At 54.2% G+C, this 133,000-nt stretch overlaps 13 protein-coding genes and 3 long non-coding RNA genes across 29 annotated transcripts; 9 read left to right on the forward strand and 7 right to left on the reverse strand.

Annotated features, from left to right (window-relative positions):
• The first annotated feature begins 1,462 nt into the window (after positions 1 to 1,462).
• Positions 1,463 to 5,899, forward strand: LOC128783215 (serine/threonine-protein kinase pim-1-like). Its single transcript, XM_053933855.1, has 5 exons — positions 1,463 to 2,261; positions 2,340 to 2,390; positions 2,620 to 2,989; positions 3,220 to 3,396; positions 3,684 to 5,899. Exons 1-5 carry the CDS (start codon positions 1,722 to 1,724, stop codon positions 3,821 to 3,823), a joined length of 1,278 nt encoding a protein of 425 aa, XP_053789830.1. The 5' UTR covers positions 1,463 to 1,721; the 3' UTR covers positions 3,824 to 5,899.
• On the forward strand, positions 4,633 to 12,731 carry LOC128783210 (zinc finger protein 239-like). Its single transcript, XM_053933845.1, has 3 exons — positions 4,633 to 4,680; positions 4,749 to 4,917; positions 11,491 to 12,731. The coding sequence occupies exons 1-3, from the start codon at positions 4,633 to 4,635 to the stop codon at positions 12,255 to 12,257; spliced, it is 984 nt and encodes a 327-aa protein (XP_053789820.1). The 3' UTR covers positions 12,258 to 12,731.
• A 5,570-nt stretch (positions 12,732 to 18,301) lies between these two features.
• LOC128783214 (serine/threonine-protein kinase pim-1-like) lies at positions 18,302 to 22,082 on the forward strand. 4 transcript variants are annotated; one of them, XR_008429035.1, is made up of 6 exons: positions 18,303 to 19,027; positions 19,106 to 19,156; positions 19,386 to 19,755; positions 19,986 to 20,162; positions 20,450 to 21,683; positions 21,968 to 22,082. XR_008429035.1 is itself a non-coding variant. In XM_053933854.1 (5 exons), exons 1-5 carry the CDS (start codon positions 18,488 to 18,490, stop codon positions 20,363 to 20,365), a joined length of 1,260 nt encoding a protein of 419 aa, XP_053789829.1. In that variant the 5' UTR covers positions 18,302 to 18,487; the 3' UTR covers positions 20,366 to 20,440. The 4 variants fall into 4 exon arrangements, 2 of the variants coding, with proteins under 2 accessions (XP_053789829.1, XP_053789828.1); XR_008429036.1 differs by having other exon boundaries at positions 20,450 to 21,673; XM_053933854.1 differs by lacking the exons at positions 20,450 to 21,683; positions 21,968 to 22,082 and adding an exon at positions 20,244 to 20,440 and having other exon boundaries at positions 18,302 to 19,027.
• Positions 22,083 to 26,625: 4,543 nt separating this feature from the next.
• On the forward strand, positions 26,626 to 32,813 carry LOC128783217 (uncharacterized). 3 transcript variants are annotated; one of them, XM_053933862.1, is made up of 11 exons: positions 26,628 to 26,840; positions 27,875 to 28,515; positions 28,774 to 28,863; positions 29,433 to 29,531; positions 29,966 to 30,073; positions 30,333 to 30,404; positions 30,493 to 30,564; positions 30,653 to 30,751; positions 31,194 to 31,301; positions 31,764 to 31,938; positions 32,643 to 32,813. In XM_053933862.1, exons 2-11 carry the CDS (start codon positions 28,380 to 28,382, stop codon positions 32,665 to 32,667), a joined length of 984 nt encoding a protein of 327 aa, XP_053789837.1. In that variant the 5' UTR covers positions 26,628 to 26,840; positions 27,875 to 28,379; the 3' UTR covers positions 32,668 to 32,813. The 3 variants fall into 3 exon arrangements, with proteins under 3 accessions (XP_053789836.1, XP_053789838.1, XP_053789837.1); XM_053933861.1 differs by lacking the exon at positions 32,643 to 32,813 and having other exon boundaries at positions 26,626 to 26,840; positions 31,764 to 32,582; XM_053933863.1 differs by lacking the exon at positions 31,764 to 31,938 and having other exon boundaries at positions 26,627 to 26,840.
• Positions 32,814 to 34,573: 1,760 nt separating this feature from the next.
• LOC128783220 (serine/threonine-protein kinase pim-1-like) lies at positions 34,574 to 35,890 on the reverse strand. Its single transcript, XM_053933866.1, has 2 exons — positions 35,536 to 35,890; positions 34,574 to 35,248 (listed from the first exon to the last, which is right to left on the reverse strand). Exons 1-2 carry the CDS (start codon positions 35,783 to 35,785, stop codon positions 35,109 to 35,111), a joined length of 390 nt encoding a protein of 129 aa, XP_053789841.1. The 5' UTR covers positions 35,786 to 35,890; the 3' UTR covers positions 34,574 to 35,108.
• A 4,469-nt stretch (positions 35,891 to 40,359) lies between these two features.
• On the reverse strand, positions 40,360 to 41,699 carry LOC128783224 (uncharacterized). Its single transcript, XR_008429039.1, has 2 exons — positions 41,099 to 41,699; positions 40,360 to 40,808 (listed from the first exon to the last, which is right to left on the reverse strand). It is a non-coding gene; the product is annotated as an uncharacterized LOC128783224 (long non-coding RNA).
• Positions 41,700 to 46,516: 4,817 nt separating this feature from the next.
• On the forward strand, positions 46,517 to 47,568 carry LOC128783222 (serine/threonine-protein kinase pim-1-like). The gene is made up of 2 exons (XM_053933867.1): positions 46,517 to 46,708; positions 46,996 to 47,568. Exons 1-2 carry the CDS (start codon positions 46,534 to 46,536, stop codon positions 47,133 to 47,135), a joined length of 315 nt encoding a protein of 104 aa, XP_053789842.1. The 5' UTR covers positions 46,517 to 46,533; the 3' UTR covers positions 47,136 to 47,568.
• A 4,006-nt stretch (positions 47,569 to 51,574) lies between these two features.
• LOC128783226 (uncharacterized) lies at positions 51,575 to 52,004 on the forward strand. Its single transcript, XR_008429042.1, has 2 exons — positions 51,575 to 51,605; positions 51,890 to 52,004. It is a non-coding gene; the product is annotated as an uncharacterized LOC128783226 (long non-coding RNA).
• Positions 52,005 to 52,825: 821 nt separating this feature from the next.
• On the reverse strand, positions 52,826 to 57,677 carry LOC128783216 (uncharacterized). Of its 4 annotated transcripts, XM_053933857.1 has the most exons (10): positions 57,131 to 57,621; positions 56,791 to 56,880; positions 56,106 to 56,204; positions 55,564 to 55,671; positions 55,233 to 55,304; positions 55,073 to 55,144; positions 54,886 to 54,984; positions 54,336 to 54,443; positions 53,700 to 53,874; positions 52,826 to 52,996 (listed from the first exon to the last, which is right to left on the reverse strand). In XM_053933857.1, exons 1-10 carry the CDS (start codon positions 57,264 to 57,266, stop codon positions 52,972 to 52,974), a joined length of 984 nt encoding a protein of 327 aa, XP_053789832.1. In that variant the 5' UTR covers positions 57,267 to 57,621; the 3' UTR covers positions 52,826 to 52,971. The 4 variants fall into 4 exon arrangements, with proteins under 4 accessions (XP_053789832.1, XP_053789835.1, XP_053789833.1 ...); XM_053933860.1 differs by lacking the exon at positions 53,700 to 53,874 and having other exon boundaries at positions 57,131 to 57,671; XM_053933856.1 differs by lacking the exon at positions 52,826 to 52,996 and having other exon boundaries at positions 53,004 to 53,874; positions 57,131 to 57,667.
• Positions 57,678 to 63,456: 5,779 nt separating this feature from the next.
• On the reverse strand, positions 63,457 to 67,176 carry LOC128783218 (serine/threonine-protein kinase pim-1-like). Of its 3 annotated transcripts, none has more exons than XR_008429038.1 (6): positions 66,511 to 67,176; positions 66,382 to 66,432; positions 65,783 to 66,152; positions 65,379 to 65,555; positions 63,866 to 65,091; positions 63,457 to 63,571 (listed from the first exon to the last, which is right to left on the reverse strand). XR_008429038.1 is itself a non-coding variant. In XM_053933864.1 (5 exons), the coding sequence occupies exons 1-5, from the start codon at positions 67,048 to 67,050 to the stop codon at positions 64,952 to 64,954; spliced, it is 1,278 nt and encodes a 425-aa protein (XP_053789839.1). In that variant the 5' UTR covers positions 67,051 to 67,176; the 3' UTR covers positions 63,457 to 64,951. The 3 variants fall into 3 exon arrangements, 1 of the variants encoding a protein (XP_053789839.1); XR_008429037.1 differs by having other exon boundaries at positions 63,856 to 65,091; XM_053933864.1 differs by having other exon boundaries at positions 63,457 to 65,091.
• Positions 67,177 to 72,144: 4,968 nt separating this feature from the next.
• LOC128783219 (uncharacterized) lies at positions 72,145 to 73,995 on the reverse strand. Its single transcript, XM_053933865.1, has 2 exons — positions 72,884 to 73,995; positions 72,145 to 72,593 (listed from the first exon to the last, which is right to left on the reverse strand). Exon 1 carries the CDS (start codon positions 73,962 to 73,964, stop codon positions 72,978 to 72,980), a length of 987 nt encoding a protein of 328 aa, XP_053789840.1. The 5' UTR covers positions 73,965 to 73,995; the 3' UTR covers positions 72,145 to 72,593; positions 72,884 to 72,977.
• Positions 73,996 to 74,558: 563 nt separating this feature from the next.
• On the forward strand, positions 74,559 to 78,921 carry LOC128783211 (serine/threonine-protein kinase pim-1-like). Its single transcript, XM_053933846.1, has 3 exons — positions 74,559 to 74,568; positions 78,230 to 78,406; positions 78,694 to 78,921. Exons 1-3 carry the CDS (start codon positions 74,559 to 74,561, stop codon positions 78,831 to 78,833), a joined length of 327 nt encoding a protein of 108 aa, XP_053789821.1. The 3' UTR covers positions 78,834 to 78,921.
• Positions 78,922 to 83,107: 4,186 nt separating this feature from the next.
• LOC128783225 (uncharacterized) lies at positions 83,108 to 83,711 on the forward strand. Its single transcript, XR_008429041.1, has 2 exons — positions 83,108 to 83,312; positions 83,597 to 83,711. It is a non-coding gene; the product is annotated as an uncharacterized LOC128783225 (long non-coding RNA).
• An 823-nt stretch (positions 83,712 to 84,534) lies between these two features.
• LOC128783213 (uncharacterized) lies at positions 84,535 to 95,349 on the reverse strand. 4 transcript variants are annotated; one of them, XM_053933849.1, is made up of 18 exons: positions 94,029 to 94,543; positions 93,580 to 93,669; positions 92,895 to 92,993; positions 92,353 to 92,460; positions 92,005 to 92,094; positions 91,321 to 91,419; positions 90,779 to 90,886; positions 90,431 to 90,520; positions 89,746 to 89,844; positions 89,204 to 89,311; positions 88,856 to 88,945; positions 88,171 to 88,269; positions 87,629 to 87,736; positions 87,281 to 87,370; positions 86,597 to 86,695; positions 86,047 to 86,154; positions 85,410 to 85,584; positions 84,535 to 84,705 (listed from the first exon to the last, which is right to left on the reverse strand). In XM_053933849.1, exons 1-18 carry the CDS (start codon positions 94,123 to 94,125, stop codon positions 84,681 to 84,683), a joined length of 1,782 nt encoding a protein of 593 aa, XP_053789824.1. In that variant the 5' UTR covers positions 94,126 to 94,543; the 3' UTR covers positions 84,535 to 84,680. The 4 variants fall into 4 exon arrangements, with proteins under 4 accessions (XP_053789824.1, XP_053789826.1, XP_053789823.1 ...); XM_053933851.1 differs by lacking the exon at positions 85,410 to 85,584 and having other exon boundaries at positions 94,029 to 94,544; XM_053933848.1 differs by lacking the exon at positions 84,535 to 84,705 and having other exon boundaries at positions 84,712 to 85,584; positions 94,029 to 94,547.
• A 324-nt stretch (positions 95,350 to 95,673) lies between these two features.
• On the reverse strand, positions 95,674 to 97,717 carry LOC128783223 (serine/threonine-protein kinase pim-1-like). Its single transcript, XM_053933868.1, has 2 exons — positions 96,970 to 97,717; positions 95,674 to 96,682 (listed from the first exon to the last, which is right to left on the reverse strand). The coding sequence occupies exons 1-2, from the start codon at positions 97,142 to 97,144 to the stop codon at positions 96,543 to 96,545; spliced, it is 315 nt and encodes a 104-aa protein (XP_053789843.1). The 5' UTR covers positions 97,145 to 97,717; the 3' UTR covers positions 95,674 to 96,542.
• Positions 97,718 to 126,650: 28,933 nt separating this feature from the next.
• LOC128783212 (serine/threonine-protein kinase pim-1-like) lies at positions 126,651 to 128,318 on the forward strand (the record flags this gene model as incomplete). Its single annotated transcript, XM_053933847.1, has 4 exons — positions 126,651 to 127,190; positions 127,269 to 127,319; positions 127,549 to 127,918; positions 128,149 to 128,318. Coding segments are annotated over exons 1-4 (1,131 nt in total), but the record flags the coding sequence as incomplete, so codon positions are not given.
• Between the last annotated feature and the right edge of the window lie 4,682 nt (positions 128,319 to 133,000).

Below are 133,000 nucleotides of genomic sequence, written 5' to 3' on the forward strand. Positions count from 1 at the left end.
GAAGATTGAATCAACTTCTATGAGCAAGAGATGTTGCAAATTGGATAAGTTTGTTTATGTGTTGATTCACCCAATCATTGTAAAAAAAAAATTACTAGTCTTCCTAGAATTGTGTATAAGCATGTGTAGTCCATGTGGAAAACATGTTCACTCTCCTGTGAAAATGTAAAAAGTTTAATAAAGGACAATGGGAGACAAGGACCACAGAGCAAAGGTTATTTATGGCCAGGTGCATCTTGGCACTCAGCCAAGAGCACCCTGTTACCTTCGGGGATCTCCCTTAAATACCTTTTCCCTCACATCAGCCTGTTGCCTATTCACAGCCCCTTATGCATATCCATAACCTAGTTTACATTTTCCAGGAACTATTTTACATGGCCCCTCCTTGGGTCCCCCTTTTCAGAGCATGCGTGTTTCCTGGCTGGAGTTTGGCTCCTTCTCTTTATCACTTCCAGTTCGGGCCTTGGTCCACACTGCCTTCAGATGGTGAGTGCTGATCGTTGGCAGATCTGTAGCAGGTGTCCTCATCCTGTGTTCATTGGATGTTATCCCATCCAAGCAGGCATTTTAACACAAGCAGACTTCTGTCAGCTATTGCACTACTATGTCTAAGCTTAATTAACAACAAAATTAGAAACTTTATCTTTGGAACAAAGTTACTTGAACATCACACATATAAAATCCACTTTGATGTTTGCAAAAGCCAATATTATAATACGTAGCTATAACACTGCTCTCCTGCAAGGAAAGGCTGACACAGCTCGGCTTCTTCAGCCTGGGCAAGAGACTTAGACTTGATCCAACTGTGGCCTTCCAGGACCTGAGGGCAACCTACAAGAAAGCTGGACAGGGGCTTTGTAGGAGGGCAGGCAAGGACAGGACAAGGGAGAATGGATCCAAATGGAAAGAGAGTCGGTTTAGGTGAGGGATTCAGAAAAAAGACTCTCCTGGAACAGGTTGCCCAGAGAAGGTGTGGCTGTCCCGTCCCTGACAGTGCTCAAGGCCAGGCTGCACGGAGCTCTAGACAAGCCGGGCTAGTGCAAGGGGTGCCCAGCCACAGCAGGGGGGTTGCAGCCGTGTGATTTTTCAGATCCCTTCCAAGCCAAACCATGCCACGACTCCATGATTCTGGGATACTTCCCCTCCTCATCCTCTGGCAGAAAAAGAAACTTGGCCCCAAGTTCCACATTGCAGACCATGTCCTTTGGCAGCCTGCAACTGTCTCAACAGAGGATGAAAAGAGATGAATTTAATGACACGATTTCCCTTTTCTACATGAAAATTAAATGCTGCACTCCTGTCCAAAAACTGTCGGAAACTGTCAGAAAAGGCAATTCTTCCCCATGAAATGCTACACCTCAGCCAAAGAAGAAAGAAGCCACAAGCCAGCACTCTTCTTTATTGCTAGATTGTTTGATTTGGTTACTTCTCTAATAGGAATTCCTTGGGGGTTTCATTTGTTTGTTTCTCTCTTTCGTTCCGCGGGGCGCGCGGCGGCTCCTCCGTTGGGTTCGCGGAGGCAACGGAGGAACGTTCGCGAGCTGCGGCGGTTCCTCAGCAGCAGCAGCAGCAGCAGCAGCAGCAGCAGCAGCAGCAGCGCTTCTCTCGATCGGTTTTCCGCTCGACTTTCCACTCGCTCCCCATCCCCTTCTCCCTCTCACACTCACTCCGCTCCCGTCCCGTCCCGTCCCGTCTGTGTCCCGCCTCTCCCAGCCCGGCTGATGCCGCGTCCCGCAAGGCGCCCCTCGGCGGGGTCGCCCCGTGCCCGCCCCTGCCCGTCCCGCCGCGGAGCCGCCTCCGCCGGGCTCTCTCCGTACTGGCTGTGGCGCCGCTGGAAGTGCCGCTCGCTCTGGTGCTGGCGGAGCAGCGCGGTCTTTTGGCTCCGCCTGGCGCGGGCTCTGGCCCGGCCCCGGCCGAGGCCCCGGCCCCGAACGAAGCTCCTGCCGCGGTTCCGCCCGCAGCCGCCCCGCTGCCGCCCCGCGCCCGCCCCGTCGCCGACAGCGTCGCCGGCGGCTTCCCCGCTCCGAGCTCCGCCGCTCGTCAGCTCGGCCGCCGGCCCCGAGCCGCCGCAGCCCGGGGCGGCTCGGCAAGCAGCAGCGCGCCGGGCGCTCGGCTTGGCGGGGCAGAAGAGCGGGAGCGCGGTGCCGCCCGCACGGGCGGAGAAGCCTCCCCTGGAGCAGCTCTACCGGGAGGGCCCGCTGCTGGGGAGCGGCGGCTGCGGCAGCGTTTACTCCGGGACCCGGCTCGCCGACGGCGCCCCGGTAAGAGACGGGGCCGGAGCGGAGGGGGCGGCGGGCGGCGGGCAGCGAGCTCAGCCCGGCGCTCGCCTTGGCTTGCAGGTGGCCATCAAGCGAGTGTGCCGCGATCGCATCCCGGAGTGGGCGCGGCTGGTGAGTGAGCGGGGCCAGCGGGAGAAGGCGGCGGGGCGTGCCGGGCGGGGCTAAGGCGAGGCCCGGCAGGGTGGCAGCCGGAAGGCTGCGAGGGGAGCGAGCGGCGAGTGAGCGGGGCCCGCGCAGCGTCCCGGGCCGGGCAATGGCGAGCGGCGGCGGGGCCGGGCAGGGGGTGGCCAAGGCGCGGCGCAGCATCGGCCCCGCTGAGGGCATCGCGGTCCCCCCGCAGCACAACGGCGCCCTGGTGCCCCTGGAGCTGGCGCTGCTGTGGATGGTGTCGTGCCCTGGCTTCCGCGGCGTCGTGCGGCTCCTGGACTGGTTCGAGCTGCCCGACGGCTTCGCGCTGGTCATGGAGCGTCCGCAGCGCTGTCAGGACCTCTGGGACTTCCTGCACGAGCGGGGGTTCCTGACGGAGCCCGTGGCGCGGGGGCTGTTCCGCCAGGTGCTGGAGGCCGTGCGGCACTGCACCAGCCGCGGCGTCCTGCACCGCGACATCAAGGCCGAGAACGTCCTCGTCGACCTGGCCACGGGCGAGGCGAAGCTCATCGACTTCGGCTGCGGCACGATCCTCCAGGACACGTTCTACACCCGGATGTCAGGTGAGCCCAAAGCCGGGGCCCAGCCGGGCAGAGGAGGTTCCCCCCTTGGCTGGCAGAGGGGGAAGAGGGAGACAGGGAGGGGAGGGTGCAGAATCCTCCTTCAGCCGGCTGCAGCCAAGTTGCTTTTCGGCGGGGCAGGGGCTGGCTGTTGTGGAACGGGGGCGGGCTGGGAGGGAGGGAGGAAGGGAGGGAGCAGCATCGGCCTGATGAGCTGTGCCTGTGACCCATAGGAACGCCGGAGTACAGCCCACCGGAGTGGATCCTCTTTGGCTGCTACCATGGCCAGCCAGCCACCATCTGGTCCCTGGGCATCCTGCTCTATCACCTGATCTGCGGGCACCTTCCTTTCCACACAAACGAGGACATCGTCCGGGGCCAGCTCTTCTTCCCGCCCCGGGTGTCTCAAGGTGGGGCTGCGCCTTCAAGGCTCAGGAGGAGGAATGGGGCTGGGAGGGGGCAGCTGGCACATCAGCATCCTGCTCTTGCAGCTAGTGAGGCGGTTGATCTCCTGGGCTTAGCTGGAGGAGGTGGCACGTGTGCCTCTGTGCTGCTCTCCTCCGGAAGGGAGGATCCATGGGAAGCTTTTGGCTGCAGCTCTGAGCACTCCTAGTGTGGCCTGGGCACTGTGGAATGTGGGAGAGCATGGACAGGAGCCTTGTCCCGCTGAGCGTCGGTTTCTGGTTTCTCTCTGCAGAGTGCCAGCACCTCATCAGGTGGTGTTTATCCATGGACCCCGCAGACAGGCCATCACTGGAAGACCTTTTTGAGCATTCTTGGCTGCAGGAGCCCTGCCTGGCCCAGGAGACAGCAGAGACCCATCCCTCTGCTCAGTAGGATCCAGGGGCCCAGCAAGTACCAGCTGCATGCGTCTGGTGGCACTCCAAGAAAACCCCAGAGCGTTTCCCTGCGGCCGCAGCACGGAGGAGAGAGCGCAGCCGAGGAGATGCTTCCGCTGGTCCCCGGCGAGTTGTGGAGGGAGCGGCTCAGTGCTCCCCGTGCCACTGGAGAAGTGGTGGCAGTGCGGTGAAGGTGCCACGGACTGGAACAGGGGAAACATCCCCCTGCAGCTCAATGACATCGGGATGTCCCCGCAAGCCGAGGCACAGCTGGCGTGTTCTTCTGGAGCACCACGTGGAGCTGGGAACACCATCCTGGAGCTGGCCGCTGGCGGGGCAAAGCCGAGCGGCTTTGGCTGCGGCCCCTTCCTGGAGGACACGCTCTGCGCCCCGATGAAATCAAGATGAGTCCCCAGCCGGCGCAGGGGCGGGGGGATGCTCGTGCTTCCAGGCATGGCAGGGCTCGGCCTGGCCACGCGCCGCAGGTTCCCCGCTCGGCGGCGCTGGGGAATATTAATTTTTCCCCTGGCTGCCGAGCTGCTTTTTGGTGGGACAGGGGACAGATGTTGTGGAAGGGGAGCAGGCTCCTGGCCTTGCTGACAGCTTCTGCCAGCCAGCCTGGCACGGGCTGGGGCGGGGGCAGCCAGCCTGACAAAACATCCATCCATGTGGATGGTGGCAGCAGAGGGGGACGGGTTCCGAAGCCGTGCCCCAGCTGGTCTGCTTTGCAGGCCCTCGAGGAAGGGGTGCGTTTACGGGTGGGAAAGGTGGGGTTTTTCCCCACCCGTGGACAGGTTTCATTCTCGCATGGAGTGGTCAGACCCTCCTCAGGCCCGTGAAACGGTGACAGGCTGTGTAGGTTTTTCTTGTTTCCAGATCTTGCTTTGAATTGACTTCCATGCAATTGTTCTTTGTTTTCCCAGGAAGATTACACCTGGTGCCCGGACCGGACGGGGAAGCGCCTGCACCGTCCGTGGAGCACATCCAGGGCCAGCGCTACCCCAGGGGCCACGGCCTGCAGGGACATCCCCTTCAAGAAGGACGAGGACCTCGTGTGGGATCGGCTCCTCTCCTGGCAGCAGGTCTGCAGAGGTGGGTACCCGGCTCCACAGCTGGGCTGGCAGAAGGGCTTCGGGCAGAGGGCAGCGGGCACACGGGCATCCCGCCCTTGCAGCTGCTGAGGAGGCTGCTGTGCTGTGCTGAAGCGGAGGAGGTGGAACGTGGCCTGCCACGCTGCCCTTCTCTCGAAACAGAGAATGGCTCGGGAGGTTTGGGCTCTGAGCACAGCCAGCAGCCTGGCCCGGGCACAGGCCATGGCAGGACAGGGCACAGGAGCCTTCTGTGACTGACCGTGGCTCTCTGGTTTCTCTCCGCAGGCTGCCAGCACCTCATGCCATGGAAATGGCTCCGCTCGGCCTGCCAGGCTGGGAGGGCTGGAGGGCGGCGGGTGTTCATTTGCTGTCAGAAAGGAATCGTTCTATTTTTTTGTCATCATCATGATCAGAGCATTTCTTTCATCCTTTTCCAAGCTTTTGGCCTCCCTTCCTCCAGGGTAATCTTTTTGTGTCCTTCCTCAGCCACTTGATGGCATTTGGCAGGGGGGGTTAAGCAATGTGAAAAGTTCAACAACAGCTCCTGTTGCCAACTGCAGCAGCCCCTTCAAGAGCCCTGAGCTTCCAGCGAGGTCCACGTGTGCCTTGCCAAAGGGAGTGGTTTGCAGCGATGGCGTTGTCGCCCTGCTGCAAAAGCTGGGAGGAAGTCAGAAGTGGCAAAATGCCAATTTGGCTCAACCCCTGCCCAGGTTCTGCATCTTTCCCCTCTGCTCGGTGACAGGCAGGCAGGGCTGGACTCCAGCAAGGTTCAAGTTCTTGGTGCTCCCTGGCATCGAGGGGATCAAGTAAACTCTTGTATGCAGTGGCTGCAATAGGGCTACTGAAGGGAAAAAGGAGATGTCGTGAGGTGGGGAATCCTTCTTGTCTCCTTTGTCTCCCCAGGAGCCCCTTGGAAAGGGAAATGCCCACACGGGTTTATCTGACTCCTTCCCAGCCAGCCTTTCCCTCAGTCCCGGCTCTCATTTGCTCTGCAGGCTTCACCAGCTCGCTCAGCTCAGAGGAGCTCTCAGAGGAGAAAACGCTGCCTGGCGTGGGGCTGGCTGATCCCTGTCTCATCTTGATTCCATTTCCGTGCTCCCTCCCCCATCCAAGAGAGCGAAGGATCCCGCACAACCTGTCACAATCCAATCTTGTGGGGTGTTTGTGATGGTTTGTTAACCGATCCCAAAAGTGCAAAACTGCAAATGGCAAGGGACCATCACTTGAATCACAACAAATGCATCTTTATTTAGGTACCAACAGCAAATGCAATAGAAGGGACAGAAAAGGGAAATAGAGAGAAAAGAGAGGAAGGGGAATAGAGCTACCACCGTCGAGATGAGATCCTCGATGGTCCAGCCATCATTCACTATCTCAAATAACTGAAAAAAGCACTGGAAAAGAATTTGTTTTTTTAAAATTAAGTTTAAAAAAAAGGGAAGGAATTCCATAAAGAAAACCAAAGAGTATAAATACAGTAATTTAAACTTCTCAAAGCCCTTTGCTAATGGAGCCCTGAAGCCCAGTCACGTGCAGTGTGGCCTCGGCAGTGCCTTTGAGCCCAGAACTGCCAAGGGACAGGGCCGGGATGAGCCTTCACCCAAAACAGGCTCCAAGACTGAGTGGGAATCAATCCAGAACAGGGCTCACACAAAGAGCAAAGCCTCAAGGCCAAAGCCAAACCTTCATCAGGTTGGATTTGTTTGAACACTGAACTTCAGCAAATTTGCTTGTCTGGTAACATCAGTGTCACCATGAAACTTTACATGAGCTACTAAATAAGCACTGTCCTGTCCTGAGCTGTGTGGCCCAAATACTGTTGAGAACTTGCTCTGCCTCTGCCCTGTGCCCCCGGGGCTGCTCTTGGCCTGGCAGCCTCAGTGGGAGCCAGCACTGGCTGCAGCCCCAGCGGGCCCCCCAGGACAAGGCCCAGCAATGAAGAGGCCAATGAAAGCACTGGGCAGCAGCAGAGCCCTCAGCAGAGTTCTTTGGACAACCACAGACTGGCCACAGCTCCACTGCAGCCTCATTGGGAATCTTCCCTTACTGTCAGCAGCATTTAAAGATGTTGGAGGGTAGAGATCAGCCACAACTTACTGTTTCTTTTCCTTCCACTACTGGAACCCCACATAGCACAGGACCATAGAAATGGCACAGTGAACAGTGTCACTACCGTGCTTATCATGCAGGACCTGCGCACATCCTGGGGGCAGACAATTCTTGGGGTGCTCAAAGGATTCCTGGCATTTATGTGTGACTTGCCAAGCTCTTCTGTGGGAGCAAAAGGGAGCGTGAGCCCGTGCTGTGCTGCACTGCCGAGCTGGCAGCACGGTGGACACGGCCAGGACGTTCTCTGTTTCCCCCAGAGCTGGGGCCTGCAGGCCCCTTGCCGCCCCTTGGCACAGGCTGTGCCACCCAACAAAGCCCAGCAGGCCGGGAGGAGAGCCCGGGGCCAGCGCAGCTGCTTGGGCAGTCGCTGCTTCGAGGGACACGGGCCAAACCCATCCCTGAGCAGCCCAGAACAGGAGCACAGGATGGAGAGCAGGGAGGACAAATCCCCGCGGCAGAACCTCGTGGAAGAGGCCGTTTTGAGCGGCTCCACGGTGCAGGAACCCAACGGGGGGGAAAAGCCCTGGAGATGCCACACGAGGAGGGGCTGCAAAAACAGATCACGGGGATCTGAGGAGGAAAGAACCACCCTGGGCTAGGGAGGCGGCCGGAAATCGAGCCAGAGCTCGGAGCTGGTGGTCCATGAGCAGCTCCAGGATGGGGAGAAGCCCCACAAGTGCTCAGAGTGTGGGAAGAGCTTCAGGTACAGCTCCCAGCTGATCGTGCACCAGAGGATCCACAATGAGGAGAGGCCCTGCAAGTGTGGGGAGTGTGGGACGAGCTTCAGCCAGAGCTCCAACCTGGTCAGCCACCAGTAGATCCACACTGGGGAACGGCCCTACAAGTGTTCCAAGTGTGGGAAGAGGTTTCAGACCAGCTCCGATCTCCTCAAGCACTATCGGGTTCACACAGAGGAGAGGCCCTTCTGCTGCCCTGACTGCGGGAAGGGATTCAGGAGGAACTCCCACCTCATCACCCGCTCTCCTCTCCGGGGAGAGGCCCTACGAGTGTCCCCAGTGTGGGAAGAGCTTCTCACAGAGCTCTACCTGGGCCCAACACCAACGGAGGCACCGGTAAGGGAAGCCCTGTGAGTGCCCCGAGTGTGAGAAGAGCAAAACTCCATCCCCCACTACAGGACCCACACTGGGCACAGCCCTGGTCACCCACATTCCCTGTCATCCATGTTGGGAACACAGCTGGCTGCTTTTCCTTTTGTGTTCACCTTAATTTTTTTCTCTTCTCCATCCCTCTGCACTCCAAAAGCCAAGAGGGATCCATCTTTCACCTCAAAACCACTCACATGCTACTGAAAACAACTGTATTTTAAGCCATAAAACACAATCCCACCTCAAATTGTTTGTTCCCACCTCAAAAACCTCTATCCCTTGCCAAACTCTCTCGATTCCAGAGCCTCCAGAGTGAGATGGGGTTGGGAGGAGCTGGGAGAAGTGGGATCTCAGTTTGGAGGGGTGGGATGGGGATTCTGTGGGGCTGCGTGGCTGGGATCTATTTGATAGCAAATAAAACCTTCAGACTTACTGATTTCTTTGCCGTTCATTTTCAGTCCGTGGCAGTTCTGTCTGCAGAGCGCCGCCTCACAGAGCGTCCCCTCACAGTTCCCGGCCTTGGCCTGGCCCCGCCCCTTTCCCCTCACGGTTCCCGCCCTTTCCTCGCCCCCTTTCCCCTCACGGTTCCCGCCCTTTCCTCGCCCCCTTTCCCCTCACGGTTCGGCCTTCGGGAACGGGGCAGGTGGAGGAGGGAGGGAGGAAGAGGCGCAGCGGCAGCGAGGAGCAGACGGAGAAGAGCAGAGAAGGAATCGCGGGGCCCTGGCGCTGCCTGAAGTCGCCGCAGCCCCGGGAGCATCGCCCCCCATCCCGCAGGTGCCCGGGGAGGGGGAGCTCAGCCCAAATATGCCGGGGGGTTCCTGGGTTTGGGGTTTTTTGGGGGGATGTTTGGAGCTGGCAGGGCTCCAAAGCCGAGCCGCAGATGGCCCTCGGGGGAACATCGGGGGTCCCGGGGCCCGGAGTGGCTGCTCCCAGTATGAGCCCAGTCACTGCCAGTATGAGCTCAGTCCCTCCCAGTCATTTCCTATGGTGATGCAATTTCCTTCCAGCAAGATCCCGTTTGCTCCCAGTTCCTCCCACTTTCATCCAGTGTGTTCTCAGTTCTCCCAGTTGCCCCTGGCATCATCCTAGTCACTCCCAGTATGGTCCCAGTATAATCCCAGTTACTTTCAGTCACTCCCAGTATGGTCCCAGCTACCTCCAGCATGGTTCCAGTTGCTTCCTAGATCTATCCAGTCAGTCCCAGTATGCTCCCAGTTGCTCCCAGTCACCCCCAGTATGGGGGATGATGTGCAGGGTGTGTTCCCAGTTGCTCTCAGATACTGCCAGTATGAGTCCAGTCACTCCCAGTATAATCCAAATATGGGCCCAGTGTGCTCCCAGTCACTGCCAGGATGAACCAGTTGTGCTCCACATGGTTCCAGTTGCTCTCTTTCACCCTCACTTTCATTCCAGTCACTACCAGTATTTCCCAGTGTACCCCAGTTCCCTCCAGCATGTTCCCAGTTCACAATCAGTTCCTTCCTGTATGATCCCATTTGCTGACAACCACTCCCAGTCAGCCTCAGTGTAGTTGCACTCACTGCCAGTGTGATCCCAGTCACTTCCAGCATGATCCCAGTTCATCCCACTATAAACCCAGGTGTTTCCAATCACCCCCAGCATGCAGCCAGTCACTCCCAGTTCCACCCAGTTGCTCCCAGTTACTCCTACCATGATCCCAGTTGCTCACAGCTGCTCCCAGTAACCCTCAGCATAATCCCAGTCACTCCCAGTGTATCCCATTTGCCCGTAGCATGGTCTCAGTTGCCCCCTGCAGGCTGCTACTCACTCCCAGTATGTTCCACGTATGTTCCCAGTATGAGCCCAGTCTCAGCCCAGTCTCCATCAGTGCGATCCCAGTCTGCCCTGGCACGGCAGTGTGATCCCAGTCTGGTGTCAGTACAAAGCCAGCACAGTCCCAGTCCCTCCCAGTGCTGCCACTCCTGGCATCCCCCAGCCCTCTGTGCGTTCCCCCCTCCCGGCTGTCCCGAGAGGAGCCCCAAGGGCTGGCAGTGCCCAGGCAGGGTCCCCAGCAAGGCCCAGTTGGGATGTGCAGCCCCCAGTTTTCCCAGTTTGCCTCTCCTTTTGCCCGGGCCGGGTTCCCCCCTGGAACAGCGGGTGGGAGCAGCCGAGAGCCCCGCGCTGCCCATCCCGACCTGGCCCGGCTCCATCCCCGCTCCTGCCGCGGGCTGCGAGGGCTGCGGGAACGGGACACCGAGGGTGTCGCTGCTCCTGGGGGAGGAGGAGGAGGGAGGGAAGGGCAGGGATGGAGGAGGAGAAGGAGGTGGGCTTAGGGAGGAGGAGGGAGGGTGGAAATAGGAGAAGGAGGTGGGGTAATGGACAAGGAGGAGGGGGGATCGAAGAGGAGGGATGGAAGGGGATGGATGGAAGATGAGAAGGAGGTGGGGTTAGGGAGGAGGAGGGCGGGGACGGAAGAGGAGGAGCGGCAGGAAGAGGAGGGACAAAGGCGGATCAAGGACAGCAGGCGGGTTCACGCGGTCGAGCCGTCCCTGGATTCGCAGCCCCCACGTGTGGGATCATCGCCCCCCATCCCGCAGGTGAGCGGGGAGGGGGAGCTCGGGCCAGATATCCTGGGGGGTCCCTGGGTTGGGTTTTTTGGGGGGATGTTTGAAGAATGAAGAACTGCCATGCTGAGCAGAAAAGGCCCCTTGGGGGGACATTGGGGGTCCCGGTGGCGGCTGCCGGCAGAGGCAGCCTGGAGGAGCAGAGCCCTGTGTCCCCCAGGAGCCCAAAGTGGGGAGCCCAGAGAGGGGGGAGCGCCGCCATGGGCGGCACCCTCAAGAGCCTGGAGAGGGGCAGGGGGGACTCCTTGGAGCCGCTGCAGCCCAAAGCAGAGAAGAAGGGGAGAAGGGAGCCCGGGAGCCCAAAAAGCCCCGGCAGCCCTAAATGGGGAGAGCCAAGAGGGGGGAGCTTTTGGCATTGCTGGGACTCCCAGCAGCCTGGGGAGGGCGGGCACCGAGGAGAAGGGGGACCCCCAATCCAAGCGTGACCCCCAGCAGCTGGGACAGGGGGGAAGCCCGAACAGCAAAGGGGAGGGAGCAGGGACGGGGAGCTCCTGGGAGGCTTTTTCAGGGCTGAATCTTGGTGTTTGGGAGGTTTTTATAGAGCCCAGGTGGCCGGGGACTTCTGGAGATGGACTTGGGCAGAGGGACCTTCAAAGTCAACATGCTCATCCCTTGTTTTCCCCAAACCAGGATTTCCCATTCCCAGCCCCTGGGAGGCTGCGAGCAAGAGGAAGACCCTCTCCTTGTCCTTCCTCTCCCAGAGCAGGAGCTGAGGATGGAGAGCAGGGAGGACAAATCCCCATGGCAGAACCTCGTGGAAGAGGCCGTTTTGAGCGGCTCCATGGCACAGGAACCCAACGGGGAGGAAAAGCCCCGGAGATGCTGCACGAGGAGGGGCTGCAAACGCAGATCACGGGGATCTGAGGAGGAAAGACCCACCCTGGGCTGGGGGAGGCGGCCGGAGATCAAACCAGAGCTCAGAGCTGGTGGTCCATGAGCAGCTCCAGGATGGGGAGAAGCCCCACAAGTGCTTGGAGTGTGGGAAGAGCTTCAGGTACAGCTCCCAGCTGATCGTGCACCAGAGGACCCACACTGGGGAGAGGCCCTACGAGTGTTCTGAGTGTGGGAAGGGGTTTAAGACCAGCTCCGATCTCCTCCTGCACTACCGGAGTCACACAGAGGAGAGGCCCTTCTGCTGCCCCGACTGTGGGAAGGGATTCAAGCAGAAGTCAAACCTCGTCAGTCACCAGAGGACCCACACTGGGGAGAGGCCCTACGAGTGTGAGAAGTGTGGAAAGAGATTCACCCTGAGCTCCAGCCTGATCCAGCACCAGGTGCGCCACACTGGGGAGAGGCCCTACGAGTGTTCCAAGTGTGGGAAGAGGTTTAAGACCAGCTCCGATCTCCTCAAGCACTATCGGGTTCACACGGAGGAGAGGCCCTTCTGCTGCCCTGACTGTGGGAAGGGATTCAGGCAGAAGTCCCACCTCATCACCCACCAGCGCATCCACACTGGGGAGAGGCCCTACGAGTGTCCCCAGTGTGGGAAGAGCTTCTCACAGAGCTCTACCTTGACCCAACACCAACGGAGGCACCGGTGAGGGAAGCCCTGTGAGTGCCCCGAGTGCGGGAAGAGCTTCATGTGCTGCTCCAGCTCCATCCCCCACTGCAGGACCCAGGTTGGGCAGAGCCCTGGTGACCCACATTCCCTGTGATCTATGCTGGGGACAATATTCTGGAGGATAGATGTGGGTTCTGGAGGTATTTTGGGCAGTGTACTCCATCTCTTTGCCCTCCAAAAGCCAAGAGGGTCACCTCAAAACAACTCAATCCCACTGAAAACAACTCAATTTTAATTCATATGGGCTCAATCCCACCTCAAAATGGCTTGTTCCCAACTCAGAAAAACTCAATCCCATGCCAAACTCACTTGATTCCACAGCCGCCAGGTTGAGATGGGGTTGGAAGGAGATTGGGAGAAGTGGGATCCCAATTTGGAGCGGTGGGATGGGGATTGTGTGGAGCTGGGTGGCTGGGATGTATTTGATAGTGAATAAAACTTTCAGAGTTACTGATTTCTGTCCCGTTCATTTTCAGTCTGTTGCAGTTCTGTTTGCAGAGTGCCACCTTCTCAGCTGATTGTGTTTGTGTCATCCTTTCTCTCCTGCCTCTCTTTGCCTGCTCTCTTTCTCTCTCTGTGTCTCCCTTGAGCCAGGGCAGCTGCCACCAAAGACCCTGCCCTGATTTAATTCCCAGTGCAGGAGCTACAACAACCATGGGTGAAGTTAGGAAGGCTGGCAGTGAAATGTCACTGTAGGATCTTGCTGCACTTGGCTTTTGGCCCCTTCTTAAGACCTTTGCCTTCAAGGGCAGGAACATATTTCCCTACTGGGAACTGGAATTCCAGACCCTTGGAGTGTGTGCCCTACAGGACCATAGAGACTGGGATCACATGGACTGTGATCCTATGGACTGGGATCCTACAGACTGGGGGTGCAGAGACTGGGACCATGTGGATCAGGACCATCCAGACTGGGATCATACAAACTGGGATCATTTGGACCGGGATGACTGCACTGAACGTTGTGAACGGAGGGGGTCCCACGCTGCCCAGGGCTCCCTCCCAGTCACTCCCAGTCCCTCCCAGTCCCAGCGCTGCTCTGGGGTGCAGCCAAAGCTCCCCAGAGTGAACTCGGAGGTCCCAGAGCAATCCAGGTACAGGTCCCAGCACCGGTCTTGGAGCAATCCTGGTCCCGATGCCGACCTCGGTCTCAGTCTCGGTCCCAGAGCACCCCCAGTACGGGTCTCAGTGCACCCACTCGACGCCATGTTCTCTAGCCCAGGTGTTGGCAATGCCGCTCTTGAAATGAGTCCCCTTGTCTGACTCAGTCCTCTCAGGGGTGCCATGCCTCCCCAGGACTTGCTTTTCCAGGCCCAGGATGGTGTTGGGGCAGTGCTGTGAGGCACAGGGGAGGTCTCCAAGCATCCCGTGGTGGCTTCTATCATGGTGAGCACGTAGCACTTGCCTTGGCGTGTCTGGGGCAGTGTGATGTGGTCAATCTGCCAGGCCTCCCCATACTTGTACTTGGACCCCCGCCCACCATAGCACAGGGGCTTCACCCGCTTGGCCTCCTTGCTCACAGCACACGTCTCACAGTCATGGATAACCTGAGAAATCCTGTCCATGCTTAGATCCACCCCTCGGTCTCGTGCCCACTTATAGGTGGCATCTCTGCCCTGATGACCTGAGGCATCATGAGCCCATCGAGCTCAGAACAACTGCCCCTTGTGATGCCAATTCAAGTCTATCTTTGACACCTCTGTCTTTGCAGCCTGATCTACCTGCTCGTTGTTTCGGTGCTCCTCATTAGCCCGACTCTTGTGGACATTGGCATCTACATGGCAGACTTCCACAGGTACCTTCTCCATCCGAGAGGCAATGTCTTTCTGTTGTAGATGTCAGCGAACCCAATGGGAAGAATGATGATGTCTAACTCCATTTCAGAAGGCTGAATGATTTCTTTATTATAATTATGTTATAATACATTAATATGCTATATAAAAGAGGATACTAAATACTACATGCTACTTTCTCTAACTATCATATCTCACTCCTCACAACTCGTGCCCCTGTTCTCCAGAGTCCAGACACAGGTGGATCCAATTGGCCATCAGGCCCAAACAATCCACCATGGTCCAACCAAGTGCTCACTCTGGGTAAACAATTCTCCAAACACATTCCACAAGAGAAAAACAAGGAGCAGAAATAGAAATTGTTTTCTCTTTCATTTCTCTCTGTGCACCTCAATAAAAAATCCTGAGAGAGAGAAATGTGCTTGCCACATCTTTCCACTCATCAGCATTCCAGACTGGTTTTCCTCTAAGCTGCCAGTTGGCCTTTTTCCACCTTTCCAGGCAGCCCCACAGAGCATTGGCTGCCATCCATGAATTGGTATAAAGGCAGAGCTTTGGTCACTTCTCTCTTTCAGCATTGCACAGAGCCAGCTGAACGGCCTTGAGTTCAGCAAGTTGACTTGATCCACCTTCTCCTCAGTAGCTTGTGCAGCCTGTCGTGTGGGGCTCCATACGGCTGCTTTCCACTTCTGGTTCATCCCTACGATGCGACAGGAACCGTCCGTGAAAAGAGCGTAGCGTGTTTCCTCTGCTGGCAGATGGTTGTATGGTGGAGTTTCTTCAGCCTGTGTTACTTCTTCTTGCTCCTCTTTGTCACTGAGAGCAAAGTTTTCACCTACTGGCCAGTTTTTATTTCCAAAATCCTGATTCTGGTTTCCAATACGGGTGCACTGTGTGATGAGGGCAATCCACTTGCTCTGTGTGGTGTCGGTGGCGTGGCAGGATGTGGGAACCTTTCCTTGAAACATCCACCCAGCACCGGCAGTCGGGGTGCCAGGAGGAGTTGTGCTTCTGTGCCAATCACCCCCAAGGCAGCTTGAACTCCTTCACAGGCGGCCAAGATTCCCTTCTCTGTGCGAGTGTACTTGGCTTCAGACCCTCTGTAGCTTTGGATCCAGAATCCCAGTGGTCGGCCTCCAGTCTCCGCAGGCACCTTCTGCCAAAGGCTCCAGGACAAGCCATTGTTCCTGGCTGCAGAGTAGAGCACATTCCTCACCTCTGGTCCCGTCCTGACTGGGCCAAGGGCGACTGCATGAGCGATCTCCTGCTTGATCTGGGCAAAGGCTTGTTGCTGCTCAGGGCCCCAGTGGAAATCGTTCTTTTTGTGGGTGACCAGGTAGAGAGGGCTCAAAATCTGGTTTTACTCAGGAATGTGCAATCTCCAAAAACTGGCTTCCAGCAGAATCTGGACGATCCTCTCTCCTTTCTCAAATACTTCCATTGCTGAGTTCCCCCACACAATGATGCCATCGATGTACTGCAGGTGTTCTGGAGCTTCACCCTTTGCCAGTGCAGCCTGGATCAGTCCATGGCAGCTGGTGGGGCTGTGCTTCCACCCCTGGGGCAGTCGGTTCCAGGTGTACTGCACGCCCCTCCAGGTGAAAGCAAACTGAGGCCTGCATTCTGCTGCCAGAGGAATGGAGAAAAGCGCGTTAGCAATGTCAGCAGTGGCGTACCACTTTGCTGCCTTGGACTCCAGCTTGTACTGGAGCTCCAGCATGTCGGGCACAGCAGCGCTCAGCGGTGGAGTCACTTCATTCAAGGCATGATAGTCCACAATCTCCCTTCTCTGTCTGACTTGTGCACAGGCCAAGAGGGGCTGTTGAAGGATGAGTGGGTTTTGCTGATCACCCCTTGGCTCTCCAGCTCACGGATCATTCTGTGGATGGGATCACGGCATCCCGATTTGTTCAATACTGCCAGCGGTGCACTGTCGAGGTGGCAATTGGCACTCGTTGCTCTTCCACCCTCAGGAGTCCTACTGCAGATGGATGCTCTGATAGTCCAGGCAAGGTGTTCAACTGCTTCATGTCCTCTGCCTCTCCAGCAGCTATGCCAAAAGCCCACCTGAGTCCCTTTGGGTCTTTGTAGTAGCCATTCTGGAGGAAGTCTATGCCCAGAATACACGGGGCCTCTGGGCCGGTCACAATGGGATGTTTCTGCCACTCCTTCCCAGTCAGGCTCACCTCGGCTCCCAACAGGGTCAATTGCTGTGATCGATCCCCCCGTCAGCCCGGCAATGGAAACAGGTTCTGCCCCCACATGTCCCCATGGTATCAGGGCACACTGCGCACCAGTATCAGCTAAGGTTTCATATTTCTGTGGCTCTGATGTGCCAGGCCATCGGATCCACGCTGACCAGAGATCCGGTTTTCCCGTGCCTCTCCCTGGCTCGAGGCAGGGCCCCTCTAGCCCTGGTTCCCATTTCTTCCCTGGGCATACATACTAGAGGCTCCTTCAAGGGGATCTGACAGATCATACCCGGCAGCTCGGTCACGGGAGGCTGAGGCTGCCTTCACCTTAGTGGAATTCTCTCAGTTAGTGTTTCCCTGCTTGCGTAGACACAGCCATGCTGCCAGGACAGAAGTGAGCTGATGAACTTTGGACCTGATTAGCATAAAAGATTTGATAGTCAGAATGCCTTGGCAAGAAGAAACAGAGCTTTGAAGACTGCAAGAAGACTGAATCAAGAAAGAAGATTGAATCAACTTCTATGAGCAAGAGATGTTGCAAATTGGATAAGTTTGTTTATGTGTTGATTCACCCAATCATTGTCAAAAAAAATTACTAGTCTTCCTAGAATTGTGTATAAGCATGTGTAGTCCATGTGGAAAACATGTTCACTCTCCTGTGAAAATGTAAAAAGTTTAATAAAGGACAATGGGAGACAAGGACCACAGAGCAAAGGTTATTTATGGCCAGGTGCATCTTGGCACTCAGCCAAGAGCACCCTGTTACCTTCGGGGATCTCCCTTAAATACCTTTTCCCTCACATCAGCCTGTTGCCTATTCACAGCCCCTTATGCATATCCATAACCTAGTTTACATTTTCCAGGAACTATTTTACATGGCCCCTCCTTGGGTCCCCCTTTTCAGAGCATGCGTGTTTCCTGGCTGGAGTTTGGCTCCTTCTCTTTATCACTTCCAGTTCGGGCCTTGGTCCACACTGCCTTCAGATGGTGAGTGCTGATCGTTGGCAGATCTGTAGCAGGTGTCCTCATCCTGTGTTCATTGGATGTTATCCCATCCAAGCAGGCATTTTAACACAAGCAGACTTCTGTCAGCTATTGCACTACTATGTCTAAGCTTAATTAACAACAAAATTAGAAACTTTATCTTTGGAACAAAGTTACTTGAACATCACACATATAAAATCCACTTTGATGTTTGCAAAAGCCAATATTATAATACGTAGCTATAACACTGCTCTCCTGCAAGGAAAGGCTGACACAGCTCGGCTTCTTCAGCCTGGGCAAGAGACTTAGACTTGATCCAACTGTGGCCTTCCAGGACCTGAGGGCAACCTACAAGAAAGCTGGACAGGGGCTTTGTAGGAGGGCAGGCAAGGACAGGACAAGGGAGAATGGATCCAAATGGAAAGAGAGTCGGTTTAGGTGAGGGATTCAGAAAAAAGACTCTCCTGGAACAGGTTGCCCAGAGAAGGTGTGGCTGTCCCGTCCCTGACAGTGCTCAAGGCCAGGCTGCACGGAGCTCTAGACAAGCCGGGCTAGTGCAAGGGGTGCCCAGCCACAGCAGGGGGGTTGCAGCCGTGTGATTTTTCAGATCCCTTCCAAGCCAAACCATGCCACGACTCCATGATTCTGGGATACTTCCCCTCCTCATCCTCTGGCAGAAAAAGAAACTTGGCCCCAAGTTCCACATTGCAGACCATGTCCTTTGGCAGCCTGCAACTGTCTCAACAGAGGATGAAAAGAGATGAATTTAATGACACGATTTCCCTTTTCTACATGAAAATTAAATGCTGCACTCCTGTCCAAAAACTGTCGGAAACTGTCAGAAAAGGCAATTCTTCCCCATGAAATGCTACACCTCAGCCAAAGAAGAAAGAAGCCACAAGCCAGCACTCTTCTTTATTGCTAGATTGTTTGATTTGGTTACTTCTCTAATAGGAATTCCTTGGGGGTTTCATTTGTTTGTTTCTCTCTTTCGTTCCGCGGGGCGCGCGGCGGCTCCTCCGTTGGGTTCGCGGAGGCAACGGAGGAACGTTCGCGAGCTGCGGCGGTTCCTCAGCAGCAGCAGCAGCAGCAGCAGCAGCAGCAGCAGCAGCAGCAGCGCTTCTCTCGATCGGTTTTCCGCTCGACTTTCCACTCGCTCCCCATCCCCTTCTCCCTCTCACACTCACTCCGCTCCCGTCCCGTCCCGTCCCGTCTGTGTCCCGCCTCTCCCAGCCCGGCTGATGCCGCGTCCCGCAAGGCGCCCCTCGGCGGGGTCGCCCCGTGCCCGCCCCTGCCCGTCCCGCCGCGGAGCCGCCTCCGCCGGGCTCTCTCCGTACTGGCTGTGGCGCCGCTGGAAGTGCCGCTCGCTCTGGTGCTGGCGGAGCAGCGCGGTCTTTTGGCTCCGCCTGGCGCGGGCTCTGGCCCGGCCCCGGCCGAGGCCCCGGCCCCGAACGAAGCTCCTGCCGCGGTTCCGCCCGCAGCCGCCCCGCTGCCGCCCCGCGCCCGCCCCGTCGCCGACAGCGTCGCCGGCGGCTTCCCCGCTCCGAGCTCCGCCGCTCGTCAGCTCGGCCGCCGGCCCCGAGCCGCCGCAGCCCGGGGCGGCTCGGCAAGCAGCAGCGCGCCGGGCGCTCGGCTTGGCGGGGCAGAAGAGCGGGAGCGCGGTGCCGCCCGCACGGGCGGAGAAGCCTCCCCTGGAGCAGCTCTACCGGGAGGGCCCGCTGCTGGGGAGCGGCGGCTGCGGCAGCGTTTACTCCGGGACCCGGCTCGCCGACGGCGCCCCGGTAAGAGACGGGGCCGGAGCGGAGGGGGCGGCGGGCGGCGGGCAGCGAGCTCAGCCCGGCGCTCGCCTTGGCTTGCAGGTGGCCATCAAGCGAGTGTGCCGCGATCGCATCCCGGAGTGGGCGCGGCTGGTGAGTGAGCGGGGCCAGCGGGAGAAGGCGGCGGGGCGTGCCGGGCGGGGCTAAGGCGAGGCCCGGCAGGGTGGCAGCCGGAAGGCTGCGAGGGGAGCGAGCGGCGAGTGAGCGGGGCCCGCGCAGCGTCCCGGGCCGGGCAATGGCGAGCGGCGGCGGGGCCGGGCAGGGGGTGGCCAAGGCGCGGCGCAGCATCGGCCCCGCTGAGGGCATCGCGGTCCCCCCGCAGCACAACGGCGCCCTGGTGCCCCTGGAGCTGGCGCTGCTGTGGATGGTGTCGTGCCCTGGCTTCCGCGGCGTCGTGCGGCTCCTGGACTGGTTCGAGCTGCCCGACGGCTTCGCGCTGGTCATGGAGCGTCCGCAGCGCTGTCAGGACCTCTGGGACTTCCTGCACGAGCGGGGGTTCCTGACGGAGCCCGTGGCGCGGGGGCTGTTCCGCCAGGTGCTGGAGGCCGTGCGGCACTGCACCAGCCGCGGCGTCCTGCACCGCGACATCAAGGCCGAGAACGTCCTCGTCGACCTGGCCACGGGCGAGGCGAAGCTCATCGACTTCGGCTGCGGCACGATCCTCCAGGACACGTTCTACACCCGGATGTCAGGTGAGCCCAAAGCCGGGGCCCAGCCGGGCAGAGGAGGTTCCCCCCTTGGCTGGCAGAGGGGGAAGAGGGAGACAGGGAGGGGAGGGTGCAGAATCCTCCTTCAGCCGGCTGCAGCCAAGTTGCTTTTCGGCGGGGCAGGGGCTGGCTGTTGTGGAACGGGGGCGGGCTGGGAGGGAGGGAGGAAGGGAGGGAGCAGCATCGGCCTGATGAGCTGTGCCTGTGACCCATAGGAACGCCGGAGTACAGCCCACCGGAGTGGATCCTCTTTGGCTGCTACCATGGCCAGCCAGCCACCATCTGGTCCCTGGGCATCCTGCTCTATCACCTGGTCTGCGGGCACCTTCCTTTCCACACAAACGAGGACATCGTCCGGGGCCAGCTCTTCTTCCCGCCCCGGGTGTCTCAAGGTGGGGCTGCGCCTTCAGGGCTCGGGAGGAGGAACGGTGCTGGGAGGGGGCAGCTGGCACATCAGTGTTCTGCTCTTGCAGCTAGTGAGGCGGTTGATCTCCTGGGCTTAGCTGGAGGAGGTGGCACGTGTGCCTCTGTGCTGCTCTCCTCCAGAAGGGAGGATCCATGGGAAGCTTTTGGCTGCAGCTCCGAGCACTCCTAGTGTGGCCTGGGCACCGTGGAATGTGGGAGAGCATGGACAGGAGCCTTGTCCCGCTGAGCGGCGGTTTCTGGTTTCTCTCTGCAGAGAGCCAGCACCTCATCAGGTGGTGTTTATCCATGGACCCCGCAGACAGGCCATCACTGGAAGACCTTTTTGAGCATTCTTGGCTGCAGGAGCCCTGCCTGGCCCAGGAGACAGCAGAGATCCATCCCTGTGCTCAGTAGGATCCAGGAGCCCAGCAAGTACCAGCTGCACACGTCTGGTGGCACTCCAAGAAAACCCCGGAGCGTTTCCCTGCGGCCGCAGCACGGAGGAGAGAGCGCAGCCGAGGAGATGCTTCCGCTGGTCCCCGGCGAGTTGTGGAGGGAGCGGCTCAGTGCTCCCCGTGCCACTGGAGAAGTGGTGGCAGTGCGGAGAAGGTGCCACGGACTGGAACAGGGGAAACATCCCCCTGCAGCTCAATGGCATCGGGATGTCCCCGCAAGCCGAGGCACAGCTGGCGTGTTCTTCTGGAGCACCACGTGGAGCTGGGAACACCATCCTGGAGCTGGCCGCTGGCGGGGCAAAGCCGAGCGGCTTTGGCTGCGGCCCCTTCCTGGAGGACACGCTCTGCGCCCCGATGAAATCAAGATGAGTCCCCAGCCGGCGCAGGGGCGGGGGGATGCTCGTGCTTCCAGGCATGGCAGGGCTCGGCCTGGCCACGCGCCGCAGGTTCCCCGCTCGGCGGCGCTGGGGAATATTAATTTTTCCCCTGGCTGCCGAGCTGCTTTTTGGTGGGACAGGGGACAGATGTTGTGGAAGGGGAGCAGGCTCCTGGCCTTGCTGACAGCTTCTGCCAGCCAGCCTGGCACGGGCTGGGGCGGGGGCAGCCAGCCTGACAAAACATCCATCCATGTGGATGGGGGCAGCAGAGGGGGACGGGTTCCGAAGCCGTGCCCCAGCTGGTCTGCTTTGCAGGCCCTCGAGGAAGGGGTGCGTTTACGGGTGGGAAAGGTGGGGTTTTTCCCCACCCGTGGACAGGTTTCATTCTCGCATGGAGTGGTCAGACCCTCCTCAGGCCCGTGAAACGGTGACAGACTGTGTAGGTTTTTCTTGTTTCCAGGTCTTGTTTTGAATTGACTTTCATGCAATTGTTCTTTATTTTCCCAGGAAGATTACACCTGGTGCCCGGACCGCATGGGGAAGCGCCTGCACCGTCCGTGGAGCACATCCAGTGCCAGCGCTACCCCAGGGGCCACGGTCTGCAGGGACATCCCCTTCAAGAAGGACGAGGACCTCGTGTGGGATCAGCTCCTCTCCTGGCAGCAGGTCTGCAGAGGTGGGTACCCGGCTCCACAGCTGGGCTGGCAGAAGGGCTTCGGGCAGAGGGCAGCGGGCACACGGGCATCCCGCCCTTGCAGCTGCTGAGGAGGCTGCTGTGCTGTGCTGAAGCGGAGGAGGTGGAACGTGGCCTGCCACGCTGCCCTTCTCTCGAAACAGAGAATGGCTCGGGAGGTTTGGGCTCTGAGCACAGCCAGCAGCCTGGCCCAGGCACAGGCCATGGCAGGACAGGGCACAGGAGCCTTCTGTGACTGACCGTGGCTCTCTGGTTTCTCTCTGCAGGCTGCCAGCACCTCATGCCATGGAAACGGCTCCGCTCGGCCTGCCAGGCTGGGAGGGCTGGAGGGCGGCGGGTGTTCATTTGCTGTCAAAAAGAAATCGTTCTATTTTTTTGTCATCGTCATGATCAGAGCATTTCTTTCATCCTTTTCCAAGCTTTTGGCCTCCCTTCCTCCAGGGTAATCTTTTTGTGTCCTTCCTCAGCCACTTGATGGCATTTGGCAGGGGGGGTTAAGCAATGTGAAAAGTTCAACAACAGCTCCTGTTGCCAACTGCAGCAGCCCCTTCAAGAGCCCTGAGCTTCCAGCGAGGTCCACGTGTGCCTTGCAAAAGGGAGTGGTTTGCAGCGATGGGGTTGTCACCCTGCTGCAAAAGCTGGGAGGAAATCACAAGTGGCAAAATGCCAATTTGGCTCAACCCCTGCCCAGGTTCTGCATCTTTCCCCTCTGCTCGGTGACAGGCAGGCAGGGCTGGACTCCAGCAAGGTTCAAGTTCTTGGTGCTCCCTGGCATCGAGGGGATCAAGTAAAGTCTTGTATGCAGTGACTGCAACAGGGCTACTGAAGGGAAAAAGGAGATGTCATGAGGTGGGGAATCCTTCTTGTCTCCTTTGTCTCCCAAGGAGCCCCTTGGAAAGGGAAATGCCCACACGGGTTTATCTGACTCCTTCCCAGCCAGCCTTTCCCTCAGTCCCGGCTCTCATTTGCTCCACAGGCTTCAGCAGCTCGCTCAGCTCAGAGGAGCTCTCAGAGGAGAAAACGCTGCCTGGCGTGGGGCTGGCTGATCCCTGTCTCATCTTGATTCCATTTCCCCGCTCCCTCCCCCATCCAAGAGACCGAAGGATCCCCCGCAATCCCCCGGTCCTGCAGCAGATCCCGGGCACGTTCCCTCCTCCGCTCCTTGGTGGCCCTGGGGAGGCTCCAGAGCCCTCCCTGTGTGCGGGACAGCTGCTGCAGCACCGCTGTGCCAGCGTGCGAGCGGCGCCCCAGGAGCAGCTGCGCGAGTTCCGAGTCTGAAGTGGAATCCTCAGCGCACACAAATGACAACTGGCATTTCAGGGGCTGGCAGGAGAAGCTAAATCCGTCTGCTTGCTGCCCTTTCGAGCCATGGCCTCGCTGGTGCAATTGGAAGAATTGCCCCTGCCCAGGAAGCTCTCAGGTGGAAGAGAGGAGCAAAAGCCACGTGTTTCTGAAACACAAACTATCAGAATAAGGCTCCTTAACACTAATTTGCTATTTAAGAGGGGATCATTTATTCAGGCCTGAGGTCCAATGAGGGATAACTCCTAACCTTATGTGGACATGGAATTCGACCAGTGTGTTGCTTATACACAGTTGCTAAATGTGTATTACAATTTCCCCATTTCCATAAAACCCACCCCAAGTTCCCAGATCCAGCCCTTGTTTTCTCCATCACTGCATTCTTGAGCCAGATGTCTTCTTCTTCTCTGCCAGCCATCCTTGCTGGGACAGCAGGACCTGCATGCCTTTTTCCTATGCTAAAAGTTCACAGGCAGGGTAAAAATGGAATGAACCCTTTTGGTATCAAGGCCAAGGCTTTGTGTGGCCAGGCAGAGGCAGGCAGGAGGCAGAGCTGTCAGCAAAGGAAGGGGCCAGCGAGGTGGGGCAGCCGGGGGATGAGGACAGCCGGCAGGGACAGAGGCGCAGGGCAGGGACACCGTAGGACAGCCTGGGCTGCAGAGGGCACAGGCATGTGCAGCAGCTGCAAGGCCCTGACAGAGCCAACCTGTGCAGCACTTTGGCCGTGGCTGCTGGCCCTGGGCCTGAGGCCACCAGGGGACAAGTGACCCTTGCAGCCCTGGGGCCTCACTGCCTCTTTGTCCCTGCTCAGCAGCCTGGCAGGGGCTGCCCCAGGGTCCTGCCCTTGGCATTGCACAGCCCCACATCCCAGGGCCCATCCCGGGAAGAGCCCTGAGCAACCAGGGAGGGACAGGATCTGCCTTGCCAGGGGCTGGGGCTCAGCCCTTGGCCCTTTTGCATTCCTGAAACACATCCCCACGATTTCCCTCATCCAGCCCCTGGCACTCAGAACAGCTGAGGAATGGAGTCACATCCAGGGGTGTCCCCAGGGCTCAGGACTGGGGCCAGGTCAGTGAAATCTCTTTATTGCTGATCTGGACGAGGCCATCGAGGGCACCCTCAGGCAGTTCCCAGGTGAGCCCAAGCTGGGTGGCAGTGTGGCTGTGCTGGAGGGCAGGAAGCTCTGCAGAGGGATCTGGACAGGCTGGAGCCGTGGGCCCAGGACAATGGGATGAGGTTCACCAAGGCCATGGGCCGGGTCCTGCCCGGGGCTCACAACCACTCCAAATCCGTGGCCATGCCCTGCCCCTGATCCCCACAGCCCGTCCTGTTTCCTTCATCCCTGCATTACCAGGGACATTTTGGGACAAGGGAGCTCTGCTCTGGCTATGGAGGGAGGTTCAAGCGCCAGCACTGGAGTGGGAACCACAACTCATCAGGTTTGTGTCCTTTCGGGGTCAGGAACTGGTGAGAGTCAGAGGCACAGAAAGTTTCTCTTCATGGCCATCAGACCACAGTAGAACAGGACACAATTTAATAACAATCACACTCTTCCCTGAGCTATGTGCAACGTCCCAGCAGCGTCTGATGAGTCCACCATCCACAGGTGATTTCCATACTAAAATTGATTTTAGATAAATGTGGTTCTGTGATAGATATAAACACAATTAAGTTCTTTTATCAGGATGCTCGTCCTGAAGCGGGGGCAAAACAGCTCAGAACAATCTCTGAGCAGGGGCCCGCTGGGGCTGCAGCCAGTGCTGGCTCCCACTGAGGCTGCCAGGCCAAGAGCAGCCCCAGGGGCACAGGGCACAGGTAAAGCAAGGTGGGGAGGAGAAAGAGCGGGGACGAGATTGCCCTTGAAAGGCAGACGCACTCTGGGGCCCGCTCCTGGCCAGGGATCCTGCCCAGAGCCGTCCCCTGCTCGCCGGGGCCTTGAGGGGCAGCTGTCCAGCTGGACCAAGCTGTGCCAGCAGCTCCAGCCGTGCTGGGGAGCCTTGCCAGCTCTGGGCCCTGCTGTGCAGGAGGGTCCCAGTGTGCCACTGGCAGCTGGGGGCCTCAGCCACTCCTCTCTCCAAAGGTGCTCCTGCCCATCTTCAGAAGACGAGCCTAACAACGCAGGCAGAGAGAACTTGACCCGTCTTCCCAGCTCTTCACTTCTGTCCCCATCTGCCCTGCCGCAGCTGCAGCACCGTCTTGAGCCCATCCCCAAACTCACCCCTCCACAACGAGACCCTCAGCCCCTGAGCCCCCTGGTCCTGTTCCCCAACCACGACTGAAGGTGGGCAGGCGCTGACTGCCAGGGCAGGGCTTGGCCCTCATTTTCTGTTCAAATAAAGAAATAGAGTTGTCAGAGATATGTCCAGGTGGTAGCAGCAGCAAAGCCCGGCCGGCACCAGCGCTGGCTGAGCTCCGTGCCCAGGAGCAGCCGTGGATGCCCACGGTGAGGGCAGGCAGGAGCCAGGCAGGGGCCGCTGTGAGCAGCAGCGGGGCCCCGAGGGGCTGGGGGAGCCCATGCTGAGCGTCCCTGGGCTGAGGGCACATTTCCTCCAGTGGCATCATCTGGGCCTGCACTTCATGAGGCACACAGGGATGTTTTGGGCTCTCTGCTGAGCTGTGCAGGGATCCCTCATGAGGCACACAGGGATGTTTTGGGCTCTCTGCTGAGCTGTGCAGGGATCCCTCATGAGGCACACAGGGATGTTTTGGGCTCTCTGCTGAGCTGTGCAGGGATCCCTCATGAGGCACACAGGGATGTTTTGGGCTCTCTGCTGAGCTGTGCAGGGATCCCTCATGAGGCACACAGGAGTATTTCTGGCCTCTCCTAAGGTGTGCAGGATCCCTCATGAGCTGTGCACCAGGGTAAATGTCAGGGGGTTTTTTACTCTTCACAGCACAGCAAAGGGACACTTGGCCAAGGTTTTGCAAGGCTGGGAGAAAGCCTCTTGCAAAGCCTGGGGCCCAAAAGGCTGTGGGCACAGCGGCCGGGCGGAGTCCATCCCCTGGGGCCAGGCCGGGCTGCTCAGGCCGGGCCGGGCCGGGCCGGGCCAGGCCAGGGCCCCGGCAGGGAAGGGCCGCGGCCCTGGGCTCTGATGAGGCTGCTGAGCTCCGCCCTGGCCCTGTGCTGCAGCCCAAGACATTTCCAGCCAGGGCCGTGCCCTGGGCCACAGGAGGCACCGGGGCTACAAGTGAGGCCGCGCCTTCTGGCTCTCAGGGGGGCTGGCTCTGTTCCCTGGGAGGATGCAGAGCCTTGTGCCTCGGCCTGATGGGGCAAAAATCCCCCCAACATCCCTCTCTTTGCAAAAATAAAGGCTTTGCGCTCATTATGTGGAAAAGCTGTAGGAGTGGCCTGCAGCTAATGTTCTTTTGTTGGCTGGACCCCAGTAAATGTCAGCAGGCAAAAGAAAGGTGTTGCTGAGGAATGACCTTGGATCAAGCAAAACATTTACAGTTCAGGGCAGTCCATTTGTGCAGATGGGGGGACGCTCTGGGGGTACAGCTCAGGCCATGAGGTCACAGCAGGCTCTGGGGTCACAGCAGGCTGAGGTCACAGCAGGCTGTGAGGTCACAGAGGTGCCAGAGCCCCGTGGTTGCACAGCACCACAAGGAGCCAGCAGTCAGTCCTTGAGCACAACTGTTGCGGCAGCAGCGGCGGTGGCAGCAGTGGTGCTGACATTGGGACAGCGGTGTCAGGACAGTGGTGGCAGCAAGAGCTGGGGACTGGCAGAGGGCAAGGCACCATGGCCCTTGCTCTGCGCCTCTTCCTCCCGCTCCTCCTGGCCGTGGCCCTGCCTGCCAGGGCTGCCCAGGCTGCTCCGCTGCAAGCGCGGGGAGCAGGTGAGCCGGCAGCCTGGCTCCCCTTTCCCGGGACAGCGCTCCCTGCTCCCTGGGAAGTGCTGGGGGATGGTTTTTCCCCTGGGACTTAGGTAGGGTTTCCTCGGTGGGAGGGAGAGAGCCCCCATGGGCCCTGGGCTGCTCCAGCCGCCCTCCCAGGGATGTTGCACAAGGCAAGGAAATCGTGTGAAGAGTGGGCAGGAGCCAGCCCAGAGCTCCCCAGGCCCCTGGGCAGCTTTGGCCATGGCCATTCTCATCTGGCCCCCACAGCTCTACCCAACCCCCTTGCAGTGCCCAGTTCCCAAAGGCACAGGGGGATCAGGCAGACCAGGAAATGGTCCTGATCTCTGCTCCCTTCTAGCTTGGGATGTCGACATGGCTTATCCGGATGCCCTACTGGATGACAGCTTGGAGAATTCTCTTGGAGAGATTCTCTTGGAGAATGCTGGAGGCAAGTTTTCTGTGTTCCTTTCCTGAGAGATTAATCAGTGCCTCATGAGCCATTTCCCTTAGCAGCATCACAGGGTTGAAAGATTCTGGAAAACTTGCCCGGCTCCATTCTGGATCCCTGAGGGATCCCACAGAATGGCTGTCAGTGGCAGGAAGGAGCATTTAGCTGTCCATCTTCCTTCCGTGTGCAATTCCAGTGTGCGCTTCCGTGTGCTCTGTGCAGCCACGGAGAAGAGCAGAGAGGGAAGGGGCCGGGCCCAGGGCTGTGCCCCGGGGCTGTGCCTTTTGCAGCTCCTTTGCCGGCCCCGGGGTGCCTGAGCTGCTCCTGCTGCTGCTGCCAAGCCCTGGCCCTGCCTGGGGCTGGGTTTAGAGCTGCTGGCAGCTCCAGGGAATCCTTTCTCCCCCGTGGATGGCCCTGCAAGGGGCTCCTTCCATGCCAGTGTGGGGCCACCGCAGGCACGTGGTCCCCCTGGCCCTGCTCCTGAGTAGAAGGCAGAGCTGAGGGAGTGCTTTGGAGGGCACCAATCACCCAGGGGCACTCACTGCCACTCTGGCCTGAAGGGGACATGGAACATCTTTATGTTAAGGTCCTTCTCCATGGAAGAACTCAGACACTGGAGAAAAGAAATCCTTGGAGGCAGCCAGACACCTGGACCAGATGCTGAGTGATCTGGAGAAACGCCGTGGTGGGTGCATTTCCCTCAGCCTTCCCCTGGGACTCAGCAGCCGGGGGCTTTCCCTGCACATCTGGACACGCCGTGCCCGGCACAGAGGGAAGGGATCCATGGCAGCCTGGCTGCCCCGCTGCTGCTTTCCTGCCCTGCAGGGCTGTTTCCCAGCCTGGCCTGGCTGCAGCTTCTCCCCAGCCTCTGCAGGAAGGCATTTGGCATCAGCTGGCAGGGAGCCCAACCTGCACCATGGGCCCGAGATGCCTGCAATTTCCCGGTCTCCGGGTAGATCAGGAATGGCACCTGTTTGTAGAAGGGAGTGGCCTGGCCAATCCCAAAAGTTTTGATGATTTCCTGAACCATGAGTTTGTCCAGTATTGCCTCTTGAAGATGCCATCCCCCAGAAGGGGAACGGCTCCATCTAATGCAGCTGTGCCTCTTCCTGTCTCCAGAGATGAAGCGAAAGGCTGTGCTGAAGGCAGCATTTCCTGGAGGAAGCAGTGGCCCATTGGCAGCCCCTGCTGCAGGAAGTGAGGCGATGCCAGGCACAGTCACAGGAGGTAATTGCTGAGGCTTGAGCTGCCATCTCTGCTGTGTGGCAGTACCTGCCCTCCAGGGATGTTGCACAGGGCCTGCAAAGAGTGTGGAGAGTGGCCAGGAGCCAGCCCAGAGCTCCCCAGGCTCTGGGCAGCTTTGGCCATGGCCATGGAAATTTGGCCCCCACAGCCTTACCCGACCCCCTTGCAGTGCCCAGTTCCCAAAGGCACAGGGGGATCCCAGCAGACCAGGAAATGGTTCTGATCTCTGATCCCTTCTAGCTTGGGATGGCGACATGGCTCATCCAGATGCCCTATTGGATGACAGCTTGGAGAATTCTCTTGGAGAGATTCTCTTGGAGAATGCTGGAGGCAAGTTTTCTGTGTGCCTTTCCTGAGAGAATAATCAGTGCCTCATGAGCCATTTCCCTTAGCAGCATCGCAGGGTTGAAAGATTCTGGAAAACTTGCCCGGCTCCATTCCCACAGAATGGCTGTCAGTGGCAGGAAGGAGCATTTAGCTGTCCATCTTCCTTCCGTGTGCAATTCCAGTGTGCGCTTCCATGTGCTCTGTGCAGCCAGGAAGAAGAGCAGAGAGGGAAGGGGCCGGGCCCAGGGCTGTGCCCCGGGGCTGTGCCTTTTGCAGCTCCTTTGCCGGCCCCGGGGTGCCTGAGCTGCTCCTGCTGCTGCTGCCAAGCCCTGGCCCTGCCTGGGGCTGGGTTTAGAGCTGCTGGCAGCTCCAGGGAATCCTTTCTCCCCCGTGGACGGCCCTGCAAGGGGCTCCTTCCATGCCAGTGTGGGGCCACCGCAGGCACGTGGTCCCCCTGGCCCTGCTCCTGAGTGGAAGGCAGAGCTGAGGGAGTGCTTTGGAGGGCACCAATCACCCAGGGGCACTCACTGCCACTCTGGCCTGAGGGGGACATGGAACATCTTTATGTTAAGGTCCTTCTCCATGGAAGAACTCAGACACAGGAGACAAGAAATCCCTGGAGGCAGCCAGACACCTGGACCAGATGCTGAGTGATCTGGAGAGACGCCGTGGTGGGTACATTTCCCTCAGCCTTCCCCTGGGACTCAGCAGCCGGGGGCTTTCCCTGCACATCTGGACACGCCGTGCCCAGCACAGAGGGAAGGGATCCATGGCAGCCTGGCTGCCCCGCTGCTGCTTTCCTGCCCTGCAGGGCTGTTTCCCAGCCTGGCCTGGCTGCAGCTTCTCCCCAGCCTCTGCAGGAAGGCATTTGGCATCAGCTGGCAGGGAGCCCAACCTGCACCATGGGCCCGAGATGCCTGCAATTTCCCGGTCTCCGGGTAGATCAGGAATGGCACCTGTTTGTAGAAGGGAGTGGCCTGGCCAATCCCAAAAGTTTTGATGATTTCCTGAACCATGAGTTTGTCCAGTATTGCCTCTTGAAGATGCCATCTCCCAGAAGGGGAACGGCTCCATCTAATGCAGCTGTGCCTCTTCCTGTCTCCAGAGATGAAGCGAAAGGCTGTGCTGAAGGCAGCATTTCCTGGAGGAAGCAGTGGCCCATTGGCAGCCCCTGCTGCAGGAAGTGAGGCGATGCCAGGCACAGTCACAGGAGGTAATTGCTGAGGCTTGAGCTGCCATCTCTGCTGTGTGGCAGTACCTGCCCTCCAGGGATGTTGCACAGGGCCTGCAAAGAGTGTGGAGAGTGGCCAGGAGCCAGCCCAGAGCTCCCCAGGCCCCTGGGCAGCTTTGGCCATGGCCATGGAAATTTGGCCCCCACAGCCTTACCCGACCCCCTTGCAGTGCCCAGTTCCCAAAGGCACAGGGGGATCCCAGCAGACCAGGAAATGGTTCTGATCTCTGATCCCTTCTAGATGAGCATGCTAGCAAGGCTTCTCCAGCAGCTGGGATGGAAGATGGTTTGGAACCCTTGGGAGATTCTGCAGGTAACTTCTCAACTTGCCCTCAGTGAATAATCACTGACAACCTGGCAGGAAGCAGGTGACAGAAGCTCCTGTGCCTGTTGAGTTACAGGTGTGTCTGCAGGGAGGACTTTTCAGGCTCCTTTCCTGGTTGCTGCGCACAAGCCCGGCTCCCATCGCAGGGGTGAGTTGTGTGTCCCTGCTGACCCCACAGGCTGAGCCCTGCTTTTGTGGGATCCATTCCAGGGGAAATGGACATGCATTCTCTTAAGGTCCGCCGAGAGGGAGGAACAGATCTACTAAACACATGAAGTCCCTGGAGGCATCGAAACACATGGACCAGATGCTGAGTGATCTGGAGAGACGCCGTGGTGGGTGCATTTCCCTCAGCCTTCCCCTGGGACTCAGCAGCCGGGGGCTTTCCCTGCACATCTGGACACGCCGTGCCCGGCACAGAGGGAAGGGATCCATGGCAGCCTGGCTGCCCCGCTGCTGCTTTCCTGCCCTGCAGGGCTGTTTTCCAGCCTGGCCTGGCTGCAGCTTCTCCCCAGCCTCTGCAGGAAGGCATTTGGCATCAGCTGGCAGGGAGCCCAAACTGCACCACGGGCCTGCAATCCCCTGCAATTTCCCGGTCTCCGGGTAGATCAGGAGTGGCACCTGTTTGGAGAAGGGAGGGCCCTGTGGCAGCCCCAAGAGCCGTGGCCTTTTCCTGATCCTTATCCATGTCTTTGAAAAGTAGAACTTGCTGAAGATGCCATCTCTCCAATGGGGAATGGTTCCACCTGATCCAGCTGTCCCTTTTCCTTTCTCCAGAGATGGACCAAAGGGCTTTGCTGAAGGCAGCACTTCCTGAAGGAAGCCGTGGCTCCGTGCCAGCCCCCGATACACGAAGGGAGGAGATGCCAGACAGTGCCACAGAAGGTGATTGCTGTGCCAGGCTCAGCCAGGCTGAGCAATCCTGCTGGGGTCCCTCCGTGGGAGACATGTCCCAAAACCTGGGAGTGGCTGCACGGGGTGCCCATGGTGGGGAAAGAGCAGAGAGGGAGAGCAAGGCTCCCGTGTGTCCTGACAGGGCCTGACTCTGTCCCCTGGGGCTGGGGGAGCTGTCCCAGGGCAGGGAGGGCCAGGGCTGGCAGGGGCTGCTCAGGGATGGGTTTGGCCCGTGTCCCTCGAAGCAGCGACTGCCCAAGCAGCTGCGCTGGCCCCGGGCTCTCCTCCCGGCCTGCTGGGCTTTGTTGGGTGGCACAGCCTGTGCCAAGGGGCGGCAAGGGGCCTGCAGGCCCCAGCTCTGGGGGAAACTGAGAACGTCCTGGCCGTATCCACCGTGCTGCCAGCTCGGCAGTGCAGCACAGCACGGGCTCACGCTCCCCATTGCTCCCACAGAGGTTATCACTGAAACAGGAATATTTGCCCCGGATCCAGTGCGCCTCCCAAGAATTGTCTGCCCCCAGGATGTGCGCAGGTCCTGCATGATAGGCACGGTGGTGACACTGTTCACCGTGCCCCTCGTGCTGATCGGCTGCTATCTTGGCATTCGGAAGCTGTACCAGAGCAGACGGTCAGTTGTTGATTTTTCTCCACAGCTTTCTTGTAACTCTGCTCATAGCATTGGTAGCCTGACTCGTAGTCATGCTGCACTGGAGCTGTGGCCAGTCCGTGGTTGTCCAAAGAACTCTGCTGAGGGCTCTGCTGCTGCCCAGTGCTTTCATTGGCCTCTTCATTGCTGGGCCTTGTCCTGGGGGGCCCGCTGGGGCTGCAGCCAGTGCTGGCTCCCACTGAGGCTGCCAGGCCAAGAGCAGCCCCGGGGGCACAGGGCAGAGGCAGAGCAAGTTCTCAACAGTATTTGGGCCACACAGCTCAGGACAGGACAGTGCTTATTTAGTAGCTCATGTAAAGTTTCATGGTGACAGTGATGTTACCAGACAAGCAAATCTGCTCCAGTTCAGTGTTCAAACAAATCCAACCTGATGAAGGTTTAGCTTTGGCCTTGAGGCTTTGCTCTTTGTGTGAGCCCTGTTCTGGATTGATTCCCACTCAGTCTTGGAGCCTGTTTTGGGTCAAGGCTCATCCCGGCCCTGACCCTTGGCAGTTCTGGGCTCAAAGGCACCGCCGAGGCCGCACTGCACGTGACTGGGCTTCAGGGCTCCATTAGCAAAGGGCTTTGAGAAGTTTAAATTACTGTATTTGTACTCTTTGGTTTTCTTTATGGAATTCCTTCCCTTTTTTTTAAACTTAATTTTAAAAAAACAAATTCTTTTCCAGTGCTTTTTCCAGTTATTTGATATAGTGAATCATGGCTGGACCATCGAGGATCTCGTCTCGACGGTGGTAGCTCTATTCCCCTTCCTCTCTTTTCTCTCTATTTCCCTTTTCTGTCCCTTCTATCGCATTTGCTGTTGGTACCTAAATAAAGATGCATTTGTTGTGATTCAAGTGATGGTCCCTTGCCATTTGCAGTTTTGCACTTTTGGGATCGGTTAACAAACCATCACAAACACCCCGCAAGAGTGGATCGTGACCGGTTGTGGGGGATCCTTCGCTCTCTTGGATGGGGGAGGGAGCGGGGAAATGGAATCAAGATGAGACAGGGATCAGCCAGCCCCACGCCAGGCAGCGTTTTCTCCTCTGAGAGCTCCTCTGAGCTGAGCGAGCTGCTGAAGCCTGCGGAGCAAATGAGAGCCGGGACTGAGGGAAAGGCTGGCTGGGAAGGAGTCAGATAAACCCGTGTGGGCATTTTCCTTTCCAAGGGGCTCCTGGGGAGACAAAGGAGACAAGAAGGATTCCCCACCTCACGACATCTCCTTTTTCCCTTCAGTAGCCCTATTGCAGCCACTGCATACAAGAGTTTACTTGATCCCCTTGATGCCAGGGAGCACCAAGAACTTGAACCTTGCTGGAGTCCAGCCCTGCCTGCCTGTCACCGAGCAGAGGGGAAAGATGCAGAACCTGGGCAGGGGTTGAGTCAAATTGGCATTTTGCCACTTCTGACTTCCTCCCAGCTTTTGCAGCAGGGCGACAAGCCCATGGCTGCAAACCACTCCCTTTTGCAAGGCACACGTGGACCTCGCTGGAAGCTCAGGGCTCTTGAAGGGGCTGCTGCAGTCGGCAACAGGAGCTGTTGTTGAACTTTTCACATTGCTTAATCCCCCCTGCCAAATGCCATCAAGTGGCTGAGGAAGGACACAAAAAGATTACCCTGGAGGAAGGGAGGCCAAAAGCTTGGAAAAGGATGAAAGAAATGCTCTGATCATGACGATGACAAAAAAATAGAACGATTTCTTTTTGACAGCAAATGAACACCCGCCGCCCTCGAGCCCTCCCAGCCTGGCAGGCCGAGCAGAGCCGTTTCCATGGCATGAGGTGCTGGCAGCCTGCAGAGAGAAACCAGAGAGCCACGGTCAGCCACAGAAGGCTCCTGTGCCCTGTCCTGCCATGGCCTGTGCCCGGGCCAGGCTGCTGGCTGTGCTCAGAGCCCAAACCTCCCGAGCCATTCTCTGTTTCGAGAGAAGGGCAGCGTGGCAGGCCACGTTCCACCTCCTCCGCTTCAGCACAGCACAGCAGCCTCCTCAGCAGCTGCAAGGGCGGGATGCCCGTGTGCCCGCTGCCCTCTGCCCGAAGCCCTTCTGCCAGCCCAGCTGTGGAGCCGGGTACCCACCTCTGCAGACCTGCTGCCAGGAGAGGAGCCGATCCCACACGAGGTCCTCGTCCTTCTTGAAGGGGATGTCCCCGCAGGCCGTGGCCCCTGGGGTAGCGCTGGCACTGGATGTGCTCCACGGACGGTGCAGGCGCTTCCCCATGCGGTCCGGGCACCAGGTGTAATCTTCCTGGGAAAAACAAAGAACAATTGCATGAAAGTCAATTCAAAACAAGACCTGGAAACAAGAAAAACCTACACAGCCTGTCACCGTTTCACGGGCCTGAGGAGGGTCTGACCACTCCATGCGAGAATGAAACCTGGGGAAAAACCCCACCTTTCCCGCCCGTAAACGCACCCCTTCCTCGAGGGCCTGCAAAGCAGACCAGCTGGGGCACGGCTTCGGAACCCGTCCCCCTCTGCTGCCACCATCCACATGGATGGATGTTTTGTCAGGCTGGCTGCCCCCGCCCCAGCCCGTGCCAGGCTGGCTGGCAGAAGCTGTCAGCAAGGCTCCCCTTCCACAACATCTGTCCCCTGTCCCACCAAAAAGCAGCTCGGCAGCCGGTGAAAAATTAATATTCCCCAGCGCCGCCGAGCGGGGAACCTGCGGCGCGTGGCCAGGCCAAGCCCTGCCATGCCTGGAAGCACGAGCATCCCCCCGCCCCTGCGCCGGCTGGGGACTCATCTTGATTTCATCGGGGCGCAGAGCGTGTCCTCCAGGAAGGGGCCGCAGCCAAAGCCGGTCAGCTTTGCCCCGCCAGCGGCCAGCTCCAGGATGGTGTTCCCAGCTCCACGTGGTGCTCCAGAAGAACACGCCAGCTGTGCCTCGGCTTGCGGGGACATCCCGATGCCATTGAGCTGCAGGGGGATGTTTCCCCTGTTCCAGTCCGTGGCACCTTCACCGCACTGCCACCACTTCTCCAATGGCACGGGGAGCACTGAGCCGCTCCCTCCACAACTCGCCGGGGACCAGCTGAAGCATCTCCTCGGCTGCGCTCTCTCCTCCGTGCCACGGCCGCAGGGAAACGCTCTGGGGTTTTCTTGGAGTGCCACCAGACAGGTGCAGCTGGTACTTGCTGGGCTCCTGGATCCTACTGAGCACAGGGATGGATCTCTGCTGTCTCCTGGGCCAGGCAGGGCTCCTGCAGCCAAGAATGCTCAAAAAGGTCTTCCAGTGATGGCCTGTCTGTGGGGTCCATGGATAAACACCACCTGATGAGGTGCTGGCACTCTGCCGAGAGAAACCAGAAACCGACGCTCAGCGGGACAAGGCTCCTGTCCATGCTCTCCCACATTCCACGGTGCCCAGGCCACACTAGGAGTGCTCAGAGCTGCAGCCAAAAGCTTCCCATGGATCCTCCCTTCCGGAGGAGAGCAGCACAGAGGCACACGTGCCACCTCCACAACCTAAGCCCAGGAGATCAACCACCTCACTAGCTGCAAGAGCAGGATGCTGATGTGCCAGCTGCCCCCTCCCAGCCCCGTTCCTCCTCCCGAGCCTTGAAGGCGCAGCCCCACCTTGAGACACCCGGGGCGGGAAGAAGAGCTGGCCCCGGACGATGTCCTCGTTTGTGTGGAAAGGAAGGTGCCCACAGACCAGGTGATAGAGCAGGATGCCCAGGGACCAGATGGTGGCTGGCTGGCCATGGTAGCAGCCAAAGAGGATCCACTCTGGTGGGCTGTACTCCAGCATCAGCCGGCCTGGGAGAGGCGGGACACAGACGGGATGGGACGGGAGTGGAGTGAGTGTGAGAGGGAGAAGGGGCATGGGGAGTGAGTGGAAAGTCGAGCGGAAAACCGATCGAGAGAAGCGCTGCTGCTGCTGCTGCTGCTGCTGCTGCTGCTGCTGCTGCTGCTGCGGAACCGCCGCAGCTCGCGAACGTTCCTCCGTTGCCTCCGCTAACCCAACGGAGGAGCCGCCGCGCGCCCCGCGGAACGAAAGAGAGAAACAAACAAATAAAACCCCCAAGGAATTCCTATTAGAGAAGTAACCAAATCAAACAATGTAGCAATAAAGAAGAGTCTTGGCTTGTGGCTTCTTTCTTCTTTGGCTGAGGTGTAGCATTTCATGGGGAAGAATTGCCTCTTCTGACAATTTCTGACAGAAGTTTTTGGACAGGAGTGCAGCATTTAATTTTCAAGTAGAATAGGGAACTTGTCTCAGTAATGTCACCTCTTTTCATCCTCTGTTGAGACAGTTGCAGGCTGCCAAAGGACATGGTCTGCAATGTGGAACTTGGGGCCAAGTTTGTTTTTCTGCCAGAGGATGAGGAGGGGAAGTATCCCAGAATCATGGAGTCGTGGCATGGTTTGGCTTGGAAGGGATCTGAAAAATCACACGGCTGCAACCCCCCTGCTGTGGCTGGGCACCCCTTGCACTAGCCTGGCTTGTCTAGAGCTCCATGCAGCCTGGCCTTGAGCACTGTCAGGGACGGGACAGCCACACCTTCTCTGGGCAACCTGTTCCAGGAGAGTCTTTTTTCTGAATCCCTCTCCTAAACCGACTCTCTTTCCATTTGGATCCATTCTCCCTTGTCCTGTCCTTGCCTGCCCTCCTACAAAGCCCCTGTCCAGCTTTCTTGTAGGTTGCCCTCAGGTCCTGGAAGGCCACAGTTGGATCAAGTCTCAGTCTCTTGCCCAGGTTGAGGAAGCCTTGCAGGAGAGGAGTGTTATCAATAAATATTATAATATTGGCTTTTGACAAATATTAAAATGAATTTTATATGTGTAATGTTAAAGTAACTTTGTTCCAAAGATATAGTTTCTAATTTTGTTGTTAATTAAGCTTAGACATAGTAGTGCAATAGTTGAAAAAATCTGCTTGTGTTAAAATGCCTTCTTGGATGGGATAACATCCAATGAACACAGGATGAGGACACCTGCTACAGATCTGCCAAAGATCAGCACTCACTGTCTGAAGGCAGTGTGGACCAAGGCCCGAACTGGAAGTGATAAAGAGAAGGAGCCAAACTCCAGCCAGGAAACACGCATGCTCTGAAAAGGGGGACCCAAGGAGGGGCCATGTAAAATAGTTCCTGGAAAATGTAAACTAGTTTATGGGTATGCATAAGGGGCTATGAATATGCAACAGGCTGATGTGAGGGAAAAGGTATTTAAGGGGGATCCCCGAAGGTAACAGGGTGCTCTTGACTGAGTGCCATGATGCGCCCACCCATAAATAACCTTTGCTCTGTGGTCCTTGTCTCCCATTGTCCTTTATTAAACTTTTTACATTTTCCCAGGAGAGTGAACGTGTTTTTCACATGGGCTACACATGCTTATACACAATTCTTGGAAGACTAGTAATTTTTTTTGACAATGATTGGGTTAATCTTCACATAATCAAACTTATCCATTTTGCAATATGTCTTGCTCATAGAAGTTGATTCAATCTTCTTGATTCAGTCTTCTTGCAGTCTTCAAAGCTCTGTTTGTTCTTGCCAAGGCATTCTGACTAGCAAATCTTTTATGCTAATCAGGTCCAAAGTTCATCAACTCACTTCTGTCCTGGCAGCATGGCTGTGTCTACGCAAGCAGGGAAACACTAATCGAGAGAATTCCACTAAGGTGAAGGTGGCCTCAGCCTCCCGTGACCGAGCTGCCGGGTATGATCTGTCAGATCCCCTTGAAGGAGCCTCTAGTATGTATGCCCAGGGAAGAAATGGGAACCAGGGCTAGAGGGGCCCTGCCTCGAGCCAGGGAGAGGCACGGGAAAACCGGATCTTTTGGACAGTGTGGATCCGATGGCCTGGCACATCAGAGCCACAGAAATAGGAAACCTTAGCTGATACTGGTGCGCAGTGTGCCCTGATACCATGGGGACATGTGGGGGCAGAACCTGTTTCCATTGCCGGGCTGACGGGGGGATCGATCACAGCAATTGACCCTGTTGGGAGCCGAGGTGAGCCTGACTGGGAAGGAGTGGCAGAAACATCCCATTGTGACCGGCCCAGAGGCCCCGTGTATTCTGGGCATAGACTTCCTCCAGAATGGCTACTACAAAGACCCAAAGGGACTCAGGTGGGCTTTTGGCATAGCTGCTGGAGAGGCAGAGGACATGAAGCAGTTGAACACCTTGCCTGGACTATCAGACTGTCTGGAACCGACTGCCCCAGGGATGGAAGCACAGCCCCACCAGCTGCCATGGACTGATCCAGGCTGCACTGGCAAAGGGTGAAGCTCCAGAACACCTGCAGTACATCGATGGCATCATTGTGTGGGGGAACACAGCAATGGAAGTATTTGAGAAAGGAGAGAGGATCGTCCAGATTCTGCTGGAAGCCAGTTTTTGGAGATTGCACATTCCTGAGTAAAACCAGATTTTGAGCCCTCTCTACCTGGTCACCCACAAAAAAATCGATTTCCACTGGCGCACTGAACAGTAACAAGCCTTTGACCAGATCAAGCAGGAGATCGCTCATGCAGTCGCCCTTGGCCCAGTCAGGACGGGACCAGAGGTGAGGAATGTGCTCTACTCTGCAGCCGGGAACAATGGCTTGTCCTGGAGCCTTTGGCAGAAGGTGCCTGCCGAGACTCGAGGCCGACCACTGGGATTCTGGATCCAAAGCTACAGAGGGTCTGAAGCCAAGTACACTCCCACAGAGAAGGGAATCTTGGCCGCCTATGAAGGAGTTCAAGTTGCCTTGGGGGTGATTGGCACAGAAGCACAACTCCTCCTGGCACCCCGACTGCCGGTGCTGGGGTGGATGTTTCAAGGAAAGGTTCCCACATCCTGCCACGCCACCGACGCCACACAGAGCAAGTGGATTGCCCTCATCACACAGCACACCCGTATTTGGAACCAGAACTAGGATTTTGGAAATACAAACTGGCCAGAAGGTGAAAAGTTTGGTCTTGCTGATGAAGAGGAGCAGGAACAATTGGCATGGACTGAAGAAGCTCCACCATACAACCATCTCCCAGCAGAGGAAACACGCTACGCTCTTTTCACGGACGGTTCCTGTCGCATCGTAGGGATGAACCAGAAGTGGAAAGCAGCCGTATGGAGCCCCACACGACAGGCTGCACAAGCTACTGAGGAGAAGGTGGATCAAGTCAACTTGCTGAACTCAAGGCCGTTCAGCTGGCTCTGTGCATTGCTGGAAGAGAGAAGTGGCCAAAGCTCTGCCTTTATACCGATTCATGGATGGCAGCCAATGCTCTGTGGGGCTGCCTGGAAAGGTGGAAAAAGGCCAACTGGCAGCTTAGAGGAAAACCAGTCTGGAATGCTGATGAGCGGAAAGACATTGCCTCTCGGGTGGAGAGGTGCCTGTGGAAGTCTGCCATGTAGATGCCAATGTCCTCAAGAGTCGGGCTAATGAGGAGCACTTAAACAACGAGCAGGTAGATCAGGCTGCAAAGACAGAGGTGTCAAAGATAGACTTGGATTGGCATCACAAGGGGCAGTTGTTCTGAGCTCGATGGGCTCACGATGCCTCAGGTCATCAGGGCAGAGACGCCACCTATAAGTGGGCACGAGACCGAGGGGTGGATCTAAGCATGGACAGGATTTCTCAGGTTATCCATGACTGTGAGACGTGTGCTGTGATCAAGGAGGCCAAGCGGGTGAAGCCCCTGTGCTATGGTGGGCGGGGGTCCAAGTACAAGTATGGGGAGGCCTGGCAGATTGACCACGTCACACTGCCCCAGACACGCCAAGGCAAGCGCTACGTGCTCACCATGGTAGAAGCCACCACGGGATGCTTGGAGACCTCCCCTGTGCCTCACAGCACTGCCCCAACACCATCCTGGGCCTGGAAAAGCAAGTCCTGGGGAGGCATGGCACCCCTGAGAGGACTGAGTCAGACAAGGGGACTCATTTCAAGAGCGGCATTGCCAACACCTGGGCTAGAGAACATGGCATCGAGTGGGTGCACTGAGACCCGTACTGGGGGTGCTCTGGGACCGAGACTGAGACCGAGGTCGGCATCGGGACCAGGATTGCTCCAAGACCGGTGCTGGGATCTGTACCTGGATTGCTCTGGGACCTCCGAGTTCACTCTGGGGAGCTTTGGCTGCACCCCAGAGCAGCACTGGGACTGGGAGGGACTGGGACTGACTGGGAGGGAGCCCTGGGCAGCGTGGGACCGCCTCCGTTCACATTGTTCAGTGCAGTCATCCCGGTCCAAATGATCCCAGTTTGTATGATCCCAGTCTGGATGGTCCTGATCCACATAGTCCCAGTCTGTGCACCCCCAGTCTGTAGGATCCCAGTCCGCATGATCCCAGTCTCTATGGTCCTGCACGGCACACACTCCAAGGGTCTGGAATTCCAGTTCCCAGTAGGGGAAAGGTGTTCCTGCCCTTGAAGGCAAAGCTCTTAAGAAGGGGCCAAAAGCCAAGTGCAGCAAGATCCTACAGTGACATTTCACTGCCAGCCTTCAGTGGCTTAAGATCAGAGATTAGAAGCAGGCCGCGCATCAGGCTGTCCCGAGCTGGGTCCATGTCAGGTCTTTGCCAAGTCCTTGCCAACTCCTTGCCAAGTTCTTGCCAGGCCTTGTTCGGAACAGCCAGCGTGACGGTTCAGTGGTTGCACCTGCGCTGTGTCCTGTTCTAAGCCGGAACTGCAGTGGGGGAAGGGATTCTTTCTCGTGGCAATCGGAAGGCAGAATGGAAAATGAGGGGCTTCAGACGGGCTCTTACACCACCCCGTGACTGACGATTGCCCTCGAAAGATCTTCATCAGCAGGGTTCCATGGTGTCGTCGTGGAGTCTTCAGGACTCGTCAAGTGTTGGCAGCAATCCCAGGGAAAAGAGAAGAGAAAAAGGAAAGGAAAGAGAAAACAGAAAAACTAAAACAATTAGTAAGCAAATTATAATTAAATAATAAGCAGAATACAATAAGTATTAATTAAACCAGTAATAGTTAAACAATAAATTGTTTAGATAATAATCAATATTCATCAATTGAACAATAGATTGATCAAATAATAAACCAGTATAATCAATATTAAACAATAAAATAATAAACCTAGTATAATCAATATTACTCAGTACAATTTTCTAATCAATAAACAAAAATAATTAAAACAGTGATTAAAACAAATCATAAGAGAAAATTATGTAAAACATATCTTCTAACCTTATAATCTCCTTGTGTCTACAGTCCTGGGAACATCTATAGTGTAAAGGATGTCGGCCAAGTGGTGTGCATTAATTATAGATGTCAATTTTGTTCATCGTTTCATCATTCTCCAATTCACAATAAGCAAGATTACTGATAAAACAAAACCAATCATAACTAAAATCAGAAGAACAACAATGGGATGACACAATTTGTTCAGGACACCGGTGGCAGTAAGCGACCACCCGAAAAGGGTATCCCACCACCTGTGCACGGCATCACTTTTCACCCTTTCTACAACACGATGTATTTCTTGCACATCATGATGAACAGTTACCAGAGTTTTCTGTCCATTCTCCTTGATTTTTCCTAGGATCTCTATTAGATCTTGATGAAGTAATAGTTGCTTTACCAAAGTAAGGTTCATCCCAATGGGAGTAGGCAGTAGCTTGTGAATCAACGTGAGATTGGATTCTAAAAGTTCATGTAAGGTAACTGGAGCTACAAAAGAAAAATCACATCCTGCAATTTTAGTAAAGTTGCAAGCACAAAAATTTGAATGATTTTTAGTATCTACTACTGTACTTTCTATAAGCACAGTATCACAAGTGGTTCTAAAGCAGGCACACCCATTGCCTGTATGTACAAGGACTGTTTCAGAAGTCTCGTTAGGATGAATGTCAAAATGACAGATATTTTGTTCTGTGTCTAAACAGATATCTTGAGCTATAATTGCATTACCTTCACAGATAAACCCTAGTTGTTCTCGGATAGTACAGGACTCTAAATTGACAGTTTGCCATTTGTCATTAATTTGACGGGCCCATTCTCTATGTTCAGAAGGATAGAAAGTGGCTCCGTCATAATTTAATCCTAGTGCAATGATAGGGAATATCAAATGCACCGAGGCATTTCTTATGGTCAACACAAATGCTGTGGCTGTGTTTGTGTTAGGGTCATAGGTAAAATTCACTAAATTCCACCAGGATTGGAAATCTCTTTCAAAGTCAGTGGCACTGTCCCAGACTATTTTCCTAATTTCAGTAGGAAAAGTGCCTTCTTCACCTTCTCTTATAATTGCAGCAGCAACTGACTGCATCCATAATTGAGCCTGGATACAGCTAAGAGCTAAGGAAACGTTGCTTTGTGTGGCATTAAGTGCATTAATTATCAATTTGCTATCATTTACATTTATCTTTTCCCAATTTGGTAGAATGTTTGATAGCAACCACTGATGTGTTCCCAAGGCCGATAAGGACGATTGCAGTGGCTGCTGTATTTTGGTTAAATCTTTAGTCGTGGAGGCCAATTTATTCATTAATACTTCTGAATCAATACTATTTAGGATTCCCAGTCCCGTTCCCACTACACCAGTTATGTCTCTTTGCACCCGGTTTTTAGGAGGGTTCCACTGTCGCAGCCAGGTTGTCCAACCCTGAAAAGAGGTTTGCAAAAAGGGTGAACAAGCTGGTTGTATTTCTGAGACATTGTTTTGCATCAGCAATTTGACTTGTTTAAGAGACCGTGCTGGATTAAATAATATCTGTTGTTGGCCAGTTTTCCTGATTATATATGGTCCAACTTCAAAAATTTTCGGGGTAAGCATAACTGGTGGCTGGGCTCAAGTGGTGGTAGTGGTGGTGGTATAAACTGTAGTAGATTGGGCTACAGCATTTATTATAAACTTAAAAGAAAGCCCTTCGGTGTTTTTTCCCATAAGCAAACCACTTCTGCAGTCTGTGTTAGTGTAAAATTGTGCCAACAATCCTGTATGCTTGGGTGCGTGCAGACCTTTTTGTGCTTAAAGAGATCCTTTCACTTTTTTCTGCATGCTACCACAATTATTTCAGACCACGGCTACTCAGCTGGTTTCTGGCCATGGGGTTGTGGTAGGATGCAGAAAAATATTACCAGTTTTATCATGGATTAGGTGGTCTTCATGTCCCTCGGAGTTCTTCTGAAAAAGTAAACACAAGAGAATTCTGCCGCCGAGAGGCAGGAAAGTTAGAATGATGGAATTATCCAGCATGTATTTGTCCAATGCTCTTTCCCTAGAGCACCAGAGGCTTCCCATGCATATTTATTCAGAGGGGGTTTTAGCACAAGTGCTACTAGTCCTATAGTAAGAGAGGTCCACCAGAACAGGCTGGCCAGGGTCATGAGCTGGATTATTAGGATCATTTGGTACAGAGCATAGGAGTCAGTGTAGATGCAGACCAAAGAGGAATTCTGTGCTTCTCATTGAAAAATACTCCAGACAGCTATCAGCTCCCCAACGTGTGCACTACCTTCTCCCTCTGTAATCATTTGCTCACCAGAGGAAAAGTGGAGGGCTTCTGCCCTAGATTTCCATACTTTTCCTTTCCCTTTAGCAGAAGCATCAGTAAACCAAGAGTTTGCTGATTGTTTGGGGCAGAAAGGAGGGGTTACTTTGATTACAGAGGCAGGTTTGTCCAAGCTGTCAGTTTCTTGGATTGCTAAAGTTTTTACAGGTCTTTCTGTCATTGAGAAGAAGTTACAGTAATGTTCAACCTGAGCATACCACTTTCTCACTGAGGCCCTCTGGGCCACCCCGTCAGGAGGGGGAGTTCCACTAGTGACTGTCTTAATAACCTTGAAGGGGCCTCTCAATACAATTGGTTGTTTTTGTGCAATTTTTTCTACTTCTATGAAAGCTAAGATAACCATAAGCAATACTTTTTCCCAGGTAGTGTATCTTTTCTCAGCATCTTTGGAACCACGTGAGTAAAAACCAACAGGTCTTGTCAGACCCTCAGGACCCCGCTGCCATATGTGTACTGACAGCCCTGAGGAGGCAAATCCCCATTCCACCTGGAAAGGATCTGTAGGATGGATAGGGCCCAGTGCTTGATGAGCTGTTGCTTCAAAAATCAGCAATTGCAATGCTGACTCCTGAGAAAGACTCCAATCCCATTTCACCCCTTTCCTCAACAAGTCATAAAGGGGAACAAATGGGTCGTTCCAGTTACTAGGAAATCTGTCTGGTCTTTCTACAGGAGATACAGCTGCTATAGTTTTTTGAAGGAGAATTGCTGTAGGTTTGAGTGATTCTGGAAGCCCACAAATTCAAGGGGTCATTATCTTGGGCTTCACAGGTAATTGCATCAGGGATTCAAAGTCAGGAATTAATTTCTTTTTGTGAGTCATTTGCAGGCAAGCAGCTTTGTGCACATTTTCCAAGAGTTGATCGGGGGTACTAATTATAGCTATGGGATCTCCCCTTTCCAAGGGGCTTGTTCCCCCAGCCCAAAAAGCTGCACGCTGTGTCAGGGACCATGTGTCACCTTTCTCTCCTGTTGTTAAGAAGGCACCATGTCCCCAATACCCACTGGCTTCCTGTTCAGTTAATTGAATTTGATCACCACCAGTGAGGGACACCCGGAAAACATATTCTGTTTCTGATTCATGTGGAGGGTGTCCGTATTCCCTTTTAAGCTTAGCTAGCTCGGTGGCAGTGTTTAGTTGTGGTGGTATGTGTTTGGTTGTGATGTGAGGTTTGAGATCATCATCACTGAGATAGTTATACTCTGTTTTAATCAAGGGTCTCAAGTGATGGCAGCAATGTTCCCCACAATTACTTGCTGCTTCAAGTTCTTGATGAGGATAGATTTGTTTCTTGTGAGGAGTTTCCTTCTCCTCAAGCTCTGTAGAGGAATCAGCATTATGTGATTTGTTAATATGTTCCTCTGTTAAGGCAGCTCGCAATGCATAGATCACATTTTTTGCTTCATAGAACTGTTTTTGCAAAATTTCAACTAGATTTTGAAGGGAGTCTATTATAGCATGTTCCTCACTTCTTCGCTCAAAGCGATTTTCTATAGCTGCCATAAGACAAGCTCCCAAACCTGAGCATAAGATAGTTTTATTTTTGCCCAGTTTGAATTTTGTTTCATGTTGTAATGAACACACTCTATCAATAACATTTTCTAAGTTCAACCAATTACTCTGTGCCCATTTTTCTCCTTCCGTAGAAGGTTTGGCATTGTGTTTGGCTAGTAGTGCATGAAATTCAGCTTTAATTTCAAGGCTAAGATTGTCACTCATTTTGTGAAGGGACCAAAACCACGACAGGGAGGTACAAACTTAAGTTCCACAAAACTACACAGCCCTCGCTGTGTCGCCCTTCGCTTCCCAGGGTGGGTGAAAGGACAATAATCTGCCTGGGAGGCTCTGCTTAGTTGCTTCAAGTTGTCCCTTCCTTCCCAGACCAGATACACACAACAACAACAAAACAACAGAGTCCCGCCTTTTGCACTAGGGGATCCTTTGTGAATTCCCAAAGACAGTGTGGGTGCCTTTTCAGCTGCAACCCTTCTGTCTAGACAGAATTCCTGTCCGTGACGCCAATTTTAATGTCACGATCCGCTTATTGCGGGATGTCGTGATGGTTCTTTTCACCGATCCCAAAAGTGCAAAAAAGGCAAACAACAAGGGACTATCAGTTAATCACAACAAATGCACCTTTATTAGGGGCCAAAACAGTAAATGCAATAGTGGGGATCGGAAAGGAGATAAAAGGATAGAGAGAGAGAGAGAGAGAGAGAGAGAGAGAGAGAAGAGGGGTATGGGAATAGCTACCAACACAGGCGAGATCCTCAGTGGTCCGGACGATGGGGATCCGTCTGTCGTGTCGGGGAAGTCTCCGAAGTTTTGGTCGACTCGGGGGACCAGTTATAGTCCACAGAGGAAAGAGGGGGGAACAAGTGTAGCAATGAAAGTCCATTGTGATCGCCACACGGGAACAGGTGAGTCCACAGAAACCACCAAAGCAAGACGAATACAATGAAGAATAAGTCCATTAAAATTACTGAAGGGAAACAGGTCATGTTGGTGGTCAGACCACCAATTTCCCCTCCTCCCTATAGCAGGGGTCTCAGTCTCAGTCCTTGGGAGGAGGGTTCTCATTCTTTGTTTGTCACAGTGGTAACGAGGCAGATGAGGGGTCTTCAATGAAGGACCACGGGAGTCACCCCAAAAGTTCATTTGGCTTAAGAACGGAGATTAGAAGCAGACTGCGCATCAGGCTGTCCCGTGCTGGGTCCATGTCAGGTCTTTGCCAAGTCCTTGCCAAGTCCTTGCCAAGTTCTTGCCAGGCCTTGTTCGGAACAGCCAGCGTGACGGTTCAGTGGTTGCACCTGCGCTGTGTCCTGTTCTAAGCCGGAACTGCAGTGGAGGAAGGGATTCTTTCTCGTGGCAATCGGAAGGCAGAATGGAAAATGAGGGGCTTCAGACGGGCTCTTACACCTTGGCTGGCAGAGGGGGAAGAGGGAGAGAGGGAGGGGAGGGTGCAGAATCCTCCTTCAGCCGGCTGCAGCCAAGTTGCTTTTCGGCGGGGCAGGGGCTGGCTGTTGTGGAACGGGGGCGGGCTGGGAGGGAGGGAGGGAGGGAGGGAGCAGCATCGGCCTGATGAACTGTGCCCGTGTCCCATAGGAATGCCGGAGTACAGCCCACCGGAGTGGATCCTCTTTGGCTGCTACCATGGCCAGCCAGCCACCATCTGGTCCCTGGGCATCCTGCTCTATCACCTGGTCTGCGGGCACCTTCCTTTCCACACAAACGAGGACATCGTCCGGGGCCAGCTCTTCTTCCCGCCCCGGGTGTCTCAAGGTGGGGCTGCGCCTTCAAGGCTCGGGAGGAGGAACGGGGCTGGGAGGGGGCAGCTGGCACATCAGCGTCCTGCTCTGGCAGCTAGTGAGGCGGTTGATCTCCTGGGCTTAGCTGGAGGAGGTGGCACGTGTGCCTCTGTGCTGCTCTCCTCCGGAAGGGAGGATCGATGGGAAGCTTTTGGCTGCATCTCCGAGCACTCCTAGTGTGGCCTGGGCACCGTGGAATGTGGGAGAGCATGGACAGGAGCCTTGTCCCGCTGAGTGGCGGTTTCTGGTTTCTCTCTGCAGAGTGCCAGCACCTCATCAGGTGGTGTTTATCCATGGACCCCGCAGACAGGCCATCACTGGAAGACCTTTTTGAGCATTCTTGGCTGCAGGAGCCCTGCCTGGCCCAGGAGACAGCAGAGATCCATCCCTGTGCTCAGTAGGATCCAGGAGCCCAGCAAGTACCAGCTGCATGTGTCTGGTGGCACTCCAAGAAAACCCCAGAGCGTTTCCCTGCGGCCGCAGCACGGAGGAGAGAGCGCAGCCGAGGAGATGCTTCCGCTGGTCCCCGGCGAGTTGTGGAGGGAGCGGCTCAGTGCTCCCCGTGCCACTGGAGAAGTGGTGGCAGTGCGGTGAAGGTGCCACGGACTGGAACAGGGGAAACATCCCCCTGCAGCTCAATGGCATCGGGATGTCCCCGCAAGCCGAGGCACAGCTGGCGTGTTCTTCTGGAGCACCACGTGGAGCTGGGAACACCATCCTGGAGCTGGCCGCTGGCTGTAGAGAGCTTGGCAGAAGAATGGTTAAACAGCAAGGGACATGAAACTGTAAAATTGGTCAAAGTATGAGGGGCTACGTGACTGCTGCAACGGTCAGCATGACCGTGGGTATAGAAATCAGGATATGTAGAAATCAGAGTTTGCAAGAATCAGAATGCTGAAAACTGCTTGGTATGTAGAAATAGATGGAGAAGAACCAAAAAGTATCAATCACAAGAACAGCAAGAGCAACCGAACAAGGCAGATGCACAAATCACACAGCAACCAATCATGAGCTTGGCTTTTGCAATATGCATGAACTAATTAACAAGTATATATAAACTTTGTAATTTGTTGCAATAAACTGAGACTTGATGATCATGATATCATGAGTCTTGTCTCCCGCGGCGCTTCTCCGACAAATGGTGACCCCGACGTGATCTGAGGCAAAGGCGGGAGAGGTGCTCCGTTGGGTTCGGGTCCTGCAGCTGGAAGGACGGCGACAGAGCTGCCAGTTTTTGCTCCGCACCCTGAGTGACCGCAGCGGTGGGCTCAGCTGATACATGCTGCCGAAGCTTGAAGGGGCCAGCAACGGTACCGACGCAACCATGGACAGGCAAGCAGCATATGATTTATTTAGTACTTTTCTCAGAAAAAGACAGGTTAGGGGGATTGACTTAGATAAGGATCTCCCTTCGCTCTTACATCATGCTCATTCTTATGGCTTTTTTGTAAACCCCCATACTGTTCATGAACTTTCAGAATGGAGAAGATATGGGGATAAGTTGTGGGAATTAGTGTTAGATGATGATAAACCGGGCAAGAAAATGAGTAAACTTTGGAGAGTGGTCCATAACGAATTGTTGATGTGTCAGGCAGAAAAAAGGGCGGTGGAAGGGGTACGAACAGCTCAGGAGAAAAATAAGGAATATGAACCCTCGCTTCTCTCCAGTGAGCCAAATCCTCCGGTTCTCACAAACTTTCCCGTCCCCATCTCTGCTTCTGCAATGCCTGTACCTCCCACAGACACTGGTGACATTGAAGTGCGACCGTCAGCTCCCCCTTTACCCCCACCGCCGCGTCCCCCTCCAGGCATACAAAACGTTACTGTAGCACCCGCCCTGCAACATCCTCCGTCTCCCGGCCAGGAGCCTGTCCCTGGGGCAGAATCTGACCTCGCGGAGGCCATGGCTAAAGAGAGACGTGAGGTATGGGCTGCTGTCGCACGGGAGGGTATGCAGACGGGGGACGCTGAGCTCTTCACGGCAGCACAGGAAACCCTTGCTTTTTCAGTGATATTTACGCCAAATGCTCAAGGGGGGTACACTGCGCAGGTCCAGAGCCTTGACTGGAAAATTGTAACACAGCTGCGTGCCACTGTGGAGAGCTATGGTATTACCAGTGAGCCCGCTAGGCAAATGCTTGATTTTATTTTTAATGCTCATACCTTATTACCGTCCGATGTTAGGGGAATGGCCAAATTGATTTTTACCCCGCATCAACGCTTACTTTTTGAGGCACGCTGGAGAGAGGAAGCGGTAAGAAGCGCCAATTTACCTAGGGCTCAGGGCGACCCTTTAGCAGGACTTACTGTAGCCGAGCTTCTGGGAGAGGGTGCCCATGTACGTCTGGAACAACAGGCTGCCCTAGGACCTGACAAATTAAGGGAAGCCACAATAGTAGCAAGAAGAGCGATAGACAAGGTCAAAACCCCGTGTGGAGTCCCAATGTATATGGGGATTAAACAAGGTAGAGAGGAGCCTCTTGGCACCTTCATGGATAAGATAATGGAAGCATTGTCCAAAGCAGGGGTGGCCGATCATATGCAGGATGCCCTACTTAAACAGTGTATACTGCAGAATAGCAATTCTACAACCAGAAATTTGATTACTTCCTTTCCTGGGGATTGGACCGTCCAAGCATTGTTAGAGAAGGCTGCTTCAGTGCCAGTTGGGTCTCAGGCATTAATAGTTAATGCTTTACAAGAAATAGGACAGGGGTTACGGGAACAAGCAATAAGCTCTCAAAATCAGGTTTTAGCAGCCCTTGCTCCCCTTCAAGCTGCAGGTGCGCGCCCCCGTTCTAACACTACTGGAGAGGCACGAACAAGATGCTACCGCTGTGGAAACTTAGGTCACATTCGAAAAGAATGCGGAGCGACAGGAGTTTGGTACCGCAGATGCCAATCAAATACCCACAACTCCAATGCATGCCGAAAGAAGCAGGGAAACTCCCAGAGCAGCGCGAACAGCGGCCGCGCCGGGACACAAATGGCAGCTGCAGGAGCGAAACCTCCCAGCAACTCCAACCTGCCACCTGCGGGAGCCTCGGCTTGGACTTGGCAGCCGCAGTAGAGACTGATCTCTTGACCTCAAAACCATATAAGATTCCAACGGGAATTCATGGCCCCCTACAAATACACGGACAAACTATGGGAGGACGCATTATTGGCCGCTCTTCAGCCGCTATATTAGGCCTCTTTGTGGAACCAGGAATCATCGATGCCGATTGTTGCGGTGAAATGATGATCATCGCTCATATGTCATATCCCCCGGTGACGGTACCAAAAGGTCAAAGAATTGCTCAGCTAATCCCACTCCCACAAATGACCAAGGGATTGGAACCTATGTCCCAGGTCCCTAGAACCCCGGAAGGATTTGGTTCGACAGGAGGTCTTGCATTGCTTACCCTAGACCTTAACACCCGCCCCAAAAAATCTTGCCGCCTGATTCATCAAGGACATAGCATTGTGCTTAAAGGACTTTTAGATACGGGTGCAGATACTAGCGTCATCGATCCAGGTCATTGGCCTGCGTCTTGGCCCACTCAGCCTGCAGCAACCACGGTGAGCGGTATTGGCGGGATGACACTTGCGAGCCGTACCCCGGTGCTGACTGTTGAGATTGAAGGGAGACAGGCGTCTGCAGCACTTTCTATAACAACTTTTGCAGAAAATGCTGAATGCACACCTTGTTGTGCAAAAAGAAAACAGGGGAAGTGTAGAGAGCTTGGCAGAAGAATGGTTAAACAGCAAGGGACATGAAACTGTAAAATTGGTCAAAGTATGAGGGGCTACGTGACTGCTGCAACGGTCAGCATGACCCTGGGTATAGAAATCAGGATATGTAGAAATCAGAGTTTGCAAGAATCAGAATGCTGAAAACTGCTTGGTATGCAGAAATAGATGGAGAAGAACCAAAAAGTATCAATCACAAGAACAGCAAGAGCAACCGAACAAGGCAGATGCACAAATCACACAGCAACCAATCATGAGCTTGGCTTTTGCAATATGCATGAACTAATTAACAAGTATATATAAACTTTGTAATTTGTTGCAATAAACTGAGACTTGATGATCATGATATCATGAGTCTTGTCTCCCGCGGCGCTTCTCCGACAGCTGGCGGGGCAAAGCCGACCGGCTTTGGCTGCGGCCCCTTCCTGGAGGACACGCTCTGCGCCCCGATGAAATCAAGATGAGTCCCCAGCCGGCGCAGGGGCGGGGGGATGCTCGTGCTTCCAGGCATGGCAGGGCTCGGCCTGGCCACGCGCCGCAGGTTCCCCGCTCGGCGGCGCTGGGGAATATTAATTTTTTCCCCCGGCGGCCAAGATGCTTTTTGGTGGGACAGGGGACGGATGTTGTGGAAGGGGAGCCGGCTCCTGGCCTTGCTGACAGCTTCTGCCAGCCAGCCTGGCACGGGCTGGGGCGGGGACAGCCAGCCTGACAAAACATCCATCCATGTGGATGGGGGCAGCAGAGGGGGACGGGTTCCGAAGCCGTGCCCCAGCTGGTCTGCTTTGCAGGCCCTCGAGGAAGGGGTGCGTTTATGGGCGGGAAAGGTGGGGTTTTTCCCCACCCATGGACAGGTTTCATTCTCGCATGGAGTGGTCAGACCCTCCTCAGGCCCCTGAAACGGTGACAGGCTGTGTAGGTTTTTCTTGTTTCCAGGTCTTGTTTTGAATTGACTTTCATGCAATTGTTCTTTATTTTCCCAGGAAGATTACACCTGGTGCCCGGACTGGACGGGGAAGCGCCTGCACCGTCTGTGGAGCACATCCAGTGCCAGTGCTACCCCAGGGGCCACGGTCTGCAGGGACATCCCCTTCAAGAAGGACGAGGACCTCGGCTCCTCTCCTGGCAGCAGGTCTGCAGAGGTGGGTACCCGGCTCCACAGCTGGGCTGGCAGAAGGGCTTCGGGCAGAGGGCAGCGGGCACACGGGCATCCCGCCCTTGCAGCTGCTGAGGAGGCTGCTGTGCTGTGCTGAAGCGGAGGAGGTGGAACGTGGCCTGCCACGCTGCCCTTCTCTCGAAACAGAGAATGGCTCGGGAGGTTTGGGCTCTGAGCACAGCCAGCAGCCTGGCCCGGGCACAGGCCATGGCAGGACAGGGCACAGGAGCCTTCTGTGACTGACCGTGGCTCTCTGGTTTCTCTCCGCAGGCTGCCAGCACCTCATGCCATGGAAACGGCTCCGCTCGGCCTGCCAGGCTGGGAGGGCTGGAGGGCGGCGGGTGTTCATTTGCTGTCAAAAAGAAATCGTTCTATTTTTTTGTCATCGTCATGATCAGAGCATTTCTTTCATCCTTTTCCAAGCTTTTGGCCTCCCTTCCTCCAGGGTAATCTTTTTGTGTCCTTCCTCAGCCACTTGATGGCATTTGGCAGGGGGGGTTAAGCAATGTGAAAAGTTCAACAACAGCTCCTGTTGCCAACTGCAGCAGCCCCTTCAAGAGCCCTGAGCTTCCAGCGAGGTCCACGTGTGCCTTGCAAAAGGGAGTGGTTTGCAGCGATGGGGTTGTCTCCCTGCTGCAAAAGCTGGGAGGAAATCACAAGTGGCAAAATGCCAATTTGGCTCAACCCCTGCCCAGGTTCTGCATCTTTCCCCTCTGCTCGGTGACAGGCAGGCAGGGCTGGACTCGAGCAAGGTTCAAGTTTTGGTGCTCCCTGGCATCAAGGGGATAAAGTAAACTCTTGTAAGCAGTGGCTGCAATAGGGCTACTGAAGGGAAAAAGGAGATGTCGTGAGGTGGGGAATCCTTCTTGTCTCCTTTGTCTCCCCAGGAGCCCCTTGGAAAGGAAATGCCCACACGGGTTTATCTGACTCCTTCCCAGCCAGCCTTTCCCTCAGTCCCGGCTCTCATTTGCTCCGCAGGCTTCACCAGCTCGCTCAGCTCAGAGGAGCTCTCAGAGGAGAAAACGCTGCCTGGCGTGGGGCTGGCTGATCCCTGTCTCATCTTGATTCCATTTCCCTGCTCCCTCCCCCATCCAAGAGAGCGAAGGATCCCCCACAACCGGTCACGATCCACTCTTGCGGGGTGTTTGTGATGGTTTGTTAACCGATCCCAAAAGTGCAAAACTGCAAATGGCAAGGGACCATCACTTGAATCACAACAAATGCATCTTTATTTAGGTACCAACAGCAAATGCGATAGAAGGGACAGAAAAGGGAAATAGAGAGAAAAGAGAGGAAGGGGAATAGAGCTACCACCGTCGAGACGAGATCCTCGATGGTCCAGCCATCATTCACTATCTCAAATAACTGGAAAAAGCACTGGAAAAGAATTTGGTTTTTTTAAAATTAAGTTTAAAAAAAGGGAAGGAATTGCATAAAGAAAACCAAAGAGTAAGAATACAGTAATTTAAACTTCTCAAAGCCCTTTGCTAATGGAGCCCTGAAGCCCAGTCACGTGCAGTGCGGCCTCGGCGGTGCCTTTGAGCCCAGAACTGCCAAGGGTCAGGGCCGGGATGAGCCTTGACCCAAAACAGGCTCCAAGACTGAGTGGGAATCAATCCAGAACAGGGCTCACACAAAGAGCAAAGCCTCAAGGCCAAAGCCAAACCTTCATCAGGTTGGATTTTGTGAACACTGAACTGGAGCAAATTTGCTTGTCTGGTAACATCACTGTCACCATGAAACTTTACATGAGCTACTAAATAAGCACTGTCCTGTCCTGAGCTGTGTGGCCCAAATACTGTTGAGAACTTGCTCTGCCTCTGCCCTGTGCCCCCGGGGCTGCTCTTGGCCTGGCAGCCTCAGTGGGAGCCAGCACTGGCTGCAGCCCCAGCGGGCCCCCCAGGACAAGGCCCAGCAATGAAGAGGCCAATGAAAGCACTGGGCAGCAGCAGAGCCCTCAGCAGAGTTCTTTGGACAACCACGGACTGGCCACAGCTCCAGTGCAGCATGACTACGAGTCAGGCTACCAATGCTATGAGCAGAGTTACAAGAAAGCTGTGGAGAAAAATCAACAACTGACCGTCTGCTCTGGTACAGCTTCCGAATGCCAAGATAGCAGCCGATCAGCACGAGGGGCACGGTGAACAGTGTCACCACCGTGCCTATCATGCAGGACCTGCGCACATCCTGGGGGCAGACAATTCTTGGGAGGCGCACTGGATCCGGGGCAAATATTCCTGTTTCAGTGATAACGTCTGTGGGAGCAGTGGGGAGCGTGAGCCCGTGCTGTGCTGCACTGCCGAGCTGGCAGCACGGTGGATACGGCCAGGACGTTCTCTGTTTCCCCCAGAGCTGGGCCTGCAGGCCCCTTGCCGCCCCTTGGCACAGGCTGTGCCACCCAACAAAGCCCAGCAGGCCGGGAGGAGAGCCCGGGGCCAGCGCAGCTGCTTGGGCAGTCGCTGCTTCGAGGGACACAGGCCAAACCCATCCCTGAGCAGCCCCTGCCAGCCCTGGCCCTCCCTGCCCTGGGACAGCTCCCCCAGCCCCAGGGGACAGAGTCAGGCCCTGTCAGGACACACGGGAGCCTTGCTCTCCCTCTCTGCCCTTTCCCCACCATGGGCACCCCGTGCAGCCACTCCCAGGTTTTGGGACATGTCTCCCACGGAGGGACCCCAGCAGGATTGCTCAGCCTGGCTGAGCCTGGCACAGCAATCACCTTCTGTGGCACTGTCTGGCATCTCCTCCCTTCGTGTATCGGGGGCTGGCACGGAGCCACGGCTTCCTTCAGGAAGTGCTGCCTTCAGCAAAGCCCTTTGGTCCATCTCTGGAGAAAGGAAAAGGGACAGCTGGATCAGGTGGAACCCTTCCCCATTGGAGAGATGGCATCTTCAGCAAGTTCTACTTTTCAAAGACATGGATAAGGATCAGGAAAAGGCCACGGCTCTTGGGGCTGCCACAGGGCCCTCCCTTCTCCAAACAGGTGCCACTCCTGATCTACCCGGAGACCGGGAAATTGCAGGGGATTGCAGGCCCGTGGTGCAGTTTGGGCTCCCTGCCAGCTGATGCCAAATGCCTTCCTGCAGAGGCTGGGGAGAAGCTGCAGCCAGGCCAGGCTGGAAAACAGCCCTGCAGGGCAGGAAAGCAGCAGCGGGGCAGCCAGGCTGCCATGGATCCCTTCCCTCTGTGCCGGGCACGGCGTGTCCAGATGTGCAGGGAAAGCCCCCGGCTGCTGAGTCCCAGGGGAAGGCTGAGGGAAATGCACCCACCACGGCGTCTCTCCAGATCACTCAGCATCTGGTCCATGTGTTGGGATGCCTCCAGGGACTTCATGTGTTTAGTAGATCTGTTCCTCCCTCTCGGCGGACCTTAAGAGAATGCATGTCCATTTCCCCTGGAATGGATCCCACAAAAGCAGGGCTCAGCCTGTGGGGTCAGCAGGGACACACAACTCACCCCTGCGATGGGAGCCGGGCTTGTGCGCAGCAACCAGGAAAGGAGCCTGAAAAGTCCTCCCTGCAGACACACCTGTAACTCAACAGGCACAGGAGCTTCTGTCACCTGCTTCCTGCCAGGTTGTCAGTGATTATTCACTGAGGGCAAGTTGAGAAGTTACCTGCAGAATCTCCCAAGGGTTCCAAACCATCTTCCATCCCAGCTGCTGGAGAAGCCTTGCTAGCATGCTCATCTAGAAGGGATCAGAGATCAGAACCATTTCCTGGTCTGCTGGGATCCCCCTGTGCCTTTGGGAACTGGGCACTGCAAGGGGGTCGGGTAAGGCTGTGGGGGCCAAATTTCCATGGCCATGGCCAAAGCTGCCCAGGGGCCTGGGGAGCTCTGGGCTGGCTCCTGGCCACTCTCCACACTCTTTGCAGGCCCTGTGCAACATCCCTGGAGGGCAGGTACTGCCACACAGCAGAGATGGCAGCTCAAGCCTCAGCAATTACCTCCTGTGACTGTGCCTGGCATCGCCTCACTTCCTGCAGCAGGGGCTGCCAATGGGCCACTGCTTCCTCCAGGAAATGCTGCCTTCAGCACAGCCTTTCGCTTCATCTCTGGAGACAGGAAGAGGCACAGCTGCATTAGATGGAGCCGTTCCCCTTCTGGGAGATGGCATCTTCAAGAGGCAATACTGGACAAACTCATGGTTCAGGAAATCATCAAAACTTTTGGGATTGGCCAGGCCACTCCCTTCTACAAACAGGTGCCATTCCTGATCTACCCGGAGACCGGGAAATTGCAGGCATCTCGGGCCCATGGTGCAGGTTGGGCTCCCTGCCAGCTGGTGCCAAATGCCTTCCTGCAGAGGCTGGGGAGAAGCTGCAGCCAGGCCAGGCTGGGAAACAGCCCTGCAGGGCAGGAAAGCAGCAGCGGGGCAGCCAGGCTGCCGTGGATCCCTTCCCTCTGTGCCGGGCACGGCGTGTCCAGATGTGCAGGGAAAGCCCCCGGCTGCTGAGTCCCAGGGGAAGGCTGAGGGAAATGCACCCACCACGGCGTCTCTCCAGATCACTCAGCATCTGGTCCAGATGTTTGGCTGCCTCCAGGGATTTCTTGTCTCCAGTGTCTGAGTTCTTCCATGGAGAAGGACCTTAACATAAAGATGTTCCATGTCCCCCTCAGGCCAGAGTGGCAGTGAGTGCCCCTGGGTGATTGGTGCCCTCCAAAGCACTCCCTCAGCTCTGCCTTCCACTCAGGAGCAGGGCCAGGGGGACCACGTGCCTGCGGTGGCCCCACACTGGCATGGAAGGAGCCCCTTGCAGGGCCGTCCACGGGGGAGAAAGGATTCCCTGGAGCTGCCAGCAGCTCTAAACCCAGCCCCAGGCAGGGCCAGGGCTTGGCAGCAGCAGCAGGAGCAGCTCAGGCACCCCGGGGCCGGCAAAGGAGCTGCAAAAGGCACAGCCCCGGGGCACAGCCCTGGGCCCGGCCCCTTCCCTCTCTGCTCTTCTCCGTGGCTGCACAGAGCACATGGAAGCGCACACTGGAATTGCACACGGAAGGAAGATGGACAGCTAAATGCTCCTTCCTGCCACTGACAGCCATTCTGTGGGATCCCTCAGGGATCCAGAATGGAGCCGGGCAAGTTTTCCAGAATCTTTCAACCCTGTGATGCTGCTAAGGGAAATGGCTCATGAGGCACTGATTATTCTCTCAGGAAAGGCACACAGAAAACTTGCCTCCAGCATTCTCCAAGAGAATCTCTCCAAGAGAATTCTCCAAGCTGTCATCCAATAGGGCATCTGGATGAGCCATGTCGCCATCCCAAGCTAGAAGGGATCAGAGATCAGAACCATTTCCTGGTCTGCTGGGATCCCCCTGTGCCTTTGGGAACTGGGCACTGCAAGGGGGTCGGGTAAGGCTGTGGGGGCCAAATTTCCATGGCCATGGCCAAAGCTGCCTAGGGGCCTGGGGAGCTCTGGGCTGGCTCCTGGCCACTCTCCACACTCTTTGCAGGCCCTGTGCAACATCCCTGGAGGGCAGGTACTGCCACACAGCAGCTCAAGCCTCAGCAATTACCTCCTGTGACTGTGCCTGGCATCGCCTCACTTCCTGCAGCAGGGGCTGCCAATGGGCCACTGCTTCCTCCAGGAAATGCTGCCTTCAGCACAGCCTTTCGCTTCATCTCTGGAGACAGGAAGAGGCACAGCTGCATTAGATGGAGCCGTTCCCCTTCTGGGAGATGGCATCTTCAAGAGGCAATACTGGACAAACTCATGGTTCAGGAAATCATCAAAACTTTTGGGATTGGCCAGGCCACTCCCTTCTACAAACAGGTGCCATTCCTGATCTACCCGGAGACCGGGAAATTGCAGGCATCTCGGGCCCATGGTGCAGGTTGGGCTCCCTGCCAGCTGGTGCCAAATGCCTTCCTGCAGAGGCTGGGGAGAAGCTGCAGCCAGGCCAGGCTGGGAAACAGCCCTGCAGGGCAGGAAAGCAGCAGCGGGGCAGCCAGGCTGCCATGGATCCCTTCCCTCTGTGCCGGGCACGGCATGTCCAGATGTGCAGGGAAAGCCCCCGGCTGCTGAGTCCCAGGGGAAGGCTGAGGGAAATGCACCCACCACGGCGTCTCTCCAGATCACTTAGCATCTGGTCCAGGTGTTTGGCTGCCTCCAGGGATTTCTTGTCTCCGGTGTCTGAGTTCTTCCATGGAGAAGGACCTTAACATAAAGATGTTCCATGTCCCCTTCAGGCCAGAGTGGCAGTGAGTGCCCCTGGGTGATTGGTGCCCTCCAAAGCACTCCCTCAGCTCTGCCTTCCACTCAGGAGCAGGGCCAGGGGGACCACGTGCCTGCGGTGGCCCCACACTGGCATGGAAGGAGCCCCTTGCAGGGCCGTCCACGGGGGAGAAAGGATTCCCTGGAGCTGCCAGCAGCTCTAAACCCAGCCCCAGGCAGGGCCAGGGCTTGGCAGCAGCAGCAGGAGCAGCTCAGGCACCCCGGGGCCGGCAAAGGAGCTGCAAAAGGCACAGCCCCGGGGCACAGCCCTGGGCCCGGCCCCTTCCCTCTCTGCTCTTCTCCGTGGCTGCACAGAGCACATGGAAGCGCACACTGGAATTGCACACGGAAGGAAGATGGACAGCTAAATGCTCCTTCCTGCCACTGACAGCCATTCTGTGGGATCCCTCAGGGATCCAGAATGGAGCCGGGCAAGTTTTCCAGAATCTTTCAACCCTGTGATGCTGCTAAGGGAAATGGCTCATGAGGCACTGATTATTCTCTCAGGAAAGGCACACAGAAAACTTGCCTCCAGCATTCTCCAAGAGAATCTCGCCAACAGAATTCTCCAAGCTGTCATCCAATTGGGCATCCGGATAAGCCATGTCGCCATCCCAAGCTAGAAGGGAGCAGAGATCAGAACCATTTCCTGGTCTGCTGGGATCCCCCTGTGCCTTTGGGAACTGGGCACTGCAAGGGGGTTGGGTAGAGCTGTGGGGGCCAGATGAGAATGGCCATGGCCAAAGCTGCCCAGGGGCCTGGGGAGCTCTGGGCTGGCTCCTGGCCACTCTTCACACGATTTCCTTGCCTTGTGCAACATCCCTGGGAGGGTGGCTGGAGCAGCCCAGGGCCCATGGGGGCTCTCTCCCTCCCACAGAGGAAACCCTCCCTAAAGCCCAGGGGAAAAACCATCCCCCAGCACTTCCCAGGGAGCAGGGAGCGCTGTCCCGGGAAAGGGGAGCCAGGCTGCCGGCTCACCTGCTCCCCGCGCTTGCAGCGGAGCAGCCTGGGCAGCCCTGGCAGGCAGGGCCACGGCCAGGAGGAGCGGGAGGAAGAGGCGCAGAGCAAGGGCCATGGTGCCTTGCCCTCTGCCAGTCCCCAGCTCTTGCTGCCACCACTGTCCTGACACCGCTGTCCCAATGTCAGCACCACTGCTGCCACCGCCGCTGCTGCCGCAACAGTTGTGCTCAAGGACTGACTGCTGGCTCCTTGTGGTGCTGTGCAACCACGGGGCTCTGGCACCTCTGTGACCTCAGAGCCTGCTGTGACCTCAGCCTGCTGTGACCCCAGAGCCTGCTGTGAGCTCATGGCCTGAGCTGTCCCCCCAGAGCGTCCCCCCATCTGCACAAATGGACTGCCCTGAACTGTAAATGTTTTGCTTGATCCAAGGTCATTCCTCAGCAACACCTTTCTTTTGCCTGCTGACATTGACTGGGGTCCAGCCAACAAAAGAACATTAGCTGCAGGCCACCCCTACAGCTTTTCCTATGAATGAGCGCAAAGCCTTTATTTTTGCAAACAGAGGGATGTTGGGGGGATTTTGGCCCCATCAGGCCGAGGCACAAGGCTCTGCATCCTCCCAGGGAACAGAGCCAGCCCCCTTGAGAGCCAGAGGGCGCGGCCTCACTTGTAGCCCCGGTGCCTCCTGTGGCCCAGGGCACGGCCCTGGCTGGAAATGTCTTGGGCTGCAGCACAGGGCCAGGGCGGAGCTCAGCAGCCTCATCAGAGCCCAGGGCCGCGGCCCTTCCCTGCCGGGGCCCTGGCCTGGCCCGGCCCGGCCCGGCCCGGCCTGAGCAGCCCGGCCTGGCCCCAGGGGATGGGCTCCGCCCGGCCGCTGTGCCCACAGCCTTTTGGGCCCCAGGCTTTGCAAGAGGCTTTCTCCCAGCCTTGCAAAACCTTGGCCAAGTGTCCCTTTGCTGTGCTGTGAAGAGTGAAAAAACCCCTGACATTTACCCTGGTGCACAGCTCATGAGGGATCCCTGCACAGCTTAGGAGAGGCCAGAAATACTCCTGTGTGCCTCATGAGGGATCCCTGCACAGCTCAGCAGAGAGCCCAAAACATCCCTGTGTGCCTCATGAGGGATCCCTGCACAGCTCAGCAGAGAGCCCAAAACATCCCTGTGTGCCTCATGAAGTGCAGGTCCAGATGATGCCACTGGAGGAAATGTGCCCTCAGCCCAGGGACGCTCAGCATGGGCTCCCCCAGCCCCTCGGGGCCCCGCTGCTGCTCACAGCGGCCCCTGCCTGGCTCCTGCCTGCCCTCACCGTGGGCATCCACGGCTGCTCCTGGGCACGGAGCTCAGCCAGCGCTGGTGCCGGCTGGGCTTTGCTGCTGCTACCACCTGGACATATCTCTGACAACTCTATTTCTTTATTTGAACAGAAAATGTGGGCCAAGCCCTGCCCTGGCAGACAGGGCCTGCCCACCTTCAGTCGTGGTTGGGGAACAGGACCAGGGGGCTCAGGGGCTGAGGGTCTCGTTGTGGAGGGGTGAGTTTGGGGATGGGCTCAAGACGGTGCTGCAGCTGCAGCAGGGCAGATGGGGACAGAAGTGAAGAGCTGGGAAGACGGGTCAAGTTCTCTCTGCCTGCGTTGTTAGGCTCGTCTTCTGAAGATGGGCAGGAGCACCTTTGGAGAGAGGAGTGGCTGAGGCCCCCAGCTGCCAGTGGCACACTGGGACCCTCCTGCACAGCAGGGCCCAGAGCTGGCAAGGCTCCCCAGCACGGCTGGAGCTGCTGGCACAGCTTGGTCCAGCTGGACAGCTGCCCCTCAAGGCCCCGGCGAGCAGGGGACGGCTCTGGGCAGGATCCCTGGCCAGGAGCGGGCCCCAGAGTGCGTCTGCCTTTCAAGGGCAATCTCGTCCCCGCTCTTTCTCCTCCCCACCTTGCTTTACCTGTGCCCTGTGCCCCTGGGGCTGCTCTTGGCCAGGCAGCCTCAGTGGGAGCCAGCACTGGCTGCAGCCCCAGCGGGCCCCTGCTCAGAGATTGTTCTGAGCTGTTTTGCCCCCGCTTCAGGACAAGCATCCTGATAAAAGAACTTAATTGTGTTTATATCTATCACAGAACCACATTTATCTAAAATCAATTTTAGTATGGAAATCACCTGTGGATGGTGGACTCATCAGACGCTGCTGGGACGTTGCACATAGCTCAGGGAAGAGTGTGATTGTTATTAAATTGTGTCCTGTTCTACTGTGGTCTGATGGCCATGAAGAGAAACTTTCTGTGCCTCTGACTCTCACCAGTTCCTGACCCCCAAAGGACACAAACCTGATGAGTTGTGGTTCCCACTCCAGTGCTGGCACTTGAACCTCCCTCCATAGCCAGAGCAGAGCTCCCTTGTCCCAAAATGTCCCTGGCAATGCAGGGATGAAGGAAACAGGACGGGCTGTGGGGATCAGGGGCAGGGCATGGCCACGGATTTGGAGTGGTTGTGAGCCCCGGGCAGGACCCGGCCCTTGGCCTTGGTGAACCTCATCCCATTGTCCTGGGCCCACGGCTCCAGCCTGTCCAGATCCCTCTGCAGAGCTTCCTGCCCTCCAGCACAGCCACACTACCACCCAGCTTGGGCTCACCTGGGAACTGCCTGAGGGTGCCCTCGATGGCCTCGTCCAGATCAGCACTAAAGAGATTTCACTGACCTGGCCCCAGTCCTGAGCCCTGGGGACACCCCTGGATGTGACTCCATTCCTCAGCTGTTCTGAGTGCCAGGGGCTGGATGAGGGAAATCGTGGGGATGTGTTTCAGGAATGCAAAAGGGCCAAGGGCTGAGCCCCAGCCCCTGGCAAGGCAGATCCTGTCCCTCCCTGGTTGCTCAGGGCTCTTCCCGGGATGGGCCCTGGGATGTGGGGCTGTGCAATGCCAAGGGCAGGACCCTGGGGCAGCCCCTGCCAGGCTGCTGAGCAGGGACAAGGAGGCAGTGAGGCCCCAGGGCTGCAAGGGTCACTTGTCCCCTGGTGGCCTCAGGCCCAGGGCCAGCAGCCACGGCCAAAGTGCTGCACAGGTTGGCTCTGTCAGGGCCTTGCAGCTGCTGCACATGCCTGTGCCCTCTGCAGCCCAGGCTGTCCTACGGTGTCCCTGCCCTGCGCCTCTGTCCCTGCCGGCTGTCCTCATCCCCCGGCTGCCCCACCTCGCTGGCCCCTTCCTTTGCTGACAGCTCTGCCTCCTGCCTGCCTCTGCCTGGCCACACAAAGCCTTGGCCTTGATACCAAAAGGGTTCATTCCATTTTTACCCTGCCTGTGAACTTTTAGCATAGGAAAAAGGCATGCAGGTCCTGCTGTCCCAGCAAGGATGGCTGGCAGAGAAGAAGAAGATATCTGGCTCAAGAATGCAGTGATGGAGAAAACAAGGGCTGGATCTGGGAACTTGGGGTGGGTTTTATGGAAATGGGGAAATTGTAATACACATTTAGCAACTGTGTATAAGCAACACACTGGTCGAATTCCATGTCCACATAAGGTTAGGAGTTATCCCTCACTGGACCTCAGGCCTCAATAAATGATCCCCTCTTAAATAGCAAATTAGTGTTAAGGAGCCTTATTCTGATAGTTTGTGTTTCAGAAACACGTGGCTTTTGCTCCTCTCTTCCACCTGAGAGCTTCCTGGGCAGGGGCAATTCTTCCAATTGCACAAGCGTGGCCGTGGCTCGAAAGGGCAGCGAGCAGACGGATTTAGCTTCTCCTGCCAGCCCCTGAAATGCCAGTTGTCATTTGTGTGCGCTGAGGATTCCACTTCAGACTCGGAACTCGCGCAGCTGCTCCTGGGGCGCCGCTCGCACGCTGGCACAGCGGTGCTGCAGCAGCTGTCCCGCACACAGGGAGGGCTCTGGAGCCTCCCCAGGGCCACCAAGGAGCGGAGGAGGGAACGTGCCCGGGATCTGCTGCAGGACCGGGGGATTGCGGGGGATCCTTCGCTCTCTTGGATGGGGGAGGGAGCGGGGAAATGGAATCAAGATGAGACAGGGATCAGCCAGCCCCACGCCAGGCAGCGTTTTCTCCTCTGAGAGCTCCTCTGAGCTGAGCGAGCTGCTGAAGCCTGCGGAGCAAATGAGAGCCGGGACTGAGGGAAAGGCTGGCTGGGAAGGAGTCAGATAAACCCGTGTGGGCATTTCCCTTTCCAAGGGGCTCCTGGGGAGACAAAGGAGACAAGAAGGATTCCCCACCTCACGACATCTCCTTTTTCCCTTCAGTAGCCCTATTGCAGTCACTGCATACAAGAGTTTACTTGATCCCCTTGATGCCAGGGAGCACCAAGAACTTGAACCTTGCTGGAGTCCAGCCCTGCCTGCCTGTCACCGAGCACAGGGGAAAGATGCAGAACCTGGGCAGGGGTTGAGCCAAATTGGCATTTTGCCACTTGTGATTTCCTCCCAGCTTTTGCAGCAGGGTGACAACCCCATCGCTGCAAACCACTCCCTTTGGCAAGGCACACGTGGACCTCGCTGGAAGCTCAGGGCTCTTGAAGGGGCTGCTGCAGTTGGCAACAGGAGCTGTTGTTGAACTTTTCACATTGCTTAACCTCCCTGCCAAATGCCATCAAGTGGCTGAGGAAGGACACAAAAAGATTACCCTGGAGGAAGGGAGGCCAAAAGCTTGGAAAAGGATGAAAGAAATGCTCTGATCATGACGATGACAAAAAAATAGAACGATTTATTTCTGACAGCAAATGAACACCCGCCGCCCTCCAGCCCTCCCAGCCTGGCAGGCCGAGCGGAGCCGTTTCCATGGCATGAGGTGCTGGCAGCCTGCGGAGAGAAACCAGAGAGCCACGGTCAGTCACAGAAGGCTCCTGTGCCCTGTCCTGCCATGGCCTGTGCCCGGGCCAGGCTGCTGGCTGTGCTCAGAGCCCAAACCTCCCGAGCCATTCTCTGTTTCGAGAGAAGGGCAGCGTGGCAGGCCACGTTCCACCTCCTCCGCTTCAGCACAGCACAGCAGCCTCCTCAGCAGCTGCAAGGGCGGGATGCCCGTGTGCCCGCTGCCCTCTGCCCGAAGCCCTTCTGCCAGCCCAGCTGTGGAGCCGGGTACCCACCTCTGCAGACCTGCTGCCAGGAGAGGAGCCGATCCCGCACGAGGTCCTCGTCTTTCTTGAAGGGGATGTCCCTGCAGGCCGTGGCCCCTGGGGTAGCGCTGGCACTGGATGTGCTCCACGGACGGTGCAGGCGCTTCCCAATGCGGTCCGGGCACCAGGTGTAATCTTCCTGGGAAAAACAAAGAACAATTGCATGGAAGTCAATTCAAAACAAGACCTGGAAACAAGAAAAACCTACACAGCCTGTCACCGTTTCACGGGCCTGGGGAGGGTCTGACCACTCCATGCGAGAATGAAACCTGTCCACGGGTGGGGAAAAACCCCACCTTTCCCGCCCGTAAACGCACCCCTTCCTCGAGGGCCTGCAAAGCAGACCAGCTGGGGCACGGCTTCGGAACCCGTCCCCCTCTGCTGCCCCCATCCACATGGATGGATGCTTTGTCAGGCTGGCTGCCCCCGCCCCAGCCCGTGCCAGGCTGGCTGGCAGAAGCTGTCAGCAAGGCCAGGAGCCGGCTCCCCTTCCACAACATCCGTCCCCTGTCCCACCAAAAAGCAGCTCGGCAGCCGGGGGAAAAAATTAATATTCCCCAGCGCCGCCGAGCGGGGAACCTGCGGCGCGTGGCCAGGCCGAGCCCTGCCATGCCTGGAAGCACGAGCATCCCCCCGCCCCTGCGCCGGCTGGGGACTCATCTTGATTTCATCGGGGCGCAGAGCGTGTCCTCCAGGAAGGGGCCGCAGCCAAAGCCGCTCGGCTTTGCCCCGCCAGCGGCCAGCTCCAGGATGGTGTTCCCAGCTCCACGTGGTGCTCCAGAAGAACACGCCAGCTGTGCCTCGGCTTGCGGGGACATCCCGATGCCATTGAGCTGCAGGGGGATGTTTCCCCTGTTCCAGTCCGTGGCACCTTCACCGCACTGCCACCACTTCTCCAGTGGCACGGGGAGCACTGAGCCGCTCCCTCCACAACTCGCCGGGGACCAGCGGAAGCATCTCCTCGGCTGCGCTCTCTCCTCCGTGCTGCAGCCGCAGGGAAACGGTCCGGGGTTTTCTTGGAGTGCCACCAGACGCGTGCAGCTGGTACTTGCTGGGCTCCTGGATCCTACTGAGCACAGGGATGGATCTCTGCTGTCTCCTGGGCCAGGCAGGGCTCCTGCAGCCAAGAATGCTCAAAAAGGTCTTCCAGTGATGGCCTGTCTGCGGGGTCCATGGATAAACACCACCTGATGAGGTGCTGACACTCTGCAGAGAGAAACCAGAAACCGCCGCTCAGCGGGACAAGGCTCCTGTCCATGCTCTCCCACATTCCACGGTGCCCAGGCCACACTAGGAGTGCTCAGAGCTGCAGCCAAAAGCTTCCCATGGATCCTCCCTTCCGGAGGAGAGCAGCACAGAGGCACACGTGCCACCTCCTCCAGCTAAGCCCAGGAGATCAACCGCCTCACTAGCTGCAAGAGCAGGACGCTGATGTGCCAGCTGCCCCCTCCCAGCCCCGTTCCTCCTCCCGAGCCCTGAAGGCGCAGCCCCACCTTGAGACACCCGGGGCGGGAAGAAGAGCTGGCCCCGGACGATGTCCTCGTTTGTGTGGAAAGGAAGGTGCCCGCAGACCAGGTGATAGAGCAGGATGCCCAGGGACCAGATGGTGGCTGGCTGGCCATGGTAGCAGCCAAAGAGGATCCACTCCGGTGGGCTGTACTCCGGCGTTCCTATGGGACACGGGCACAGCTCATCAGGCCGATGCTGCTCCCTCCCTCCCTCCCTCCCTCCCAGCCCGCCCCCGTTCCACAACAGCCAGCCCCTGCCCCGCCGAAAAGCAACTTGGCTGCAGCCGGCTGAAGGAGGATTCTGCACCCTCCCCTCCCCTCCCTCTTCCCCCTCTGCCAGCCAAAGGGGGAACCTCCGCTGCCCGGCTGGGCCCCGGCTTTGGGCTCACCTGACATCCGGGTGTAGAACGTGTCCTGAAGGATCGTGCCGCAGCCGAAGTCGATGAGCTTCGCCTCGCCCGTGGCCAGGTCGACGAGGACGTTCTCGGCCTTGATGTCGCGGTGCAGGACGCCGCGGCTGGTGCAGTGCCGCACGGCCTCCAGCACCTGGCGGAACAGCCCCCGCGCCACGGGCTCCGTCAGGAACCCCCGCTCGTGCAGGAAGTCCCAGAGGTCCTGACAGCGCTGCGGACGCTCCATGACCAGCGCGAAGCCGTCGGGCAGCTCGAACCAGTCCAGGAGCCGCACGACGCCGCGGAAGCCAGGGCACGACACCATCCACAGCAGCGCCAGCTCCAGGGGCACCAGGGCGCCGTTGTGCTGCGGGGGGACCGCGATGCCCTCAGCGGGGCCGATGCTGCGCCGCGCCTCGGCCACCCCCTGCCCGGCCCCGCCGCCGCTCGCCATTGCCCGGCCCGGGACGCTGCGCGGGCCCCGCTCACTCCCCGCTCGCTCCCCTCGCAGCCTTCCGGCTGCCACCCTGCCGGGCCTCGCCTTAGCCCCGCCCGGCACGCCCCGCCGCCTTCTCCCGCTGGCCCCGCTCACTCACCAGCCGCGCCCACTCCGGGATGCGATCGCGGCACACTCGCTTGATGGCCACCTGCAAGCCAAGGCGAGCGCCGGGCTGAGCTCGCTGCCCGCCGCCCGCCGCCCCCTCCGCTCCGGCCCCGTCTCTTACCGGGGCGCCGTCGGCGAGCCGGGTCCCGGAGTAAACGCTGCCGCAGCCGCCGCTCCCCAGCAGCGGGCCCTCGCGGTAGAGCTGCTCCAGGGGAGGCTTCTCCGCCCGTGCGGGCGGCACCGCGCTCCCGCTCTTCTGCCCCGCCAAGCCGAGCGCCCGGCGCGCTGCTGCTTGCCGAGCCGCCCCGGGCTGCGGCGGCTCGGGGCCGGCGGCCGAGCTGACGAGCGGCGGAGCTCGGAGCGGGGAAGCCGCCGGCGACGCTGTCGGCGACGGGGCGGGCGCGGGGCGGCAGCGGGGCGGCTGCGGGCGGAACCGCGGCAGGGGCTTCGTTCGGGGCCGGGGCCTCGGCCGGGGCCGGGCCAGAGCCCGCGCCAGGCGGAGCCAAAAGACCGCGCTGCTCCGCCAGCGCCAGAGCGAGCGGCACTTCCAGCGGCGCCACAGCCAGTACGGAGAGAGCCCGGCGGAGGCGGCTCCGCGGCGGGACGGGCAGGGGCGGGCACGGGGCGGCCCCGCCGAGGGGCGCCTTGCGGGACGCGGCATCAGCCGGGCTGGGAGAGGCGGGACACGGACGGGACGGGAGTGGAGTGGAGTGAGTGTGAGAGGGAGAAGGGGATGGGGAACGAGTGGAAAGTCGAGCGGAAAACCGGTCGAGAGAAGCGCTGCTGCTGCTGCTGCTGCTGCTGCTGCTGCTGCGGAACCGCCGCAGCTCGCGAACGTTTCTCCGTTGCCTCCGCGAACCCAACGGAGGAGCCGCCGTGCGCCCCGCGGAACGAAAGAGAGAAACAAACAAATAAAACCCCCAAGGAATTCCTATTAGAGAAGTAACCAAATCAAACAATCTAGCAATAAAGAAGAGTGTTGGCTTGTGGCTTCTTTCTTCTTTGGCTGAGGTGTAGCATTTCATGGGGAAGAATTGCCTCTTCTGACACTTTCCGACAGTTTTTGGACAGGAGTGCAGCATTTAATTTTCATGTAGAAAAGGGAAATCGTGTCATTAAATTGATCTCTTTTCATCTTCTGTTGAGACAGTTGCAGGCTGCCAAAGGACATGGTCTGCAATGTGGAACTTGGGGCCAAGTTTGTTTTTCTGCCAGAGGATGAGAGGATGAGGAGGGGAAGTATCCCATAATCATGGAGTCGTGGCATGGTTTGGCTTGGAAGGGATCTGAAAAATCACACGGCTGCAACCCCCCTGCTGTGGCTGGGCACCCCTTGCACTAGCCTGGCTTGTCTAGAGCTCCGTGCAGCCTGGCCTTGAACACTGTCAGGGACGGGACAGCCACACCTTCTCTGGGCAACCTGTTCCAGGAGAGTCTTTTTTCTGAATCCCTCTCCTAAACCGACTCTCTTTCCATTTGGATCCATTCTCCCTTTTCCTGTCCTTGCCTGCCCTCCTACAAAGCCCCTGTCCAGCTTTCTTGTAGGTTGCCCTCAGGTCCTGGAAGGCCACAGTTGGATCAAGTCTCAGTCTTTTGCCCAGGCTGAAGAAGCCGAGCTGTGTCAGCCTTTCCTTGCAGGAGAGGAGTGTTATAGCTACATATTATAATATTGGCTTTTGCAAATATCAAAGTGGATTTTATATGTGTGATGTTCAAGTAACTTTGTTCCAAAGATAAAGTTTCTAATTTTGTTGTTAATTAAGCTTAGACATAGTAGTGCAATAGCTGACAGAAGTCTGCTTGTGTTAAAATGCCTGCTTGGATGGGATAACATCCAATGAACACAGGATGAGGACACCTGCTACAGATCTGCCAACGATCAGCACTCACCATCTGAAGGCAGTGTGGACCAAGGCCCGAACTGGAAGTGATAAAGAGAAGGAGCCAAACCCCAGCCAGGAAACACGCATGCTCTGAAAAGGGGGACCCAAGGAGGGGCCATGTAAAATAGTTCCTGGAAAATGTAAACTAGGTTATGGATATGCATAAGGGGCTGTGAATATGCAACAGGTGGATGTCAGGGAAAAGGTATTTAAGGGGGATCCCCGAAGGTAACAGGGTGCTCTTGGCTGAGTGCCAAGATGCACCTGGCCATAAATAACCTTTGCTCTGTGGTCCTTGTCTCCCATTGTCCTTTATTAAACTTTTTACATTTTCACAGGAGAGTGAACGTGTTTTCCACATGGACTACACATGCTTATACACAATTCTAGGAAGACTAGTAATTTTTTACTACAATGATTGGGTGAATCAACACATAAACAAACTTATCCAATTCGCAACATCTCTTGCTCATAGAAGTTGATTCAATCTTCTTTCTTGATTCAGTCTTCTTGCAGTCTTCAAAGCTCTGTTTCTTCTTGCCAAGGCATTCTGACTATCAAATCTTTTATGCTAATCAGGTCCAAAGTTCATCAGCTCACTTCTGTCCTGGCAGCATGGCTGTGTCTACGCAAGCAGGGAAACACTAACTGAGAGAATTCCACTAAGGTGAAGGTGGCCTCAGCCTCCCGTGACCGAGCTGCCGGGTATGATCTGTCAGATCCCCTTGAAGGAGCCTCTAGTATGTATGCCCAGGGAAGAAATGGGAACCAGGGCTAGAGGGGCCCTGCCTCGAGCCAGGGAGAGGCACGGGAAAACCGGATCTCTGGTCAGTGTGGATCCGATGGCCTGGCACATCAGAGCCACAGAAATATGAAACCTTAGCTGATACTGGTGCGCAGTGTGCCCTGATACCATGGGGACATGTGGGGGCAGAACCTGTTTCCATTGCCGGGCTGACGGGGGGATCGATCACAGCAATTGACCCTGTTGGGAGCCGAGGTGAGCCTGACTGGGAAGGAGTGGCAGAAACATCCCATTGTGACCGGCCCAGAGGCCCCGTGTATTCTGGGCATAGACTTCCTCCAGAATGGCTACTACAAAGACCCAAAGGGACTCAGGTGGGCTTTTGGCATAGCTGCTGGAGAGGCAGAGGACATGAAGCAGTTGAACACCTTGCCTGGACTATCAGACTGTCTGGAACCGACTGCCCCAGGGGTGGAAGCACAGCCCCACCAGCTGCCATGGACTGATCCAGGCTGCACTGGCAAAGGGTGAAGCTCCAGAACACCTGCAGTACATCGATGGCATCATTGTGTGGGGGAACAGAGCAATGGAAGTATTTGAGAAAGGAGAGAGGATCGTCCAGATTCTGCTGGAAGCCGGTTTTTGGGGAATGCACATTCCTGAGTAAAACCAGATTTTGAGCCCTCTCTACCTGGTCACCCACAAAAAGATCGATTTCCACTGGGGCCCTGAACAGCAACAAGCCTTTGCCCAGATCAAGCAGGAGATCGCTCATGCAGTCGCCCTTGGCCCAGTCAGGACGGGACCAGAGGTGAGGAATGTGCTCTACTCTGCAGCCAGGAACAATGGCTTGTCCTGGAGCCTTTGGCAGAAGGTGCCTGCGGAGACTCGAGGCCGACCACTGGGATTCTGGATCCAAAGCTACAGAGGGTCTGAAGCCAAGTACACTCCCACAGAGAAGGGAATCTTGGCCGCCTATGAAGGAGTTCAAGCTGCCTTGGGGGTGATTGGCACAGAAGCACAACTCCTCCTGGCACCCCGACTGCCGGTGCTGGGGTGGATGTTTCAAGGAAAGGTTCCCACATCCTGCCACGCCACCGACACCACACAGAGCAAGTGGATTGCCCTCATCACACAGTGCACCCGTATTGGAAACCAGAATCAGGATTTTGGAAATAAAAACTGGCCAGAAGGTAAAAACTTTGGTCTCAATGACAAAGAGGAGCAAGAAGAAGTAACACAGGCTGAAGAAACTCCACCATACAACCATCTGCCAGCAGAGGAAACACGCTACGCTCTTTTCACGGACGGTTCCTGTCGCATCGTAGGGATGAACCAGAAGTGGAAAGCAGCCGTATGGAGCCCCACACGACAGGCTGCACAAGCTACTGAGGAGAAGGTGGATCAAGTCAACTTGCTGAACTCAAGGCCGTTCAGCTGGCCCTGGACATTGCTGGAAGAGAGAAGTGACCAAACCTCTGCCTTTATACCAATTCATGGATGGCAGCCAATGCTCTGTGGGGCTGCCTGGAAAGGTGGAAAAAGGCCAACTGGCAGCTTAGAGGAAACCAGTCTGGAATGCTGATGAGTGGAAAGATGTGGCAAGCACATTTCTCTCTCTCAGGATTTTTTATTGAGGTGCACAGAGAGAAATGAAAGAGAAAACAATTTCTATTTCTGCTCCTTGTTTTTCTCTTGTGGAACGTGTTTGGAGAATTGTTTACCCAGAGTGAGCACTTGGTTGGACCATGGTGGATTGTTTGGGCCTGATGGCCAATTGGATCCACCTGTGTCTGGACCCTGGCGAACAGGGGCACGATTTGTGAGGAGTGAGATATGATAGTTAGAGAAAGTAGCATGTAGTATTTAGTATCCTCTTTTATATAGCATATTAATGTATTATAACATAATTATAATAAAGAAATCATTCAGCCTTCTGAAATGGAGTTAGACATCATCATTCTTCCCATTGGGTTCGCTGACATCTACAACAGAAAGACATTGCCTCTTGGATGGAGAAGGTACCTGTGGAAGTCTGCCATGTAGATGCCAATGTCCACAAGAGTCGGGCTAATGAGGAGCACTGAAACAACGAGCAGGTAGATCAGGCTGCAAAGACAGAGGTGTCAAAGATAGACTTGAATTGGCATCACAAGGGGCAGTTGTTCTGAGCTCAATGGGCTCATGATGCCTCAGGTCATCAGGGCAGAGATGCCACCTATAAGTGGGCACGAGACCGAGGGGTGGATCTAAGCATGGACAGTATTTCTCAGGTTATCCATGACTGTGAGACGTGTGCTGTGATCAAGGAGGCCAAGCGGGTGAAGCCCCTGTGCTATGGTGGGCAGGGGTCCAAGTACAAGTATGGGGAGGCCTGGCAGATTGACCACGTCACACTGCCCCAGACACGCCAAGGCAAGCGCTACGTGTTCACCATGATAGAAGCCACCACGGGATGCTTGGAGACCTCCCCTGTGCCTCACAGCACTGCCCCAACACCATCCTGGGCCTGGAAAAGCAAGTCCTGGGGAGGCATGGCACCCCTGAGAGGACTGAGTCAGACAAGGGGACTCATTTCAAGAGCGGCATTGCCAACACCTGGGCTAGAGAACATGGCATCGAGTGGGTGCACTGAGACCCGTACTGGGGGTGCTCTGGGACCGAGACTGAGACCGAGGTCGGCATCGGGACCAGGATTGCTCCAAGACCGGTGCTGGGATCTGTACCTGGATTGCTCTGGGACCTCCGAGTTCACTCTGGGGAGCTTTGGCTGCACCCCAGAGCAGCACTGGGACTGGGAGGGACTGGGAGTGACTGGGAGGGAGCCCTGGGCAGCGTGGGACCGCCTCCGTTCACATCGTTCAGTGCAGTCATCCCGGTCCAAATGATCCCAGTTTGTATGATCCCAGTCTGGATGGTCCTGATCCACATAGTCCCGGTCTGTGCACCCCCAGTCTGTAGGATCCCAGTCCCCATGATCCCAGTCCATGAGATCCCAGTCCGCATGATCCCAGTCTCTATGGTCCTGCACGGCACACACTCCAAGGGTCTGGAATTCCAGTTCCCAGTAGGGAAACATGTTCCTGCCCTTGAAGGCAAAGCTCTTAAGAAGGGGCCAAAAGCCAAGTGCAGCAAGATCCTACAGTGACATTTCACTGCCAGCCTTCAGTGGCTTAAGATCAGAGATTAGAAGCAGGCCGCGCATCAGGCTGTCCCGAGCTGGGTCCATGTCAGGTCTTTGCCAAGTCCTTGCCAACTCCTTGCCAAGTTCTTGCCAGGCCTTGTTCGGAACAGCCAGCGTGACGGTTCAGTGGTTGCACCTGCGCTGTGTCCTGTTCTAAGCCGGAACTGCAGTGGGGGAAGGGATTCTTTCTCGTGGCAATCGGAAGGCAGAATGGAAAATGAGGGGCTTCAGACGGGCTCTTACACCACCCCGTGACTGACGATTGCCCTCGAAAGATCTTCATCAGCAGGGTTCCATGGTGTCGTCGTGGAGTCTTCAGGACTCGTCAAGTGTTGGCAGCAATCCCAGGGAAAAGAGAAGAGAAAAAGGAAAGGAAAGAGAAAACAGAAAAACTAAAACAATTAGTAAGCAAATTATAATTAAATAATAAGCAGAATACAATAAGTATTAATTAAACCAGTAATAGTTAAACAATAAATTGTTTAGATAATAATCAATATTCATCAATTGAACAATAGATTGATCAAATAATAAACCAGTATAATCAATATTAAACAATAAAATAATAAACCTAGTATAATCAATATTACTCAGTACAATTTTCTAATCAATAAACAAAAATAATTAAAACAGTGATTAAAACAAATCATAAGAGAAAATTATGTAAAACATATCTTCTAACCTTATAATCTGCTTGTGTCTACAGTCCTGGGAACATCTATAGTGTAAAGGATGTCGGCCAAGTGGTGTGCATTAATTATAGATGTCAATTTTGTTCATCGTTTCATCATTCTCCAATTCACAATAAGCAAGATTACTGATAAAACAAAACCAATCATAACTAAAATCAGAAGAACAACAATGGGATGACACAATTTGTTCAGGACACCGGTGGCAGTAAGCGACCACCCGAAAAGGGTATCCCACCACCTGTGCACGGCATCACTTTTCACCCTTTCTACAACACGATGTATTTCTTGCACATCATGATGAACAGTTACCAGAGTTTTCTGTCCATTCTCCTTGATTTTTCCTAGGATCTCTATTAGATCTTGATGAAGTAATAGTTGCTTTACCAAAGTAAGGTTCATCCCAATGGGAGTAGGCAATAGCTTGTGAATCAACGTGAGATTGGATTCTAAAAGTTCATGTGAAGTAACTGGAGCTACAAAAGAAAAATCACATCCTGCAATTTTAGTAAAGTTGCAAGCACAAAAATTTGAATGATTTTTAGTATCTACTACTGTACTTTCTATAAACACAGTATCACAAGTGGTTCTAAAGCAGGCACACCCATTGCCTGTATGTACAAGGACTGTTTCAGAAGTCTCGTTAGGATGAATGTCAAAATGACAGCTATTTTGTTCTGTGTCTAAACAGATATCTTGAGCTATAATTGCATTACCTTCACAGATAAACCCTAGTTGTTCTCGGATAGTACAGGACTCTAAATTGACAGTTTGCCATTTGTCATTAATTTGACGGGCCCATTCTCTATGTTCAGAAGGATAGAAAGTGGCTCCGTCATGATTTAATCCTAGTGCAATGATAGGGAATATCAAATGCACCGAGGCATTACCTTTGGTCAACACAAATGCTGTGGCTGTGTTTGTGTTAGGGTCATAGGTAAAATTCACTAAATTCCACCAGGATTGGAAATCTCTTTCAAAGTCAGTGGCACTGTCCCAGACTATTTTCCTAATTTCAGTAGGAAAAGTGCCTTCTTCACCTTCTCTTATAATTGAGGCAGCAACTGACTGCATCCATAATTGAGCCTGGATACAGCTAAGAGCTAAGGAAACATTGCTTTGTGTGGCATTAAGTGCATTAATTATCAATTTGCTATCATTTACATTTATCTTTTCCCAATTTGGTAGAATGTTTGATAGCAACCACTGATGTGTTCCCAAGGCCGATAAGGACGACTGCTGTGGCTGCTGTGTTTTGGTTAAATCTTTAGTTGTGGAGGCCAATTTATTCATTAATACTTCTGAATCAATACTATTTAGGATTCCCAGTCCCATTCCCACGACACCAGTTATGTCTCTTTTCACCCGGTTTTTAGGAGGGTTCCACTGTCGCAGCCAGGTTGTCCAACCCTGAAAAGAGGTTTGCAAAAAGGGTGAACAAGCTGGTTGTATTTCTGAGACATTGTTTTGCATCAGCAATTTGACTTGTTTAAGAGACCATGCTGGATTAAATAATATCTGTTGTTGGCCAGTTTTCCTGATTATATATGGTCCAACTTCAAAAATTTTTGGGGTAAGCATAACTGGTGGCTGGGCTCGAGTGTTGGTAGTGGTGGTGGTATAAACCGTAGTAGATTGGGCTACAGCATTTATTATAAACTTAAAAGAATGCCCTTCGGTGTTTTTTCCCATATGCAAAACACTTCTGCAGTCTGTGTTAGTGTAAAATTGTGCCAACAATCCTGTATGCTTGGGTGCGTACAAACCTTTTTGTGCTTAAAGAGATCCTTTCACTTTTTTCTGCATGCTACCACAATTATTTCAGACCACGGCCACTCAGCTGGTTTCTGGCCATGGGGTTGTGGTAGGATGCAGAAAAATATTACCAGTTTTATCATGGATTAGGTGGTCTTCATGTCCCTCAGAGTTCTTCTGAAAAAGTAAACACAAGAGAATTCTGCCGCCGAGAGGCAGAAAAGTTAGAATGATGGAATTATCCAGCATGTATTTGTCCAATGCTCTTTCCCTAGAGCACCAGAGGTCCACCAGAACAGGTTGGCCAGGGTCATGAGCTGGATTATTAGGATCATTTGGTACAGAGCATAGGAGTCAGTGTAGATGCAGGCCAAAGAGGAATTCTGTGCTTCTCGTTGAAAAATACTCCAGACAGCTATCAGCTCCCCAACGTGTGCACTACCTTCTCCCTCTGTAATCATTTGCTCACCAGAGGAAAAGTGGAGGGCTTCTGCCCTATATTTCCATACTTTTCCTTTCCCTTTAGCAGAAGCATCAGTAAACCAAGAGTTTGCTGATTGTTTGAGGCAGAAAGGAGGGGTTACTTTGATTACAGAGGCAGGTTTGTCCAAGCTGTCAGTTTCTTGGATTGCTAAAGTTTTTACAGGTCTTTCTGTCATTGAGAAGAAGTTGCAGTAATGCTCAACCTGAGCATACCACTTTCTCACTGAGGCCCTCTGGGCCACCCCGTCAGGAGGGGGAGTCCCACTAGTGACTGTCTTAATAACCTTGAAGGGGCCTCTCAATACAATTGGTTGTTTTCGTGCAATTTTTTCTACTTCTAGGAAAGCTAAGATAACCATAAACAATCCTTTTTCCCAGGTAGTGTATCTTTTCTCAGCATCTTTGGAACCACGTGAGTAAAAACCAACAGGTCTTGTCAGACCCTCAGGACCCCGCTGCCATATGTGTACTGACAGCCCTGAGGAGGCAAATCCCCATTCCACCTGGAAAGGATCTGTAGGATGGATAGGGCCCAGTGCTTGATGAGCTGTTGCTTCAAAAATCAGCAATTGGAATGCTGGCTCCTGAGAAAGACTCCAATCCCATTTCACCCCTTTCCTCAACAAGTCATAAAGGGGAACAAATGGGTCGTTCCAGTTACAAATAAATCTGTCTGGTCTTTCTACAGGAGATACAGCTGCTATAGTTTTTTGAAGGAGAATTGCTGTAGGTTTGAGTGATTCTGGAAGCCCACAAATTCAAGGGGTCATTATCTCGGGCTTCACAGGTAATTGCATCAGGGATTCAAAGTCAGGAATTAATTTCTTTTTGTGAGTCATTTGCAGGCAAGCAGCTTTGTGCACATTTTCCAAGAGTTGGTCGGGGGTACTAATTATAGCTATGGGATCTCCCCTTTCCAAGGGGCTTGTTCCCCCGGCCCAAGAAGCTGCACGCTGTGTCAGGGACCATGTGTCACCTTTCTCTCCTGTTGTTAAGAAGACACCATGTCCCCAATACCCACTGGCTTCCTGTTCAGTTAATTGAATTTGATCACCACCAGTGAGGGACACCCGGAAAACATATTCTGTTTCTGATTCATGTGGAGGGTGTCCGTATTCCCTTTTAAGCTTAGCTAGCTCGGTGGCAGTGTTTAGTTGTGATGGTATGTGTTTGGTTGTGATGTGAGGTTGGAGATCATCATCACTGAGATAGTTATACTCTGTTTTAATCAAGGGTCTCAAGTGATGGCAGCAATGTTCCCCACAATTACTTGCTGCTTCAAGTTCTTGATGAGGATAGATTTGTTTAATGTGAGGAGTTTCCTTCTCCTCAAGCTCTGTAGAGGAATCAGCATGATGTGATTTGTTAATATGTTCCTCTGTTAAGGCAGCTCGCAATGCATAGATCACATTTTTTGCTTCATATAATTGTTTTTGCAAAATTTCAACTAGATTTTGAAGGGAGTCTATTATAGCATGTTCCTCACTTCTTCGCTCGAAGCGATTTTCTATAGCTGCCATAAGACAAGCTCCCAAAACTGAGCATAAGATAGTTTTATTTTTGCCCAATTTGAATTTTGTTTCATGTTGTAATGAACACACTCTATCAATAACATTTTCTAAGTTCAACCAATTACTCTGTGCCCATTTTTCTCCTTCCGTAGAAGGTTTGGCATTGTGTTTGGCTAGTAGTGCATGAAATTCAGCTTTAATTTCAACGCTAAGATTGTCACTCATTTTGTGAAGGGACCAAAACCACGACAGGGAGGTACAAACTTAAGTTCCACAAAACTACACAGCCCTCGCTGTGTCGCCCTTCGCTTCCCGGGGTGGGTGAAAGGACAATAATCTGCCTGGGAGGCTCTGCTTAGTTGCTTCAAGTTGTCCCTTCCTTCCCAGACCAGATACACACAACAACAACAAAACAACAGAGTCCCGCCTTTTGCACTAGGGGATCCTTTGTGAATTCCCAAAGACAGTGTGGGTGCCTTTTCAGCTGCAACCCTTCTGTCTAGACAGAAATCCTGTCCGTGACGCCAATTTTAATGTCACGATCCGCTTATTGCGGGGTGTCGTGATGGTTCTTTTCACCGATCCCAAAAGTGCAAAAAAGGCAAACAACAAGGGACTATCAGTTAATCACAACAAATGCACCTTTATTAGGGGCCAAAACAGTAAATGCGATAGTGGGGATCAGAAAGGAGATAAAGGATAGAGAGAGAGAGAGAGGGGTATGGGAATAGCTACCAACACAGGCGAGATCCTCAGTGGTCCGGACGATGGGGATCCGTCTGTCGTGTCGGGGAAGTCTTCGAAGTTCTGGTCCACTCGGGGGTCCAGTTATAGTCCACAGAGGAAAGAGGGGGGAACAAGTGTAATAATGAAAGTCCATTGTAATCGCCACGAGGGAACAGGTGAGTCCACAGAAACCACCAAAGCAAGACGAATACAATGAAAAATAAGTCCATTAAAATTACTGAAGGGAAACAGGTCATGTCATTAATGGTCAGACCACCAATTTCCCCTCCTCCCTATAGCAGGGGTCTCAGTCTCAGTCCTTGGGAGGAGGGTTCTCATTCTTTGTTTGTCACAGTGGTAACGAGGCAGATGAGGGGTCTTCAATGAAGGACCACGGGAGTCACCACAAAAGTTCATTCGGCTTAAGAACGGAGATTAGAAGCAGGCCGCGCATCAGGCTGTCCCGTGCTGGGTCCATGTCAGGTCTTTGCCAAGTCCATGCCAACTCCTTGCCAAGTTCTTGCCAGCCCTTGTTCGGAACAGCCAGCATGACGGTTCAGTGGTTGCACCTGCGCTGTGTCCTGTTCTAAGCCGGAACTGCAGTGGAGGAAGGGATTCTTTCTCGTGGCAATCGGAAGGCAGAATGGAAAATGAGGGGCTTCAGACGGGCTCTTACACCTTGGCTGGCAGAGGGGGAAGAGGGAGACAGGGAGGGGAGGGTGCAGAATCCTCCTTCAGCCGGCCGCAGCCCAGTTGCTTTTCGGCGGGGCAGGGGCTGGCTGTTGTGGAACGGGGGCGGGCTGGGAGGGAGGGAGGGAGGGAGGGAGCAGCATCGGCCTGATGAGCTGTGCCCGTGTCCCATAGGAACGCCGAAGTACAGCCCACCGGAGTGGATCCTCTTTGGCTGCTACCATGGCCAGCCAGCCACCATCTGGTCCCTGGGCATCCTGCTCTATCACCTGGTCTGCGGGCACCTTCCTTTCCACACAAACGAGGACATCGTCCGGGGCCAGCTCTTCTTCCCGCCCCGGGTGTCTCAAGGTGGGGCTGCGCCTTCAGGGCTCGGGAGGAGGAACGGGGCTGGGAGGGGGCAGCTGGCACATCAGCATCCTGCTCTGGCAGCTAGTGAGGCGGTTGATCTCCTGGGCTTAGCTGGAGGAGGTGGCACGTGTGCCTCTGTGCTGCTCTCCTCCGGAAGGGAGGATCCATGGGAAGCTTTTGGCTGCAGCTCTGAGCACTCCTAGTGTGGCCTGGGCACCGTGGAATGTGGGAGAGCATGGACAGGAGCCTTGTCCCGCTGAGCGGCGGTTTCTGGTTTCTCTTGGCAGAGTGCCAGCACCTCATCAGGTGGTGTTTATCCATGGACCCCGCAGACAGGCCATCACTGGAATACCTTTTTGAGCATTCTTGGCTGCAGGAGCCCTGCCTGGCCCAGGAGACAGCAGAGATCCATCCCTGTGCTCAGTAGGATCCAGGAGCCCAGCAAGTACCAGCTGCACCCGTCTGGTGGCACTCCAAGAAAACCCCGGAGCGTTTCCCTGCAGCTGCGGCACGGAGGAGAGAGCACAGCCGAGGAGATGCTTCTGCTGGTCCCCGGCGAGTTGTGGAGGGAGCGGCTCAGTGCTCCCTGTGCCACTGGAGAAGTGGTGGCAGTGCGGTGAAGGTGCCACGGACTGGAACAGGGGAAACATCCCCCTGCAGCTCAATGGCATCGGGATGTCCCCGCAAGCCAAGGCACAGCTGGCGTGTTCTTCTGGAGCACCACGTGGAGCTGGGAACACCATCCTGGAGCTGGCCGCTGGCTGTAGAGAGCTTGGCAGAAGAATGGTTAAACAGCAAGGGACATGAAACTGTAAAATTGGTCAAAGTATGAGGGGCTACGTGACTGCTGCAACGGTCAGCATGACCCTGGGTATAGAAATCAGGATATGTAGAAATCAGAGTTTGCAAGAATCAGAATGCTGAAAACTGCTTGGTATGTAGAAATAGATAGAGAAGAACCAAAAAGTATCAATCACAAGAACAGCAAGAGCAACCGAACAAGGCAGATGCACAAATCACACAGCAACCAATCATCAGCTTGGCTTTTGCAATATGCATGAACTAATTAACAAGTATATATAAACTTTGTAATTTGTTGCAATAAACTGAGACTTGATGATCATGATATCATGAGTCTTGTCTCCCGCGGCGCTTCTCCGACAAATGGTGACCCCGACGTGATCTGAGGCAAAGGCGGGAGAGGTGCTCCGTTGGGTTCGAGTCCTGCAGCTGGAAGGACGGCGACAGAGCTGCCAGTTTTTGCTCCGCGCCCTGAGTGACCACAGCGGTGGGCTCAGCTGATACATGCTGCCGAAGCTTGAAGGGGCCAGCAACGGTACCGACGCAACCATGGACAGGCAAGCAGCATATGATTTATTTAGTACTTTTCTCAGAAAAAGACAGGTTAGGGGGATTGACTTAGATAAGGATCTCCCTTCGCTCTTACATCATGCTCATTCTTATGGCTTTTTTGTAAACCCCCATACTGTTCATGAACTTTCAGAATGGAGAAGATATGGGGATAAGTTGTGGGAATTAGTGTTAGATGATGATAAACCGGGCAAGAAAATGAGTAAACTTTGGAGAGTGGTCCATAACGAATTGTTGATGTGTCAGGCAGAAAAAAGGGCGGTGGAAGGGGTACGAACAGCTCAGGAGAAAAATAAGGAATATGAACCTTGCTTCTCTCCAGTGAGCCAAATCCTCCGGTTCTCACAAACTTTCCCGTCCCCATCTCTGCTTCTGCAATGCCTGTACCTCCCACAGACACTGGTGACATTGAAGTGCGACCGTCAGCTCCCCCTTTACCCCCACCGCCGCGTCCCCCTCCAGGCATACAAAACGTTACTGTAGCACCCGCCCTGCAACATCCTCCGTCTCCCGGCCAGGAGCCTGTCCCTGGGGCAGAATCTGACCTCGCGGAGGCCATGGCTAAAGAGAGACGTGAGGTATGGGCTGCTGTCGCACGGGAGGGTATGCAGACGGGGGACGCTGAGCTCTTCACGGCAGCACAGGAAACCCTTGCTTTTTCAGTGATATTTACGCCAAATGCTCAAGGGGGGTACACTGCGCAGCTCCAGAGCCTTGACTGGAAAATTGTAACACAGCTGCGTGCCACTGTGGAGAGCTATAGTATTACCAGTGAGCCCGCTAGGCAAATGCTTGATTTTATTTTTAATGCTCATACCTTATTACCGTCCGATGTTAGGGGAATGGCCAAATTGATTTTTACCCCGCATCAACGCTTACTTTTTGAGGCACACTGGAGAGAGGAAGCGGTAAGAAGCGCCAATTTACCTAGGGCTCAGGGCGACCCTTTAGCAGGACTTACTGTAGCCGAGCTTCTGGGAGAGGGTGCCCATGTACGTCTGGAACAACAGGCTGCCCTAGGACCTGACAAATTAAGGGAAGCCACAATAGTAGCAAGAAGAGCGATAGACAAGGTCAAAACCCCGGGTGGAGTCCCAATGTATATGGGGATTAAACAAGGTAGAGAGGAGCCTCTTGGCACCTTAGTGGATAAGATAATGGAAGCATTGTCCAAAGCAGGGGTGGCCGATCATATGCAGGATGCCCTACTTAAACAGTGTATACTGCAGAATAGCAATTCTACAACCAGAAATTTGATTACTTCCTTTCCTGGGGATTGGACCATCCAAGCATCGTTAGAGAAGGCTGCTTCAGTGCCAGTTGGGTCTCAGGCGTTAATAGTTAATGCTTTACAAGAAATAGGACAGGGGTTACGGGAACAAGCAATAAGCTCTCAAAATCAGGTTTTAGCAGCCCTTGCTCCCCTTCGAGCTGCAGCTGCGCGCCCCCGTTCTAACACTACTGGAGAGGCACGAACAAGATGCTACCGCTGTGGAAACTTAGGTCACATTCGAAAAGAATGCGGAGCGACAGGAGTTTGGTACCGCAGATGCCAATCAAATACCCACAACTCCAATGCATGCCGAAAGAAGCAGGGAAACTCCCAGAGCAGCGCGAACAGCGGCCGCGCCGGGACACAAATGGCAGCTGCAGGAGCGAAACCTCCCAGCAACTCCAACCTGCCACCTGCGGGAGCCTCGGCTTGGACTTGGCAGCCGCAGTAGAGACTGATCTCTTGACCTCAAAACCATATAAGACTCCAACGGGAATCCATGGCCCCCTACAAATACACGGACAAACTATGGGAGGACGCATTATTGGCCGCTCTTCAGCCGCTATATTAGGCCTCTTTGTGGAACCAGGAATCATCGATGCCGATTGTTGCGGTGAAATGATGATCATCGCTCATATGTCATATCCCCCGGTGACGGTACCAAAAGGTCAAAGAATTGCTCAGCTAATCCCACTCCCACAAATGACCAAGGGATTGGAACCTATGTCCCAGGTCCCTAGAACCCCGGAAGGATTTGGTTCGACAGGAGGTCTTGCATTGCTTACCCTAGACCTTAACACCCGCCCCAAAAAATCTTGCCACCTGATTCATCAAGGACATAGCATTGTGCTTAAAGGACTTTTAGATACGGGTGCAGATACTAGCGTCATCGATCCAGGTCATTGGCCTGCGTCTTGGCCCACTCAGCCTGCAGCAACCACGGTGAGCGGTATTGGCGGGATGACACTTGCGAGCCGTACCCCGGTGCTGACTGTTGAGATTGAAGGGAGACAGGCGTCTGCAGCACTTTCTATAACAACTTTTGCAGAAAATGCTGAATGCACACCTTGTTGTGCAAAAAGAAAACAGGGGAAGTGTAGAGAGCTTGGCAGAAGAATGGTTAAACAGCAAGGGACATGAAACTGTAAAATTGGTCAAAGTATGAGGGGCTACGTGACTGCTGCAACGGTCAGCATGACCCTGGGTATAGAAATCAGGATATGTAGAAATCAGAGTTTGCAAGAATCAGAATGCTGAAAACTGCTTGGTATGTAGAAATAGATAGAGAAGAACCAAAAAGTATCAATCACAAGAACAGCAAGAGCAACCGAACAAGGCAGATGCACAAATCACACAGCAACCAATCATGAGCTTGGCTTTTGCAATATGCATGAACTAATTAACAAGTATATATAAACTTTGTAATTTGTTGCAATAAACTGAGACTTGATGATCATGATATCATGAGTCTTGTCTCCCGCGGCGCTTCTCCGACAGCTGGCGGGGCAAAGCCGACCGGCTTTGGCTGTGGCCCCTTCCTGGAGGACACGCTCTGCGCCCCGATGAAATCAAGATGAGTCCCCAGCCGGCGCAGGGGCAGGGGGATGCTCGTGCTTCCAGGCATGGCAGGGCTCGGCCTGGCCACGCGCCGCAGGTTCCCCGCTCGGCGGCGCTGGGGAATATTAATTTTTTCCCCCGGCGGCCAAGATGCTTTTTGGTGGGACAGGGGACGGATGTTGTGGAAGGGGAGCCGGCTCCTGGCCTTGCTGACAGCTTCTGCCAGCCAGCCTGGCACGGGCTGGGGCGGGGACAGCCAGCCTGACAAAACATCCATCCATGTGGATGGGGGCAGCAGAGGGGGACGGGTTCCGAAGCCGTGCCCCAGCTGGTCTGCTTTGCAGGCCCTCGAGGAAGGGGTGCGTTTATGGGCGGGAAAGGTGGGGTTTTTCCCCACCCGTGGACAGGTTTCATTCTCGCATGGAGTGGTCAGACCCTCCTCAGGGCCCTGAAACGGTGACAGGCTGTGTAGGTTTTTCTTGTTTCCAGGTCTTGTTTTGAATTGACTTTCATGCAATTGTTCTTTATTTTCCCAGGAAGATAACACCTGGTGCCCGGACTGGACGGGGAAGCGCCTGCACCGTCTGTGGAGCACATCCAGTGCCAGTGCTACCCCAGGGGCCACGGTCTGCAGGGACATCCCCTTCAAGAAGGACGAGGACCTCGTGCGGGATCGGCTCCTCTCCTGGCAGCAGGTCTGCAGAGGTGGGTACCCGGCTCCACAGCTGGGCTGGCAGAAGGGCTTCGGGCAGAGGGCAGCGGGCACACGGGCATCCCGCCCTTGCAGCTGCTGAGGAGGCTGCTGTGCTGTGCTGAAGCGGAGGAGGTGGAACGTGGCCTGCCACGCTGCCCTTCTCTCGAAACAGAGAATGGCTCGGGAGGTTTGGGCTCTGAGCACAGCCAGCAGCCTGGCCCGGGCACAGGCCATGGCAGGACAGGGCACAGGAGCCTTCTGTGACTGACCGTGCCTCTCTGGTTTCTCTCCGCAGGCTGCCAGCACCTCATGCCATGGAAACGGCTCCGCTCGGCCTGCCAGGCTGGGAGGGCTGGAGGGCGGCGGGTGTTCATTTGCTGTCAAAAAGAAATCGTTCTATTTTTTTGTCATCGTCATGATCAGAGCATTTCTTTCATCCTTTTCCAAGCTTTTGGCCTCCCTTCCTCCAGGGTAATCTTTTTGTGTCCTTCCTCAGCCACTTGATGGCATTTGGCAGGGGGGGTTAAGCAATGTGAAAAGTTCAACAACAGCTCCTGTTGCCAACTGCAGCAGCCCCTTCAAGAGCCCTGAGCTTCCAGCGAGGTCCACGTGTGCCTTGCAAAAGGGAGTGGTTTGCAGTGATGGGGTTGTCTCCCTGCTGCAAAAGCTGGGAGGAAATCACAAGTGGAAAAATGCCAATTCGGCTCAACCCCTGCCCAGGTTCTGCATCTTTCCCCTCTGCTCGGTGACAGGCAGGCAGGGCTGGACTCGAGCAAGGTTCAAGTTCTTGGTGCTCCCTGGCATCAAGGGGATCAAGTAAACTCTTGTAAGCAGTGGCTGCAATAGGGCTACTGAAGGGAAAAAGGAGATGTCGTGAGGTGGGGAATCCTTCTTGTCTCCTTTGTCTCCCCAGGAGCCCCTTGGAAAGGAAAATGTCCACACGGGTTTATCTGACTCCTTCCCAGCCAGCCTTTCCCTCACTCCCGGCTCTCATTTGCTCCGCAGGCTTCACCAGCTCGCTCAGCTCAGAGGAGCTCTCAGAGGAGAAAACGCTGCCTGGCGTGGGGCTGGCTGATCCCTGTCTCATCTTGATTCCATTTCCCCGCTCCCTCCCCCATCCAAGAGAGCGAAGGATCCCCCACAACCGGTCACAATCCACTCTTCTGGGGTGTTTGTGATGGTTTGTTAACCGATCCCAAAAGTGCAAAACTGCAAATGGCAAGGGACCATCACTTGAATCACAACAAATGCATCTTTATTTAGGTACCAACAGCAAATGCGATAGAAGGGACAGAAAAGGGAAATAGAGAGAAAAGAGAGGAAGGGGAATAGAGCTACCACCGTCGAGACGAGATCCTCGATGGTCCAGCCATGATTCACTATCTCAAATAACTGGAAAAAGCACTGGAAAAGAATTTGTTTTTTTAAAATTAAGTTTAAAAAAAAGGGAAGGAATTCCATAAAGAAAACCAAAGAGTAAGAATACAGTAATTTAAACTTCTCAAAGCCCTTTGCTAATGGAGCCCTGAAGCCCAGTCACGTGCAGTACGGCCTCGGCGGTGCCTTTGAGCCCAGAACTGCCAAGGGTCAGGGCCGGGATGAGCCTTCACCCAAAACAGGCTCCAAGACTGAGTGGGAATCAATCCAGAACAGGGCTCACACAAAGAGCAAAGCCTCAAGGCCAAAGCTAAACCTTCATCAGGTTGGATTTGTTTGAACACTGAACTGGAGCAAATTTGCTTGTCTGGTAACATCACTGTCACCATGAAACTTTACATGAGCTACTAAATAAGCACTGTCCTGTCCTGAGCTGTGTGGCCCAAATACTGTTGAGAACTTGCTCTGCCTCTGCCCTGTGCCCCCGGGGCTGCTCTTGGCCTGGCAGCCTCAGTGGGAGCCAGCACTGGCTGCAGCCCCAGCGGGCCCCCCAGGACAAGGCCCAGCAATGAAGAGGCCAATGAAAGCACTGGGCAGCAGCAGAGCCCTCAGCAGAGTTCTTTGGACAACCACGGACTGGCCACAGCTCCAGTGCAGCATGACTACGACTCAGGCTACCAATGCTATGAGCAGAGTTACAAGAAAGCTGTGGAGAAAAATCAACAACTGACCGTCTGCTCTGGTACAGCTTCCGAATGCCAAGATAGCAGCCGATCAGCACGAGGGGCACGGTGAACAGTGTCACCACCGTGCCTATCATGCAGGACCTGCGCACATCCTGGGGGCAGACAATTCTTGGGAGGCGCACTGGATCCGGGGCAAATATTCCTGTTTCACTGATAACCTCTGTGGCAGCAATGGGGAGCGTGAGCCCGTGCTGTGCTGCACTGCTGAGCTGGCAGCACAGTGGATACGGCCAGGACGTTCTCAGTTTCCCCCAGAGCTGGGGCCTGCAGGCCCCTTGCCGCCCCTTGGCACAGGCTGTGCCACCCAACAAAGCCCAGCAGGCCGGGAGGAGAGCCCGGGGCCAGCGCAGCTGCTTGGGCAGTCGCTGCTTCGAGGGACACAGGCCAAACCCATCCCTGAGCAGCCCCTGCCAGCCCTGGCCCTCCCTGCCCTGGGACAGCTCCCCCAGCCCCAGGGGACAGAGTCAGGCCCTGTCAGGACACACGGGAGCCTTGCTCTCCCTCTCTGCCCTTTCCACACCATGGGCACCCCGTGCAGCCACTCCCAGGTTTTGAGACATGTCTCCCATGGAGGGACCCCAGCAGGATTGCTCAGCCTGGCTGAGCCTGGCACAGCAATCACCTTCTGTGGCACTGTCTGGCATCTCCTCCCTTCGTGTATCGGGGGCTGGCACGGAGCCACGGCTTCCTTCAGGAAGTGCTGCCTTCAGCAAAGCCCTTTGGTCCATCTCTGGAGAAAGGAAAAGGGACAGCTGGATCAGGTGGAACCATTCCCCATTGGACAGATGGCATCTTCAGGAAGTTCTACTTTTCAAAGACATGGATAAGGATCAGGAAAAGGCCACGGCTCTTGGGGCTGCCACAGGGCCCTCCCTTCTCCAAACAGGTGCCACTCCTGATCTACCCGGAGACCGGGAAATTGCAGGGGATTGCAGGCCCGTGGTGCAGTTTGGGCTCCCTGCCAGCTGATGCCGAATGCCTTCCTGCAGAGGCTGGGGAGAAGCTGCAGCCAGGCCAGGCTGGAAAACAGCCCTGCAGGGCAGGAAAGCAGCAGCGGGGCAGCCAGGCTGCCATGGATCCCTTCCCTCTGTGCCGGGCACGGCGTGTCCAGATGTGCAGGGAAAGCCCCCGGCTGCTGAGTCCCAGGGGAAGGCTGAGGGAAATGCACCCACCACGGCGTCTCTCCAGATCACTTAGCATCTGGTCCAGATGTTTGGCTGCCTCCAGGGATTTCTTGTCTCCGGTGTCTGCGTTCTTCCATGGAGAAGGACCTTAACATAAAGTTGTTCCATGTCCCCTTCAGGCCAGAGTGGCAGTGAGTGCCCCTGGGTGATTGGTGCCCTCCAAAGCACTCCCTCAGCTCTGCCTTCCACTCAGGAGCAGGGCCAGGGGGACCACGTGCCTGCGGTGGCCCCACACTGGCATGGAAGGAGCCCCTTGCAGGGCCGTCCTCGGGGGAGAAAGGATTCCCTGGAGCTGCCAGCAGCTCTAAACCCAGCCCCAGGCAGGGCCAGGTCTTGGCAGTAGCAGCAGGAGCAGCTCAGGCACCCCGGGGCCGGCAAAGGAGCTGCAAAAGGCACAGCCCCGGGGCACAGCCCTGGGCCCGGCCCCTTCCCTCTCTGCTCTTCTCCGTGCTGCACAGAGCACACGGAAGCGCACACTGGAATTGCACACGGAAGGAAGATGGACAGCTAAATGCTCCTTCCTGCCACTGACAGCCATTCTGTGGGATCCCTCAGGGATCCAGAATGGAGCCGGGCAAGTTTTCCAGAATCTTTCAACCCTGTGATGCTGCTAAGGGAAATGGCTCATGAGGCACTGATTATTCTCTCAGGAAAGGCACACAGAAAACTTGCCTCCAGCATTCTCCAAGAGATTCTCTCCAAGAGAATTCTCCAAGCTGTCATCCAATAGTGCATCTGGAGAAGCCATGTCGCCATCCCAAGCTAGAAGGAATGAGAGATCAGAACCATTTCCTGGTCTGCTGGGATCCCCCTGTGCCTTTGGGAACTGGGCACTGCAAGGGGGTCGGGTAAGGCTGTGGGGGCCAAATTTCCATGGCCATGGCCAAAGCTGCCCAGAGCCTGGGGAGCTCTGGGCTGGCTCCTGGCCACTCTCCACACTCTTTGCAGGCCCTGTGCAACATCCCTGGAGGGCAGGTACTGCCACACAGCAGAGATGGCAGCTCAAGCCTCAGCAATTACCTCCTGTGACTGTGCCTGGCATCGCCTCACTTCCTGCAGCAGGGGCTGCCAATGGGCCACTGCTTCCTCCAGGAAATGCTGCCTTCAGCACAGCCTTTCGCTTCATCTCTGGAGACAGGAAGAGGCACAGCTGCATTAGATGGAGCCGTTCCCCTTCTGGGAGATGGCATCTTCAAGAGGCAATACTGGACAAACTCATGGTTCAGGAAATCATCAAAACTTTTGGGATTGGCCAGGCCACTCCCTTCTACAAACAGGTGCCATTCCTGATCTACCCGGAGACCGGGAAATTGCAGGCATCTCGGGCCCATGGTGCAGTTTGGGCTCCCTGCCAGCTGATGCCAAATGCCTTCCTGCAGAGGCTGGGGAGAAGCTGCAGCCAGGCCAGGCTGGGAAACAGCCCTGCAGGGCAGGAAAGCAGCAGCGGGGCAGCCAGGCTGCCATGGATCCCTTCCCTCTGTGCCGGGCACGGCGTGTCCAGATGTGCAGGGAAAGCCCCCGGCTGCTGAGTCCCAGGGGAAGGCTGAGGGAAATGCACCCACCACGGCGTCTCTCCAGATCACTTAGCATCTGGTCCAGATGTTTGGCTGCCTCCAGGGATTTCTTGTCTCCTGTGTCTGCGTTCTTCCATGGAGAAGGACCTTAACATAAAGATGTTCCATGTCCCCTTCAGGCCAGAGTGGCAGTGAGTGCCCCTGGGTGATTGGTGCCCTCCAAAGCACTCCCTCAGCTCTGCCTTCCACTCAGGAGCAGGGCCAGGGGGACCACGTGCCTGCGGTGGCCCCACACTGGCATGGAAGGAGCCCCTTGCAGGGCCGTCCTCGGGGGAGAAAGGATTCCCTGGAGCTGCCAGCAGCTCTAAACCCAGCCGCAGGCAGGGCCAGGGCTTGGCAGCAGCAGCAGGAGCAGCTCAGGCACCCCGGGGCCGGCAAAGGAGCTGCAAAAGGCACAGCCCCGGGGCACAGCCCTGGGCCCGGCCCCTTCCCTCTCTGCTCTTCTCCCTGGCTGCACAGAGCACACGGAAGCGCACACTGGAATTGCACACGGAAGGAAGATGGACAGCTAAATGCTCCTTCCTGCCACTGACAGCCATTCTGTGGGATCCCTCAGGGATCCAGAATGGAGCCGGGCAAGTTTTCCAGAATCTTTCAACCCTGTGATGCTGCTAAGGGAAATGGCTCATGAGGCACTGATTATTCTCTCAGGAAAGGCACACAGAAAACTTGCCTCCAGCATTCTCCAAGAGATTCTCTCCAAGAGAATTCTCCAAGCTGTCATCCAATAGTGCATCTGGAGAAGCCATGTCGCCATCCCAAGCTAGAAGGAATGAGAGATCAGAACCATTTCCTGGTCTGCTGGGATCCCCCTGTGCCTTTGGGAACTGGGCACTGCAAGGGGGTCGGGTAAGGCTGTGGGGGCCAAATTTCCATGGCCATGGCCAAAGCTGCCCAGAGCCTGGGGAGCTCTGGGCTGGCTCCTGGCCACTCTCCACACTCTTTGCAGGCCCTGTGCAACATCCCTGGAGGGCAGGTACTGCCACACAGCAGAGATGGCAGCTCAAGCCTCAGCAATTACCTCCTGTGACTGTGCCTGGCATCGCCTCACTTCCTGCAGCAGGGGCTGCCAATGGGCCACTGCTTCCTCCAGGAAATGCTGCCTTCAGCACAGCCTTTCGCTTCATCTCTGGAGACAGGAAGAGGCACAGCTGCATTAGATGGAGCCGTTCCCCTTCTGGGAGATGGCATCTTCAAGAGGCAATACTGGACAAACTCATGGTTCAGGAAATCATCAAAACTTTTGGGATTGGCCAGGCCACTCCCTTCTACAAACAGGTGCCATTCCTGATCTACCCGGAGACCGGGAAATTGCAGGCATCTCGGGCCCATGGTGCAGTTTGGGCTCCCTGCCAGCTGATGCCAAATGCCTTCCTGCAGAGGCTGGGGAGAAGCTGCAGCCAGGCCAGGCTGGGAAACAGCCCTGCAGGGCAGGAAAGCAGCAGCGGGGCAGCCAGGCTGCCATGGATCCCTTCCCGCTGTGCCGGGCACGGCGTGTCCAGATGTGCAGGGAAAGCCCCCGGCTGCTGAGTCCCAGGGGAAGGCTGAGGGAAATGCACCCACCACGGCGTCTCTCCAGATCACTCAGCATCTGGTCCAGATGTTTGGCTGCCTCCAGGGATTTCTTGTCTCCGGTGTCTGAGTTCTTCCATGGAGAAGGACCTTAACATAAAGATGTTCCATGTCCCCTTCAGGCCAGAGTGGCAGTGAGTGCCCCTGGGTGATTGGTGCCCTCCAAAGCACTCCCTCAGCTCTGCCTTCCACTCAGGAGCAGGGCCAGGGGGACCACGTGCCTGCGGTGGCCCCACACTGGCATGGAAGGAGCCCCTTGCAGGGCCGTCCTCGGGGGAGAAAGGATTCCCTGGAGCTGCCAGCAGCTCTAAACCCAGCCCCAGGCAGGGCCAGGGCTTGGCAGCAGCAGCAGGAGCAGCTCAGGCACCCCGGGGCCGGCAAAGGAGCTGCAAAAGGCACAGCCCCGGGGCACAGCCCTGGGCCCGGCCCCTTCCCTCTCTGCTCTTCTCCCTGGCTGCACAGAGCACACGGAAGCGCACACTGGAATTGCACACGGAAGGAAGATGGACAGCTAAATGCTCCTTCCTGCCACTGACAGCCATTCTGTGGGATCCCTCAGGGATCCAGAATGGAGCCGGGCAAGTTTTCCAGAATCTTTCAACCCTGTGATGCTGCTAAGGGAAATGGCTCATGAGGCACTGATTATTCTCTCAGGAAAGGCACACAGAAAACTTGCCTCCAGCATTCTCCAAGAGATTCTTTCCAAGAGAATTCTCCAAGCTGTCATCCAATAGTGCATCTGGAGAAGCCATGTCGCCATCCCAAGCTAGAAGGAATGAGAGATCAGAACCATTTCCTGGTCTGCTGGGATCCCCCTGTGCCTTTGGGAACTGGGCACTGCAAGGGGGTCGGGTAAGGCTGTGGGGGCCAAATTTCCATGGCCATGGCCAAAGCTGCCCAGAGCCTGGGGAGCTCTGGGCTGGCTCCTGGCCACTCTCCACACTCTTTGCAGGCCCTGTGCAACATCCCTGGAGGGCAGGTACTGCCACACAGCAGAGATGGCAGCTCAAGCCTCAGCAATTACCTCCTGTGACTGTGCCTGGCATCGCCTCACTTCCTGCAGCAGGGGCTGCCAATGGGCCACTGCTTCCTCCAGGAAATGCTGCCTTCAGCACAGCCTTTCGCTTCATCTCTGGAGACAGGAAGAGGCACAGCTGCATTAGATGGAGCCGTTCCCCTTCTGGGAGATGGCATCTTCAAGAGGCAATACTGGACAAACTCATGGTTCAGGAAATCATCAAAACTTTTGGGATTGGCCAGGCCACTCCCTTCTACAAACAGGTGCCATTCCTGATCTACCCAGAGACCGGGAAATTGCAGGCATCTCGGGCCCATGGTGCAGTTTGGGCTCCCTGCCAGCTGATGCCAAATGCCTTCCTGCAGAGGCTGGGGAGAAGCTGCAGCCAGGCCAGGCTGGGAAACAGCCCTGCAGGGCAGGAAAGCCGCAGCGGGTCAGCCAGGCTGCCATGGATCCTATCCCTCTGTGCTGGGCACGGCGTGTCCAGATGTGCAGGGAAAGCCCCCGGCTGCTGAGTCCCAGGGGAAGGCTGAGGGAAATGCACCCACCACGGCGTCTCTCCAGATCACTTAGCATCTGGTCCAGATGTTTGGCTGCCTCCAGGGATTTCTTGTCTCCGGTATCTGCGTTCTTCCATGGAGAAGGACCTTAACATAAAGATGTTCCATGTCCCCTTCAGGCCAGAGTGGCAGTGAGTGCCCCTGGGTGATTGGTGCCCTCCAAAGCACTCCCTCAGCTCTGCCTTCCACTCAGGAGCAGGGCCAGGGGGACCACGTGCCTGCGGTGGCCCCACACTGGCATGGAAGGAGCCCCTTGCAGGGCCGTCCTCGGGGGAGAAAGGATTCCCTGGAGCTGCCAGCAGCTCTAAACCCAGCCCAGGCAGGGCCAGGGCTTGGCAGCAGCAGCAGGAGCAGCTCAGGCACCCCGGGGCCGGCAAAGGAGCTGCAAAAGGCACAGCCCCGGGGCACAGCCCTGGGCCCGGCCCCTTCCCTCTCTGCTCTTCTCCCTGGCTGCACAGAGCACACGGAAGCGCACACTGGAATTGCACACGGAAGGAAGATGGACAGCTAAATGCTCCTTCCTGCCACTGACAGCCATTCTGTGGGATCCCTCAGGGATCCAGAATGGAGCCGGGCAAGTTTTCCAGAATCTTTCAACCCTGTGATGCTGCTAAGGGAAATGGCTCATGAGGCACTGATTATTCTCTCAGGAAAGGCACACAGAAAACTTGCCTCCAGCATTCTCCAAGAGATTCTCTCCAAGAGAATTCTCCAAGCTGTCATCCAATAGTGCATCTGGAGAAGCCATGTCGCCATCCCAAGCTAGAAGGAATGAGAGATCAGAACCATTTCCTGGTCTGCTGGGATCCCCCTGTGCCTTTGGGAACTGGGCACTGCAAGGGGGTCGGGTAAGGCTGTGGGGGCCAAATTTCCATGGCCATGGCCAAAGCTGCCCAGAGCCTGGGGAGCTCTGGGCTGGCTCCTGGCCACTCTCCACACTCTTTGCAGGCCCTGTGCAACATCCCTGGAGGGCAGGTACTGCCACACAGCAGAGATGGCAGCTCAAGCCTCAGCAATTACCTCCTGTGACTGTGCCTGGCATCGCCTCACTTCCTGCAGCAGGGGCTGCCAATGGGCCACTGCTTCCTCCAGGAAATGCTGCCTTCAGCACAGCCTTTCGCTTCATCTCTGGAGACAGGAAGAGGCACAGCTGCATTAGATGGAGCCGTTCCCCTTCTGGGAGATGGCATCTTCAAGAGGCAATACTGGACAAACTCATGGTTCAGGAAATCATCAAAACTTTTGGGATTGGCCAGGCCACTCCCTTCTACAAACAGGTGCCATTCCTGATCTACCCGGAGACCGGGAAATTGCAGGCATCTCGGGCCCATGGTGCAGTTTGGGCTCCCTGCCAGCTGATGCCAAATGCCTTCCTGCAGAGGCTGGGGAGAAGCTGCAGCCAGGCCAGGCTGGGAAACAGCCCTGCAGGGCAGGAAAGCAGCAGCGGGGCAGCCAGGCTGCCATGGATCCCTTCCCGCTGTGCCGGGCACGGCGTGTCCAGATGTGCAGGGAAAGCCCCCGGCTGCTGAGTCCCAGGGGAAGGCTGAGGGAAATGCACCCACCACGGCGTCTCTCCAGATCACTCAGCATCTGGTCCAGATGTTTGGCTGCCTCCAGGGATTTCTTGTCTCCGGTGTCTGCGTTCTTCCATGGAGAAGGACCTTAACATAAAGATGTTCCATGTCCCCTTCAGGCCAGAGTGGCAGTGAGTGGCCCTGGGTGATTGGTGCCCTCCAAAGCACTCCCTCAGCTCTGCCTTCCACTCAGGAGCAGGGCCAGGGGGACCACGTGCCTGCGGTGGCCCCACACTGGCATGGAAGGAGCCCCTTGCAGGGCCGTCCTCGGGGGAGAAAGGATTCCCTGGAGCTGCCAGCAGCTCTAAACCCAGCCCCAGGCAGGGCCAGGGCTTGGCAGCAGCAGCAGGAGCAGCTCAGGCACCCCGGGGCCGGCAAAGGAGCTGCAAAAGGCACAGCCCCGGGGCACAGCCCTGGGCCCGGCCCCTTCCCTCTCTGCTCTTCTCCGTGGCTGCACAGAGCACATGGAAGCGCACACTGGAATTGCACACGGAAGGAAGATGGACAGCTAAATGCTCCTTCCTGCCACTGACAGCCATTCTGTGGGATCCCTCAGGGATCCAGAATGGAGCCGGGCAAGTTTTCCAGAATCTTTCAACCCTGTGATGCTGCTAAGGGAAATGGCTCATGAGGCACTGATTATTCTCTCAGGAAAGGCACACAGAAAACTTGCCTCCAGCATTCTCCAAGAGAATCTCGCCAACAGAATTCTCCAAGCTGTCATCCAATTGGGCATCCGGATAAGCCATGTCGCCATCCCAAGCTAGAAGGGAGCAGAGATCAGAACCATTTCCTGGTCTGCTGGGATCCCCCTGTGCCTTTGGGAACTGGGCACTGCAAGGGGGTTGGGTAGAGCTGTGGGGGCCAGATGAGAATGGCCATGGCCAAAGCTGCCCAGGGGCCTGGGGAGCTCTGGGCTGGCTCCTGGCCACTCTTCACACGATTTCCTTGCCTTGTGCAACATCCCTGGGAGGGTGGCTGGAGCAGCCCAGGGCCCATGGGGGCTCTCTCCCTCCCACAGAGGAAACCCTCCCTAAAGCCCAGGGGAAAAACCATCCCCCAGCACTTCCCAGGGAGCAGGGAGTGCTGTCCCGGGAAAGGGGAGCCGGGCTGCCGGCTCACCTGCTCCCCGCGCTTGCAGCGGAGCAGCCTGGGCAGCCCTGGCAGGCAGGGCCACGGCCAGGAGGAGCGTGAGGAAGAGGCGCAGAGCAAGGGCCATGGTGCCTTGCCCTCTGCCAGTCCCCAGCTCTTGCTGCCACCACTGTCCTGACACCGCTGTCCCAATGTCAGCACCACTGCTGCCACCGCCGCTGCTGCCGCAACAGTTGTGCTCAAGGACTGACTGCTGGCTCCTTGTGGTGCTGTGCAACCACGGGGCTCTGGCACCTCTGTGACCTCAGAGCCTGCTGTGACCTCAGCCTGCTGTGACCCCAGAGCCTGCTGTGAGCTCATGGCCTGAGCTGTCCCCCCAGAGCGTCCCCCCATCTGCACAAATGGACTGCCCTGAACTGTAAATGTTTTGCTTGATCCAAGGTCATTCCTCAGCAACACCTTTCTTTTGCCTGCTGACATTGACTGGGGTCCAGCCAACAAAAGAACATTAGCTGCAGGCCACTCCTACAGCTTTTCCTATGAATGAGCGCAAAGCCTTTATTTTTGCAAACAGAGGGATGTTGGGGTGATTTTGGCCCCATCAGGCCGAGGCACAAGGCTCTGCATCCTCCCAGGGAACAGAGCCAGCCCCCTTGAGAGCCAGAAGGCGCGGCCTCACTTGTAGCCCCGGTGCCTCCTGTGGCCCAGGGCACGGCCCTGGCTGGAAATGTCTTGGGCTGCAGCACAGGGCCAGGGCGGAGCTCAGCAGCCTCATCAGAGCCCAGGGCCGCGGCCCTTCCCTGCCGGGGCCCTGGCCTGGCCCGGCCCGGCCCGGCCCGGCCTGAGCAGCCCGGCCTGGCCCCAGGGGATGGGCTCCGCCCGGCCGCTGTGCCCACAGCCTTTTGGGCCCCAGGCTTTGCAAGAGGCTTTCTCCCAGCCTTGCAAAACCTTGGCCAAGTGTCCCTTTGCTGTGCTGTGAAGAGTGAAAAACCCCCTGACATTTACCCTGGTGCACAGCTCATGAGGGATCCCTGCACAGCTTAGGAGAGGCCAGAAATACTCCTGTGTGCCTCATGAGGGATCCCTGCACAGCTCAGCAGAGAGCCCAAAACATCCCTGTGTGCCTCATGAGGGATCCCTGCACAGCTCAGCAGAGAGCCCAAAACATCCCTGTGTGCCTCATGAGGGATCCCTGCACAGCTCAGCAGAGAGCCCAAAACATCCCTGTGTGCCTCATGAGGGATCCCTGCACAGCTCAGCAGAGAGCCCAAAACATCCCTGTGTGCCTCATGAGGGATCCCTGCACAGCTCAGCAGAGAGCCCAAAACATCCCTGTGTGCCTCATGAAGTGCAGGCTCAGATGATGCCACTGGAGGAAATGTGCCCTCAGCCCAGGGACGCTCAGCATGGGCTCCCCCAGCCCCTCGGGGCCCCGCTGCTGCTCACAGCGGCCCCTGCCTGGCTCCTGCCTGCCCTCACCGTGGGCATCCACGGCTGCTCCTGGGCACGGAGCTCAGCCAGCGCTGGTGCCGGCTGGGCTTTGCTGCTGCTACCACCTGGACATATCTCTGACAACTCTATTTCTTTATTTGAATAGAAAATGTGGGCCAAGCCCTGCCCTGGCAGACAGGGCCTGCCCACCTTCAGTCGTGGTTGGGGAACAGGACCAGGAAACAAGAAAAACCTACACAGCCTGTCACCGTTTCACGGGCCTGAGGAGGGTCTGACCACTCCATGCGAGAATGAAACCTGTCCAGGGATGGGGAAAAACCCCACCTTTCCCGCCCATAAACGCACCCCTTCCTCGAGGGCCTGCAAAGCAGACCAGCTGGGGCACGGCTTCGGAACCCGTCCCCCTCTGCTGCCCCCATCGACATGGATGGATGTTTTGTCAGGCTGGCTGCCCCCGCCCCAGCCCGTGCCAGGCTGGCTGGCAGAAGCTGTCAGCAAGGCCAGGAGCCGGCTCCCCTTCCACAACATCCGTCCCCTGTCCCACCAAAAAGCATCTTGGCAGCCGGTGAAAAATTAATATTCCCCAGCGCCGCCGAGCGGGGAACCTGCGGCGCGTGGCAAGGCTGAGCCCTGCCATGCCTGGAAGCACGAGCATCCCCCCGCCCCTGCGCCGGCTGGGGACTCATCTTGATTTCATCGGGGCGCAGAGCGTGTCCTCCAGGAAGGGGCCGCAGCCAAAGCCGCTCGGCTTTGCCCCGCCAGCGGCCAGCTCCAGGATGGTGTTCCCAGCTCCACGTGGTGCTCCAGAAGAACACGCCAGCTGTGCCTCGGCTTGCGGGGACATCCCGATGCCATTGAGCTGCAGGGGGATGTTTCCCCTGTTCCAGTCCGTGGCACCTTCACCGCACTGCCACCACTTCTCCAATGGCACGGGGAGCACTGAGCTGCTCCCTCCACAACTCGCCGGGGACCAACGGAAGCATCTCCTCGGCTGCGCTCTCTCCTCTGTGCCGCGGCCGCAGGGAAACGCTCCGGGGTTTTCTTGGTGTGCCACCAGACACATGCAGCTGGTACTTGCTGGGCCCCTGGATCCTACTGAGCAGAGGGATGGATCTCTGCTGTCTCCTGGGCCAGGCAGGGCTCCTGCAGCCAAGAATGCTCAAAAAGGTCTTCCAGTGATGGCCTGTCTGCGGGGTCCATGGATAAACACCACCTGATGAGGTGCTGGCACTCTGCAGAGAGAAACCAGAAACCGACGCTCAGCGGGACAAGGCTCATGTCCATGCTCTCTCACATTCCACGGTGCCCAGGCCACACTAGGAGTGCTCAGAGCTGCAGCCAAAAGCTTCCCATGGATCCTCCCTTCTGGAGGAGAGCAGCACAGAGGCACACGTGCTACCTCCTCCAGCTAAGCCCAGGAGATCAACCGCCTCACTAGCTGCCAGAGCAGGACGCTGATGTGCCAGCTGCCCCCTCCCAGCCCCGTTCCTCCTCCCGAGCCTTGAAGGCGCAGCCCCACCTTGAGACACCCGGGGCGGGAAGAAGAGCTGGCCCCGGACGATGTCCTCGTTTGTGTGGAAAGGAAGGTGCCCGCAGAGCAGGTGATAGAGGAGGATGCCCAGGGACCAGATGGTGGCTGGCTGGCCATGGTAGCAGCCAAAGAGGATCCACTCCGGTGGGCTGTACTCCAGCATCAGCCGGGCTGGGAGAGGCGGGACACGGACGGGATGGGACAGGAGTGGAGTGAGTGTGAGAGGGAGAAGGGGATGGGGAGCGAGTGGAAAGTCGAGCGGAAAACCGATCGAGAGAAGCGCTGCTGCTGCTGCTGCTGCTGCTGCTGCTGCTGCTGCTGCTGCTGCTGCTGCTGCTGCTGCTGAACCGCCGCAGCTCGCGAACGTTCCTCCGTTGCCTCCGCGAACCCAACGGAGGAGCCGCCGCGCGCCCCGCGGAACGAAAGAGAGAAACAAACAAATAAAACCCCAAAGGAATTCCTATTAGAGAAGTAACCAAATCAAACAATGTAGCAATAAAGAAGAGTCTTGGCTTGTGGCTTCTTTCTTTTTTTTGGCTGAGGTGTAGCATTTCATGGGGAAGAATTGCCTCTTCTGACAGTTTCCAATAGTTTTTGGACAGGAGTGCAGCATTTAATTTTCAAGTAGAATAGGGAAATTGTCTCAGTAATGTCATCTCTTTTCATCCTCTGTTGAGACAGTTGCAGGCTGCCAAAGGACATGGTCTGCAATGTGGAACTTGGGGCCAAGTTACTTTTTCTGCCAGAGGATGAGGAGGGGAAGTATCCCCGAATCATGGAGTCGTGGCATGGTTTGGCTTGGAAGGGATCTGAAAAATCACACGGCTGCAACCCCCCTGCTGTGGCTGGGCACCCCTTGCACTAGCCCGGCTTGTCTAGAGCTCCGTGCAGCCTGGCCTTGAACACTGTCAGGGACGGGACAGCCACACCTTCTCTGGGCAACCTGTTCCAGGAGAGTCTTTTTTCTGAATCCCTCACCTAAACTGACTCTCTTTCCATTTGGATCCATTCTCCCTTGTCCTGTCCTTGCCTGCCCTCCTACAAAGCCCCTGTCCAGCTTTCTTGTAGGTTGCCCTCAGGTCCTGGAAGGCCACAGTTGGATCAAGTCTCAGTCTCTTGCCCAGGTTGAGGAAGCCTTGCAGGAGAGGAGTGTTATCAATAAGTATTATAATATTGGCTTTTGACAAATATTAAAATGAATTTTATATGTGTAATGTTAAAGTAAATTTGTTCCAAAGATATAGTTTCTAATTTTGTTGTTAATTAAGCTTAGACATAGTAGTGCAATAGCTGACAGAAGTCTGCTTGTGTTAAAATGCCTGCTTGGATGGGATAACATCCAATGAACACAGGATGAGGACACCTGCTACAGATCTGCCAACGATCAGCACTCACCGTCTGAAGGCAGTGTGGACCAAGGCCCGAACTGGAAGTGATAAAGAGAAGGAGCCAAACTCCAGCCAGGAAACACGCATGCTCTGAAAAGGGGGACCCAAGGAGGGGCCATGTAAAATAGTTCCTGGAAAATGTAAACTAGGTTATGGATATGCATAAGGGGCTATGAATATGCAACAGGCTGATGTGAGGGAAAAGGTATTTAAGGGAGATCCCCGAAGGTAACAGGGTGCTCTTGGCTGAGTGCCATGATGCACCCACCATAAATAACCTTTGCTCTGTGGTCCTTGTCTCCCATTGTCCTTTATTAAACTTTTTACATTTTCCCAGGAGAGTGAACGTGTTTTTCACATGGGCTACACATGCTTATACACAATTCTAGGAAGACTAGTAATTTTTTACTACAATGATTGGGTTAATCAACACATAAACAAACTTATCCATTTTGCAATATGTCTTGCTCATAGAAGTTGATTCAATCTTCTTGATTCAGTCTTCTTGCAGTCTTCAAAGCTCTGTTTCTTCTTGCCAAGGCATTCTGATTATCAAGTCTTTTATGCTAATCAGGTCCAAAGTTCATCAACTCACTTCTGTCCTGGCAGCATGGCTGTGTCTATGCAAGCAGGGAAACACTAACTGAGAGAATTCCACTAAGGTGAAGGCAGCCTCAGCCTCCCGTGACCGAGCTGCCGGGTATGATCTGTCAGATCCCCTTGAAGGAGCCTCTAGTATGTATGGCCAGGGAAGAAATGGGAACCAGGGCTAGAGGGGCCCTGCCTGGAGCCAGGGAGAGGCACGGGAAAACCGGATCTCTGGTCAGCGTGGATCCGATGGCCTGGCACATCAGAGCCACAGAAATATGAAACCTTAGCTGATACTGGTGCGCAGTGTGCCCTGATACCATGGGGACATGTGGGGGCAGAACCTGTTTCCATTGCCGGGCTGACGGGGGGATCGATCACAGCAATTGACCCTGTTGGGAGCCGAGGTGAGCCTGACTGGGAAGGAGTGGCAGAAACATCCCATTGTGACCGGCCCAGAGGCCCCGTGTATTCTGGGCATAGACTTCCTCCAGAATGGCTACTACAAAGACCCAAAGGGACTCAGATGGGCTTTTGGCATAGCTGCTGGAGAGGCAGAGGACATGAAGCAGTTGAACACCTTGCCTGGACTATCAGACTGTCTGGAACCGACTGCCCCAGGGGTGGAAGCACAGCCCCACCAGCTGCCATGGACTGATCCAGGCTGCACTGGCAAAGGGTGAAGCTCCAGAACACCTGCAGTACATCGATGGCATCATTGTGTGGGGGAACTCAGCAATGGAAGTATTTGAGAAAGGAGAGAGGATCGTCCAGATTCTGCTGGAAGCCAGTTTTTGGAGATTGCACATTCCTGAGTAAAACCAGATTTTGAGCCCTCTCTACCTGGTCACCCACAAAAAGATCTATTTCCACTGGCTCCCTGAACAGCAACAAGCCTTTGCCCACATCAAGCAGGAGATCGCTCATGCAGTCGCCCTTGGCCCAGTCAGGACGGGACCAGAGGTGAGGAATGTGCTCTACTCTGCAGCCAGGAACAATGGCTTGTCCTGGAGCCTTTGGCAGAAGGTGCCTGCGGAGACTCGAGGCCGACCACTGGGATTCTGGATCCAAAGCTACAGAGGGTCTGAAGCCAAGTACACTCCCACAGAGAAGGGAATCTTGGCCGCCTATGAAGGAGTTCAAGTTGCCTTGGGGGTGATTGGCACAGAAGCACAACTCCTCCTGGCACCCCGACTGCCGGTGCTGGGGTGGATGTTTCAAGGAAAGGTTCCCATATCCTGCCACGCCACCGACGCCACACAGAGCAAGTAGATTGCCCTCATCACACAGCACACCCGTATTTGGAACCAGAACTAGGATTTTGGAAATACAAACTGGCCAGAAGGTGAAAAGTTTGGTCTTGCTGATGAAGAGGAGCAGGAACAATTGGCATGGACTGAAGAAACTCCACCATACAACCATCTACCAGCAGAGGAAACACGCTACGCTCTTTTCACGGACGGTTCCTGTCGCATCGTAGGGATGAACCAGAAGTGGAAAGCAGCCGTATGGAGCCCCACACGACAGGCTGCACAAGCTACTGAGGAGAAGGTGGATCAAGTCAACTTGCTGAACTCAAGGCCGTTCAGCTGGCTCTGTGCATTGCTGGAAGAGGGAAGTGACCAAAGCTCTGCCTTTATACCGATTCATGGATGGCAGCCAATGCTCTGTGGGGCTGCCTGGAAAGGTGGAAAAAGGCCAACTGGCAGCTTAGGGAAAAACCAGTCTGGAATGCTGATGAGTGGAAAGACATTGCCTCTCTTGTGGAGAAGGTACCTGTGGAAGTCTGCCATGTAGATGCCAATGTCCGCAAGAGTCGGGCTAATGAGGAGCACTTAAACAACAAGCAGGTAAATCAGGCTGCAAAGACAGAGGTGTCAAAGATAGACTTGGATTGGCATCACAAGGGGCAGTTGTTCTGAGCTCGATGGGCTCACGATGCCTCAGGTCATCAGGGCAGAGATGCCACCTATAAGTGGGCACGAGACCGAGGGGTGGATCTAAGCATGGACAGGATTTCTCAGGTTATCCATGACTGTGAGACGTGTGCTGTGATCAAGGAGGCCAAGCGGGTGAAGCCCCTGTGCTATGGTGGGCGGGGGTCCAAGTACAAGTATGGGGAGGCCTGGCAGATTGACCACGTCACACTACCCCAGACACGCCAAGGCAAGCGCTACGTGCTCACCATGGTAGAAGCCACCACGGGATGCTTGGAGACCTCCCCTGTGCCTCACAGCACTGCCCCAACACCATCCTGGGCCTGGAAAAGCAAGTCCTGGGGAGGCATGGCACCCCTCAGAGGACTGAGTCAGACAAGGGGACTCATTTCAAGAGCGGCATTGCCAACACCTGGGCTAGAGAACATGGCATCGAGTGGGTGCACTGAGACCCGTACTGGGGGTGCTCTGGGACCGAGACTGAGGCCGAGGTCGGCATCGGGACCAGGATTGCTCCAAGACCGGTGCTGAGACCTGTACCTGGATTGCTCTGGGACCTCCGAGTTCACTCTGGGGAGCTTTGGCTGCACCCCAGAGCAGCACTGGGACTGGGAGGGACTGGGAGTGACTGGGAGGGAGCCCTGGGCAGCGTGAAACCGCCTCCGTTCACATTGTTCAGTGCAGTCATCCCGGTCCAAATGATCCCAGTTTGTATGATCCCAGTCTGGATGGTCCTGATCCACATGGTCCCAGTCTGTGCACCCCCAGTCTGTAGGATCCCAGTCCCCATGATCCCAGTCCATAGGATCCCAGTCCGCATGATCCCAGTCTCTATGGTCCTGCACGGCACACACTCCAAGGGTCTGGAATTCCAGTTCCCAGTAGGGAAACATGTTCCTGCCCTTGAAGGCAAAGCTCTTAAGAAGGGGCCAAAAGCCAAGTGCAGCAAGATCCTACAGTGATATTTCACTGCCAGCCTTCAGTGGCTTAAGATCAGAGATTAGAAGCAGGCCGCGCATCAGGCTGTCCTGAGCTGGGTCCATGTCAGGTCTTTGCCAAGTCCTTGCCAACTCCTTGCCAAGTTCTTGCCAGCCCTTGTTCGGAACAGCCAGCGTGACGGTTCAGTGGTTGCACCTGCACTGTGTCCTGTTCTAAGCCGGAACTGCAGTGGGGGAAGGGATTCTTTCTCGTGGCAATCGGAAGGCAGAATGGAAAATGAGGGGCTTCAGACAGGCTCTTACACCACCCCGTGACTGACGATTGCCCTCGAAAGATCTTCATCAGCAGGGTTCCATGGTGTCGTCGTGGAGTCTTCAGGACTCGTCAAGTGTTGGCAGCAATCCCAGGGAAAAGAGAAGAAAAAAAGGAAAGGAAAGAGAAAACAGAAAAACTAAAACAATCACAACATATTAGTAAGCAAATTATAATTAAATAATAAGCAGAATACAATAAGTATTAATTAAACCAGTAATAGTTAAACAATAAATTGTTTAGATAATAATCAATATTCATCAATTGAACAATAGATTGATCAAATAATAAACCAGTATAATCAATATTAAACAATAAAATAATAAACCTAGTATAATCAATATTACTCAGTACAATTTTCTAATCAATAAACAAAAATAATTAAAACAGTGATTAAAACAAATCATAAGAGAAAATTATGTAAAACATATCTTCTAACCTTATAATCTCCTTGTGTCTACAGTCCTGGGAACATCTATAGTGTAAAGGATGTCGGCCAAGTGGTGTGCATTAATTATAGATGTCAATTTTGTTCATCGTTTCATCATTCTCCAATTCACAATAAGCAAGATTACTGATAAAACAAAACCAATCATAACTAAAATCAAAAGAACAACAATGGGATGACACAATTTGTTCAGGACACCGGTGGCAGTGAGCGACCACCTGAAAAGGGTATCCCACCACTTGTGCTCGGCATCACTTTTCACCCTTTCTACAACACGATGTATTTCTTGCACATCATGATGAACAGTTACCAGAGTTTTCTGTCCATTCTCCTTGATTTTTCCTAGGATCTCTATTAGATCTTGATGAAGTAATAGTTGCTTTACCAAAGTAAGGTTCATCCCAATGGGAGTAGGCAGTAGCTTGTGAATCAATGTGAGATTGGATTCTAAAAGTTCATGTAAGGTAACTGGAGCTACAAAAGAAAAATCACATCCTGCAATTTTAGTAAAGTTGCAAGCACAAAAATTTGAATGATTTTTAGTATCTACTACTGTACTTTCTATAAGCACAGTATCACAAGTGGTTCTAAAGCAGGCACACCCATTGCCTGTATGTACAAGGACTGTTTCAGAAGTCTCGTTAGGATGAATGTCAAAATGACAGATATTTTGTTCTGTGTCTAAACAGATATCTTGAGCTATAATTGCATTACCTTCACAGATAAACCCTAGTTGTTCTCGGATAGTACAGGACTCTAAATTGACAGTTTGCCATTTGTCATTAATTTGACGGGCCCATTCTCTATGTTCAGAAGGATAGAAAGTGGCTCCGTCATGATTTAATCCTAGTGCAATGATAGGGAATATCAAATGCACCGAGGCATTTCTTATGGTCAACACAAATGCTGTGGCTGTGTTTGTGTTAGGGTCATAGGTAAAATTCACTAAATTCCACCAGGATTGGAAATCTCTTTCAAAGTCAGTGGCACTGTCCCAGACTATTTTCCTAATTTCAGTAGGAAAAGTGCCTTCTTCACCTTCTCTTATAATTGAGGCAGCAACTGACTGCATCCATAATTGAGCCTGGATACAGCTAAGAGCTAAGGAAACGTTGCTTTGTGTGGCATTAAGTGCATCAATTATCAATTTGTGGTCTTTCATATTTACCTTTTCCCAATTTGGTAGAATGTTTGATAGCAACCACTGATGTGTTCCCAAGGCCGATACGGACAACTGCAGTGGTTGTTGTATTTTGGTCAAATCTCTAGTCGTAGAAGCCAATTTATTCATTAATATCTCTGAATTGATTCCCAATCCTGTTCCCACAACACCAGTTACGTCTCTTGGCACCCGTTTTTTAGGAGGGTTCCACTGTCGCAGCCAGGTTGTCCAACCCTGAAAAGAGGTTTGCAAAAAGGGTGAACAAGCTGGTTGTATTTCTGAGACATTGTTTTGCATCAGCAATTTGACTTGTTTAAGAGACCATGCTGGATCAAATAATATCTGTTGTTGGCCAGTTTTCCTGATTATATATGGTCCAACTTCAAAAATTTTCGGGGTAAGCATAACTGGTGGCTGGGCTCGAGTGGTGGTAGTGGTGGTGGTATAAACTGTAGTAGATTGGGCTACAGCATTTATTATATACTTAAAAGAAAGCCCTTTGGTGTTTTTTCCCCATAAGCAAACCACTTCTGCAGTCTGTGTTAGTGTAAAATTATGCCAACAATCCTGTACGCTTGGGTGCGTACAAACCTTTTTGTGCTTAAAGAGATCCTTTCACTTTTTTCTGCATGCTACCACAATTATTTCAGACCACGGCCACTCAGCTGGTTTCTGGCCATGGGGTTGTGGTAGGATGCAGAAAAATTTACCAGTTTTATCATGGATTAGGTGGTCTTCATGTCCCTCGGAGTTCTTCTGAAAAAGTAAACACAAGAGAATTCTGCCGCCGAGAGGCAGGAAAGTTAGAATGATGGAATTATCCAGCATGTATTTGTCCAATGCTCTTTCCCTAGAGCACCAGAGGCTTCCCATGCATATTTATTCAGAGGGGGTTTTAGCACAAGTGGTACTAGTCCTATAGTAAGAGAGGTCCACCAGAACAGGTTGGCCAGGGTAATGAGCTGGATTATTAGGATCATTTGGTACAGAGCATAGGAGTCAGTGTAGATGCAGACCAAAGAGGAATTCTGTGCTTCTCGTTGAAAAATACTCCAGACAGCTTTCAGCTCCCCAACGTGTGCACTACCTTCTCCCTCTGTAATAATTTGCTCACCAGAGGAAAAGTGGAGGGCTTCTGCCCTATATTTCCATACTTTTCCTTTCCCTTTAGCAGAAGCATCAGTAAACCAAGAGTTTGCTGATTGTTCGGGGCAGAAAGGAGGGGTTACTTTGATTACAGAGGCAGGTTTGTCCAAGCTGTCAGTTTCTTGGATTGCTAAAGTTTTTACAGGTTTTTCTGTCATTGAGAAGAAGTTACAGTAATGCTCAACCTGAGCATACCACTTTCTCACTGAGGCCCTCTGGGCCACCCCGTCAGGAGGGGGAGTCCCACTAGTGACTGTCTTAATAACCTTGAAGGGGCCTCTCCATACAATTGGTTGTTTTCATGCAATTTTTCTACTTCTATGAAAGCTAAGATAACCATAAACAATCCTTTTTCCCAGGTAGTGTATCTTTTCTCAGCATCTTTGGAACCACGTGAGTAAAAACCAACAGGTCTTGTCAGAGCCTCAGGACCCCGCTGCCATATGTGTACTGACAGCCCTGAGGAGGCAAATCCCCATTCCACCTGGAAAGGATCTGTAGGATGGATAGGGCCCAGTGCTTGATGAGCTGTTGCTTCAAAAATCAGCAATTGCAATGCTGGCTCCTGAGAAAGACTCCAATCCCATTTCACCCCTTTCCTCAACAAGTCATAAAGGGGAACAAATGGGTCGTTCCAGTTACTAGGAAATCTATCTGGTCTTTCTACAGGAGATACAGCTGCTATAGTTTTTTGAAGGAGAATTGCTGTAGGTTTGAGTGATTCTGGAAGCCCACAAATTCAAGGGGTCATTATCTCGGGCTTCACAGGTAATTGCATCAGGGATTCAAAGTCAGGAGTTAATTTCTTTTTGTGAGTCATTTGCAGGCAAGCAGCTTTGTGCACATTTTCCAAGAGTTGGTCGGGGGTACTAATTATAGCTATGGGATCTCCCCTTTCCAAGGGGCTTGTTCCCCCGGCCCAAAAAGCTGCACGCTGTGTCAAGGACCATGTGTCACCTTTCTCTCCTGTTGTTAAGAAGACACCATGTCCCCAATACCCACTGGCTTCCTGTTCAGTTAATTTAATTTGATCACCACCAGTGAGGGACACCCGGAAAACATATTCTGTTTCTGATTCATGTGGAGGGTGTCCGTATTCCCTTTTAAGCTTAGCTAGCTCGGTGGCAGTGATTAGTTGTGGTGGTATGTGTTTGGTTGTGATGTGAGGTTGGAGATCATCATCACTGAGATAGTTATACTCTGTTTTAATCAAGGGTCTCAAGTGATGGCAGCAATGTTCCCCACAATTACTTGCTGCTTCAAGTTCTTGATGAGGATAGATTTGTTTCATGTGAGGAGTTTCCTTCTCCTCAAGCTCTGTAGAGGAATCAGCATTATGTGATTTGTTAATATGTTCCTCTGTTAAGGCAGCTCGCAATGCATAGATCACATTTTTTGCTTCATATAATTGTTTTTGTAAAATTTCAACTAGATTTTGAAGGGAGTCTATTATAGCATGTTCCTCACTTCTTCGCTCGAAGCGATTTTCTATAGCTGCCATAAGACAAGCTCCCAAAACTGAGCATAAGATAGTTTTATTTTTGCCCAATTTGAATTTTGTTTCATGTTGTAATGAACACACTCTATCAATAACATTTTCTAAGTTCAACCAATTACTCTGTGCCCATTTTTCTCCTTCCGTAGAAGGTTTGGCATTGTGTTTGGCTAGTAGTGCATAAAATTCAGCTTTAATTTCAAGGCTAAGATTGTCACTCATTTTGTGAAGGGACCAAAACCACGACAGGGAGGTACAAACTTAAGTTCCACAAAACTACACAGCCCTCGCTGTGTCGCCCTTCGCTTCCCAGGGTGGGTGAAAGGACAATAATCTGCCTGGGAGGCTCTGCTTAGTTGCTTCAAGTTGTCCCTTCCTTCCCAGACCAGATACACACAACAACAACAAAACAACAGAGTCCCGCCTTTTGCACTAGGGGATCCTTTGTGAATTCCCAAAGACAGTGTGGGTGCCTTTTCAGCTGCAACCCTTCTGTCTAGACAGAAATCCTGTCCGTGACGCCAATTTTAATGTCACGATCCGCTTCTTGCGGGGTGTCGTGATGGTTCTTTTCACCGATCCCAAAAGTGCAAAAAGGCAAACAACAAGGGACTATCAGTTAATCACAACAAATGCACCTTTATTAGGGGCCAAAACAGTAAATGCGATAGTGGGAGATCAGAAAGAGAGAGAAGGATAGAGAGAGAGAAGAGGGGTATGGGAATAGCTACCAACACAGGCGAGATGCTCAGTGGTCCGGACAATGGGGATCCGTCTGTTGCGTCGGGGAAGTCTTCAAAGTTCTGGTCGACTCGGGGGTCCAGTTATAGTCCACAGAGGAAAGAGGGGGGAACAAGTGTAACAATGAAAGTCCATTGTAATCGCCACGAGGGAACAGGTGAGTCCACAGAAACCACCAAAGCAAGACGAATACAATGAAGAATAAGTCCATTAAAATTACTGAAGGGAAACAGGTCATGTCATTAGTGGTCAGACCACCAATTTCCCCTCCTCCCTGTAGTAGGGGTCTCAGTCTCAGTCCTTGGGAGGAGGGTTCTCATTCTTTGTCTGTCACAGTGGTAACGAGGCAGATGAGGGGTCTTCAGTGAAGGACCACAAGAGTCACCCTAAAAGTTCATTTGGCTTAAGAACGGAGATTAGAAGCAGGCCGCGCATCAGGCTGTCCCGTGCTGGGTCCATGTCAGGTCTTTGCCAAGTCCTTGCCAACTCCTTGCCAAGTTCTTGCCAGCCCTTGTTCGGAACAGCCAGCATGACAGTTCAGTGGTTGCACCTGCACTGTGCCCTGTTCTAAGCCGGAACTGCAGTGGGGGAAGGGATTCTTTCTCGTGGCAATCGGAAGGCAGAATGGAAAATGAGGGGCTTCAGACGGGCTATTACACATAGGAGACACGTCCCGAAACCTGGGAGTGGCTGCATGGGGTGCCCATGGTGGGGAACGGGCAGAGAGGGAGAGCAAGGCTCCCGTGTGTCCTGACAGGGCCTGACTCTGTCCCCTGGGGCTGGGGGAGCTGTCCCAGGGCAGGGAGGGCCAGGGCTGGCAGGGGCTGCTGAGGGATGGGTTTGGCCCGTGTCCCTCGAAGCAGCGACTGCCCAAGCAGCTGCGCTGGCCCCGGGCTCTCCTCCCGGCCTGCTGGGCTTTGTTGGGTGGCACAGCCTGTGCCAAGGGGCGGCAAGGGGCCTGCAGGCCCCAGCTCTGGGGGAAACAGAGAACGTCCTGGCCGTATCCACCGTGCTGCCAGCTCGGCAGTGCAGCCCAGCACGGGCTCACGCTCCCCATTGCTCCCACAGATGTTATCACTGAAACAGGAATATTTGCCCCGGATCCAATGCGCCTCCCAAGAATTGTCTGCCCCCAGGATGTGCGCAGGTCCTGCATGATAGGCACGGTGGTGACACTGTTCACCGTGCCCCTCGTGCTGATCGGCTGCTATCTTGGCATTCGGAAGCTGTACCAGAGCAGACGGTCAGTTGTTGATTTTTCTCCACAGCTTTCTTGTAACTCTGCTCATAGCATTGGTAGCCTGACTCGTAGTCATGCTGCACTGGAGCTGTGGCCAGTCCATGGTTGTCCAAAGAACTCTGCTGAGGGCTCTGCTGCTGCCCAGTGCTTTCATTGGCCTCTTCATTGCTGGGCCTTGTCCTGGGGGGCCCGCTGGGGCTGCAGCCAGTGCTGGCTCCCACTGAGGCTGCCAGGCCAAGAGCAGCCCCGGGGGCACAGGGCAGAGGCAGAGCAAGTTCTCAACAGTATTTGGGCCACACAGCTCAGGACAGGACAGTGCTTATTTAGTAGCTCATGTAAAGTTTCATGGTGACAGTGATGTTACCAGACAAGCAAATTTGCTCCAGTTCAGTGTTCAAACAAATCCAACCTGATGAAGGTTTAGCTTTGGCCTTGAGGCTTTGCTCTTTGTGTGAGCCCTGTTCTGGATTGATTCCCACTCAGTTTTGGAGCCTGTTTTGGGTGAAGGCTCATCCCGGCCCTGACCCTTGGCAGTTCTGGGCTCAAAGGGACCTCGGAGGCTGCACTGCACGTGACTGGGCTTCAGGGCTCCATTATCAAAGGCCTTTGAGAAGTTTAAATTACTGTATTCTTACTATTTGGTTTTCTTTATGCAATTCCTTCCCTTTTTTTAAACTTAGTTTTAAAAAAGATTATTTTCCATTGCTTTTTCCAGTTATTTGATTTTGTGAAGGATGGCATAATTTCCCCATGGCTGAATTAGAAAACCGTAAGTACTATAAAATGGAATAATTTTTACACTCTTATGTCTTTCACAGACTTATGAAACCTATGTTGGTTTGATGTGACCAACAGAAGAGTTTTGCTTTGCCTTTTATTCCAAGAAGCAGCAGAGCTGGAACCTGTTGAGAAGACTCTCTTCACTTCATAGCTATAGCAAACTGTCAGCGTTCTTTTTTCCAGCTCTGGGCAGGAAAATAAAAATCTATCAGCAGAAAATACTCAAGTGAAGTAACTGATATAAATTAGGGATTTGGTCTGTTTGCTCCCTAAGCCCTGAGTTCCTCAGAGCTGCAGCTCCCTGCTCTCTCTGCAGACAGAGGCTGGCTGTGGATGACAGTCACGTGTCTGGCCTGGTGCACACCAGGTGCACACACGAGCTGAGGGATCATCCCTGCACGCCCCATCCTGGAAGAACCGAGGTCATTGATGAATCTGACACAGTTTTATGGCATGGCAGCAAAAGAAGGCAAAAGAAAGGCTACAATTGGTAACATTCCAACCCCTTGACATTTTGCCGTGTGTAATGGAGATAGGAACTACAAGTTTCCTATCCATGCACAATTTGCTGTCTGAGAGCACTCCGTTCTCAAAGTCACAGGGGCTTGCAGGTCTGTGTCTGAGATGACTTTAAAACAAAAACAACCTTTATGTGCAACACCTGTGTATCAAAACTTCACACAAAGAGCAAAGCCTCAAGGCCAAAGCCAAACCTTCATCAGGTTGGATTTGTTTGAACACTGAACTGGAGCAAATACAAATCACAAGCTGATTTCTGCTGTTAAATGGATGAAAAAAAAACCCAAAAAGCAAAAGTAAAACCGTGACCAAATCAAACAGGCAAACACAACAACCACCAAGAAAACAAGAAAACCAACAGAAACATCCCCACAAATCCAGAAAAAGATAAAAATCAGGTGAAGGAGGCAGAGATCCAAGATCAACAAATGGGCAGAGAAACTACAGGAAGGACGGTTCATAAAAAAGGAGAGATAAGAAGTGGCTATGGCATCAAACTAGCCAGGGCCTGTGAGATTGTGTTCTCACCCTTCTGAAAACAATCTGACATAAAAATGAACAGAAAAGAAATGATGACGATTGCGACAAGGGGAGTCTGCATGTTTAGCTTTAATATATGCATTGGGTGTGAGTTGTGTTTTCCTTGTTAAGTCACATCATCTGGTGTGGGTATTCTCAGCTCAGTCAGAGAGAATGAGACAGGTTTTCTAACCAGGCAAGAGCCTGGGAAACAGTTGGGAAAGAATGTAAATAATTCTCTAATCTATCTTGTTATTGACATTGTTTATAGATATGTTCTGCTACTGTGCGTCATTCACTGCACACCAATGGTGTGACATGTTTTTACTCTAAGACCAATGAAATTAGCCTTCTCGATGTTCTCTATATATAGAGTGGTACATTTGAAATAACGAGAGAATTCATTTTCTTAGCCTTCTGATCTGGAGTTCTCTGTTCCCGTCCTTATCAACAGCGTCAATCTGGCAAGGGTTTTTATCAGTGCAAAGAAAAATACTGCAGTGGAAAAGGAGGCCGGCTGGGAAAATATTAAAAGCAGGAGCTAAACATAAAGTACTCATTTTTAATATGTGGTTTGGTTGGTTTGCTGGTTGTTCATGGGTTTTTTGTCTGTCTTTGAATGCAGCCCCTCGGATGTTAATGCACGCAACAAGTCCTTTGTAATGGGCTGTCTTTGCAAAAAACCTGCCAGTTCTGTGATGCAAGACAGAAACGGCTTCCCTTGGGCGACACCCAGGATGTTATAAATAAATTCACTTTCAAAGGTGGAGATCTTAATGGTTAATTATTACAATAAGTTGTTATGGATTGTTAATGAATATAATTGTGATAAATTGAGGTGAATAATTTGATTCAGCCTTTTTAAGGTCAATTAGAATTTTATTAATTACAGCAAGCAGTAGCAAGCAAAACAGCGCTGGGTGGGTAGGGGTCTCCTAACCGCCCCTCCTGCAGTGTCCCACACTGCAGTGCCCCACGCCCCACTCCCTTATTCAGTCTCTTTTTATAGTTTTCTTGGAGGTTCCTTCATTCGCGTCTCTTGCGATAGCGGTGTGCGTAGCTTGAGCATCCCTCTGCATCGTGTCTGCGTTATGTCGAGGCAGGTGATCGTTGGTTTCACAATCGGTTCCGGACAGTGATGGGCGTACCTGGAGCACTCCTACGTTGTCCAGTCCGGTGGCCGTTGCCTGGTGGTCGCTGATTTCATAATCAGCTCCGGCCATCCCCCAACATCCTTAGCCTGTGTCTGCAAAAGAAGCTAAGAAAAGCTCCCTAAATGGTGATTAATCATACTTGTGGTCTTGCGCCTTGCAATATGCCTATAGCCTTGCAATATGCCTATAGCCTTGCGGTTTGTAGCAGTTGCTTCCTGTTTCCCAACTTGACAGATGCTTCCCCTATCTCCTAACAAGCAAGCTAGTCCCTCATACTTTAATTTTATATTTCCTCCTTTAATATTCCAATTCTTTTGATGAACAAACAAGTTACCACAGTTTATCACAATCCCCCATTTTCTCTTTTACCATTTTGTTCATCAAATCGCTTTGCTGCTTCGTAGGCTAGAAGTAAAGTGTTCAGCATTGTCCTGACGAGAAACACCACTAGGACAGAGTAATAGAAAACTAATAATTTGCCAATAAGGGTGGAGTCCTAGCCTTGTTTTTGTTTTGTAACATCCTGATTTCCCCTTTTGGGCTTGCTGCTCCCTTGGTGTTTCGGAGGCACTTAGACTGGTCCTTTGAGGGATCCTAGTACTCGGCTGGCAATGGTTGGAGCATTTCAGCATTGTTCCACTTAGAGGGGGCTTGGCCTTTTCCTCTCTGCCTCGCTCGCCGACTCGGGTGCTTCGAGCCGCGAGGTAAACCATCTTCTCGGCAGCAGCAGTACTCGCCTGAGCGTCCCCTTTTCCGCTCCTGCCTAGCCTTGTACTGTTCCCAGTTCTTATCTTTGACCAGAGGTGGGTTGCAAGGAATCCCCTTCAGTTCCTTTCGACAACACCCTTTTATTATCTGAGCAGCAAATGGAGTGGGCTCGTTAGTAAACAAGAATACTCAGGGTATACTCCCTTGGTAAATATTTTCCACCACTCAGATCCAAAACTGACCCACCAATTTTCCAATTCTCCTATCCTTAGCACAGTTTCAATTAGTTTTCGCTGAGTTTTTAGCACTCAGTACAAACCTCAATTGGTGGTTTTCCCCTCTGGCAATGGACCCAGCACCGTTCTTGGCAAATTTTACAAAAGGATAACGATCTCCACAACCTTCCTTATTACAAATCACTATAGAGTCTAAAGCACACAAAAGAATAACAATCTCCACAACTTTCCTATTACAAATCACTATAGAGTCTAAAGCACACAAAAGAATAACAATCTTCACAACTTTCCTTAGTACAAATCACTATAGAGTCTAAACCACACAAAAGAATAACAATCTTCACAACTTCCCTTATTACAAATCACTATATAGTCTTCAGTTAGTTTGTAATTGTATCCCTTTTTGCTCCCCCTTTTGGTTGATTTGGATAATGTCCACAGAGTTCATTAGTTTTTCTTAAGAGTCACTTTCAAGTTCCCAGGCTGGCTAGTCACTCTCCACTGGTTATTTGTGGCAACCGGGCCTTTCACTCGGCTGGCGTGAGTCCACCCCTTTTTGGCCGTCCTGACTGCCGTTTCTGTGGTAAGCAAAACAAGAAAGGGACCGTCCCAGCATGGAGTTAAGGAATCTTCCTTCCAAGACTTAATAAGTACTTGATCCCCTGGTTTTATCTTATGGATTGTTATATCCAGAGGTGGTCTCTGTGCCAATACTCCTTTCTTTTTCAATTCCTGCCTTCTGCTCATAATTTGGGTGATGTAAAATTTAATATGAGAATCTTTTAGGCAGGGGTGATCTGTGGGGGCTTCCATATCATAAGGCATTCCAAATAGCATTTCAAATGGGGAGATCCCCACATCAGTTCGGGGTTGAGTTCGAATGTTCAATAAGGCAAGAGGTAGGCACTTAACCCATGACATTTTTGTTTCCAGCATTAACTTTGTGAGTTGTTTTTTTATTTCTCCATTCATCCTTTCCACCCTCCCCGAGCTCTGTGGATGCCATGGGGTGTGATATTTCCATTGAGTCCCCAAAGCTGTCAGGACATCTTTTGCAATTTTAGAGGTGAAATGGGGTCCCCGGTCCGAGTCTAAACACTCAATTAACCCATACCGGGGGATAATTTGCTCTAATAATACTTTTACCACAGTGTTCAAAGTAGCTTGGGCTGTAGGATAAGCTTCCACGTAATGGGTTAAGTGGTCTACCAGTACCAATAAATATTTATGCCTCCCCACTTTTGGTAATTCTGTAAAATCTATTTGTATATGTGAAAAGGGTCGTTGTGCCAGTTCCCTTCCGCCCATTGGTCTTTCTCTTAATTGTTGTTTATTTATTCTTTGACAGGTTAAACATTGTTGGGTTACCTGTTTTGCAAGATTATAGACCCCTATGCACATATATTTAATTGCAAATTGGTCAACCAGGGCTTGAATTCCCCAGTGGGTTTTCCTATGGATTGCTTGCAGGACCCTCATTGCCATTCCTTTTGGGAGTACCTCCCGCCCGTCCGGTAGTATCCACTTGCCTCCCTCTTTTTCCTTCACCCCCATTTGGTTTAATTTTTGTTTTTCCTGTACCGTGAAGGCTAACACATGGTTAATGGGTCCATGGAACCGGCAGTGTTTCTCTTGGGGGTCTTCACAGGTGCACTCATGATTAATGAGTCCGTGGAACCAGCAATGTTCTTTTTGGGGGCTATCACAGGCACACTGTATCGAATCAATCCCGTATGCATCCCAACAAGCCCAACATGGTTCTTCCTCTAAGTCAGCTCCACAAGTGGAGCAATTTTCCCTTTGTGTGACCCCCCCCCCCTTATATGGTTTTAAACTCATTAGAGCTGCCTTTTTCGCCTCCTGGTCGGCTAAGTTATTTCCCTGTACTGAGTTTCCCACCCCCACTTGATGTCTTTTTACATGAACAACAGCTATTCTTTCCGGACCTCTCAAGGCCTGGAGCACTTTCCGAATTAATTCCCCATGTATCAACCCCTTTCCCTGTGAATTGGTAAGTCCCCTTTCTTCCCAAATTTTACCAAATGTATGAACCACCCCATAAGCATATTTTGAATCAGTATAAATGGTCCCAACCTTTCCTCTTAGGAGTTCTAAAGCTCTGAGCACTGCATACAATTCACATGCTTGTGCTGACCAGCTGGGGCTAAGAGGACCAGATTTTATTTCCTTAAGAATCTTCCCATCCACAATAGCATACCCAGATTTCCTTTTCCCTTCAAGGACCCGAGAGGATCCATCTACATAATATCGATATCCTTCCTCTAATTCTTCCTCTTCGAGATCTGGTCTTATTTTTGTTTGTTCCTCTATTTGCAAAAGACAATCATGAGTTAGTCCCACAACTGGTTCCCCATATAGAAACTGGGCTGGATTTTCTAAGCTTGTGGTTTCAATACTTAACCTAGGTGAAGAAATTAGGATGCCTTCATACTTTAGGAGTCTGGCATCTGTTATCCATTTATCCGCTTTTTGTTGTAATACTCCACGGATGTTATGAGGAGATAAAACCTTCAGTTCACTCCCAAAAGTTATCTTTCCAGCTTCTTCTACCAAAAGGGCAGCAGCCACTATCGATTGCAGACAGGCAGGCCACCCTCGACTAACAGGATCAAGAAGCCTTGAGAGATATGCCACTGGTTTCCTTCCTCCAGCCCATTCCTGGGCTAACACCCCGTACGCCACCCCTTCATTGACATTAATGAATAAAAAGAATGGTCTTTTTAGATCCGGGAGGCTGAGAACCGGGGCATTGACCAATTCAGTTTTTAATGATTTTAACCGGGTCTCATCCTCGGAGCTCCATTTTAATAACCCGTCTGTTGTTAATTTTTCATACAGAAATTTAACTTTCCCACTAAACTTTTCAATCCATTGTCTGCAATACCCAAAAAGTCCCAGTAACTGTCGAACCTGCCTTTTAGTTTTTGGAGCTTCCAGGGAAAGTATTCCTTGGACTCTATCAGTATCCAATTTCTTAGTCCCCTGAGTCAGCCAGTGTCCGAGGTACTTAACTTCCTCTTCCACAAATTGTAATTTCGACTTTGAAACTTTGAGTCCCTTAAGGCTCAAATAATTTAGGAGTTTTATAGTCTCTTCCCTTACTTTTTCTTCTTCTTTCCCTGCAATTAATAAATCATCTACGTATTGTAGAAGCACAACCCCCTCCCCCTGTGAATATTCTGCCAATATTTGTTCCAGAGCTTGCCCAAACAAATTTGGGGATTCGGTAAACCCCTGGGGAAGGACTGTCCACCTCAATTGTTGTTTTCTATGTGTATCTGGGTCTTCCCATTCAAAAGCAAAATAATCTCTAGAGGTTTCCTTAAGGGGACAGGCCCAAAAAGCATCTTTAAGATCTATTACACTATACCACTGGTTTTCTGGGCCAAGTTGGCTTAAAATAGTATGTGGATTGGCTACGACCGGGAATCTTTCAACTGTTCTTTTATTGATTTCCCGCAAGTCATGCACCAATCTGTAACTGCCATTTGGTTTCTTTACCGGCAGGATGGGGGTATTGAAAGGGGACATGCAGGGTTCTAAAAGTCCCTTTTCCAAAAGTCTCTTTATTTCTGTTTTTAGTCCTTCCCTCCCCTCTTTGGGTATGGGATATTGCCGAATCCTGACAGGGATTTCTGGGTTCCTGATAGTTACCTCAAAGGGTTCAATATTTAATTTCCCCACACTGTCGGGGGTATACCAAACTTCTGGGTTAATCTTTTTCTTGTCTTCAGCTCGGAGAGGATATAGCTTTACTGTTAGTTCTCCTTTTTTTGCCTCTATCCCTATCCCCAACTCGACCATCAAATCTCTCCCTAATAGATTATAATCTGCTTCTGGAACTAGTAAAAATGACCCAATTCCTAATTTAGAATCACTTTCTAAGAGTACATCCTTAATTACAGGTACTCCAAAGGGTTCCCCTTTGGCCCCAATCACCTGTATTATTTCAGGTGAAACCTTACACCCTTGGGGAAGGGTCTGGACGGTTGATCTCTCCGCCCCTGAGTCCACAAGGAACTCATATTCTTGTTGCTGGGGACCTATTTTTAATTTTACCAGGGGCTCTGTTCTTTCTCTTGTCCCCAGCAGATAGAGCTCCCGACCCCCTTAATCTTCTTTGAACTGTTCCTCATCAGCAATCCTCTGCCGACACTCTCTCCTCATGTGTCCCTTCTTCCCACAATAGAAACAGACAATGCTCTCTCCACCTCTCGACTTCCCTTCAAACCAACTTCGCTGGACGTCAGTCCGACCTCTGGACTGACCTCCAGTTCCCCCCACCCCGGGGACTCCGCTGTCCCCCCCCACTGCTGCTAACACGATTCCAGACTGCTTTTTAAAACTCTCATCCTCTCTCCCAACACACACCTTTTGAGCCTCTCACAACAACTCATCCAATCCTCTCGCCTGCCATCCCTCCAACCTCTCCAACTTCTTCCGAATGTCCACCCAAGAATCGACCACAAAATGCACCTTCAAAAGTGTCTCACCCTCTGGGGTATTGGGGTCCACCCCTGAATACAACTGGAAAGCTTTCTTCAATCTCTCCCACTATCCAAAGAGCTGCATATTCGCTCTCCTCTTGGTTAAAGGGCTCTTTGGAGTTAACATATATATTTAGAGCTTGACAGATCCAATCCTCAAACGACCCAAATACGGGCCAATATAGTTGGTCTCCCCTTATTTGTTTACCTCCCCAAATTTCCATACAATAATGGATCATTTTAACCTTATCTTTTCCTTTTCTAGAAGGAAAGGCATCCCAATACTCTACCATTAAGCCTAGTGGACTTTCCTCTGGGATCTGAGGAAGTTTTACCGAGATTCTCCCACCCATGGGTTCAGCAGATTTACTTTTTCTCTGACCCATCTTCTAGAGTGCCTTCTCACACTCAACACAAACAATACGACAGTCGCTTCCCCCAATTCGTGGCCCACTCCGTCGCCGGATATGGGAAACGCACTACTATGGGGTCCACACTCACTTGGGGAATCTGAGCTGCCAGTTCCCCTCTCACACACACGTTCGCATTCGCTGCACTCCAGGACTCCCACCCCTGACCGAGCGACCGAGCGGACCGGACTACTCACGTCTTTCCGGCGCCTCCGTTTCTCGACCGGGGCTTCGCCCTGTGTGTCTTCTTATTCACCTCAATCACCCCGGGACTACACACCCCTAAACGACTCTTAAAGACCCCGTTTCCAGGGTCGAGGTTTTGTCCCTTTCACATGCACTCCGGAGCCCGCTTGTACGGGGCCCACCGTCTTTTTCACACGCACACGCATTCCGGAGCCCGCTTGTACGGGGCCCACCGAGCACATACACTTATACTAAATTAGTAAGCCGAAACTTGGGGAAGTTTCTCCGGGGATCCCCTGCCCCAGGAACTTTGACGCAGTCCACCTCCGCGTCTGGGTTAGGCCCGCTTGCTCTCCTCCTAACCCAGGAGCCTCCCCACCGAGAGTAACTCGACGCCGAGGGGGTGCAGCTCCCCCCCTCCTACGTCCCCCAACCCTGGATGCTCTTGGAACATTAGTCCCTCAATCCAGCAGGTTTGAATCAACCCTGGATGCTCTTGGAATATTAATCCCTCAATCCAGCAGGTTTTAATCAACCCTGGAAAAAGGAGGCCCACCACCCACCGGGGGCTACTTACGCTTCCTGCGTGTTCACTCTTCCGCGGTTCTTCGTGCACAAAGATTAACGGGGGTACCTTTGCTTGCTACTGAGTTTTAGGTTCGTCGGTAAAGGCCCAAGGAGGAAGCCCCCCCTTAGGGCCACCGCAAAAAGGCGGTGGGGCGCCTCACCCTAGTGGGGCCTCCCTCCCAGGTTTCCTTTATGCGAGTAACGGCACCAAATTGTGATAAATTGAGGCAAATAATTTGATTCAGCCTTTTTAAGGTCAATTAGAATTTTATTAATTACAGCAAGCAGTAGCAAGCAAAACAGCGCTGGGTGGGTAGGGGTCTCCTAACCGCCCCTCCTGCAGTGTCCCACACTGCAGTGCCCCACACCCCACTCCCCTTATTCAGTCTCTTTTTATAGTTTCTTGGAGGTTTCTTCATTCGCGTCTCTTGCGATAGCGGTGGGCGTAGCTTGAGCATCCCTCTGCATCGTGTCTGCGTTGTGTCGAGGCAGGTGATCGTTGGTTTCACAATCGGCTCCGGACAGTGATGGGCGTACCCGGAGCACTCCTACGTTGTCTAGTCCGGTGGCCGCCGCCCGGTGGTCGCTGATTTCATAATCAGCTCCGGCCATCCCCCAACATCCTTAGCCTGTGTCTGCAAGAGAAGCTAAGAAAAGCTCCCTATATGGTGATTAATCATACTTGTGGTCTTGCGTTTTGCAATATGTCTAGAGCCTTGCAATATGCCTATAGCCTTGTGGTTTGTAGCAGTTGCTTCCTGTTTCCCAACTTCACAGATGCTTCCCCTATCTCCTAACAAGCAAGCTGGTCCCTTATACTTTAATTTTATATTTCCCCCTTTAATATTCTAATTCTTTTGATGAACAAACAAGTTACCACAGTTTATCACAAGGATATTGCTTTTAAGGTTATTCCTTGGTTCACAAGGCACGCTTGTCATGGCTTAAGTGCCCGAGAGCATCCGGACGTCCATAATTCTTTGCCTTTTATTGTCTTGTAATTGTCCTAACTCTAAATTTTTATTACTCTAATTGTATTACGATTTTATAACATTTTATTAAACTTTAAAAATTTTTAAAACCAAGTGATTGGCGTTTTTCACACTTCATGAGGCACACAGGGATGTTTTGGGCTCTCTGCTGAGCTGTGCAGGGATCCCTCATGAGGCACACAGGGATGTTTTGGGCTCTCTCCTAAGCTGTGCAGGGATCCCTCATGAGCTGTGCACCAGGGTAAATGTCAGGGGGTTTTTCACTCTTCACAGCACAGCAAAGGGACACTTGGCCAAGGTTTTGCAAGGCTGGGAGAAAGCCTCTTGCAAAGCCTGGGGCCCAAAAGGCTGTGGGCACAGCGGCCGGGCGGAGCCCATCCCCTGGGGCCAGGCCGGGCTGCTCAGGCCGGGCCGGGCCGGGCTGGGCCAGGCCAGGGCCCCGGCAGGGAAGGGCCGCGGCCCTGGGCTCTGATGAGGCTGCTGAGCTCCGCCCTGGCCCTGTGCTGCAGCCCAAGACATTTCCAGCCAGGGCCGTGCCCTGGGCCACAGGAGGCACCGGGGCTACAAGTGAGGCCGCGCCTTCTGGCTCTCAAGGGGGCTGGCTCTGTTCCCTGGGAGGATGCAGAGCCTTGTGCCTCGGCCTGATGGGGCAAAAATGCCCCCAACATCCCTCTGTTTGCAAAAATAAAGGCTTTGCGCTCATTAATAGGAAAAGCTGTATGGGTGGCCTGCAGCTAATGTTCTTTTGTTGGCTGGACCCCAGTCCGTGCTCAGGTCTCAATGACTGACCCAGCCCCAAGCTGCTCTTAAGACTGATTTGAACAAAGGCACTGAACTTCTTTTGACTACAAATTCTCCAGGAAAACAAGCACAGGAACTTGGCTAATGTTGGTGACAAAAACAGAGTGCAGAGTTGAACCTTTGAGACCGCCTCACTGCCACCTCCCCCCACCCTTTTCTTTTGAATTGATTCAATATTCTGAATGCCAGTTCTTGCATGAAATGGGCCCTCAGCAAGGAGCTGCTGGGCCTCCTTGTGGTGAACAGGCAAAATGCAATTAAAAGGAGGCTGATGACTTTTATAAAAAATGTGCCTGTTCATTAAAACTTAGAACAACAGAGGCCGAGGCCTCAGGGTAAGCCTAGGGCCTGCGCCACAAGCCAGAGGTAGCTCTAACAGCGCTGTGTGACAAGGTGTTCCTGCGGGCACGAGGTGCCCTCGAAAGAGCCCGGCTGCTCCGCACCCAGGGATTTTTTAAAGTCTCTTGGGGGTGCTCGATTGGTGCCCTTTGGATCCTCTTGCCGACCGGTCCTTTTCTTGGTGGCTGATCGCTCTGTAAGATGGTGCAGTCCTGACCAATCATTTTGGAACACAGCAAACTTACTGGGTGGCTCGTTTCCCAATCGTAGTTCCAGTTGCTGTCATCGCCCTATGATGTCACTTTTCTAGAAGATTCTTACCTTATTGCCACCCCCCTTTCTCTGTTTAGTAGCCATATACATACACTTCAACAACTGTACATTCCACTCAACAACTCATCACATCAATTATATAACAACTCATTATATTCATTAACAATCCATAATAACTTATTGTAATAATTAACCATTAAGAACTCCACCTTTGAAAGTGAATTTATTTATAACATCCTGGGTGTCGCCCAAGGGAAGCCGTTTCTGTCTTGCATCACAGAACTGGCAGGTTTTTTGCAAAGACAGCCCTTTACAAAGGACTTGTTGCGTGCATTAACATCCGAGGGGCTGCTTTCAAAGACAGACAAAAAACCCATGAACAACCAGCAAACCAACCAAACCACATATTAAAAATGAGTACTTTATTTTTAGCTCTTGCTTTTAATGTTTTCCCAGCCGGCCTCCTTTTCCACTGCAGTATTTTTCTTTGCACAGAAAAAAACCCTTGCCAGATGATGTGACTTAACATGGAAAACACAACTCACACCCAATGCATATATTAAAGCTAAACATGCAGACTCCCCTTGTCGCAATCGTCATCATTTCTTTTCTGTTCATTTTTATGTCAGATTGTTTTCAGAAGGGTGAGAACACTATCTCACATGCCCTGGCTAGTTTGATGCCATAGCCACTTCTTATCTCTCCTTTCTTATGAGCTGTCCTTCCTGTAGTTCCTCTGCCCATTTGTTGCTCTTGGATCTCTGCCTCCTTCACCTGATTTTTATCTTTTTCTGGATTTGTGGGGATGTTTCTGTTGGTTTTGTTGTTTTCTTGGTGGTTGTTGTGTTTGCCTGTTTGATTTGGTCACGGTTTTACTTTTGCTTTTTGGGTTTTTTTTCATCCACTTAACAGCAGAAATCAGCTTGTGATTTGTATTGTGAACTTTTGATACACAGGTGTTGCACATAAAGGTTGTTTTTGTTTTTAAAGTCATCTCAGACACAGACCTGCAAGCCCCTGTGACTTTGAGAACGGAGTGCTCTCAGACAGCAAATTGTGCATGGATAGGAAACTTGTAGTTCCTATCTCCATTACACACGGCAAAATGTCAAGGGGTTGGAATGGTACCAATTGTAGCCTTTCTTTTGCCTTCTTTTGCTGCCATGCCATAAAACCGTGTCAGATTCATCAATGACCTCGGTTCTTCCAGGATGGGGCGTGCAGGGATGATCCCTCAGCTCATGTGTGCACCTGGTGTGCACCAGGCCAGACACGTGACTGTCATCCACAGCCAGCCTCTGTCTGCAGAGAGAGCAGGGAGCTGCAGCTCTGAGGAACTCAGGGCTTAGGGAGCAAACAGACCAAATCCCTAATTTATATCAGTTACTTCACTCGAGTATTTTCTGCTGATAGATTTTTATTTTCCTGCCCAGAGCTGGAAAAAAAGAACGCTGACAGTTTGCTTTAGCTATGAAGTGAAGAGAGTCTTCTCAATAGGTTCCAGCTCTGCTGCTTGTTGGAATTAAAAGCAGAGCAAAACTCTTCTGTAGTTCACATCAAACCAACATAGGTTTCATGAGTCTGTGAAAGACATAAGAGTGTAAAAATTACTCCATTTTATAGTACTTACTGTTTTCTAATTCAGCCATGGGGAAATTATGCCATCATTCACTATATCAAATAAATGGAAAAAGCACTGGAAAAGAACCCAAATAGTAATAATACAGTAATTTAAACTTCTCAAAGGCCTTTGCTAATGGAGCCCTGAAGCCCAGTCACGTGCAGTGCAGCCTCGGCGGTGCCTTTGAGCCCAGAACTGCCAAGGGTCAGGGCTGGGATGAGCCTTCACCCAAAACAGGCTCCAAGACTGAGTGGGAATCAGTCCAGAACAGGGCTCACACAAAGAGCAAAGCCTCGAGGCCAAAGCTAAACCTTCATCAGGTTGGATTTGTTTGAACACTGAACTGGAGCAGATTTGCTTGTCTGGTAACATCACTGTCACCATGAAACTTTACATGAGCTACTAAATAAGCACTGTCCTGTCCTGAGCTGTGTGGCCCAAATACTGTTGAGAACTTGCTCTGCCTCTGCCCTGTGCCCCCGGGGCTGCTCTTGGCCTGGCAGCCTCAGTGGGAGCCAGCACTGGCTGCAGCCCCAGCGGGCCCCCCAGGACAAGGCCCAGCAATGAAGAGGCCAATGAAAGCACTGGGCAGCAGCAGAGCCCTCAGCAGAGTTCTTTGGACAACCACGGACTGGCCACAGCTCCAGTGCAGCATGACTACGAGTCAGGCTACCAATGCTATGAGCAGAGTTACAAGAAAGCTGTGGAGAAAAATCAACAACTGACCGTCTGCTCTGGTACAGCTTCCGAATGCCAAGATAGCAGCCGATCAGCACGAGGGGCGCGGTGAACAGTGTCACCACCGTGCCTATCATGCAGGACCTGCGCACATCCTGGGGGCAGACAATTCTTGGGAGGCGCACTGGATCCGGGGCAAATATTCCTGTTTCAGTGATAACGTCTGTGGGAGCAGTGGGGAGCGTGAGCCCGTGCTGTGCTGCACTGCCGAGCTGGCAGCACGGTGGATACGGCCAGGACGTTCTCTGTTTCCCCCAGAGCTGGGGCCTGCAGGCCCCTTGCCGCCCCTTGGCACAGGCTGTGCCACCCAACAAAGCCCAGCAGGCCGGGAGGAGAGCCCGGGGCCAGCGCAGCTGCTTGGGCAGTCGCTGCTTCGAGGGACACGGGCCAAACCCATCCCTGAGCAGCCCCTGCCAGCCCTGGCCCTCCCTGATCTGTGACAGCTCCCCCAGCCCCAGGGGACAGAGTCAGGCCCTGTCAGGACACACGGGAGCCTTGCTCTCCCTCTCTGCCCTTTCCACACCATGGGCACCCCGTGCAGCCACTCCCAGGTTTCGGGACGTGTCTCCCATGTGTAAGAGCCCGTCTGAAGCCCCTCATTTTCCATTCTGCCTTCCGATTGCCACGAGAAAGAATCCCTTCCCCCACTGCAGTTCTGGCTTAGAACAGGGCACAGTGCAGGTGCAACCACTGAACCGTCATGCTGGCTGTTCTGAACAAGGGCTGGCAAGAACTTGGCAAGGAGTTGGCAAGGACTTGGCAAAGACCTGACGTGGACCCAGCTCGGGACAGCCTGATGCGCAGCCTGCTTCTAATTTCCGTTCTTAAGCCAAATGAACTTTTGGGGTGACTCCCGTGGTCCTTCATTGAAGACCCCTCATTTGCCTCGTTACCAATGTGACAAACAAAGAATGAGAACCCTCCTCCCAAGGACTGAGACTGAGACCCCTGCTACAGGGAGGAGGGGAAATTGGTGGTCTGACCATTAATGACATGACCTGTTTCCCTTCAGTAATTTTAATGGACTTATTCTTCATTGTATTCGTCTTGCTTTGGTGGTTTCTGTGGACTCACCTGTTCCCGCGTGGCGATTACAATGGACTTTCATTACTACACTTGTTCCCCCCTCTTTCCTCTGTGGACTATAACTGGACCCCCGAGTCGACCAGAACTTCGGAGACTTCCCCGACACGACAGACGGGTCCCCATCATCCGGACCACTGAGGATCTTGCCTGTGTTGGTAGCTATTCCCATACCCCTCTTTCTCTCTCTCTCTCTCTCTCTCTCTCTCTCTATCCTTTTATCTCCTTTCCGATCCCCACTATTGCATTTACTGTTTTGGCCCCTAATAAAGGTGCAATTTTTGTGATTAACTGATAGTCCCTTGTTGTTTGCCTTTTGCACTTTTGGGATCGGTGAAAAGAACCATCACAACACCCCGCAATAAGCGGATCGTGACATTAAAATTGGCGTCACGGACAGGATTTCTGTCTAGACAGAAGGGTTGCAGCTGAAAAGGCACCCACACTGTCTTTGGGAATTCACAAAGGATCCCCTAGTGCAAAAGGCGGGACTCTGTTGTTTTGTTGTTGTTGTGTGTATCTGGTCTGGGAAGGAAGGGACAACTTGAAGCAACTAAGCAGAGCCTCCCAGGCAGATTATTGTCCTTTCACCCACCCCAGGAAGCGAAGGGCGACACAGAGAGGGCTGTGTAGTTTTGTGGAACTTAAGTTTGTACCTCCCTGTCGTGGTTTTGGTCCCTTCACAAAATGAGTGATAACCTTAATGACAAAGCTAAAGTTGGGCTTTATGCTCTACTAGCTAAAGACAATGACAAACCTTTTCCGGGAGGAGAGGAATGGGCACAAAATAATTGGTTTAATTTGGATATTGTGGTTGATAGAGTGTGTTCTTTACAACATGATACAAAGTTCAAACTGGGCAAGAATAAAACTATCTTATGCTCAGTTTTGGGAGCTTGTCTTACGGCAGCCGTAGAAACTCGCTCACAGCGAAGAAGTGAGCAAGAAATAATAATAGACTCCCTTCAAAATTTAGTAGAAATTTTACAAAAACAGTTATATGAAGCAAGAAATGTAACTTATGCATTGCGAGCTGCCTTAACAGAAGAACATGTTAGCAAATCACACAGTGCTGATTCCCCTACAGAAACAGAGGAGAAGGAAACTCCTCACATTAAACAAATTTACCCCCAAAAGGAACTAGAAGCAGCAAGTAATTGTGGGGAACATTGCTGCCATCACTTGAGACCCCTAATTAAAACAGAGTATAATTATCTCAGTGATGATGATCTCGAACCTCACATCACAACCAAACACATACCATACACTGCCACTGAGTTAGCTAAACTTAAAAGGGAATACGGACGCCTTCCACACGAATCAGAAACAGAATATGTTTTCCGGGTGTCCCTCACTGGTGGTGATCAAATTAAATTATCTGAACAAGAAGCCAGTGGGTACTGGGGACATGGTGTCTTCCTAACAACGGGAGATAAATGTGACACATGGTCCCTGACACAGCTTGCGGCTTTTTGGGCCGGGGGACAAGCCCCTTGGAAAGGGGAGACCCCATAACTATAATTAGTACCCCTGACCAACTCTTAGAAAGTGTGCATAAAGCCGCTTGCCTGCAAATGATTCATGAGAAGAAATTAATTCCTGGCTTTGAATCCCCGATGCAATTACCTGTGAAGCCCGAAATAATGACCCCTTTAATTCGTAGGCTTCCAGAAACACTTAAACCTACTGCTATTACCTTACAAAAAACTATTATGACACTAAGCCCTGTGGAAAGACTGGACAGATTCCTGGGTAATCCCACTGATCGCACGGAATCTACTGATCCCAACTTTACTCCATCCCATTCATCCTTACAAGCCGCAGCTTCCAAATGCAGCTCGCCTGCCAGTAGCCGTGAAGTCTGGGCATGGGGTGAAGTTGCAGAAGATTTGATCAATTACTGTAGAAAATATGGACCAGTAAAAACCCTAGAAGAAAAACCAGAAAAAACAAAAGGAGTTCGGTCCATTGAGATTCCTCATGGTAAAAATTCAGAAAAGGGAAAACAAAACCCTAACCGCCAGCGTTGGTGGTCATTGGGGTCCAAAAAGGAGTCCCCAGAGATGTAATGGATGGTTTGCCCCTTGATAAATTACAGAAATTAATAACTAATTGGCGCCATCGAAAATCAAATCCGTCAATCCAACCCACTGCACCCAAACCTCCTCAGAACACGGGCAAGGAACCAACCCTCCCTCAACATCTCCTCTGAAACACAGAAACAGTAACCTTTTTCCCAACTCCTCTCTCAAAATCCAGTCAGCGGGTATTTCTCTCTCAACCTTCTCCCCAAAATTTGGGAAGTGAGCTGACACAGTTTCAGGGAAACTAATTTCTCCGTCCTTTACAGGTGAGCGAAGGGACGGAGCATGGGTATATTTGGGAATGCTCACTAAAAATAAATTAGGAGATATTTTAATTACAGCTATTACGGGTCCCAAACGTGCTCTTGTAACATTTTTGATTGACACTGGGGCACAAATCTCTGCATTAACAGAAAAGGATGTTCAGAGGAGTGGAGTTGTTCCAACTAAGAGAAAATACTGTGTTCTAAATGCCCTAGGAAACTCAGAATCTATGAATGTAGCCTTGGTTAAACTCACACTTCCTGGAGATGAGAATCAATTAGTTGTCAAAATGGTAATTGGGAACATTCCAAACAATTTACTAGGGATGGATGTTCTTGCTGGGAGACAATGGGAGGACTCAGAAGGATCTTTGTGGTGTTTTCCGCTCGACTTTCCACTCGTTCCCCATCCCCTTCTCCCTCTCACACTCACTCCACTCCCGTCCCGTCCCGTCCCGTCCCGTCCGTGTCCCGCCTCTCGCAGCCCGGCTGATGCCGCGTCCCGCAAGGCGCCCCTCGGGGGGGCCGCCCCGTGCCCGGCCCTGCCCGTCCCGCCGTGGAGCCGCCTCCGCCGGGCTCTCTCCGTACTGGCTGTGGCGCCGCTGGAAGTGCCGCTCGCTCTGGCGCTGGCGGAGCAGCGCGGTCTTTTGGCTCCGCCTGGCGCGGGCTCTGGCCCGTCCCCGGCCGAGGCCCCGGCCCCGAACGAAGCCCCTGCCGCGGTTCCGCCCGCAGCCGCCCCGCTGCCGCCCCGCGCCCGCCCCGTCGCCAACAGCGTCGCCGGCGGCTTCCCCGCTCCGAGCTCCGCCGCTCGTCAGCTCGGCCGCCGGCCCCGAGCCGCCGCAGCCCGGGGCGGCTCGGCAAGCAGCAGCGCGCCGAGCGCTCGGCTTGGCGGGGCAGAAGAGCGGGAGCGCGGTGCCGCCCGCACGGGCGGAGAAGCCTCCCCTGGAGCAGCTCTACCGCGAGGGCCCGCTGCTGGGGAGCGGCGGCTGCGGCAGCGTTTACTCCGGGACCCGGCTCGCCGACGGCGCCCCGGTAAGAGACGGGGCCGGAGCGGAGGGGGCGGCGGGCGGCGGGCAGCGAGCTCAGCCCGGCGCTCGCCTTGGCTTGCAGGTGGCCATCAAGCGAGTGTGCCGCGATCGCATCCCGGAGTGGGCGCGGCTGGTGAGTGAGCGGGGCCAGCGGGAGAAGGCGGCGGGGCGTGCCGGGCGGGGCTAAGGCGAGGCCCGGCAGGGTGGCAGCCGGAAGGCTGCGAGGGGAGCGAGCGGCGAGTGAGCGGGGCCCGCGCAGCGTCCCGGGCCGGGCAATGGCGAGCGGCGGCGGGGCCGGGCAGGGGGTGGCCAAGGCGCGGCGCAGCATCGGCCCCGCTGAGGGCATCGCGGTCCCCCCGCAGCACAACGGCGCCCTGGTGCCCCTGGAGCTGGCGCTGCTGTGGATGGTGTCGTGCCCCGGCTTCCGCGGCATCGTGCGGCTCCTGGACTGGTTCGAGCTGCCCGACGGCTTCGCGCTGGTCATGGAGCGTCCGCAACGCTGTCAGGACCTCTGGGACTTCCTGCACGAGCGGCGGTTCCTGACGGAGCCCGTGGCGCGGGGGCTGTTCCGCCAGGTGCTGGAGGCCGTGCGGCACTGCACCAGCCGCGGCGTCCTGCACCGCGACATCAAGGCCGAGAACGTCCTCGTCGACCTGGCCACGGGCGAGGCGAAGCTCATCGACTTCGGCTGCGGCACGATCCTCCAGGACACGTTCTACACCCGGATGTCAGGTGAGCCCAAAGCCGGGGCCCCGCCGGGCAGCGGAGGTTCCCCCCTTGGCTGGCAGAGGGGGAAGAGGGAGACAGGGAGGGGAGGGTGCAGAATCCTCCTTCAGCCGGCTGCAGCCAAGTTGCTTTTCGGCGGGGCAGGGGCTGGCTGTTGTGGAACGGGGGCTGGCTGGGAGGGAGGGAGGAAGGGAGGGAGCAGCATCGGCCTGATGAGCTGTGCCCGTGTCCCATAGGAACGCCGGAGTACAGCCCACCGGAGTGGATCCTCTTTGGCTGCTACCATGGCCAGCCAGCCACCATCTGGTCCCTGGGCATCCTGCTCTATCACCTGGTCTGCGGGCACCTTCCATTCCACACAAATGCGGACATCGTCCGGGGCCAGCTCTTCTTCCCGCCCCGGGTGTCTCAAGATGGGGCTGCGCCTTCAAGGCTCAGGAGGAGGAACGGGGCTGGGAGGGGGCAGCTGGCACATCAGCATCCTGCTCTTGCAGCTAGTGAGGCGGTTGATCTCCTGGGCTTAGCTGGAGGAGGTGGCACGTGTGCCTCTGTGCTGCTCTCCTCCGGAAGGGAGGATCCATGGGAAGCTTTTGGCTGCAGCTCTGAGCACTCCTAGTGTGGCCTGGGCACCGTGGAATGTGGGAGAGCATGGACAGGAGCCTTGTCCCGCTGAGCGGCGGTTTCTGGTTTCTCTCTGCAGAGTGCCAGCACCTCATCAGGTGGTGTTTATCCATGGACCCCACAGACAGGCCATCACTGGAAGACCTTTTTGAGCATTCTTGGCTGCAGGAGCCCTGCCTGGCCCAGGAGACAGCAGAGACCCATCCCTGTGCTCAGTAGGATCCAGGAGCCCAGCAAGTACCAGCTGCACACGTCTGGTGGCACTCCAAGAAAACCCCGGAGCGTTTCCCTGCAGCTGCGGCACGGAGGAGAGAGCGCAGCCGAGGAGATGCTTCCGCTGGTCCCCGGCGAGTTGTGGAGGGAGCGGCTCAGTGCTCCCCGTGCCACTGGAGAAGTGGTGGCAGTGCGGTGAAGGTGCCACGGACTGGAACAGGGGAAACATCCCCCTGCAGCTCAATGGCATCGGGATGTCCCCGCAAGCCGAGGCACAGCTGGCGTGTTCTTCTGGAGCACCACGTGGAGCTGGGAACACCATCCTGGAGCTGGCCGCTGGCGGGGCAAAGCCGACCGGCTTTGGCTGCGGCCCCTTCCTGGAGGACACGCTCTGCACCCCGATGAAATCAAGATGAGTCCCCAGCCGGCGCAGGGGCGGGGGGATGCTCGTGCTTCCAGGCATGGCAGGGCTCGGCCTGGCCACGCGCCGCAGGTTCCCCGCTCGGCGGCGCTGGGGAATATTAATTTTTCACCGGCTGCCAAGATGCTTTTTGGTGGGACAGGGGACAGATGTTGTGGAAGGGGAGCCAGCTCCTGGCCTTGCTGACAGCTTCTGCCAGCCAGCCTGGCACGGGCTGGGGCGGGGGCAGCCAGCCTGACAAAACATCCATCCATGTGGATGGGGGCAGCAGAGGGGGACAGGTTCCAAAGCCGTGCCCCAGCTGGTCTGCTTTGCAGGCCCTCGAGGAAGGGGTGCGTTTACGGGTGGGAAAGGTGGGGTTTTTCCTCACCCGTGGACAGGTTTCATTCTCGCATGGAGTGGTCAGACCCTCCTCAGGCCCGTGAAACGGTGAAAGGCTGTGTAGGTTTTTCTTGTTTCCAGGTCTTGTTTTGAATTGACTTTCATGCAATTGTTCTTTGTTTTTCCCAGGAAGATTACACCTGGTGCCCGGACCGCATTGGGAAGCGCCTGCACCGTCCGTGGAGCACATCCAGTGCCAGCGCTACCCCAGGGGCCACGGCCTGCAGGGACATCCCCTTCAAGAAGGACGAGGACCTCGTGTGGGATCGGCTCCTCTCCTGGCAGCAGGTCTGCAGAGGTGGGTACCCGGCTCCACAGCTGGGCTGGCAGAAGGGCTTCGGGCAGAGGGCAGCGGGCACACGGGCATCCCGCCCTTGCAGCTGCTGAGGAGGCTGCTGTGCTGTGCTGAAGCGGAGGAGGTGGAACATGGCCTGCCACGCTGCCCTTCTCTCGAAACAGAGAATGGCTCGGGAGGTTTGGGCTCTGAGCACAGCCAGCAGCCTGGCCCGGGCACAGGCCATGGCAGGACAGGGCACAGGAGCCTTCTGTGACTGACCGTGGCTCTCTGGTTTCTCTCCGCAGGCTGCCAGCACCTCATGCCATGGACACGGCTCTGCTCGGCCTGCCAGGCTGGGAGGGCTGGAGGGCGGCGGGTGTTCATTTGCTGTCAAAAAGAAATCGTTCTATTTTTTTATCATCGTCATGATCAGAGCATTTCTTTCATCCTTTTCCAAGCTTTTGGCCTCCCTTCCTCCAGGGTAATCTTTTTGTGTCCTTCCTCAGCCACTTGATGGCATTTGGCAGGGGGGGGTTAAGCAATGTGAAAAGTTCAACAACAGCTCCTGTTGCCAACTGCAGCAGCCCCTTCAAGAGCCCTGAGCTTACAGCGAGGTCCACGTGTGCCTTGCAAAAGGGAGTGGTTTGCAGCGATGGGGTTGTCACCCTGCTGCAAAAGCTGGGAGGAAATCACAAGGGGCAAAATGCCAATTTGGCTCAACCCCTGCCCAGGTTCTGCATCTTTCCCCTCTGCTCGGTGACAGGCAGGCAGGGCTGGACTCCAGCAAGGTTCAAGTTCTTGGTGCTCCCTGGCATCGAGGGGATCAAGTAAAGTCTTGCATGCAGTGACTGCAATAGGGCTACTGAAGGGAAAAAGGAGATGTCGTGAGGTGGGGAATCCTTCTTGTCTCCTTTGTCTCCCCAGGAGCCCCTTGGAAAGGGAAATGCCCACACGGGTTTATCTGACTCCTTCCCAGCCAGCCTTTCCCTCAGTCCCGGCTCTCATTTGCTCCGCAGGCTTCAGCAGCTCGCTCAGCTCAGAGGAGCTCTCAGAGGAGAAAACGCTGCCTGGCGTGGGGCTGGCTGATCCCTGTCTCATCTTGATTCCATTTCCCCGCTCCCTCCCCCATCCAAGAGAGCGAAGGATCCCCCGCAATCCCCCGGTCCTGCAGCAGATCCCGGGCACGTTCCCTCCTCCGCTCCTTGGTGGCCCTGGGGAGGCTCCAGAGCCCTCCCTGTGTGCGGGACAGCTGCTGCAGCACCGCTGTGCCAGCGTGCGAGCGGCGCCCCAGGAGCAGCTGCGCGAGTTCCGAGTCTGAAGTGGAATCCTCAGCGCACACAAATGACAACTGGCATTTCAGGGGCTGGCAGGAGAAGCTAAATCCGTCTGCTCGCTGCCCTTTCGAGCCTTGGCCACGCTGGTGCAATTGGAAGAATTGCCCCTGCCCAGGAAGCTCTCAGGTGGAAGAGAGGAGCAAAAGCCACGTGTTTCTGAAACACAAACTATCAGAATAAGGCTCCTTAACACTAATTTGCTATTTAAGAGGGGATCATTTATTGAGGCCTGAGGTCCAGTGAGGGATAACTCCTAACCTTATGTGGACATGGAATTCGACCAGTGTGTTGCTTATACACAGTTGCTAAATGTGTATTACAATTTCCCCATTTCCATAAAACCCACCCCAAGTTCCCAGATCCAGCCCTTGTTTTCTCCATCACTGCATTCTTGAGCCAGATATCTTCTTCTTCTCTGCCAGCCATCCTTGCTGGGACAGCAGGACCTGCATGCCTTTTTCCTATGCTAAAAGTTCACAGGCAGGGTAAAAATGGAATGAACCCTTTTGGTATCAAGGCCAAGGCTTTGTGTGGCCAGGCAGAGGCAGGCAGGAGGCAGAGCTGTCAGCAAAGGAAGGGGCCAGCGAGGTGGGGCAGCCGGGGGATGAGGACAGCCGGCAGGGACAGAGGCGCAGGGCAGGGACACCGTAGGACAGCCTGGGCTGCAGAGGGCACAGGCATGTGCAGCAGCTGCAAGGCCCTGACAGAGCCAACCTGTGCAGCACTTTGTTCGTGGCTGCTGGGCCTGGGCCTGAGGCCACCAGGGGACAAGTGACCCTTGCAGCCCTGGGGCCTCACTGCCTCTTTGTCCCTGCTCAGCAGCCTGGCAGGGCTGCCCCAGGGTCCTGCCCTTGGCATTGCACAGCCCCACATCCCAGGGCCCATCCCGGGAAGAGCCCTGAGCAACCAGGGAGGGACAGGATCTGCCTTGCCAGGGGCTGGGGCTCAGCCCTTGGCCCTTTTGCATTCCTGAAACACATCCCCACGATTTCCCTCATCCAGCCCCTGGCACTCAGAACAGCTGAGGAATGGAGTCACATCCAGGGGTGTCCCCAGGGCTCAGGACTGGGGCCAGGTCAGTGAAATCTCTTTAGTGCTGATCTGGACGAGGCCATCGAGGGCACCCTCAGGCAGTTCCCAGGTAAGCCCAAGCTGGGTGTAGTGTGGCTGTGCTGGAGGGCAGGAAGCTCTGCAGAGGGCCATTCTGGGACAAGGAAGCTCTGCTCTGGCTATGGAGGGAGGTTCAAGTGCCAGCACTGGAGTGGGAACCACAACTCATCAGGTTTGTGTCCTTTGGGGGTCAGGAACTGGTGAGAGTCAGAGGCACAGAAAGTTTCTCTTCATGGCCATCAGACCATAGTAGAACAGGACACAATTTAATAACAATCACACTCTTCCCTGAGCTATGTGCAACGTCCCAGCAGCGTCTGATGAGTCCACCATCCACAGATGATTTCCATACTAAAATTGATTTTAGATAAATGTGGTTCTGTGATAGATATAACACAATTAAGTTCTTTTATCAGGATGCTTGTCCTGAAGCGGGGGCAAAACAGCTCAGAACAATCTCTGAGCAGGGGCCCGCTGGGGCTGCAGCCAGTGCTGGCTCCCACTGAGGCTGCCAGGCCAAGAGCAGCCCCAGGGGCACAGGGCACAGGTAAAGCAAGGTGGGGAGGAGAAAGAGCAGGGACGAGATTGCCCTTGAAAGGCAGACGCACTGGGGCCCGCTCCTGGCCAGGGAGCCTGCCCAGAGCCGTCCCCTGCTCGCCGGGGCCTTGAGGGGCAGCTGTCCAGCTGGACCAAGCTGTGCCAGCAGCTCCAGCCGTGCTGGGGAGCCTTGC

The sequence above is a fragment of the Vidua chalybeata genome, unplaced genomic scaffold (assembly GCF_026979565.1).
Source record: "Vidua chalybeata isolate OUT-0048 unplaced genomic scaffold, bVidCha1 merged haplotype W_reject_31, whole genome shotgun sequence".
NCBI classification, from domain to species: domain Eukaryota; kingdom Metazoa; phylum Chordata; class Aves; order Passeriformes; family Viduidae; genus Vidua; species Vidua chalybeata.

What these genes read in the sequence shown, in the direction of transcription:
- LOC128783222 (XM_053933867.1), top strand. Translation starts at nt 46,534, where the DNA reads ATGCCGGAGTACAGCCCACCGGAGTGGATCCTCTTTGGCTGCTACCAT. An exon ending in CCCGCCCCGGGTGTCTCAAG is followed by an intron (nt 46,709 to 46,995) that starts GTGGGGCTGCGC and finishes TTCTCTCTGCAG; the next exon opens with AGTGCCAGCACCTCATCAGG.
- LOC128783211 (XM_053933846.1), top strand. An exon ending in CCCGCCCCGGGTGTCTCAAG is followed by an intron (nt 78,407 to 78,693) that starts GTGGGGCTGCGC and finishes TTCTCTTGGCAG; the next exon opens with AGTGCCAGCACCTCATCAGG.
- LOC128783219 (XM_053933865.1), bottom strand. Translation starts at nt 73,964, where the DNA reads ATGCAGTCAGTTGCTGCCTCAATTATAAGAGAAGGTGAAGAAGGCACT.
- LOC128783217 (XM_053933861.1), top strand. Translation starts at nt 28,380, where the DNA reads ATGCAGCTGTGCCTCTTCCTGTCTCCAGAGATGAAGCGAAAGGCTGTG. An exon ending in TGATCTGGAGAGACGCCGTG is followed by an intron (nt 29,532 to 29,965) that starts GTGGGTACATTT and finishes TCCTGTCTCCAG; the next exon opens with AGATGAAGCGAAAGGCTGTG. An exon ending in TGATCTGGAGAGACGCCGTG is followed by an intron (nt 30,752 to 31,193) that starts GTGGGTGCATTT and finishes TCCTTTCTCCAG; the next exon opens with AGATGGACCAAAGGGCTTTG.
- LOC128783216 (XM_053933856.1), bottom strand. Translation starts at nt 57,266, where the DNA reads ATGCAGCTGTGCCTCTTCCTGTCTCCAGAGATGAAGCGAAAGGCTGTG. An exon ending in TCTCTTGGAGAATGCTGGAG is followed by an intron (nt 56,205 to 56,790) that starts GCAAGTTTTCTG and finishes CTTTATGTTAAG; the next exon opens with GTCCTTCTCCATGGAAGAAC. An exon ending in GCCAGACAGTGCCACAGAAG is followed by an intron (nt 53,875 to 54,335) that starts GTGATTGCTGTG and finishes CTGCTCCCACAG; the next exon opens with ACGTTATCACTGAAACAGGA.
- LOC128783214 (XM_053933853.1), top strand. Translation starts at nt 18,488, where the DNA reads ATGCCGCGTCCCGCAAGGCGCCCCTCGGCGGGGTCGCCCCGTGCCCGC. An exon ending in GGCTCGCCGACGGCGCCCCG is followed by an intron (nt 19,028 to 19,105) that starts GTAAGAGACGGG and finishes CTTGGCTTGCAG; the next exon opens with GTGGCCATCAAGCGAGTGTG. An exon ending in TCCCGGAGTGGGCGCGGCTG is followed by an intron (nt 19,157 to 19,385) that starts GTGAGTGAGCGG and finishes GTCCCCCCGCAG; the next exon opens with CACAACGGCGCCCTGGTGCC.
- LOC128783223 (XM_053933868.1), bottom strand. Translation starts at nt 97,144, where the DNA reads ATGCTGGAGTACAGCCCACCGGAGTGGATCCTCTTTGGCTGCTACCAT. An exon ending in CCCGCCCCGGGTGTCTCAAG is followed by an intron (nt 96,683 to 96,969) that starts GTGGGGCTGCGC and finishes TTCTCTCTGCAG; the next exon opens with AGTGCCAGCACCTCATCAGG.
- LOC128783215 (XM_053933855.1), top strand. Translation starts at nt 1,722, where the DNA reads ATGCCGCGTCCCGCAAGGCGCCCCTCGGCGGGGTCGCCCCGTGCCCGC. An exon ending in GGCTCGCCGACGGCGCCCCG is followed by an intron (nt 2,262 to 2,339) that starts GTAAGAGACGGG and finishes CTTGGCTTGCAG; the next exon opens with GTGGCCATCAAGCGAGTGTG. An exon ending in CCCGCCCCGGGTGTCTCAAG is followed by an intron (nt 3,397 to 3,683) that starts GTGGGGCTGCGC and finishes TTCTCTCTGCAG; the next exon opens with AGTGCCAGCACCTCATCAGG.
- LOC128783210 (XM_053933845.1), top strand. Translation starts at nt 4,633, where the DNA reads ATGGAGTGGTCAGACCCTCCTCAGGCCCGTGAAACGGTGACAGGCTGT. An exon ending in GTGAAACGGTGACAGGCTGT is followed by an intron (nt 4,681 to 4,748) that starts GTAGGTTTTTCT and finishes TTGTTTTCCCAG; the next exon opens with GAAGATTACACCTGGTGCCC. An exon ending in CTGGCAGCAGGTCTGCAGAG is followed by an intron (nt 4,918 to 11,490) that starts GTGGGTACCCGG and finishes GGCCGTTTTGAG; the next exon opens with CGGCTCCATGGCACAGGAAC.
- LOC128783218 (XM_053933864.1), bottom strand. Translation starts at nt 67,050, where the DNA reads ATGCCGCGTCCCGCAAGGCGCCCCTCGGCGGGGCCGCCCCGTGCCCGC. An exon ending in TCCCGGAGTGGGCGCGGCTG is followed by an intron (nt 66,153 to 66,381) that starts GTGAGTGAGCGG and finishes GTCCCCCCGCAG; the next exon opens with CACAACGGCGCCCTGGTGCC. An exon ending in GTTCTACACCCGGATGTCAG is followed by an intron (nt 65,556 to 65,782) that starts GTGAGCCCAAAG and finishes CGTGTCCCATAG; the next exon opens with GAACGCCGGAGTACAGCCCA.
- LOC128783220 (XM_053933866.1), bottom strand. Translation starts at nt 35,785, where the DNA reads ATGCCCCTTCTCCCTCTCACACTCACTCCACTCCCGTCCCATCCCGTC. An exon ending in CCCGCCCCGGGTGTCTCAAG is followed by an intron (nt 35,249 to 35,535) that starts GTGGGGCTGCGC and finishes TTCTCTCGGCAG; the next exon opens with AGTGCCAGCACCTCATCAGG.
- LOC128783213 (XM_053933848.1), bottom strand. Translation starts at nt 94,125, where the DNA reads ATGGCCCTTGCTCTGCGCCTCTTCCTCACGCTCCTCCTGGCCGTGGCC. An exon ending in TGATCTGGAGAGACGCCGTG is followed by an intron (nt 90,887 to 91,320) that starts GTGGGTGCATTT and finishes TCCTGTCTCCAG; the next exon opens with AGATGAAGCGAAAGGCTGTG. An exon ending in TGATCTGGAGAGACGCCGTG is followed by an intron (nt 86,155 to 86,596) that starts GTGGGTGCATTT and finishes TCCTTTCTCCAG; the next exon opens with AGATGGACCAAAGGGCTTTG.